A 118,201-nucleotide genomic window follows, 5' to 3' on the forward strand; every position below is an offset into this window, starting at 1 on the left:
TACGTCTAATTCTCCTATTGGGCCCCACCCCTCCTTCCCCCGGGGGGTCAGAGCCAAAATTTATACAAGTTCTGTTCCCCTTTCCCCATGGATGTTTGTGGCCATATTTGGTCACAATCCATGCAGAACTCTATGACAAGAAGTGATTTAAAGGAAATGTTGATGGACAGAAATTTTAACGTATGTCACAGTCATAGGTATTTAGCATTTGAAAAATACCTTATTCAACATTCAAAATATTTAGATATATAAAACAGAACTTTTTATCACTCAAACTGTTTCTTCTTAGCCTTATTAATTGAAAGCAATCAATTACCCTACATTAATATTACATTTATCCTAAAGTAGAAGAATTCCAGGCAAATTTCTCCAGTATTACAGATACAGTGTTTAAATATATACAGTATTTTTCACATTGATCACAGTCATATAATGTGTAAATACGTATAAGTTATAAAATAAAACGAAATGAAATTTAAAAAAAAAATGAAATTGGGGATATGGTTTATCTACACTTTAAGCAGTAAGCCACTATATTGATTACAGAAAAAGAATGATTAAAGTCCCATTATGTTTTCGAAATATATTTAATCGAAAAAAATTACCAAATTTCTTCAAATGATAGAGTTCATATCCTTATGGCTATATTTCTTAATTAGAAATGTCGTAGTTAATCAGGATTGTAGCAATGATGGGGAATTCCGTTGTTACACTCTGTTGGTGCCACAGTCCACACGTAGGTAAACATCACATATGAGAACCGCTTCAGTTACAAAAGATACTTAATTCACACCATTACCACCATTGAAAAGTTTGAGCTTCTAATTTTACTTCAAGTTAAAAATATAAAAAATAATTAATTGCATCCCGAAAAAATTCAGTGGCACTATATTCTATGGAATTCATATGGAATGAAGTACTGATTGCTCATGCACCAAAGGCAAAATAAATAATCTATATTTTTTTGTGTGTGTTAATTAGACATATATATACATGATTAAACACCAAAAAATTTCAAATGATGCTCTGTCGGCGGTGGAGCATCTTTAAACATTAATTAAAATCCTACTTAAAATCTTCTAATCCTTTAAAAACTATAATCAGAGATTGGTCATATGAAAATAGTTAGGGAATTAACCATGGAAAGTCAATTACTTGCCAATAAGAAAGTATGAAGCGAACAAACAGTTTTGCACAAGACCATACAATGCACTCTACACAGGTATGAGCGAAGCTGGTACATGCTCTCGAGAAAGAGGCAACTGAGGGGTATTTACTACTTAGTAATACTTCGCTCTTTTGTAGTTTTGGCATATAAGTGCGTGTTTAAAGTCATCAAGAATGGAGTATACAGTTCTACTGAAGTATTTTATTTCTATTTTGGAAAGAAGAACCAGTTTAATAAGAATGAACATTGTAAAACATTGAATAAATCTAAAAATGTTCTAAATTTCCTCGTGGTGTCGCTACGATTTACCTGGTGATCATCAGGGTACTTACAGGCACATTTTCAGACAAACACATTTACGTGTTCTATTTATATATATTTTTAATATGCATTTTTGTCGAAACTTTACATATTTGAACAAAATTAAGTAAAGATAAATTCATAAGGATCATCGATGTTTAGTTTGTAAAGCATTCACAAAAACATAATGGGACTTTAATCTATTGAAAAAAACTACATGGCAATTCAAGCTGTCATAGAAGTAAATCGAGTCTAAATATAACAACAAACAGATATCCATAAACAAATATTTACAGTTAAGAGATAAATGAGAAAATGCAAATCTCCATACACAACTGCAATTCCAAGCAATAAATCTAATATCAAGATTCTACTGCGAAAAACTAAGGGGAGATAATATCTATAACTATGTCATTAAGATTTCTTTTTTCTTTATATAAAAAAAAAACCAATAATGAATAACAAGTATAAAATAACAATAAATATATATATATGAAAAAATTAATACAATAAATGTAGTCTACAAAACTAAACCACATCACTAACCAACACTAATGGTTAAGTAATTAATATTATTAATTGCATGGAACTATTAACAAATGGCTCTAATACATAGCTCTGTCGGTTTTAGTTTTTAACTAATAAAGCTCTGGTGAGAAGATACTCTTACCTCTTGGTGAAGTAAAAAATAATGTTGATGGTGTCTATGACACCTATCTTTAATCCAAAAGGAATATTTGCTTAGAAAGATAAAGATCTTAAAAACAAAACTTTTACATGTATAACAAGAGGCCAAGGGGCCTTCACATTCACCTAAATATTCTGGGTACCGTTTCACAAAGCACATGTAACTTTATGGGTACATGTAGGATTTACGTGCACATATTTTTACATGTACATAATGTTAAAGGCATTCCACGAAACCGTACGTAACTTTAAACTTTTTTGGGATTTTCTTTTTTTATTATAATCGACTTATGGGACATCACTCTCAATCAATTAAAGAACGCTGGCGGGTAAACATGAGTTGCATCAGTGATGGTAGCCTTTATCAACAGTGGGCGATTGGATAGAAATTAGAGTTCCATCAATTGGATCCACAACATTCGGCATTCCGGCGATTCTGTGAAAACCTTCTTTCAGTGCACGAACTTCAGCTGTGGAGGAAGGACATTTTATAACATGACGATATGCGTCATACAATGCATAGGTGAGAGATGAGATGCAACAACTTACAGATGATCTGTTTTTGCTGTGCAAGTCTCCAACTTCGGAGAGAAACCCTCCCTTTGCTTAATACCTGAGGCAAACAAGGACCTGTGTTGTGAGGGGCACTGCATGAGAACGCTGACTTGGGCATGTGATAGCAGGTGAGATAGTTATCAATATCTCATTAATCAAATGTCTAGGCCGCCTATACCTCTCAATTAGAGAAACATTGTCAAACATATTTAATATGTTTGGGCTGTCCTGAAACACACTTTCTCTTCTTATTCTCCATCGATTCTCAGCTTCTTGCTGTAACAAAAACACGGATGCCATATTTGTATACATTTCACGTGGGGTTTACAGGTGGTGTTTTTTGGTGTAAGTTATATACCGTTTTTGACGTTATTTACGCGCACGTAAATGACTTACGGGCACCCGTAACTTGCATATGCTTTGTGAAACGGTCAAAATAACTTACAACTACAGGTAACGTGCTTTATGAAACGATACCCAGATACAGAGTTGTGCAAATATTAATCAACAGCCTTTTGATGTCAGTCATGACTCGGATGTGTACATACTGGGTGTCTGTCATAGGAGAAGAAAAAATAGTAAACAATTAAAACAGTCTTTTGAAGACTAAAGTGTATTATCCATTTTGCCTTTCAATGTGTGCCTTTGTCCCAGGTGACCTAAAAATGTGCTTATTTGTGCATATTTGACCAGTGGCTATAAAGATTTTGTGACAGTCAAGAATATTTTAATCTTTGAACTACACTTTAAGTATAAACATAATATATATGTATTTCAAAGACAATTTGTTTATTTTAAATTTTCTGTATAATCATGCAAGTATCATGATGCTAGGAAACAATGTATCCCCTGTTTCAGTGAATGCTGGGAATAAAAATAGATCATTGTACTAACACAAATGAGAGAGAGGGAGTAACAATACAGGAGGTGCTAAATACTTGTAATCAACTGACAAGGTTGACAAGTAAAGGGCAACATTTGATAGTATTTAATAACAATTGTAACTTTGTGTTTTAGAATATATATATACATGTATATATATCAATATTAGTTTTCAATAAGAACATCCTATGTTTTTAGGCCTAAGAAAAGTGTTCTATGTTGCCCTTACAGAGTAGAACTTTGGGTATAATGTTAACAATATCTTGCATAAACACAGTATACTTACACATATAATGTGTAATAAATTAGTACATGTACTAGCTTGCTTACAGATTCTTGCTCACCCATAAATACAAAAGACTTTTTTGATATTTGTTTGTCTATGTTAACAGTATACATATAGATGTATAATGTTGGTCCTAGCTTGCCCATGCAGCTAGTTCTTTCATGTCATCATCATCCTCTTGCTGAACAGCAGTTTTCCCTGCAAAACATCGACATCATATTGTTATAAAAGACTGTATTACATAATTATGATAAGAAATAACTCAATACCATTATACAAAATATTTTTATAAATAAATGAAAACTAGAATTAACTGAAATGTAAAAAGAAATTTATGAACTATCATTTGTATAAAAAAAGCATTTATCTACTGACTGGTTACATATTTTTTATTACTCTGCAAAATGCTTTTACCTCTCCCAGACTCTTGCCCTAAGAGCTATGGCATAAGCTCACAATCCCTTAAGGCCAGGTGAGGTAGAAAATGAAATAGAATATTTAAGAACACAATCCTGAACAGATGATGTCAAACAAGATAATCTTACTTTTTTCCTTTGGCTCCTGAGTTGGAACAGACGGCAGGTCATCCATTATTGGACCAACGTTTAGTAGCTGTTCATCCAGATCTTCCTGTTCTAGTTCTTCCAGCTCTGCCAGTAGGTCATCCTGGGAACAAAGATATCTTCTATAGAACATGGTCAAATATCAGAGAAATCACTGCTCTCCAATCACTACAGATTTACAGATTTAACAATTTGTTTGTTTGTTTGATTCAATTAACGTCCTATTAACAGCCAGGGTCGTGTAAGGATGGCCCCCCATGTATGCAGTGTGTAGCGTGTATGAATTGCGTGGTGCATGTTTTGGGAGACTGCGGTATAATCATGTTGTGTCTTCTTGTATAGTGGAACGCTTGCCCTTTTTATAGTGCTTTATCACTGAAGCATGCCACCAAAGACACCAAGCAAAACATTTCACCCTGTCACATTATACTGACAACAGTTGAACCAGTCGTCCTACTCCCAGTATGGTGAAAGCTAAGCAGGAGCAGAGCAAATACCATTTATAAGAACTTCGGTGTGTCTCGGCAAGGAGACAGAACCAAGGGCCTTCAATACCTCGTCCACATCCACTACTCAGTCTACAGGGTCAGATATAGCCTCTGATATACCTACATACTTCGTCCACATCCACTGCTCAGCCTACAGGGTCAGATATAGCCTCAGGTATACCTACATACTCGTCCACATCCTCTCCTCAGCCTACAGGGTCAGATAGAGCCTCAGGTATACCTACATACTCGTCCACATCCTCTCCTCAGCCTACAGGGTCGGATATAGCCTCAGATATACCTACATACCTCGTCCACATCCACTGCTCAGCCTACAGGGTCAGATATAGCCTCAGGTATACCTACATACCTTGTCCATATCCTCTTCTCAGCCTACAGGGTCAGATATAGCCTCAGGTATACCTACATACTTGTCCACATCCTCTCCTCAGCCTACAGGGTCAGATATAGCCTCAGATATACCTACATACCTCGTCCACATCCTCTCCTCAGCCTACATGATCAGATATAGCCTCAGGTATACCTACATATCTTGTCCACATCCTCTCCTCAGCCTACAGGGTCAGATAGAGCCTCAGATATACATACATACTTCGTCCACATCCTCTCCTCAGCCTACAGGGTCAGATATAGCCTCAGATATACCTACATACCTCGTCCACATCCACTCCTCAGCCTACAGGGTCAGATATAGCCTCAGATATACCTACATACCTCGTCCACATCCACTGCTCAGCCTACAGGGTCAGATACAGCCTCAGGTATACCTACATACCTTGTTGTCGATATACTCTACACATCAGCCTACAGGGTCAGATAGAGCTCAGTATACTACTACCGTCCACATCCTCTCCTCAGCCTACAGGGTCGGATATTACAGCCTCATATACCTACATACCTTTCCACATACCTACATACTGCTCACCTACAGGTCATAGCCTCAGGTATACCTACTACCTTGTCCATATCCTCTTCTCAGCCTACAGGGTCAGATATAGCCTCAGGTATACCTACATACTCGTCCACATCCTCTCCTCAGCCTACAGGGTCAGATATAGCCTCAGATATAACTACATACCTCGTCCACATCCTCTCCTCAGCCTACAGGGTCAGATATAGCCTCAGATATACCTACATACTCGTCCACATCCTCTCCTCAGCCTACAGGATATAGGGTCAGATATACCTACATACTCGTCCACATCCTCTCCTCAGCCTACATGATCAGATATAGCCTCAGGTATACCTACATATCTTGTCCACATCCTCTCCTCAGCCTACAGGGTCAGATATAGCCTCAGATATACCTACATACCTCGTCCACATCCTCTCCTCAGCCTACAGGGTCAGATATAGCCTCAGATATACCTACATACCTCGTCCACATCCACTGCTCACCCTACAGGGTCAGATATAGCCTCAGATATACCTACATACCTCGTCCACATCCACTGCTCAGCCTACAGGGTCAGATACAGCCTCAGGTATACCTACATACCTTGTCCACATCCTCTCCTCAGCCTACAGGATCAGATACAGCCTCTGATATACCTACATACCTCGTCCACATCCACTGCTCAGCCTACAGGGTCAGATATAGCCTCAGGTATACCTACATTTCACCCTGTCACATTATACTGACAACAGTTGAACCAGTCGTCCTACTCCCAGTATGGTGAAAGCTAAGCAGGAGCAGAGCAAATACCATTTATAAGAACTTCGGTGTGTCTCGGCAAGGAGACAGAACCAAGGGCCTTCAATACCTCGTCCACATCCACTACTCAGTCTACAGGGTCAGATATAGCCTCTGATATACCTACATACTTCGTCCACATCCACTGCTCAGCCTACAGGGTCAGATATAGCCTCAGATATACCTACATACCTCGTCCACATCCTCTCCAAACCCTACAGGATTGGATATAGCCTCCGAAATTTCATTGGCTACTTCTTGTTGGTCTGCTACTTCATCCATCATGTTGTGGACTTGATCTACATCTCTGTAACATTATGAAATTGGTAATGGCGTTTACAAGAATTTGTTTACTCATTATTTCTTCAAATTAATTGCCATACAAAAATAAGCCATTTATCAAAGAAAAGGTGACGTAAGATTTAGAATTTCATCCAATAGATTTGACCTGAAGACCTTATGACCTTGGTAAATACATTGATATTTCATTTTTGTTCACTGACCCACATCTTGCTGTAGTGTTATTCAGAAACATTTTTGTATTATGTAACAAGCAGATTTCTTAAAAGGGTCTTTTCAGAATAATTTCATTACTAGATATTTTGTCTTTGCTTTATGCCAGATATCAAAAAACAAATGACATACAGGTCTTTGTGGGCTCCCTTCATCGCCTTGGCTGCGACCCCCATGACCTTTAGAACTTCTGTGTTTGTATTAGCATTTTCTAGAGCCTCTCTCTGGAACTCTATTGTAGACAGGGTTCCATCAATGTTCGTTAGCTGCTTCTCATATCGCTTCTTCCTCTTCAGAGCCTGAAGGGCAACTGGAAATCAAAAAGAGAATTGTTTGACACAATTTTTTGTTCCAATATCATGCTAAAGCAGTTAATTCACTGTTGAGAGGATTTATTTTCCAAACAATTAAACAATAGATATCTGTTTGATGGTGAGAACATTTCATATACAATGTACCTTGATTGAAATTGTAATCATTAAGAACTTCATTAATCTTGCATTCTCTCCATGTATGGCATAAAAACAAATTGCAACTGTCATTAGTCGACCTTTTCGTACAGTGTATTTACATCAACTGATAAATATCATATTAGTGAATAACAGTCTATTTTTCCTTTTATACTTAGTTGAATACGGGCAAATTCTTTTAAACATTTCTCTAAATTTGACCAATTATAAGAAAATGTTTTTGTTGAACTATAATGAAATTGAAACAGTTTAATCATAGGCAGTCAATTAAGCATTCCAGTTTACTGAGCTTTGATGTTTAGTAACGAAGTGAGATTGGGACCGATGATATTTTGAATAAAACAAGGTCTTACATATTTTGAGCACACAAGGTTCAGCTATGGTAATACAATGTATATATTGTAATGTATGGCATATACCATACTTCACTGTTTCATTTTCAAGTAGAATTACTTTTCACATTTTGGCTTGCAATGAAATAGTTTTATGCAAATTAGTTGTCAGAATATAGATGTATATACATGTAGTTTAAGAAGTACAACTTCTGGCATGTATTACTAGATTTAAAATTGCTCAATCACAAAAAAGCTACATTGCTCTATCTATTATACATTTAATTGAATGATCAGTTAAGTTTCTCAGGTTTTGTATTGGAGCACAATGCACTTTTCTGAATTCTTTGTACATAATATACATATATAAATATTTAGCTGTATATTTTAATGGTTTGGTTTGAAATTGATTAGTTTTACATCCTATTAACTCATTTAAGGACATGCCAGGTTTATATGTAGAGGAAAGCTGGAGTAACTGGAAAAAAAACCACAGACCAGTGGTCAGTACCTGGCATCTGACCCACATGGAATTTGAACCCATAACCTAGAGGTGGAGGACTTGTGGTAATAAGTCAGACATAATTTAAAACCATTCGATTCCAAATATAGGCCATGCAGCTAAGGTTCAACTGCATGGCAACCTATTTTCTTTTTGAGAGGATAGAACATAAGTGAATCTCCACATCATTTATAGAATAACGAAAGTCTTAGATTGCACCCTATGTTGAAATAGCATTTGTAGGCATTCTCTCAAACCCGCCATCTGGTGTAGAAAAATCTTTAAAAGACTAAGCTATTTTCCTATAACCTATATACCTGGTAGTAAATTTTGATCGATAGTGTGATATCCCGAGTTATGAAATTCAGTTTTGGTTGAATAATCAAAGTCATTAGAACATTTTTTATTAATTTACTGTCAACCTTTCACTTTCTGTTCTATACCTCAGTTCAAACATTTTGGATTAAACCTTTTACTTAGTAATGGTCAGTTTCATTAATAACCATCTTAAAGATGCTCCTCCGCTAACAGAGCATAAACTATACCATTTAAACAATGACTGATCATAGTGATGTTTTATATGCATATGTATCTAATTAACACAAAAATACATATAAAATAATTCATTTTGCTTTTGGTGCATAAGCAATCAGTACTTCATATTCCATATAGGGCATAGTGCCATGAGTTTTTTCATGACGTAATTAATCATTTTTAATGTTTTTATCTTGAAACTTTTCAATGCTGGTAATGGTGTAAAGTAAGTTAACTTTTGCAACTGAAGAAAATACTTATTCGTCTGTTCCTGCTTTTTGATAGAGAAAAAATACCATTCGTCAGCAGTGTAGCATCTTTAAGATTTCCGAAAAGATGTAGATAATGTAATACATGTACAGATAGATGAAGACAAACAAAAGGTGCAATATATATAGGTCATCTTATCTAATATGTTCTAAAAGACAATAAAAAACAAACAGATTGATAATTAAAAACTTTTACTATCAACATATCATTTTGACGATTAGATTATAGTATAACAATGCTATGTTACAGTGATCGGTACAGCTTTACATTCAGGGGAGTTTTAATTTTGTTAGACAATCACATTTTAACATCAAATGCATTTAAGAAAGCTAACTAACAAGCCAACCTTTCGCAAACAACAATTTTGGAACTTCACAAACAGATGTAATATCAGCATGGTACACTTGTAATACAATAGCATAGATCATGGCTAATTTCTGCAGCAAGTCCTGTACTTCTAGATACATTGTAGATGGCAACACAGCCGCTTGAAGAGTTGCTTTCCCCATCATCCATTGCCTACCTTCTAATAGTTCTAAAAAGATGTCTATTTTTTTCAACACAAAAGGACATAAATATATATATCTACAATGTATTTAGTAAATTTACACAAACACAGGCGAAAGAGACACAAACATGTATAATGATATCCCCAACATCTTTCAGACAGTCAACTTTGTCAATAACATAACTTCCTCAGAAAAATATCTGTATTTTATGGGGCCAACCTATGGTACACTTTTAATAACTTATGAATTAATTTCTATCTATAAATGGATAAGAAATCATTATAAATAGAACTGGGTTTTTTTCCCTAAGAAATTTAAGAAGAGTATTTACATTAAATAACAGGTTCAATACTAAATGAAAAACAACGTGAAAGGAAATTTTTCAATGTGTACAGCATTGAAATAAATACACATACAATTGTACTAGTTATTTTGCTTGACTTTGTGAATGTACATGTAGTAAATGTCTGTTTCCTCATATATGTAAAGCATATATGGTGGATTAAGAATTAGTGTTTAGTTTTTATGCTGCTCAGCAATTATTTCCATGGATACAGCAGTTTACAATGTAAGCTTAGTCTAATCTCAACGGTGAAATACCATCTTGGTGAAAATTACCTACTATACTCTATTCTGACACCCTTATCTTTTGGATGAACCATTTGATAAATATTTTCAAATTCTACCGGAAGGTCTGCCCATAGCATGTAAGTACATAAAACATATGTAAGCTTTTATCTAGATTGAACTTTTCAAAATACTTGATATGATAGAAAATAAATACTTTTGACATCAGTATTGAAATTATCATCTGATTTCAAACTTCCTAACTACCAAAAAAGTCCAGGCACTTCGGACACTTGTGTCCCAGCCAGAGTTTACAAGTTGCTTGTTAAAGTCCTAAAACTTAAAATCAAATCTGTTCCCTAGCGTTGTATTCCAGATCATTTGTTTTTTTGGACTATTAGCATACAGATTATTGCTTAGTCTACTGTACACAGCAACATTTCATGGTCTAGCTAAGTACACAGTACTCAAAGTTACACAATTTTAATCCTTCTGGAGTTCGATACCAATACAGAATGCAAAAGTATAGTCTCACGATACCAAATACAGGTAAGTATGGGAATTTCCTACTGTTTTAATATTTCATTTAAAATAGATAATCTACATATAGATGAAGGTAAATTTTATGAGTTAAAACGGAAAATATTATGATATGCTGATACTACCAGTAATGTAAAGAATTGAGGTCCAATATATTTATATTTTTAATATGAATACCCAAACGAAAATAACACAAAAATTGCATTTTCTTTAAAACCGTATATATGTTATTATCACAACATAAACATTTACATTCATCTCCATTCGAAATTCCCTTGCATTCATACATTCAAATTGGTTATTCAAAACATGAAAGGAAGATTTAAGATATGTGCACAAGATAAACAAAACATGTTTTAAATATAGCAGAAAAAGTACAGTGAAATATCCACTGTAGTTTGAGACTGGTCTCTAAAACATACACTCAGGTTCATTCATTCCCAATGCCATACATCGTGAGCTATTTTTCTTTTTACATAATTCCAACATTTTAAAGATAATTCTGATGTTTTTGTAGGTTCTGCTTTGTTAAAGTTGCAATGAAATAAATATGAAATATTGATTGACTGACTGAGAGGTAAATTTAAATCTATAAAACATCATAATTTACAATTCCAAATTCATCTGAATTATATTTAGTATAATCTAGGGAAATCAACAAACACAAGTGTAATTGCACTGTTCATGGGATTTCTTCCATGCAAAGCCTTTTCATCAGTCAAATGTTGTAATTCACACAAGAATCGGCGTAGGACTAACACTTTTCCAAGCAAAATATGTAAGCAACTGGTCTTATCATAATTTTGTATTATTAATAGCAACAAAAAAACGTCAAATAATTGTAGCTATATCTGGATATGTCTGTGACAGAAGAAATCATGAACCTAGAAGTTTAGCTATCACACTCTCTTTGAATCCTCTGTGACACATGGCAGGTCATTATCTCACCACTCAGTAAGGCTATCATCTGCCTTGTCTATGTAGATCTGCCCTTCAGTAAGAATTCAACATAAGGCAAATGTCTTTGTGTATATCAGCACATGTTTGGGGTTTTAACTCGCCCAAGCTGCCAGCTCCTTCATGTCATCATCGTCATCCGCAGCAACAGCAACTTTTTCTGCAACACAATATATAAGACATTGATAATTATGGTTGATTTTTTGTATGTTTAGATGACTTCAAGATCTAGTTTCATGCCCAACCTTGGACTGATATTATTTTTCCATTTCCATACAAAAATCAAGTTTACAAAAGGACTTCCATGATATTAATTCGTGCTTGCTTTATTCAAAGATAATTCAATTATCTTATTTGATGATATTGAAAAAAAAAAGAATATGAAAATCATTTTATTCTTGTGGTACAATGTTAAACATTCTTTCATTCTAGTATAATATCAAATGTATTTGGATTAAGGTTTTTGCACATTGTGTTTGCTCATAAGAGCGGGTAACTCTGTATTACAAAAGACAGAAACTTACTGGTGGATTTAGGTTCTGCTGTGGGAACAGATGGTAGGTCATCCAGCCCTTCACTGATAGGACCAATATTGATTAGCTGTTCGTCTAACTCTTCCTGTTCCAGGTCTTCAAGTTCAGCTAACAGGTCATCCTGTGGGTGAACAATAATCAATACAGAGTTCAGAATACATCAGACAATTTATACAAGCACACATATTATAACAGTAATGTTAACATTAGAACAGTACATATAACAAAATTTATACTACAAGTACAAGCACATATATTTTAGCTGTAAATTTAACAGTATCAGTATTTTCAGTTTAATTTTAATTACAAAACTCATCATTATCATGCAAGTTGTCATTTTTTTGAAGGATTTTTGTTGGGAAATCATATCTTATATATTTGATCTGCTTTGCTCAGAGAGCTATTTGCAGATAGATATAGTGTATGTACTGGTCATTTTGCAAAGGATCATTTCACTTTGTTCTCTGGAGAAAATTGGTGGATTAAGCAAAGTGTTTCAAAGCTGTTTGAAACAATTTCTATTGTTCTAGCATCACGAGACCATGAATATCTGGGTTGTCCATGCTCACAAATCTATCAATCAAATCATAACTAAATCTCATTTATATGTGTATTTGTACTTCATTGTTATGTACATGTATGTCTTCTTACCTCATCCACGTCCTCTCCAAAACCTACAGGATTGGATATAGCCTCAGAGATCTCATTGGCAACCTCCTGTTGGTCAGCAATCTCGTCCATTACATCATGCACCTTATCAACATCCCTGGATATAAACATAATTCATAGTCCGGAATTCAATATATGATCTTCAACAATGTATTTCCTGTTCAAAATGTATAGCAATATGTCTCTGCTTCATGTACTTCAAAATCACTGAGCATTTTTTCTTCTTTAATCTTTCTGATGTTTGATTCTATTTTAAGAAGCAATGTTCTAAAACATTTTTTTTATCATTAGATATGATGATCCACAATTCAGGTCATTACCACTGGTACGTTCAGTTTGAATCAATATGTTTATGACACTATCCTTTTTCCAAAACTGATAGCGACAAATAAAACAATACATATGTACAATGATACACTACAGATGTCTTTAAAATCTAGAGAAATAACTTGTATCTATAAATAGCCCTATTTGTGATACCTACATGTCTTTATGTGCTGCTTTCATCGCCTTGGCTGCGACCCCCATGACCTTTAGCACCTCTGTATTAGTACTGGCATTTTCTAGAGCCTCTCTTTGGAACTCTATAGTAGACAGTGTTCCATCAATGTTCGTTAGCTGCTTCTCGTATCGCTTCTTCCTCTTGAGAGCTTGAAGGGCAACTGAAAAATAACGCAGTCATGAACAAATCTTTTAGGTCAATTTACATTGGTTTAAAATTTCTGATGAAATATCTATTGGTTCCTCTATTTTTAAGCTAGACTTCATGTCATATTAAACTTAAGTATTAGAATTGGATATTCCTCACTGTCTTAAGGTTTCAGTTCATCTGTTCATCTAGCTAGGACTTACAAAGTTATGAAAACATACTTAGGTAAGAATTTATCACTTATCAATTCAGAACAATAATATATGTGTTCAGGAACTTGAAAGAAAGCTTAAGGTTGACCTAGAATAATGAAAATTAAAACAAATTTATTCACTGATAATAATAATTAGAAAGGCCTTGATGTGTGTCACAGCGGGAAACTATTTGCAAATCAACACACAAAAAGAAGTTTAAAATATTCCTGGTAGTGAATAGGAAATATATCTGGTTATATACAAGGAAAATCTAAATAATATATTTGTTTTGTACATGTTTGCATATAAATACTGTGTTTCCTAATATTGGTAATTAATATATATCATACTACCATATTCAGAGCTGACTCTATTCATGACTGCTAGCTATTGGTTGATATATAAAAATAGGTCCATTTATCATGAAGCTTTCAGTCCTATCACTGGGTTTCATAGATGATACAAAAAGATGCTAACCAGCTGATATGGAAATTGCAATACTGCTGTAGAAATAATTAAAAGCTCTGTCAGTTACTGGACCTTCGATGTATCCACTATCTATGTATTTTGTAGGTACCGGGTATTCTGTTGTACAACATATACATTGTATCTTTTTAAAATTGTCAAAACCAGTCCTTATCTAATCTAGATCCCAGTGTATTCTGGTGTTATTTTATGGCATTTTTCGTCCTAATTCATAGTAATTAAAACCTGTATAATCCAGAAACTTGGCTACACTGGCCAAATATGCTGATAACTGTGACACCTGGTTTGTCAAGTTACAGTAATACTGTATATCACATGTTACCACCAACTTGATAAAAAGCAATATTCTATTCTTATTCATACAGTATTTTTGTGCTGGTACAATGTAATTTAAAAGTTTTGCAGAAAATAAATCTTGAATCTGTGTCTTAAAGCACTTTCAAAGGTAGCCTTCTGCATTTGATGGTAACATTATTTGATATTCTATTCAGATATATGTATTGACAACACTGATCACTGATTTATATCAAGAGTTTGTTGCAATTTTACATAAAACTATACATATGGTGCCAACTAATTCATCTGAATTTGAAGCCATTTTATCAACTCTTATCATTTATAAACTCTACTACTGGTAACCATATCAGCTTCCTTGTACATGACTACATGTATACGGCCTATTATAAGGAGATTATGCATAGTCAACCCAGTGCAGGCTATGCTGTGCATACTAAAACATATACTAAGTCTGATAATGAATCACCTGCAAGTCAAAGCTAAAATTACATATCCTGATATTAAAACCAAATAACTTTTTGTCAAAAACAAGGTCATAATGATCTTTTTTTTTAATACAAATAATCTAATTGTCTAAAAGATTTCTATTAAACTTTCTAAGTACTGGTATAGTACTGCAAGCACAACACTAAGATATAGGTATTGCTATAATGCTATGATCTTCAATTTTTTTTTTTATTTTTTTTTTCAATACCATGGATAAATTTTGCACAATTCAACTAAATAATTTCATTCTGCAATATAATGACTCAAATGTAACTTGTAACAAGATCTAATTGTGACGGGTGCTGTCACATAAAGTTCCCCCAATCTCCACAAAGCCTAATTTGACAAGAGTGACCTCTTAGAAAATTGGAAACAGTCACAATTTTTTGTTTTACTCATAATAATGGTATTTTTCACTTTAAAAATTTAGAATCTGATTTACACTACATATTGAAACCAATTCCAGGCAAATCGGACCAATAGTTACATATCTATAAGCAGTTCAACTTTGAACAGTGAAAGGCAATGGCGGCCATGTTGGATGATGGTCGGAAAAAATGAAATGGGTCGACACATCTGCAGACCACCAGCAATTATAAATGACCTCACAAAATTTCCTGGCGGTCCGTCTGATAGTTTTGGAGAAAATAGTCAGACAAGTTGCAGCGGAAAAGAAGAAGAAGATGAAGAAGAAGAAGAAGAAATGGAGCAAACTCAGCAAGTTCCCTACCGCATTGGGGGAACTTAATAAGAGTACCAAATAAGGACTTTGACAGACATGTACATCTGACAATTACATTACTGGGGTGTAGATATAAACTGCTAATTGAAGAAGACAACTTTTTATGACTAGCTAACTATTTTCCTTCAAAGCATTTTTTTCCATGGTAGATTTAAATTTGTTCAGCATGGATCCTGAGTTCTATTTTGCTTTACGTACATATACAGCTGGTCTTTACCGCCATATGTTGTATTATGACATACGTCCGTTATGAATAACAAACTCATATGACATATATGTGTGGTAATTTATATAAAAGCCGTATTGTGACATCACAATGTATGTAACTGTGACAATATAATTATATAATTAATATGTGACATTGCAAGATTGTCTAGATTAACAGAAATCTCATATATGCAGCAGATTTTGTCTGTCTCATATAACAAGTGATCCCAAAGGGATGTTGATGCCCACCAAAGAATGATCTGTCTGACAATAAAAAGAAGGATCTTTTCTTTGTCTTTCGAACTTCAACCATCAAAATTCAAGATGGTGGCCTATTGGCTTCCTTGTAAACCGATCTGTCCCAAAATGCAATACCTACAACTACGGCCCTAGGGTAACCTAATACAGGTGAAATTGGAGAAAGATCCCTTCAGCACTTTCTGAGAAATAGCGGTAACAAAGATTGTTAACAGACGGACGGACAGACAGACCACGGATGAAAAGCATTAATAGCCTACCATCTGATCATGATGATGGCAGGCTAAAAAAATGTCTATAAATAATAGCATATGTGGTCAATAAAATCTTACACTCCATACTGTAAATAAGTAATGTATGAAATTTATTAAATTTACTGAATTGTTTCACATTCCATTCAGGCTCATGGCATTATTTCATATGATATTTTCATTCACCCAATGGCAACATTTTAGAAGAATTTGAGTACTCAAAATCAAGCAAAGTAAATCTAAATGTCTCCCTGTTATAGGGGCCAAACCAGCCTCATTAAAGTAGATAATGCAAAATAACTGCCAGTCTGATAAGTATGATTGCAATATAAATACTCATTCATAGACAACATCACAAGACATACAGGTAACGCATATGAAGGGGTATTATATTATTTGAGAATTTTGAGGTCATTAATTTCTGTCTAGTTCTTATGTCTCTCTTTGTAGAATTTAGTCAAAATGTTCAGACAACAGGCTATTGACATGCATTAATATACAAGTAAATCTATAGATCTACAAACCTATGGAACACCTAGCTAGTTTGTTGCAATTATATGACATAAACATGTCTATGGAGAGTGCCTGTGACATGTGATTTGTTCTGTAAGACTAGGGTTGTTTCTTCTCCCTTTTCTCATCAAGAAGGGCACCACTCTCATACATTCACAGCCAGTTTCTCCGCTAGTAAACTGACATTTCATCAGTCAAACAATCCCAGTTAAGTCCAAAAGTAAGTAAGCCATCAGTGGCAAATGTGATGTGATGAAGAATAAAAGTACAAAATAGTTTAGAAAGAAATGGTATTATTCAATTCAAAGATAGTGGACAACCAATTCAACCACTGCTTTCTTTAGAATGACAAACTTATATAATTATAACAAAAACAAAGATGGCCACCTGCTTGCCATTTTTTCTAGGTCAGTCAATTGCAAAAGATGCAGTAGAAGCAAATAATTGCAACAGACCACCGACAAAAGGCAATTTACCCTATGTAGACAGCTCCAAAAAATACTAAAATACAATACAAAAATGTGGATTCAAGCCTTCAGCCATTTAATACAGTATAATCCATATCAGTCACGCTATAAACATGTACAGTTACCACCAAAATTAAATACACAGCAATATAATGAATCAGAAGGAAATTTAAGTACAGTGTAGATTTAAGAATCTAGAGAAGGATTTTCTTGTACATGTGTTGATAAAAAATCCATCTTTTTTTTTCTTTGAATACTGGCAGGCGACCAGTTCAGGCCGAGTACCAATTCTCGCCATCACATGTGTATCTGTATGACTTTCACACAATTTTACATCAATAAAGTCATCTCCTTATAGAAGAAATATTTCTATGCTGATTTTCACAAAAAAAATGTCTGAAAATTTGTGTGGGATCATACAAATACACATGCGATGGCCAGAATTGGAACTTGGTGAGAACTAGTCACCTGCCTGTAATTAGTGCAAGAAATTAAATTGATGTACATGTATTTGAAATATTTAGTACATCCTCGTTTTAGATAGTACATTTCAAAAAGATTAGTAATGCAAAAGTGACTAAATACGGTACATGAAAAGAATTTCCGATTAATACATAACAGTTCAATTCTTGTTTTTCTTGAGTATCAAAATGCCACTAGTTAAAGAACTGACATCAAAGGAAGAAATTACAGAACAAAAGATGAACAGAAAGCTCTTTGACAGAAAAATACACACTCCTACAGTTACACACCATTTATAATGGTTGCCATCAATCTTCGACAAGGAACGTAGTGCCTCCATCACACCAAGGTCATGGTCACCTAAACTTCAAGGTCATCATAAAATCTCTTGATGGAACTTCAATCTTTTCTTCTGATATTACCGCCTTGAGCAACTTTCAGAAAATACCGATTTTTTCTTCTTATTGTAATTTGTATATAGTACATCAATTGCAATGTGACTGACTACAACATGTACAGCTGATGGGGCCAAGTCTCCACATATACTGATAAATTTACAAGCTTAGATTATTGATTTGTTTATCGTTATATTACAAATCAGCATGGAATTCAGACCATGAAAAGGTTATTTTTGAAAGACATATTTGGTTTAAGTGGTACCAGTTGAAAATCTTGGCATTTCAACTTGACTGATTTTCAAAATTCTTTTGGATATAGGCTTATGGTACCAGAGAGACAGAGAAAGTTCGAACTGAAGACAGCTAAATCAATCTGACAAAACTAAATTGATCAGGCATCAAATTTACTGAGTGATAATTAATTAATGATGTGCCAATGAAAAACATCATTCAAATTTGTCAAAAATATTTACATGGGTGGTAAATGATGCTGTGTGTACATGCCGAAAACCAAGACTCAATATATATCTACTGTACGTATACATGTAACAGTAACAGTAAACAGTGATGGTTTTCATAAAAAGTCAATCCATTTCGGCAACAACAGGCTATTTGATATCAATATGTAATAGTATGTGTGAAGAATTTTCTTTAAAGTATGCAATGATTTTATTTGGAGAATTTTAATTTTAATACTTATACTATTAGGAGTTTCCTTCACCAAAACATAGTGACTAGCGAATGATTACAAGTTATCTGTATTCGGTATAGACACTGCAGACTATATACATTTTAATGAACTAGGCACCATATGATTTGATCAACATGGCTCATAAATTTATCATCAATTGACGGATCACCAGCTGTCAACCAAACTGTCCGGATAGTCGGATATATATATATTATATATATATATATACCTTCACATTTTGTATTGTGTACAATTAAGGCTGTTGAATAGATATATATAGGTATACCTGCGTTTGCGAGTACATAATGTTTGGCAATCAGTCAATAGCACAATAATCTATATTAGATTATAAGATATACATGTTCTCACGTCTTACACGCATACATTTTACATGTAAATTTGATTTTATAGGGACTAGGACAGGAATTTATACATTTTAATAAGCTTGAACACTGCATCTACACATTAACATTAAGAACATTTATAAACAGATTTAGGCCTGTAGATGTACCTGTACTTGACTGATATGAACCCGGAAAAGCAGGTGATAGGCCTAGATCTACAAAACACTTTAGTACTAGTAACATGTCAGAATTACTGGGACGAAATGACCAAAAGGCCTATCAGTTTATCCCGTATTTCCGTTCCCTGATGGTTAAGAGATAGAACTTTTTTCTAATAATTCGATACCTCTCTTGTTTTTCGTTCCATTCTTCTTTGCTGTTGCTAACTCTCCGTCAATTTTCTTTTCGAGGAATGCTGACTTTTTCATCAACATTTCCTGAACTTCACTTAGTTTCTGAATGGCATCTTGTGGTGTGATCGTCTCTTTATTCTTCCCTCCGAAAAGAGACTTGAAAATCGACATCTTGACTATAATATGTTCGCTTCAATTACAATAGTTGTGACAGAATAACGCTTATATTATGAAATATATTCAACAGAGACTGACATTGAGTCACAAACCTATTTCTAGCCCAGTTTCACAGTAAAGTAATAACAGGTTTTGATTGGTCGAATTTATGTTTTGTAAATACAAGGGGGATAACTGAGCACTAACACGGAAGGGCACACACCATATCCTAAAATGAAGGAGAAGTATCACTTACGGAATAATATATATATAGGTTACAGTTATGTGCAGTATGGCTGAAAAGAACGATTTACTTATAAACGAAGAGTGATTCAAAATATTTTATGACAAATGTGAGATCACGATAGAACTTTTTTTATTGAATTTTAATGGAAAAAAATGGACGAAGGCCAAAAGCCTCTAGGTCCATACAGTGATTTCTGATAAATCCTTGGTCCATAATATCATGGGAATATTAAAAAAACCATAAAGTATACACATATCTATATGGAAAATGCACATGTCATCAAGTAGTTAATACAGATTGATTGTATCAATCATTTCCTTAAAGTGTTCATCTACTAAATCTAACTTGTTCAAATAACCTTTAATCACTGAACTTATCTGTGTATGTATCCATACATATTCCACTATTTCATCATAGACTGTGTATTAGACTCTTCTGTCAATATATATAGTCAATATACAATCGATTATAGATTTATTTTATATCAGTGACAGACGACTCTAACATACCTATACGCTTATTATCGTGAATTTTGATACACAAAGAGAAGGTTTTTTTTTCACTTTCATAATTATAAATTTATAATATAATCATAGTTTTGAAATTACATTTTTATTACTCAAAAAAGAACTTCGTAATTAATATGATAAGCATGAAAATAAGCGCCGATGAGTAAAGATATCAACCACGCCCTATACATTAAAATTACACAATGACGTGCACTTTTTATGGCACATTCTTGAACACGTTTGTCAATGTGGATATTTGCAAATGAAAGAGCCTAGGCCCTACGTACGGTATTCTTTCGGTGCCGAGGTACTTAGTAGTTAAAAAAATCACAACACGTGCGTCCATCCGATATTCTTTTCCGGGTTATAACCCAAAAACCTTCAACGCAGCTCCTTGCAATTAGATCACAACTCCGCGACACTTTCTGTTTATAATAGACGAGTGCCCTAGTTGTGTTTTTTGCTAAGTTACAGACAGTCTTTTTTCAGTATTTTTCCTGTCACCAATCACCATGGAAACTTTGTCAAAAAGTTTATAACAACGCAACTCCTTGAAACTTTCTGTATTAAGACAGGTGCCCTAGTTGTGTCTTTTGCTACTACAGATCATCAGTTTTCTGTATTTTTTTCTGTCGCCATGGCAACTTGGTCAAAAACACCAAATTACTGTTTCCTTTTGTTTCCGGGTTATAACTCCAAAACCGATCAACACAGCTCCTTGACACTTAATATATATATATATATCAATCAGACAAGAACCCTGCTTCAACGGATCCGTCCATTTTCGGTTTTTTTTCTGTCACCATGGAAACATAGTAAAAATTTTGTTTACTCCATAACTGTTGACTTCGTATATATATCAGACTGGTGTACGTAATGTGCCTTTTGCTATTGTGGACTAATGTTTGGTATATTTTCAGTTACCATGGAAACTTGGTGATAAATACCAATAAAATTACCGTTTCTTTTTGTTACAATGCCAAACTCAACTGACACACAATCAAAATCATACATTAAAAACTCTTATTTTGTACTTGATATATACATGTATTTTGGTTTCCATACCAACTGCGGGGCGCGGGGGATAATGCCAAGCTTTGCGGATCCTTGTTTTTTTTTGTGTTTTTGTTTGTTTTTTTTCTTCATTTTATTGCGTCATATGCAGGGTTGCGCCACAGGCGCTTGCATGTTGCACGCTTTCCCCCGTCGCCGTGCGTCGTGTTTTATAAAAAAAAATACATTTTCGACTTCTCCAAAACTACTGAAGCAAATTCAATGATTTTTTTACTCAAATCTTCTATGACATAATAATGAATCAAACTTCCACTGAACTGTGGGTTGTGGGGGAGGCCAAAATGAATTAATAAATAATTATATATATAAATTTTCAATAATCTTCTGCAAAGCTCACAGACGTGATGGGAGAACCAAACACAGGGGTATGAGAATAAGTTACAGTTTATATCAATTTTGACCATCCATAGACTTTGAATCTTTAGACGTGATAGATGTCTGGATAGAAAACCGATAATAATAATATTACTAGAATATGATTTTTACCGATAGACCATTTTAGACGTTTTATGGATCTAATAAATGGTAGACATGGACATTCTGGTGGATCCATGTTGATACTAGTTAGTAAACTGTACTAGTTAGTAAACTGTAACTAATTGTCAGATCCCCGTGGAATCAAATATACAAAATGTAAATTATATATCAATGTATATATGACCTTGTGTATTTTCCCTCGTGGTATTAAGGGAAGCTTTGTTATTTATAAGTAAAATTAAAAGTTTATTTAAGAATATAAGTCTGGAACGGGCTTAATATAAGTTTTTTAACTTGTGCCCAATCCTTTTTTGTATTGTGAAAAATGCAAATAAAATATGTTTAAATCAAAATCAATAAGTCAGTAGATCTAATTAATATAGAGTGGTGTAATGTCACTCATTTTATTTTAGTACATGCAACTTTCATTCTAGCGTGAAATATCTTCGTAATTTCGTTCCATTGTGAAAGACAAAATATAAAGCTCAAAAGATAAATTAATAAAGGCAAAATGACCAAAAATATGTTTATGAAAAAAGAATGGAGCACTTTATAGCCCCGGGGAAAAAAATCCGGAAACCTACTCAAAAATTAGATTGAAAACCAAGTTTATCTACTTCCGGGTCAGGGTGACGTGACGTCAACAAACTTGACATCATCAACCAGAAGCTACTCAACTCCGTGTAAAGATGTCATACGCATATTTATTCAAATACATTATCATTGGAGATACAGGTAAAAATGAATTCTTCATATTCATGTTTCTGATACTACGATAGTATGTTGGATTATTTTATGCCTTAAAGTCGACTGTTAGCAGTGTGTCGCATTATTTCACCAAACGACAAATAATATTCACAAAATGGCTGCCCAAACACGAAGCACCACCTCTGTCTGATTTATAAATGATTATATCGTCTGGTGCAAAAGGGGAACTGTCATTATTGATATTTTTCTTTTCAGAAGATTTAAGTAAAATCAGCTTTAATTATCATACAGCTCAATCGTTCTATCAATGTTGAGCATTTCCATTTCGATCAAAGAAGGGAAAAAATCGATACTGTACTGCTTCTGAATATTTTTTTCGTGTTTTGTTTTCATTTTTGATTGAAGTTGTTATTTAATTTGAATAATCTAATTAGTGAGTAATTGCAAAGCTTTTGTGGGTGTGATCTCATTAATCTGAGATCTTTCTATGATTCGATAAGTTTTCTCTCGCATATCATTGCGTGGGTTTCATTGTGTATGTTGTGTGTCAAATGACCATGATGCCTCGACATCTGTCGATTATGTAATATGAGAATAACCTGTTAACTTGGTGTAGGACAATAGACATAGGAAGCATTCGATGTATTCAGACTATAATCATGTGTAGAGATGGTTTTTACTGTACAACTTGACAACAGAAGGCAAGCTCTGAAATCAATATTTAGTATAATATATGTTATGTTTCTACTATAACTAAAGTAATTATCATTTATATATAAGTTTGAGTAGGGTTTAATATTCATATGTAACATTTCACAGGTGTTTAAATCTTTAATATGATGCAAGTGTTTTGGACTCCCCATGACTTCAGTGTTTGCCTGATAGAAAATATCTAAAACGAAAGCTTTAAATTCAGCATTTAAAGATGCTCCACCGCCGACAGAGCATAAATGATATTCATCATTTGAACAATAATTGGTGTTTAATCTTATGTATATATGTCTAATTAACACAGAAAATGATATAAAATAATTTATTTTGCCTTTGGTGCATGCGCAATCAGTACTTCATTCCATATAGGATATAGTGCCACAGATTTTTTTCGGGATGCAAATAATTATTTTTCATATGTTTAACTTGAAATAAAATTAGAAGCTCGACCTTTTCAATGGTGATAATGGTGTAAAGTAAGTATTTTTTGTAACCGAAGAAAATTACTAAGTCGTCTGCTCATGTTTTAGATAGTGAAAAAACACCATTTGTCAGCGGTGGAGCATCTTTAAAATAAAAGTTGTAAAAAAAAATAATTGTGATGATAATAATAAATGTTTTTATTCGTATCTTCAAAATGCTAGTTGGGTAAATTTAAGAAAGAAAAAAAAACTTGTCAAAGATAAATAGGGCTTGGGCATGACCCTTTCACATAGTAAGGTTTATTTTCGCAAACAGTGTGGGCTCAAGTGGTTAGATGTCGCATCACCACAAACCCTTTAACTCTGGGCTGCAAGTTTAAACAACCCATGTGGGCCAGTTGCTAGATACTGATTGCTGATGAACAGTGGTTTTTCTCTAGGTACCATACTCTGCCTATCCTCCAACTCCTAAATCTGGCACTTCCCTAATTATAGGTGACACTCATGTATGGACAAACATTTTAGCTATTTAGATAAAAGGCTGTCACTGGCCAGCATAGCTCTGCCACTTGGTACCATAATTTCTTTCTAATAATTTATTGTCTGCTCATTTAGAATGCTCACACTGATCATGATTTTTTGTTTATGATTTAAATCTGTAAATAGCCTGGCCCACTTTGTTGCTTAAAGATGCTCCATCGGTAGCAAATGGCATTTTTTCTCTATGAAAAACAGGAGCAGACTAATTAGCATTTTTCTTCAGTTACGAAAGTTACTTTACACCATTACCAACATTGAAAAATTTGAGCTCCTAATTTTACTTTAAGATAAAAACATTAAAAATAATTAATTGCATCCTGAAAAAAATCTGTGGCACTATGTCCTATTCTGTATTTGCATATTCCAGAGTTATCTGCCCCTGTGGGTAGGTATTAATTGTGACATCATATGTTTGCGAGCATAACATCATACTTTTCGGAGAAAACAATGTGAGTTGCGCTCACAAAATAATGATGTAACAATCAATACCTACCCGCAAGGGAGCTAACTCTGTAATATGCAAAGACGGAATATATATCAAATGAAGTACTGATTGCGCATGCACTAAAAGCAAAATAAATTAGTTGTATTATTTTTTGTGTTAATTAAACATATATATACATAATTTAACACCAATTATTTTTCAAATGATGAGTATCGTTTATGCTCTGTTGGCGGTGGAGCATCTTTAAAAATATCTATCTGCATGTGAATTTGTGTACAGTTTACTACATGTAACCTTCTTTACTGTGTTTGGGAGTTTTGGAAAACTTTTCGTTTGATAGCCTGCTTCTTATATATACTCAGGTGGCAAATTTCAATATATTCTATCATAAAACTAGCAGGCTATATGCAAGAAAATAGGGTGTGCTTTGTATTCTGGAAAGTGTGATTTGGAAAAGATTGGGATGTAATAAAAAAAGGAAAGGAATTGTGAATTTCCAAATTTTTTAAACCATTTACATTACTATTGATAATAACATTTCAATAAACAGAAAATTGGATCTTTGAACTTAAGGAGCCTGAAGCTACTGGTTAACAATTTATATTTGGCCATTACATTTGTCTATAGTATGTGTTCAACAAGTGTCATTTGAGCTTACACTGGCAAGAGGTGTAACATATTGCATAATGGCAATGAATGGAAATAAAAGTGATCGTTCTTTCAGCATTTTAAAGACATTATCTCAAACCTTTCTTCAACTGATACTCTCACTGAATTATTTGTGATTAAATAAATGTTGGTAGGTATAGTACTATTGTTAACAGGTGGTTTCATCCTCTGATACCTGGGATAATGGACCACCATATGTTGATCAGTGAAACAGAACGTTAGGTGGGTGTTCTGAATTTGATATGAACTGCCTCTATTGTGTAGTGATTTTAGTGTGTAAACATGTTGTAGTGGATAGATTAATGTCTGATAGGGAAAACATCATCTATTCTACAACAAAGTGTGGCTGCTGTCCTCTCACTGATCACAGAACAAATACACACATGTATACAGTATATACTGGAGTAAAAAGAGGATGTGTCCAAGACAGTTTACCTCAAATCATTAAATCTTGAATCCTGAATATTGATGTGAATGTGTTCAATGGGGTTGCCACAAACTACTAAAAAAATGTCGTAGAATTCTTGGAAATTATCATAGCTGTGTAGAGATTGGGCATTTAGGAAGATAAATTATGTAAATGTTTGTAAATCGAGATTGTATCACGCAAAAACATAGGGGAAAGGGTCAAAGTTTCTTCTTTGCATACCCTGGTAATTATTTTGCCAATTAGGTTTTAATGTCACTTTTAATAAGTTTATCTGTTTTAGGTTTGTGATTAAGATTTGTGTGCATACACTATGTACATGTAGTTGGAGCCAGTTTCTAGATTTTTTTTCCCTTAACAGATCCTATTTTAATAGACGGGAAAATTACTTCTACATTGTAAACAAATAAAGAATAACTACAGCAGAATCAAGTTAATGGTTATCAAAAAATCAATTAACCACAGTACAATGATTAATTTGAATTTTAATAGCCGGACAATGGTTTGTTTTTCAGGGGTTGGAAAATCCTGTCTACTCCTACAGTTCACAGACAAGAGGTTCCAGCCTGTCCATGATCTGACAATAGGCAAGTATTAGATCTGAAGGTAGTTGTCATCTCCTCATTCTACTGAATTCAAAATTAGCAGTGGTTTAGAGATGCAATTAGAAGATATTTAAGTTTATAATTTAATAATGAAACTACAGTAATAAAATTCCCCCCAAGAGAACTGTTGAAAGGGTAATGTGACTAACATCTGATTGAGTACATAGGTCAGTAGGCTATTCAAAAGTATGAAAGTCTTTCAGAAGTGATGTGTCCAAAATCCATGAAAGTCTTTAGAAGTGACTTGTATAGGGTTAGACAACATCCATTTTGTATTATTTTAAAAATATGTCTTGTTACTAATGGTAATCTTTTATTAACTAGGCGTGGAATTTGGAGCCCGTATGATCACAATTGATGGGAAACAAATCAAACTACAGATTTGGGACACGGTAGGTATCTGATAATAAATTAAGCGCAATCTTTCTCTTTGAATTTATAAATCTTAAGAGTAAATCCATATGTTCTCATTTGTACAGTAAAGGTAAAAAAAAAAATCTTTAATATCTTGTGCAAATTGTCTTATAATTATAACAAAAGTACAGAGAAAGTCACATGTTACAAAGAAATAAGTGAATTTTTTTATTTTAAAAACAAAATGTGTTGTGATGTTGGATGTTATGTTGGAGATGACCCAATGATTAATACTTCACACAATCCCCAGCCGATTGTCCACAGCTCTAGATTCAGAACCTATGTAAAATAGAATAGTTGACATATGTATTGTACTGATGTAAGTTGATTCTTTGGAATTTCTGACTTTTTTTCACCACTAACCCAAACCTGGCATGTAATGAGGAGCCAGTTTTAAGTTTAGGGTAATGTTTACATACTTTTCTGTTTTGTAGGCTGGACAGGAGTCATTCCGGTCTATCACCAGATCTTACTACAGAGGAGCTGCTGGAGCACTGCTGGTGTACGACATTACAAGGTAATGTATACAATATCAACAAGGTGATCTTTATAATTTCTGTCTTGATATAGGATTATTAGTATTCTATTGGGTAGGAACAATCACATTGAGTAGCTTAGGAAAACACAAGATTTCGATTGAGATTTAAAGGGGAAAATGTACTTGGTTAAGCTCTTGTTATTAGTAACTTATAGTTAACTCGTTCATCCCTGAAGACACAATTTGGCTCTTCTGTATCAAAGACAAGACCAGTCCATTATGAAATTTCAGGGGTGAATGAGTTAATTGTTCTGAAACAGCTAGCACTCTTGTAAATGTATATTTATTGCTGACCTCAAAATACAGTCATTTTACTTTCGAATTAATACATGTTATAGATGCCCTTGTCTAGTGCACTGGGTATGGTTGTAAATGCCTTGTCTAGTGCACTGTGTATGGTTGTAAATGCCTTGTCTAGTGCACTGTGTATGGTTATAAATGCCCTTGTCTAGTGCACTGGGTATGGTTGTAAATGCCTTGTCTAGTGCACTGTATGGTTGTAAATGCCTTGTCTAGTGCACTGTGTATGGTTGTAAATGCCTTGTCTAGTGCACTGTATGGTTGTAAATGCCTTGTCTAGTGCACTGTGTATGGTTGTAAATGCCTTGTCTAGTGCACTGGGTATGGTTGTAAATGCCTTGTCTAGTGCACTGTATGGTTGTAAATGCCTTGTCTAGTGCACTGTGTATGGTTGTAAATGCCTTGTCTAGTGCACTTAGTGTTTCCCACAGGGAAAAAAAGGGCATGGTGCTAGGTTTTGAAAAAGGCACCTTGACCGCGATAAATAACCATCAGAGGGGCACAAAGTTTATATCAACGACTTCCAATGCAAGGGAAAATCTTTAAAACTGCCTTGTTGTTTATTTAATTAATAATTCTGGTTCAACTTAATATCACTTAAATGCTTTAAACTGTCTGAGTTTCTAAGTAATATCAGGACATTTATTTAATTATTCTGGGTAAAAAAATGATTTTGGAAATTGGAATCTATCGATCATATGATCATGACTATAATTGATTCACAAGAAAGATCTAAATTTCATTTATATTAATTAAAAGATTGGGAATAATGCCTTTATTTCAATCCTATTACCTTTATTTTAATATATCTTTATTGAAATATTAAAAATACTGTATAATTTAATTGAATAAGTTTACCATGTTTCAAAATAATGGATAATAAATTGAAATAATTTTCTTAAATTTACAAGCACTTAATTCAGATAATACAGATCATTGTTAAAGTAGTATTCAAAATGTAATTTATCTGAGAGAGAAAAAAGTAAATTTCTTTTTAATTTGATTTGTTTTAATTAATTTGCTATTAATTATTTTATTATTATTAATTTATTTTGTCCGAAAATAAATTCACACCGAAATTCTAAAAAAAATATACCATTTTCATTTTTAAAAACATGAATATTAGTAAATCCTGAATCCGGATCGACTATTACAATATACCCAAAATGGCGGCCATTACGATTGCAAAGCTTGTGACATTCATCAGTATAGATATGCCTATTAAACATTAAAAACGTGAGTAAATCATTTACAGTTGTAAGCAGTATTTGTTTTTGTTGTAGTGCTCACTAGCTGTAGTCATAAAACTTAATGAAAGGCCAGCTGATTGTTTTCTAGGCTGCTGATCGGCTTCTTGACTTCAGCTTACGTAACTGTTAGGCCTAATCCACAGACGTGAAAGTGACACCACAAGCCAAGGTGGAAATAGCCCAAGGCTGCTAATTAGGGCCACTGGGGTGTTGGTCATGGGGTCATACTGGGGACAAACAGGGGCAGGGCGTTAGGTTATAGGGGCATGGCATCAGGTAAAAAGGGCAAGGCGCGGCGCCATGCTAATCGGGGCTGAGGGAAACACTAGCACTGTGTATGGTTGTAATGCTTGTTATATTTTTTTAGGAGGGACACATTTAATCATTTAACAACGTGGTTGGAAGATGCAAGACAGCATTCAAACTCTAACATGGTCATTATGTTGATAGGAAACAAAAGGTAAACATTCTTCCTATTTCTAATTCAGATTTTTATTGTCACAACAGGTTATTTTCAGTTGTGCTTCTATTTATGAATTGCTTATTTTTAAAATTTGCTAATTGTGACAAATATCAATGAATTCCAGAAATACACAAGACATAGACTTTTTAGTGGGATACCAATATATATATGAGATGTAAATGTGCATGAAGGACACATGTCATTGCCATTACAAGTGAAGAATGATGGGTATAATAAGGGGGGTACGGACAAAAGCCCCCCCGGACTTAAGCCCTAGGACAAAAGCCCCTTGGACAAAAGCCCCTCCATACTAATGGAAAAGAGGACAAAAGCCCCTTCATTTTTCAAAAAAGATTAGATTAAAAAAATAGTAATAAAAAATTATTTTCATTTTTAAATAATTTTATTTTTCAAATGTAGTTAATAATAAGACACAATATAGAAATTTACTGGATTATTGGGATTTTGATAAATTTTGATAAATTGATTTAATGATTTATAGAAAAAAAGTAAAAATTATTTTGATGTTACACTAATTATGACACTATATGATAAAAATATTTTGGAATTAAACATATCTATAACTCAAAAGTGAAAAGAATTCAAATGATCACATCATAATTGTGCATTTTTGTTATGTTTGACATTTTTCTCCGGGGGGGGCTTTTGTCTCATAATAAGGGCCTCTCCAAAGAGACTATTGCACACAACATGTGTGTAAGGCACAACTGATGTCTGTTATTAAATTTTGTTACTCAATTACTGTAATGCTCCCTCCTGTTTTCCCTTGAACAGCAGAATTCGATAATTTGTTTATTTTACCAAACCTTACATTTACACTTTGCAGTGATCTAGAAGCTAGGCGAGATGTTAAAAAGGAGGAAGGTGAAGCCTTTGCCCGAGAGCATGGACTCATCTTTATGGAGACATCTGCTAAAACAGCTGCAAATGTAGAGGAGGTTGGTATAAAACAGAACTCACATGGAATATTATGATAGTACCAAATTCCAACCATAAAGGACTTGATTAGTATGATCTATTGTTTGATAAAGTTTGCCAGGGCATCCTAAAGAGAATGATTTTGAATAAAAAAAAAAAAAAAAAAAATTACTTTTGTACTTTTCAGAAGGTTTTTAAGTCTTGTCCTTAGATATCTAAGAAAAACATATTTGATTCCTGGTATTATGACAGTCCTGGATACCATATTTTAAACTTTGTCTTATACTCATGGTCCATGTACATGTTACAGGCTTTCATTAACACTGCAAAAGAAATCTACCAGAAGATCCAGGATGGCGTATTTGATATTAACAATGAGGTGAGTTTGTCACACTAATTCCAAGCCATTCAAAAAAATCTTTTTGTGTCATATTAACAGTTTTAAAAGTGTGGCTTGTGTTTGCATACATTTTCTTAGAAATAACAATGCTCTTACATATTTTATGTCGAGTTTTATAACCTGTATGTCAGGAAATTGGTAAAACTTACCAAGTGAGCTGGGTATTCCAGTTAAATGAGGCTGAATATTTTGTGTGAAAGTTGGTCTACACCAAAAGTAGACCATAATTATATAAATAAACTACACAGTTCCCAGTTGTACCTTGGAGCCTTCTATTTTATATGGTGTATGTTTGTTTTCTAAATAGGCAAATGGTATTAAGATCGGGCCTCAGCACTCCCCAAGCAATCCCAGCATGCCCTCCTCAGGAGGTGGTGGCAGTCAGGGCGGTGGATGTTGTTAAACTTCAATACCCTACTGGGATACTTCAAATCCATCAATGTTGTGATGGGAACATCTGCTACAGACAGCGACTACATCCATACTAGGCTTAAGCCATCAAACCCATTTAACTCTCTCAGTACGGCGGACACATGGTATTAACAAAACCAGCGTTTTGTTTATGTTAATGTCATGTCTATGTCCTGACGTAAAATGGAAGTCTGTAAACCAACTGATCTTCGCATTCAACTAAATTTTGCATATTTCACATGTGATTAGAACTTTCAAAATGTATCTCTGCAAAATAGAGTCAAACAAGATTACAGCGGAATTTCATTTACTGAAAGTTGCAAAATTTGGTCATTGTGAAAAAGTTTTACATTAAATAGCCACAGAAATAAGTTGGTTATTAGTTTTAAGAGATGGAAAGAGTTAGTTTTGGCAACTTAGCATTTGGAGAAAAATTCATTCTTTTTGTCACAATTATTATGCTAGTAATTGTATTTTTTCCATACATTTTTCAGTTTAGTGAAAATTTTATGCTCTGTCTAGTGCATTTTCCACCTAATTCGATCTTGTACACGTTTCTATTTTATGAAAAAGGAAAACCATAAATAATTTTGATGAATGTTTCTGGGTTTTGTCAAATCCTATGTGCAATAGTTAATGTGATTTTTTGTGAAACATGGGCAAATCCCAATTTATACATTAAATTGTGGATATGTAGGGTTGCTCGTTTCTATCATGATGTTCCCAGTAAATTTAATGTAGTTAGTAATAGGAACTTTTTAGATTGTCTTTTTACTAAAAAGTAACATGAAAACAAAAGTTTGATGAACATAGCAGATAGACGTTCATTGACTTAAAGCTTTCTGATCTTCACCATAAAAGTGCTTAGTAAAGAGCATTTTTACATTTTGTTATCAGATCATGTATTTTTATTGTTACAAGTCATTTCTTTTCATTTCCATCTTTAGAGTCTAATTTGAAAAATGTTTTGTTTCGCAACATTTATATTAGCAATTAAGGGGAGACAATACAATTTGATAATTCTTTTACGTCACACTATGTTATTTATCATTTCCGAATGTTCTGTACTGTTATTTTAGAGAGTATTTATGTTTTGACCTATTAAGTGGCTAGTTTTGTTTACCCATATGTTCATTTTGTATTGTTGTGTGATGTAACCCGTATGTAGAATGAACTTTGTTTAAATGCATTTACGTATGAATTTATAGTGACATCATTCTGTATGTATGATCACCAGTGTGAGATGTTATTTCTGTTTTCAATATAAGGATGAAGTTTTGCTCTAATTCCATTCAATAGGGACATTTCAAAAATTCAATATATTGTATCTATCATAAGGAAATGCATACATATGTGTACATAAATATATATATAATATATAATAGTATACTCTGTCAAATTTGCTTGTAGAGTTGGATCAAAATGCATCTTTTCAAATTTCTTGTATAAGAATGGTACTGTAAACGTACATATTTTAGTGAAAATCATATTTTAACAATATTTGTGCTAGATATTTTGTGCTAAAATATGATTGTGCTCATATTTTCACAAAACGTGTGTGTAGCTATTGTTATGAATGTTCGAGTTCATCACTGCGCCAATCTGTTTAAAATCAATTTTGCACTAAAAATTTGATTGCGCCAAAATAAGTATGTTTAAAGTATTGAAAGCAGTCATATACATATGTAGAAACATTTGAAAAATTTAACTGTTGATATACCAAAGTTATTTCATTTCACACATTCTACAAAAGATGTGTTGTTCAACGTTTTTAATCATTACCCTACAATGTTGTGAGGATAATCTTAACTTTGAATTGGAGTTGTATACAGTATAAGCAATGTGATAGCGGTTGTCATTATTACAAATTTATACATTCCATACATGGAGATATAAGTACATACACTTTAACCTATTAACATTGAAAACAATGTCTTATGTTTTCATTCTAACTGATTAACTTGTGGATCCATTATAACTTTTGACTGTCTGAATTCGTAGACTGGCAAAGAGACCTGCAAATTAAACTACATATATAATATAGGTCCCAAACCCCTAACTTACTATCGATCATGAGAAATCTTGAGAATACCATACATCTATTAGATATGAAATGTGTGTAAATAACTGTAAATCAATGAGTCCTGTTTATAGAAAAGCTGAACTAAAAACAACAAAAAATCTTCCAATTTGTATCTGGTCCATATACTTTAACATACTGAAAACTAACTTATTTTCTGTGCATGATTAAAGTTCACATATTTTACAGGCAGTAAGATTTGTGAAATTAATTCACCACAAAAATGTATCGGGCACAGATACAGTAGAACCATATGAGTCTGAATCTTTATATATAAAATCACCATGAAAGAGTTATTAGACCTACTCACAAAATTAAGTCACCACAAAAAATAAGTTGCTTTACAGTAAGTCAAATGATAAGTGACAAAGTTACACACACCAAGCCCAGATGGCAAAGTATCTGGTATCTGTATGTGATAGGGTACATATTATTAAACCAATTTTGATAGAAGCTGCAAAACAGGACAACTTTTTTTGTACTCGAAATATTTTGAAATGAAACATGATAAGTGACCTATAAAATTGTACATTTTTGTCTGGTTTCTGTGGTTAGAATTAAAATTTGAAATCTTTTTGATGCTATCCTAATCCAGCTGTGTATAATCCTCTTTGTGACCATTACTACTATAACATTTTGGACTGTAAGACTGGAAGGTTCATTGTGTATATTTATGTTCTGTTATTACAGATGTATGTAAGCTGGTTTGGTTAAATAAATGTTGGTCATCTATACGTTGCTGTTATCAATAGTAGTTGTAGATCACTGATACTTTCAATAAAAGTATATAGGTTAATTATGAAACCTAAAATCAGTTTGTTCTTTCTTGAAAGAAGAAAAACAATTGTTAAATGATTGCTCCAGTAAAAATTGAAGTTGACAAAAAATTATAACCAATATTCTTATTATAAAAATCAATCATCATATTTCACCTAATTGCCTCTACATTTCTAGATGTGTACATCTATCTATATGCATATGAACAAGTAAAAAAAAGTTTGGAATTGGATACTGTAGACCAACTTTCTTTTTCGGCTATGACGTTTCACAATTCTCATTTGGAAGATTATAATTCGCAGATTGAAAAATTCAATGGAAATTCCTATCAATGAATACAACGTAGTTGGTAGAACTTGGTTCATCATAAACTTTAGGGAATTCACATGAATCGTGATATTGGCGAAAGAATGTTGGTTTACAGTATTTGAAGGAGGTATGAGCAAAGACATCTGATCAATAAATTATCATTTTTAGCTTGCCTCTTGAAGCGAGTAGGGGCTTAAAGCGTCACCCTGGCATTTACCAGGTTAAGGTTTTGGTTGTTAAATGCTTTTATCAGTAACAACTTACATTGATTTCTGCATTGTTGTAGGATTATAATTGTATTCAAGAGGCCCATACAATTGTACTAATAGGTTTTCTTTTACAACTGAGATTTATTTATGCATTGATATTGGATCACATATTTTATGGCTATAATGAGGCCCAATGGGTATACTTGCAAGATTAAGCTCTTACATCATCATTAAAAGCAAGCTTTGCTGTTCTTAAACAGCTTGTTACACAGTTTCTATGCGTAATAAAAAAAAGACTGGATATCAAGATTACTAAACAATAGAAAATATCAAATGCAATAACAATCTCAAATACCTAATTGTTGCTTAATGATGCTATCAAATTACTTATATCTGTTATACATGTTACTGCTGCATATATTTTAAATGAGCTGATAAATTTCTACATCTTTGTTTTTAAAGCGCCTACCTGGTTTTTTACTAATGCTCCCATTAAATGAGAGGCTAAACCCATTTCACATAGGACGTTAATTTGCTGGCTGTGGCATGACGTAATACTCTTTGAATTGTCTCATCGTGTTCATTATTACTTTTACACTATTGATAAATGTCCTTGTAATAGCACCATGTCATTGTGTAAAGGACAATGAACTTTTATCAAAAAGCCCCTTTTCCATCATCATTTATTTAAAATTGCTCTCTACTACTCTTAAAATTGACACATCAGCTATAACAACTGCTATTTTAGTTATATTAGGTTGTGAATAATTTGGAAGCATTCATGTTTACTAGTAATATAATACAGTTTAAGTGGTTTGCTTGTGAGAAGGTGTATGTTTGCACCATATTGCTTGAAAAGATAGCATATGTGTACGCAAATTACAAGTTTAATCAGTGGTAAAGTCATCATTTCACCATCACAATGCTTCTTAACAATGCAAACCTTGACCACACACTGTTGTTAACTCCTGTTGGAATGGACTATCAATATGTTTACAATGTATAACCTTGACCACACACTGTTGTAAGCTATTCCTGTTGGAGTGGACTACCTATATGTATACAATGTATCACACACAGTTGTTAACTCAGCTAATCCTGTTAGAATGGACTACCAACATGTATACAATGTATCACACACAGTTGTTAACTCAGCTATTCCTGTTAGAATGGACTACCAACATGTATACAATGTATCACACACTGTTGTTAACTTGTTAACTCAGCTATTCCTGTTAGAATGGACTACCAACATGTATACAATGTATCACACACTGTTGTTAACTCAGCTATTCCTGTTAGAATGGACTACCAACATGTATACAATGTATCACACACTGTTGTTAACTCAGCTATTCCTGTTAGAATGGACTACCAACATGTATACAATGTATCACACACTGTTGTTAACTCAGCTATTCCTGTTAGAATGGACTACCAACATGTATACAATGTATCACACACTGTTGTTAACTCAGCTATTCCTGTTAGAATGGACTACCAACATGTATACAATGTATCACACACACTGTAGTTAACTCAGCTATTCCTGTTAGAATGGACTACCAACATGTATACAATGTATCACACACTGTAGTTAACTCAGCTATTCCTGTTAGAATGGACTACCAACATGTATACAATGTATCACACACTGTAGTTAACTCAGCTATTCCTGTTAGAATGGACTACCAACATGTATACAATGTATCACACACGTTGTTAAGATGACTACAACAGTTACAATGTATCACACACTGTGTTAACTCAGCTATTCCTGTTAGAATGGACTACCAACATGTATACAATGTATCACACACGTTGTTAACTCAGCTATTCCTGTTAGAATGGACTACCAACATGTATACAATGTATCACACACACTGTTGTTAACTCAGCTATTCCTGTTAGAATGGACTACCAACATGTATACAATGTATCACACACTGTTGTTAACTCAGCTATTCCTGTTAGAATGGACTACCAACATGTATACAATGTATCACACACTGTTGTTAACTCAGTCTATTCCTGTTAGAATGGACTACCAACATGTATACAATGTATCACACACAGTTGTTAACTCAGCTATTCCTGTTAGAAATGGACTACCAACATGTATACAATGTATCACACACACTGTTGTTAACTCAGCTATTCCTGTTAGAATGGACTACCAACATGTATACAATGTATCACACACTGTTGTTAACTCAGCTATTCCTGTTAGAATGGACTACCAACATGTATACAATGTATCACACACTGTTGTTAACTCAGCTATTCCTGTTAGAATGGACTACCAACATGTATACAATGTATCACACACAGTTGTTAACTCAGCTATTCCTGTTAGAATGGACTACCAACATGTATACAATGTATCACACACAGTTGTTAACTCAGCTATTCCTGTTAGAATGGACTACCACATGTATACAATGTATCACACACAGTTGTTAACTCAGCTATTCCTGTTAGAATGGACTACCAACATGTATACAATGTATCACACACTGTTGTTAACTCAGCTATTCCTGTTAGAATGGACTACCAACATGTATACAATGTATCACACACTGTTGTTAACTCAGCTATTCCTGTTAGAATGGACTACCAACATGTATACAATGTATCACACACTGTTGTTAACTCAGCTATTCCTGTTAGAATGGACTACCAACATGTATACAATGTATCACACACTGTTGTTAACTCAGCTATTCCTGTTAGAATGGACTACCAACATGTATACAATGTATCACACACTGTAGTTAACTCAGCTATTCCTGTTAGAATGGACTACCAACAAGTATACAATGTATCACACACTGTAGTTAACTCAGCTATTCCTGTTAGAATGGACTACCAACATGTATACAATGTATCACACACTGTTGTTAACTCAGCTATTCCTGTTAGAATGGACTACCAACATGTATACAATGTATCACACACGTTGTTAACTCAGCTATTCCTGTTAGATGGACTACCAACATGTATACAATGTATCACACACTGTTGTTAACTCAGCTATTCCTGTTAGAATGGACTACCAACATGTATACAATGTATCACACACTGTTGTTAACTCAGCTATTCCTGTTAGAATGGACTACCAACATGTATACAATGTATCACACACACTGTAGTTAACTCAGCTATTCCTGTTAGAATGGACTACCAACATGTATACAATGTATCACACACAGTTGTTAACTCAGCTATTCCTGTTAGAATGGACTACCAACATGTATACAATGTATCACACACTGTAGTTAACTCAGCTATTCCTGTTAGAATGGACTACCAACATGTATACAATGTATCACACACTGTAGTTAACTCAGCTATTCCTGTTAGAATGGACTACCAACATGTATACAATGTATCACACACAGTTGTTAACTCAGCTATTCCTGTTAGAATGGACTACCAACATGTATACAATGTATCACACACTGTAGTTAACTCAGCTATTCCTGTTAGAATGGACTACCAACATGTATACAATGTATCACACACAGTTGTTAACTCAGCTATTACTGTTAGAATGGACTACCAACATGTATACAATGTATCACACACTGTTGTTAACTCAGCTATTCTGTTACGTGGACTACCAACATTAACAGCCAGGGTCATGTAGGACGTGCCAGTTTGTTGGTGGAGGAAACGGAGTACCCGGAGAAAAACCACGGCCAGCTAGTACCTGTTACTGCCCCACATGGGATTCGAACTCGCACCAGAGGTGGACATGTGGTAATATGTCGGGACATCTTAACCACACACTGTTAGAATGGACTACCAACATGTATACAATGTATCACACACTGTAGTTAACTCAGCTATTCCTGTTAGAATGGACTACCAACATGTATACAATGTATCACACACAGTTGTTAACTCAGCTATTCCTGTTAGAATGGACTACCAACATGTATACAATGTATCACACACTGTAGTTAACTCAGCTATTCCTGTTAGAATGGACTACCATGTATACAATGTATACAATGTATCACATTCCTGTTAGAATGGCTAAAATGTTACAATGTATCACACACTTTAGAATGTCAGTAACAAGCACACCAGTAGTTAACTCAGCTATTCCTGTTAGAATGGACTACCAACATGTATACAATGTATCACACACTGTAGTTAACTCAGCTATTCCTGTTAGAATGGACTACCAACATGTATACAATGTATCACACACAGTTGTTAACTCAGCTATTCCTGTTAGAATGGACTACCAACATGTATACAATGTATCACACACTGTTGTTAACTCAGCTATTCCTGTTAGAATGGACTACCAACATGTATACAATGTATCACACACTGTAGTTAACTCAGCTATTCCTGTTAGAATGGACTACCAACATGTATACAATGTATCACACACAGTTGTTAACTCAGCTATTCCTGTTAGAATGGACTACCAACATGTATACAATGTATCACACACTGTAGTTAACTCAGCTATTCCTGTTAGAATGGACTACCACATGTATACAATGTATCACACACATGTTGTTAACTCAGCTATTCCTGTTAGAATGGACTACCAACATGTATACAATGTATCACAAACTGTAGTTAACTCAGCTATTCCTGTTGGAGTTGACTACAGGTCTATATGTATACAATTTATCACACACTTTTTGTTTTGTGTTTTATGTGATACTGATCTATTCAGGTCTATCATGCATGCTCAATGTCAGTGGATACTCATTCATTTATTCATTCCTGCATGCATACACTATGTCTTCATTTCTTCAAAATAATATTGCATGACTGTATTACTTGCACTACCATTCTCTTGCATCTTGTGACTTGACGGACAAGAAATGTACAAAGTAGATATAGAAAACAGTGCATTATTATACCACATTTGAACTGCATAAATGCAAACTTAAAACATAATTAAAGCATTTTAATGGTGTAAATGAATTTTTTACAACCATAGACATATTCAATGATGCTTAATTGAATTTGTTGTTAACCTTAGTCAAAGTTATGACATAATCCTTTTAGTTTTGAGTTATTGAGGTGCTTTGTCTTGATATCAAAACAACATAGGTAATGTATGATTACCATCAATTATATAGTCTAACTTTCCTGTGATTATGTTGTGATGATTTTAAAATGAAAACCGCCAGAAGGTGAAACACAAATTGTACTCGGTCCATGTTGTTTCAGTATCTCGAAATTTTCATATTGTTTATGGTCTTTTACTGATAATTAAGGAAACAAAGTAATTGATGAAATACTCGGATACTGTCATATAAATGTACATGTAGGTTGTTTAATGAACATACCATACAATCTATACTCTAGTATCAAAAACATTGGGTAGTTCAAACCAATGCATCGTCAGGAACCTACGATTGATTGCACTTCGGACCACGACGATGAAACAAAGGAAGCTTAAGTACAGTAGGACATACATTGTGTATTAGTTTGATTTTAGTGTGATTACCTAACACCAAGTAAAGATGATGATTTGCTAGATTCTGACTGTTAACCATAAAATACTAATCTGTAAACAATACAGGGAATTACCCCCCTTTCACAGGGATTGTCTCCCCTCTTACTAACTGGGGCCATTTTCGTTTATTCGGAACAACCGGTTCGACCGTTGGTTAAAGTCATTATTTCAAGTATAAAACCTGACGGACCTGCAGTTTTTGATACAGACTTGTGATGGCTTTGTCAAGGCTCGTCTGAAAAAAATCACCAGGTCCGTCTTTAATTAATAAACGAACAACTAGGTCCAACCAGTCAAACCGTATAATAGAAACGGCCCAAGCAAAATATACAGTAGTCTCATTTGGTTGACAAGTGTAAATGTAGATGATTTGTCCTGTTATGTGATATATACGGTAAATTTATTTGTAAAGCTGTCATGTATATCATATTCAAAGGGAAGATATAAATTAAAATTACTTTCAACTCCCTTACAGATTGTTATGTTATTTCTTGCACAAACCCGTTTTCCGAATACCAGTGGATGAGGCTGTGTCACCTTAAAAAGATTGTTGAATGTAACCTTTGCTTTGTCCTGACATATTACCATAAGCCCTCCACCTCTGGGATGCTAGTTTGAATCCTATGTGGGGCAGTTACCAGTTACTGACCGCTGGTTGCAGTTTTTTCTCCGGATGCTCTTGGTTTCCTCCACCAACAAACCTGGCACATCCTCACATAACCCTGGCTGTTAAAGGTCCACTACCTTTCTGAATAGGCTTTTAATTTTTAACAAGAGGCCCAAAGGGCCTTAACGGTCATCTGACTACCTTGGCAATAGTAAAATTAATTATATATGGTGTCACTTTGTCAGGACCATGTCAGGATCATTTTCAATTTCTTTCAACAAATTTTATTTCAAACAAGAGGCCCAAGGGCCTTAACATATAGGAAATTAATTAGATATAGTGTCATGGTAGCCATCTTCGATTTGTGATCAACCAGAGATGTAACAATACTTTGTGGGGCCCATGTCAGGATCATTTCATGCAAGTTTCAGCCAAATCGCACCGGTAGAACATGAGAAGAAGTTCGAAATATGTTTTCAAGATGGCGGCTGTGGCGGCCATCTTGGATTTCGGATCAACCCGAAAAATAACAACACTTTGTTAGGACCATATCAGGATCATTTCATGCAAGCTTCAGCCAAATCGCACCGGTAGAACTTGAGAAGAAGTTCAAAATGTGTTTTCAAGATGGCGGCTGTGGCGGCCATCTTGGGTTTCGGATCAACCTAAAAAATAACAACACTTTGTCAGGACCATGTCAGGATCATTTCATGCAAGTTTCAGTCAAATCGCACCGGTAGAACTTGAGAAGAAGTTCAAAATGTGTTTTCAAGATGGCGGCTGTGGCGGCCATCTTGGATTTCGGATCGACCCGAAAAATAACAACACTTTGTCGGGACCATGTCAGGATCATTTCATGCAAGTTTCAGCCAAATCGCACCGGTAGAACTTGAGAAGAAGTTCAAAATGTGTTTTCAAGATGGCGGCTGTGGCGGCCATCTTGGATTTCGATCGACCCGAAAAATAACAACACTTTGTCGGGACCTGGATCATTTCATGCAAGTTTCAGCCAATCGCACGGTAGAACTTGAGAAGAAGTTCAAAATGTGTTTTCAAGATGGCGCTGTTGCCATCTTGGATTCGGATCGACCCGAAAAAAACACACTTTGTCGGGACCATGTCAGGATCATTTCATGCAAGTTTCAGTCAAATCGCACCGGTAGAACTTGAGAAGAAGTTCAAAATGTGTTTTCAAGATGGCGGCTGTGGAGCCATCTTGGATTTTCGGATCGACCTGAAAAATAACAAACACTTTGTCGGGACCATGTCAGGATCATTTCATGCAAGTTTCAGCCAAATTGCACCGGTAGAACTTGAGAAGAAGTTCAAAATGTGAAAAGTTAACGCACGGCGACGCGCGGACGACGACGGACGAAACATGATGTCTATAGGTCATCCTGACCCTTCGGGTCGGACGAAACATGATGACTATGAAAATGAAAAGGTAAAACGAGATTAATAACTTTTGGGGTGTCGCAAAAGTTATTAGCTTATTGTTAATACTACACTCATCGTCGTCTATATCGCACGGTAGTTGACTATCACTGCGCCAGACAGCAAAACAGCAAAATGAATATCCAATTACCATATATTACGATGGAAATCTTGCATAATATCCAATTACCATATATTACGATGGAAATCTTGCATATTTTTGGCGTTGTTACCTCATATTAGGCCATCGATATGTATTTTGTTATGTTATTAATGTTTTTAAATTTTGCTCCTGAAAGGTAGTAGCCTTCAAAAGGATATTTAACTAATAAAACCCTAACCTTGACCATTGACACCATGGTATAAATGGCCTTTTAATTAATATTAAGTTTGACGTGAAATTTGTTGACAAACACCATCACATGGCACAAGTTAATCATTGTCATTCAGACCAGGTGAACTGAAGTGTTGTAAATTACATTACAGACGATACTTGAACTATTTGTATTTTTTTTTTTTTTTTTTTCAAAATTCTGTCTTCATAATACAGTTATCTTCTCTTTTGTGTATAGGACAGTATTCAAATTTTTCATAAGTGTTGAAATTTCCTAATCTAACTGATCATATAATGACCAAAACACCTATCACACAAACTGATGATGTAATGGCCAATAACTTAAAGGCCCACTACCTTTCCGAAACGGCTTTTAATTTTTAAAATGGGAATGTAAAACAAGATCGATAATATTGTAAAGTCTTAAAAATTATTAACTTACCGTTATCACTACATTTATCATCACCTTCTGAACGATTTTATTAAAATAAATAAAATGTTTATTTTCATAACGCGGGTCGTATTATGTTTCCCACTGCATCCTAAATACCGTGCGGAAGTTGACTATCACTTCACCAGACGGCAAAACAGCGAATGGACTCTCCACTGTTTTCATATATTACACAGGAAATCTTGCATATGTTTGGTGTCGTAACCTTATTTTAGGTCATCGGTATGCATTTTCTGATGTTATTAATGTTCTTAAAGAAACCTTTGTATTTTGCGCCGGAAAGGTTATGGGCCTTTAAAACACAAATTGATGATGTAATGGCCATTATACCTTATCACACAAACTGTTGATGTAATGACTAATACCTTTTCAAACAAACTGATGATGTAATGGTCATTACCTTACCACACAAATTGATGATGTTATGGCCAATACCTTTTCACAAGAGCAGATAAGTCTGCACAAGGCCAAATACAAGTATCTCAATTAAATACAGCTCAGAATATTTATACATTGTTTTATTAAACTGAACATCAGTACAAAATGCCAATTCTATGTAAAACAAATTTAACATTAAAATTTCCAAACTATGTATAATTACAATAAAAAATACAACAAATCTTCTAACAAAAAGAAGGTAACTAAATGTACAATTAGTTTACTGGCAGTTAGATAAGGAAAGAAAGAGCTAAGACTCCATAAAATTACATTCCTCTTAATGAGAGTAATTAAGTATTCATCATTGCAATATTTTCATCATATGGATAAAATACTAAATCAGTACCACTATGAAAAAAAAATCGACAATGGTCCAAAACACCCAATATTATCGTGACGTCACAATAAAAGCATTGATGTTGTATATTGATTTAGAAAAAGAATCCCTTGAAAAACCAATGGAATCATACAATAAAATGTATTTTATCAAATAGTCTCAAAATTTAATTATAAGCATTGATGTCACTATTTTTGATTTCATCGGGTTATGAAAAAAGTTTGTTTGCAAAATTTTGTGAGAATCCACTACGCTGATTCACACAGTTTGAAAACTAATTTTTTTTCAAACCCCAAAGAAATAAAAAAATAAGTGACATCAATGCTTACGTATACAATTAACTTCAGGAGGGAAGTACTAAATACTCATGTAATTTGCAGTTTTTTTAACATATAGTGTAATAACAAAATACATGTAAAATTCACTTGTATGAAACATAATAGTGAAACATAATATTTGTGCGTTACTTGTAAAGGATTAAAGCTTGCTTTGTTATTTACATAGAGATTATTACTTAATATTTATAACAAATTGATTGAGTATATCATCTTCATTAAACAACAAACAACATCTTTACCAAACTTGTACTGAAATACTAGATGTATCTTGTTCATGAAAAATTCATCAAAAAATATCTTGATGGTAAACACTTTCCTCTGATCACTATAGTATAGCCTGAACTTGGCCATAACTAAAATGAAACATATCCATGAAAACTTGTGTTTGTATTCTAGATCAATACACATTTATGTGTTATTGATCTGGATCAAGCCTCCTTAATATTCAGTTGGGTATAGTCATCAGCACAATCTTGCCTAAAAGTGACCTTAGTTATACAAATGAAACAACAAAATATGGAGATCATAACTTGGTGTCATATTGTTATGAAGACAATAACAGAGTATCTGTTTCTATGGAGACAATGAACAGGTGTCTGTTCTTCCATGGGCTATTATGGGGTGTCTCTGTTATCAGAGACCATTAAAGGGTCTCTCTTCCTAAAATAGACCATAAAGGAGTGGTTGTTTCCATGGAGAATATAAGGGGTTGTGTTTTCCTCTTAAGACGATCAAAAGGTCTCTCTTCCGAAATAAACCATAAATGAGTGGTTGTTCCCATGGAGAATATAAGGGGTTGTTTTCCTTTGAAGACAATTAAAGGGTCTCTCTTTGTCAATTAAACTTTAATTTGAGGTCTCTGTTTTCTATGGAAGACACATCAAAATTAATCTTTACCTCTGAAGAAAACCAAGGAGTCTCTCTTTCTTCAGTAGACCATATAGGAGTGTCCAATCCCCAAGGAGAATATAAGTGGAATTATACACATTAATCACATAATCTGCCTGATATTCAGTGATTTAGCCCATGTAATATTTCTGCAGATGTCATAAGCGTAATATGACCTAGAGAGATTTGCATTGGCTGAAAATCCATTGTGACGTCAGACAGACACAATAAAATGAAATATAAAATCTCATATAAATTGAACACTCATGTAAGATGCTATATATGAGGTAATACAAGGGTGTCTCTCTCTAATGGAGACAATACTTCTGTATGATCTTGGGTCTTTTCCATTTTATGTTACTAACAAACTGTGTAACTACCGGGATGGTAATAATACTGCAAAGTATCACATATCTAATTGGTTGTAAGATTCCAGGAAAAAACCCAGCAAGGACGTGGCAGGATTCAAGATGACAGATAGGATACCGGTAATTGTTTCATTGACTGAACATGTTTAAAACAAGACAAACAAATATCTGAGATGTGAACAAAATCCCAATCAAAAAGTAAGTGTATGATACATGTATAGGTGTAATCAATAAATAATGTCAAGTTTTATTTGTTTTAAAAATGAATGAATCCCTGATTATAAAAAGATTTAAATCTGAATTCAGGAAATCATTAACATACTTAATTAACCATAGTATTCGCATACATGTATGTAAAATCTATTCAAGATTATTTGAAATTTTTGTCACAACAAAAGATTTTGGAAAAATGGCAGAACATATGGCATGTTTTAGTACGAGAATGGCTTCCTGGATATAGGCACTGGCCTGAAAGTGGATAGATGAGAAAATGAAAGTGAAATATGAATATGCTGGGTATTAATCCCTCTATCAGCTCTTATGCTCCGACTTGCGGGACTGTTTCCTGCGTGGTGAGTTTCCTTCTGCTGATTCAACTGAGCTGCTACATTGAGTATTTAGTCGTTCTTTCACATCTCTTAAAAGCTTCTTCAGCTCCTCCTAAAAAAACAGGCAATATTATAAATAATTCAGCAGCACATGATAAATCTTTAGACCTATCTTTGAGCAATCCAGCACTAGATCAATCTTCAATCTTCCTTTCAAAGTCCTTTTTAGAAATCCTAACAAGTAGACCCTTACATAAAAGCACATTCCAGAAATTCTGGACAAAAGAGTGAAAACTTTAAGTTTAGTTTTCACCAAAACTCAATTTTAAGAGTGAAAAAAAATCTTTTTAACTTCAAGGAAATTTTTCAAACATACAGTAATATCATTGTCAAAATCATCAGTTAATTTTGTAAATTATTTATCAGTTATTGATCCAGAAACACTCCCTAACATCCAAAGATGTCTCAAACTCCACCCACTACATAACTCACCTCTGTATGACGGTACATCAGTTTACAGGATCGTATATTGCGTTTTTTCTGCACATGTGATAGCCCATGTTCTAGTGAGAAGGCCAGGTCATCAACTTCATTCAAAACCTTGTAAATAAAAATCAATAAAAATAAAAAAATATGTAGGAGAACCTACCACACTAAAATTAAAAGAGCTCTATGCACTCGTGAAAAAATGACTAAATATCAAAATATTATGGTAATATAAAACAAGAGGCCCATGGGCCTTAACGGTCACCTGAGTTAGAATATATAATTAAACAAATAATGAAACAAATTAAAGACATATAAACACTATATGCTGGGCCTTGAAGTTGGTCAGTGATTTATAAATTTGACTTTTTAGACAATGAAGAGTATTTGCTTCCATCAAACCTGTGAATTTAGAGGTATTTTTTGAAATTTTAATCATTTTGACCCTGTTTGGTCCTGCCCCTCTGGTCCCCCTGGGGGTCATCGAGGACGGATATGGTTGTTAAAATGCTATTACTTAGGCTAATAATTCTAATCAAGTATGACTCATTTCCTACGAAAATTGGGAAAATAATGTTCACAAATATGTTTTTCTTATATAAACTAAAGTAAACTTGACCCCTCCCCGGGGGGTAAAGTGAGACCCCAAGGTCATATAATTCACAATTTTTATAAAACATCTAAGACCTTTCCATCTATAATTATTTGATTCTACTATATCCAGAATTTTAGAAGATATTTGAAGTTTTAGCCTATTTGACCCTTTTTTAGCCCCGCCCCTCTGCCCCCAGGGGGTCGGCCAGGACCAATGTGGATATGATATTTAAATGCTATCTCAGGCTAATAATTCTAACCAAGTTTGACTCGTTTCCAATGAAAATTGAACAAAACATACTCATAAATGTGTTTTTCCTATATAAACTATAGTAAACTTGACCCCCTCCCCAGGGAGAAATGTGAGACCCCAGGGTCATATAATGTACAATTTGTATAAAAAACTTTAAGACCTTTTCATCTATAAAGTGTATTTGTTTATACCATTTCCAGAATTTTAAAAGAATATTTTTGAAGTTTTAGCCTATTTGACCCCTTTTGACCCCGCCCCTAAGGCCCCTGGGGGTCAGTCATAGAAAATTTGTTAATAGGATTAAATGGCCATCTCATACTGATAATTCTGACAACATTTGACTCATTTCCTATTACAAATGACCAAATAATGCGCAAAAATGTGTTTTCCCAATATAAACTATAGTAAACTTAACCCCCTCCCCAGACGGAAACGAGAGACCACAGGGTCATATAATTCACAATTTTTGTAAAGGACCTTAAGACCTTTCTATCTATGAATAGTATTTGATTCTACCACATCTGTGAGTAGAGAAGAAGATTTTTGAAATTTTACTCAATTTTACCCCTTTTGGCCCCTCCCACAGCCCCCTGGGGGGTGGGGACCATAAAATTCACAATTTTGATTGGCCTTATGCCTAAGAAGGTTTCTGCAAAATTTCATTGAAATTGCTTCAGCAGTTTTGGAGAAGAAGTCGAAAATGTAAATTGTTTACAGACATACGACGGACGACGCACGACGGACGACGGAGGACGACGGACAAAAGGCGATTAGAATAGGTCACTTGAGACTTCGTCTCAGGTGACCTAAATATTCATTATCAAAAGCTATTAAAAACCTTAATTCATGGGTCTTTTCTAACTCCAAAAGAACATTTTTCACATTTTGTTGACCTTCTTTCAATTTTCTATTTAAAATGACCTCCAAATATCAATACATTTGGTTCTTAGCAAGACTGCTATCTCCTAGAAACACAGTTAACACAATCTGATGGTCCTTACCAATGAAAGATAACAGATTTTTTTGGACACGTCACATGTTGTTACTATTTCCTCTACTTGACATGCTCCCCTGGACGGCAGATTCCCTGTGGTACACATACGCTTTGAGGACTTCAGACCAGCGTCAAACAACTGCTGTCGGAGATTCAGCTCCTGTTCACTGTCAAAATTACATAAGCGTTATCATTTATATCAAGCAGTTCAGTTTTGTGAAGTTTAGGTGTACAACAATCTACTACAAATGGAGACTGTCATTATGGTAACAATGAACTGAGGTTGTGAATTCACATACATGATGTCTTGTATCCATGGTAACAACACAGTTTTGTGAGGTTTAGGTGTACAACAATCTACTACAAATGGAGACTGTTATTATGGTAACAATGAACTGAGGTTGTGAATTCACATACATGATGTCTTGTATCCATGGTAACAACACAGTTTTGTGAGGTTTAGGTGTACAACAATCTACTACAATTGGAGACTGTCATTATGGTAACAATGAACTGAGGTTATGAATTCATATACATGATGTCTTGTATCCATGGTAACAACACAGTTTTGTGAGGTTTGGGTGTACAACAATATACTACAGATGGAGACCGTCATGGTAACAATGAACTGAGGTTGTGAATTTACTTATATAATCTTCTGTATCTATGGTTACAACAAAGTCATAACAAGAGGCCCAGAGGGCCTGTATCGCTCACCTGGTTTGTAATGCCAAGTAATGTTCTGAATACAGGTTCATTGTTTCTTTTCTGAAGGAATTTGAATATTTACCTCTAAATCCCCTATTGGGCCCCACCCCTCCTGCCCCAGGGGGTCAGAGCCAAAATTTACACAAGTTCTGTTCCCCTTCCCCCAAGGATGTTTCTGGCCAAATTTGGTCACAATCCAAGCAGAACTCTAGGACGAGTAGCGATTTATAGGATTTACCTCTATTTCCCCTATTAAGCCCCGCCTCCTCCTGCCCCCAGGGGGGTCAGAGTCAAAATTTATACAAGTTCTGTTCCCCTTCCACCAAGGATGTTTGTGGCCAAATTTGGTTACAATCCGTGCAGAACTCTATGACTAGTAGTGATTTAAAGGATTTACCTCTATTTCCCCTATTGGGCCCCACCCCTCCTGCCCCAGGGGGTCAGAGCCAAAATTTACACAAGTTCTGTTCCCCTTCCCCCAAGGAAGCTTGTGGCCAAATTTGGTTAAAATCCATGCAGAACTCTAGGACAAGTAGTGATTTATAGGATTTACCTCCATTTCCCCTATTGGGCCCCACCCCTCCTGCCCCCGGGGGGTCAGAGCCAAAATTTATACAAACTCTGTTCTTATTCCCCCAAAGATGTTTCTGGCCAAATTTGGTTACATTCCATGCAGAACTCTATGACTAGTAGTGATTTATAGGATTTACCTTTATTTCCCCTATTGGGCCCCGCCCCTCCTGCCCCCGGGGGGTCAGAGCCAAAATTTATACAAACTCTGTTCCCCTTCCACCAAGGATGTTTGTGGCCAAATTTGGTTACATTCCATGCAGAACTCTATGACTAGTAGCGATTTAAAGGAAATGTTGACGGACAGACGGACGCCGACGGACGACGGACGCCGCACCATGACATAAGCTCACTGGCCCTTCGGGCCAGGTGAGCTAAAAATGACAGAGTAACTTACATGACTTTTTGTAACCATGGAAAACACAGCTGCCAGAATATCCACAGGAGTTGCTAGATCCTCTGCTATCCTTGTTAAGAGCTCATCCATGGAGAAAAGTTCTGGTTCAAAGTTATCGTTCAATGCCTGTTAAAGATACAACGTCAAGCAGGGCCTATTAGATCAGCTGATGCCAACATCATGTAATGGATCTCAGGTATCTTTTTGGCAGGAATACCAATCTTAAACATCCAGAATTGTGACTGATATACATTAAAGTGTCATAAGAAGTTGTTAGGCATTAAATACAAGATTATGTCAACATAAATGTAAGCTGTAAGGCCCTCATGAGAAGTCGTCGCACCTTTGAAGCAGCCTGACCAGCCTCCAGCCAGCCGGGGGTTGCGTAGTGGACGGACTCTGCCAGGGAATAGCCACAACTGATTGTTGATGTATAACTGCGAGGAAACACAACAATAAACTGACCAGGTCGCTGGACACATCTACTGACGGCTACACCATTAGCTGTTAGGTCATCTGGATGAACCTGTAAATAAGTAAAGTTTTACATCAGGTCTTCGGTTTGTTGTACTAAATGTATTACTTAAAATGATATCAAACATTCAATATTTACTAGAATGGTTGAACCATCTTACTTAACTCACCATCACAGTATCCTCGGGGAGCCAGTTTGGGCTGTCATTGACCAGTGATGGTACAAGTGTTGTCATGGCAGTCTTAAACATCTCCTCCTTATGACCAGGTACAGCATACCTATTCACAATAAAACAGTGTGTAACTATGGCTACTAAATATCTAAACAACCTGTCTCCCTGTGAAAGTCCTTGATAGCAGGCAGATGTAAATGTCATTTTGACTTTAAAACACATTTTATTGTTATAATAAGTACAAAGGGATAAGACTCAAGTTATTTCAACTTATGAAGCCTGTAAATGTCAGTAAAAAGAGGTGACATCCACAATGACACATGTAAGGACTTCATAAAGGCCCATCTATGTATATCAGTGTAAAGAGGTGTCACTTACCAGACTGTATCTGCCTCTGTGTGTACATACTGGATATAAGAAAGTCTATGTATGTCAGTATAAAGAGGTGTCACTTACAAGACTGTATCTGCCTCTGTGTGTACATACTGGATATAAGGAAGTATACGCATGTCAGTATAAAGAGGTGTCACTTACCAGACTGTATATCTGCCTCTGTGTGTAGATACTGGATATAAGAAAGTCTATGTATGTCAGTATAAAGAGGTGTCACTTACCAGACTGTATCTGCCTCTGTGTGTAGATACTGGATATAAGAAAGTCTATGTATGTCAGTATAAAGAGGGTGTCACTTACCAGACTGTATCTGCCTCTTTGTGTAGATACTGGATATAAGGAAGTCTGTGTATGTCAGTATAAAGAGGTGTCACTTACAAGACTGTATCTGCCTCTGTGTGTAGATACTGGATATAACACAGTCTGTGTATGTCAGTATAAAGAGGTGTCACTTACAAGACTGTATCTGCCTCTGTGTGTAGATACTGGATATAACGCAGTCTGTGTATGTCAGTAAAAAGAGGTGTCACTACAAGGCTGTATCTACCTCTGTGTGTAGACAATGGATATAACGCAGTCTGTGTATGTCAGTATAAAGAGGTGTCACTTACAAGACTGTATCTGCCTCTGTGTGTAGATACTGGATATAAGGAAGTATATGTATGTCAGTATAAAGAGGTATCACTTACCAGACTGTATCTGCCTCTGTGTGTAGATACTGGATATAAGGAAGTCTGTGTATGTCAGTATAATGAGGTGTCACTTACAATACTGTATCTACCTCTGTGTGTAGATACTGGATATAACACAGTCTGTGTATGTCAGTATAAAGAGGTGTCACTTACCAGACTGTATCTACCTCTGTGTGTAGATACTGGATATAACGCAGTCTGTGTATGTCAGTATAAAGAGGTGTCACTTACCAGACTGTATCTACCTCTGTGTGAAGATACTGGATATAACGCAGTCTGTGTATGTCAGTATAAAGAGGTGTCACTTACCAGACTGTATCTGCCTCTGTGTGTAGATACTGGATATAAGGAAGTACATGTATGTCAGTATAAAGAGGTGTCACTTACCAGACTGTATCTGCCTCTGTGTGTAGATACTGGATATAAGACAGCCTGTGTATGTCAGTATAAAGAGGTTTCACTTACCAGACTGTATCTGCCTCTGTGTGTAGATACTGGATATAAGACAGCCTGTGTATGTCAGTATAAAGAGGTTTCACTTACCAGACGGTATTTGCCTCTGTGTGTAGATACTGGATATAAGACAGCCTGAGATATATTTATGTCAGTATAATGAGGTGTCACTTACCAGACTGTGTATAGATACGGGATATAACGCAGTCTGTGTATATCAGTATAAAAAGGTGTCACTTACCAGACTGTATCTGCCTCTGTGTGTAGATACTGGATATAAGAAAGTCTATGTATGTCAGTATAAAGAGGTGTCACTTACCAGACTGTATCTGCCTCTGTGTGTAGATACTGGATATAACACAGTCTGTGTATGTCAGTATAAAGAGGTGTCACTTACAAGACTGTATCTGCCTCTCTGTGTATATACTGGATATAAGGAAGTCTGTGTATGTCAGTATAATGAGGTGTCACTTACAATACTGTATCTACCTCTGTGTGTAGATACTGGATATAACACAGTCTATGTATGTTAGTAAAAAGAGGTGTCACTTACAGCTGTATCTCTCTGGTGTAGATGTATAGAGTTGATGTAAGTATAAAGAGGTGTCACTTACAAGGCTGTATCTACCTCTGTGTGTAGACACTGGATATAACGCAGTCTGTGTATGTCAGTATAAAGAGCTGTCACTTACCAGACTGTATCTGCCTCTGTGTGTAGATACTGGATATACGGAAGTATATGTATGTCAGTATAAAGAGGTGTCACTTACCAGACTGTATCTACCTCTGTGTGTAGATACTGGATATAACGCAGTCTGTGTATGTCAGTATAAAGAGGTGTCACTTACCAGACTGTATCTACCTCTGTGTGAAGATACTGGATATAACGCAGTCTGTGTATGTCAGTATAAAGAGGTGTCACTTACCAGACTGTATCTGCCTCTGTGTGTAGATACTGGATATAAGGAAGTATATGTATGTCAGTATAAAGAGATGTCACTTACTAGACTGTATCTACCTTTGTGTGTAGATACTGGATATAACGCAGTCTGTGTATGTCAGTATAAAGAGGTGTCACTTACCAGACTGTATCTGCCTCTGTGTGTAGATACTGAATATAAGACAGCCTGTGTATGTCAGTATAAAGAGGTGTCACTTACCAGACTGTATCTGCCTCTGTGTGTAGATACTGGATATAAGGAAGTCTATGTATGTCAGTATAAAGAGAGGTCACTTACCAGACTGTATCTGCCTCTGTGTGTAGATACTGGATATAAGACAGCCTGTGTATGTCAGTATAAAGAGGTGTCACTTACCAGACTGAATCTGCCTCTGTGTGTAGATACTGGATATAAGGAAGTCTGTGTGTGTCTGCAGACCAACAGGAAGTGGTGAAGGCCATCCCCATATGTAGTGTAGGTATGGTCACACCTAGAATTAAGTACAGAGTTACAGACTGTCAACCAACACATACAGTCAAAACTTGTTATCTCGAAATTCAACATTCCAACAAAAATAATTTGACTTATCCAGAATTCGACTCAAATGTAATGGTATTAGGTTTAATCAGAATGTGGTTTTTAACTGTCCTTATCTTATGATTATTACAGCCGGGTACATGCTGGATAAAAACCAATTACCGTGATCAGCATATTATCATGATTATCCAACTTATAAGTTTTGGTTATATGTTTTCAGATGTTTGAATACATTGTTTATTTACATAATTGATTTTTTTTTTATTTGACATTTAGACTGAAATTAAATTTGAGATAGCAACAATTTTTTTCCCACTGAATATCCGTTCTAGAGACCAGGAATTTGAGATAACGAGTTTAGACTATAATTCTTATGGCACACTATCTTATGGCACAGATCAAATACACAAGTAGACAATAATCATATTATCGACAAGATCATTACAAATACAGATGTCTCCATACTCACCACATAGATGTCCCAGGTAACGAAGCAGTGAATCCGGGCTGTGAGGCAGGTTGTTAAGATTCCAAGGATGACTACATCCAAAACAAAAAATAAAATCATTATCATATATTATTAAAAAGAATAATCACTTATAATTAATAGATAAAAGAGTTAAAGAATACCCCAGTAAGATGTATATGTCTATGTAGACGTAACAGGGTCGATATATAATACATATATTAGGTCACTTACCACACTGTATCTGCCTCTGTGTGTAGATACTGGATATAAGACAGCCTGTGTATGTCAGTATAAAGAGGTGTCACTTACCAGACTGAATCTGCCTCTGTGTGTAGATACTGGATATAAGGAAGTCTGTGTGTGTCTGCAGACCAACAGGAAGTGGTGAAGGCCATCCCCATATGTAGTGTAGGTATGGTCACACCTAGAATTAAGTACAGAGTTACAGACTGTCAACCAACACATACAGTCAAAACTTGTTATCTCGAAATTCAACATTCCAACAAAAATAATTTGACTTATCCAGAATTCGACTCAAATGTAATGGTATTAGGTTTAATCAGAATGTGGTTTTTAACTGTCCTTATCTTATGATTATTACAGCCGGGTACATGCCAATTACCGTGATCAGCATATTATCATGATTATCCAACTTATAAGTTTTGGTTATATGTTTTCAGATGTTTGAATACATTGTTTATTTACATAATTGATTTTTTTTTTATTTGACATTTAGACTGAAATTAAATTTGAGATAGCAACAATTTTTTTCCCACTGAATATCCGTTCTAGAGACCAGGAATTTGAGATAACGAGTTTAGACTATAATTCTTATGGCACACTATCTTATGGCACAGATCAAATACACAAGTAGACAATAATCATATTATCGACAAGATCATTACAAATACAGATGTCTCCATACTCACCACATAGATGTCCCAGGTAACGAAGCAGTGAATCCGGGCTGTGAGGCAGGTTGTTAAGATTCCAAGGATGACTACATCCAAAACAAAAAATAAAATCATTATCATATATTATTAAAAAGAATAATCACTTATAATTAATAGATAAAAGAGTTAAAGAATACCCCAGTAAGATGTATATGTCTATGTAGACGTAACAGGGTCGATATATAATACAGTCTTATAATATCGTACCTTTTTGTAATTGCTTATTTTTAATGATGTAAATATTGCTACAAACAAGAGATCCCAGAGGGATCTTGGCGCCCACCAAAGAATGATCTGGGTCTGACAATGGAAAGAGGGATCTTTTCCCTGCTTTTCAAACTTTTTCAAACACACTATATATAAAATTTGAGACAGATCGCTATAGTACTTTCTAAGAAATGGCGATAACAAACTTTAAGTATCAAAATCCAAGATGGCCACCTGTCGGCCATCTTGTTCACCGATCCATCCCAAAATGCAATATGCAAAACAAGGACCCTAGGGGAACCTATATATGAAATTAGAGAAAGATCCTTCAGCACTTTTTGAGAACATCTCAGCACTTTTTGAGAAATAGCGGTAACAAACTTTAACTATCAAAATCCAAGATGGTCCCAAAATGCAATATGCACAACTAGGGTCCTAGGGGAACCTGTATATGAAATTTGAGAAAGATCCCTATTGCACTTTTTGAGAAATAGCGGTAACAAACTTCAACTATCATAATCCAAGATGGCCGCCTGTCGGCCATCTTGTTGACCGATCGGTCCCAAAATGCAATATGCACAACTAGGGTCCTAGGGGAACCTGTATATGAAATTTGAGAAAGATCCCTATTGCACTTTTTGAGAAATAGCGGTAACAAACTTCAACTATCAAAATCCAAGATGGCCGACTGTCGGCCATCTTGTTGACAGATCGGTCCCAAAATGCAATATGCAAAACAAGGACCGTAGGGGAACCTATATCTTGTATTTTGAGAAAGATCCCTTCTAAACATTTTGAGAAATAGCGGTAACAAACTTTAACTATCAAAATCCAAGATGGCCGCCTGTCGGCCATCTTGTTGACCGATCGGTCCCAAAATGCAATATGCAAAACAAGGACCCTAGGGGAACCTATATATGAAATTTGAGAAAGATCCCTTCTAAACATTTTGAGAAATAGCGGTAACAAACTTTAACTATCAAAATCCAAGATGGCTGCCTGTCGGCCATCTTGTTCACCGATTGGTCCCAAAATGCACTATGCACAACTAGGGTCCTAGGGGAACCTGCATATGAAATTTGAGAAAGATCCCTATTGGACTTTTTGAGAAATAGCGGTAACAAACTTCAACTATCAAAATCCAGGATGGCCGACTGTCGGCCATCCTGTTGACCGATCGGTCCCAAAATGCAATATGCACAACTAGGGTCCTAGGGGAACCTACATATGAAATTTGAGAAAGATCCTTTCAGCACTTTCTGTGGAATAGCGGTAACAAGAATTGTTAACGGAAGGACGGACGGACGACGGAGCACGGACGAAAGGCGATTTGAATAGCCCACCATCTGATGATGGTGGGCTAAAAAAGATTTGCTTGGAAAAACCTATTATTGTTTGTTCTAATCTTTAAAATATTCCCGACCAGTTCTATACTTATAGTATACATGTAATATGTTATAGTCTACTGGTTTACCCAGGGGTCACTGGTCAGTTTCGGCCTTAGTTGGTTTTCCCTCCTATGTTACACCTGGGCAGATATTGATACTGGTCAGACGTGGTATCGTCTGGTAAAATTGACACAACCCTGACTTGACTTGGACGTATGTAACAATGTAAGTAAGTGATGTATGCAATACTAACTTCACAATTCCCAGTCCAACTAATCACTGTCGATTTATATCCCGAATATTCAAATTTCCGATTTTTGTATTTTTACGGTATTACTGTATTCTACCATGTATTAATAAAATGAGTTTTGGAAAGTCAATTGTTTATAACAAATGCGCATCTTGCCTGAAACAGTTGTATATATTAGTGATCGACAATATATACATGTTCTGATTGTTGATTATTTTTTATAATTTAGAACATCCCCAGCAGGTATTACCAATGACTATGGTCATAGTGGTCTAGCGATGTATTGGGCTCTGTACCACATGGAGGTATCTATCTAATCATATTTTTATATTGAAATAATTATATTCCAAAGTCTATAGAGATTCTGGTAGTATGAATGTATAGAACTTGACAAAATGTTACGTTATCGTATAGATATATTATGTTGTAATTTATGATGATTTTAAATTAATGTAACGCTCTGTATATCTATAAACGTACAGATTATATTTATCGCTTAAATGAAACACATTAATAATTATTTCATCATGTGCAAATGGTTAAATGTCTCTGAATAATATGTAATAAATTGTAATAATTGAAAGGTTATAACCGTAAGAGTTATTCCCCTTGATTGTGTATATAACCAAGTACATGTATCTTTAACTTTATATATCTTAATATTATAATGTATGTTTCTGTATATTTACAGGGTCCACTTGCAATTGATGAGTTTATTAATTCCACTAATAAATTGGCGAAGTTACCGAACCCAAATCCGGAATTGGTGTTATGTTTCCATACTCCAATTCACCCCCCAGTTACATATTCATATAACTAATTAAAAATAAATAACATTATAAAAAAGACGTATTTAAAAGGGTCTCCTTTGAGCATGGGCTCACATCTCCCATCATGTACATGTACTCATATTGTCTTTACCTGTAGTAGTGGTTGTCTTTTTTAGAAGAGACAGCAGCACAGCTACCAGTCTGAGTATTAATATGGCCGCCATGTACAACAACATGAGATTTTCTGCCCTTCACAATGTTCCAGTACTCTTTCTAAAACAATGAGAAAACATCATTGACATTCAAGAGCATTACAGTGATTCCCACTTCATTATTTATTCATTGTTTTTTTTCATGTTTATAAATGGAAGCTTTGACAGTATTGATATCATATATACTCCAATTACATTACACAGCAAACAAATTTTTACATGTGTCAAGTTTTTGAAGTAGAGCAAAATCTGAGTTTCCAGAGCAAACAAATCAATCTAAAATATCTGTTAATTTCTACATAGAGATTTCAACAAATGTTTCCTAATGAAAATGTTTTTTCAATATTTCAAATAAAGACAAACCTCGACATTTTCTGTAGAGTTGGTGGCAGGATCCCTTAGCCAAGCTGCACCAATGTTTCGAGCTGCTTTATGGAACATAGTCAAAGACATATTCTTCCCCTGTAGATACAGAAAGCAGCAATGTTACATGGACATTTTATTCTTAATCAGACAGCATTTACTATTTTCCAAGGAGCAATAATATATCTACTGGAAAAGCAATGAAATTTGATATCCATTTGTTAACCTCCTCCCAGCAAATCTAATGCACTTAAGTCACAAAAGAAATAGAGAAATTAACAGTTCAAAAATGAAAATTAATAACCTTCACAAGTTAAAGAATGACATAATACAAAAGCTTTATACTGAGGTGACCTTGAATTCATCAATTTAAGCAGAAACATATAGTAGAGAGATTGGCAACTCCACCATTTTTACACGTGGCAGATGTACCTCTGTATGTGCTCAGAGGTTTTTAGATATATTCTTACATAATTAAATACAGGAGTACAACTTTAATATGTTACATACGTTCAGTAATTTTCAAATGGTATGAGTAAGATTTTGAAAAGAAAAAAAATATTTTTAACTTATATACTAATAAAACAAAATGCACTTCAGGGCCGTTTTCGATTATACGGTTTGACTGGTTGGACCTAGTAGTTCGTTTATTAATTAAAGACGGACCTGTTGATTTTATACTGTTTTCAGACGAGCCTTGGCAAAGCCCTCACAGGCCTGTATTAAATACTGCAGGTCCGTCAGGATTTATAATTGAAACAATTACTTTAACCAACGGTCGAACCGGTTGTTCCGAGTAAACGAAAACGGCCCTGGTTTCCAAGGTATGATTTTCGAAAAAAAAAAACCATGTAAAAGTGGTCATTTTCATGCTTCATATTAAATCATATTAATCAGGACAATTGGACATATCAAACCTTGATATAATGTTTACACTTTGTATTGATGCAAAAATATCATGTTTAAAAGAATACACTGAAAAGTAGATTGCCAAGGGAAAATGCCTATAAACCGGAGGTCTCTCTGCCTATCAACAAAGACAAAGAAGGAGTTTCCAATCTCTATATATATAAGCTCAATTATTGATGTTCTAGATACAGTGGAACTCGGTTAATACGAACTCGAAGGGACCGAGATAAAACTTCGAGTTATTGGAGTGTTCGAATTCAGCGAGTTCTCAATTAAGTCAACTGACGAGAGCACCTGTTTTTATCATGTTGCCATTTTAGTCAGGGTATAGCTTATGTACTAGTAATGAACATGTACTGCAGCTTTACAATTTACTATCGCTGATGATTGTTGATACAATATAACTTAGGTTCATTGCTAAACGTTAAACAGTTTTTCCATGTTTTTGTAGTTGTAAGCGGCTTTTGAAATGCCGTTTTACGGCATATTTATGAAAAAGAAATCGACATTTTCGGCCAAAAAAATCTCAATTTGAGTTACATGAACATTTTATGTATGATTAAGGTCATTCGGACTGAATTAGAATTTTCCGAGTTTGTTCAACAAAGATAAAAAAGGAATTCGGCCGGGACCGGCAAAGTACTTCGTATTAAGCCAAGTTGTCGAATTATCCGAGTTCGTATCAAGCAAGTTCCACTGTATGTTTATGATTTAAGTGACCTTGACCCTATTCAGTGTTCTTGACAAGGGATATTTACCTTTAAGACACACTCCTCTTCCTTATTGTCTTTCTTGTTTTTCCTTGTCTCTGTGACCTCATCTTCAAGTTTTCGTTTCTTGTCTGCTGACAGCATATCATAAGAGACTAGAAATTTACAGTAGGCGTCGTACAGCTTGGTCCCTCTATCCTGGGCCTACAATAACAAAGGAAACTAGAAATTTACAGTAAGCGTCGTACAGCTTGGTCCCTCTATCCTGGGCCTACAATAACAAAGGAAACTAGAAATTTACAGTAGGCATCGTACAGCTTGGTCCCTCTATCCTGGGCCTACAATAACAACCCAAATTATCTTCATCTTGATAAATATGTTGTCAAAATGTTCGAGAATATTTGTGCAATCACATTTTGTTCACAATTGTTTCAGTCTGTTTTCTTGCTATCTTACAAAGTCTTATGATGTTAACCTTGATGTTGACAGCAAAATTATCCAAAGATTGTGATATTAAAACAGGCCAGCAGCCAGAATAAATGGCTGTTATATTGGCTTTTCTAAAATTGCCTGAATTCTGTACACTTGTAGTAGTCCTCCATTTTCCATGGGTTACTATATCACTGATGTCACATCTCTCATGGACAATATCATAGTAAAACTGGAGGAAGTTCAGGAGAAAACAAGGAGCCGCAAAGCATGGCATTATCCCCCACGCCCCACAGTTGGTATGAAAACCCATATATATGTATATATCAAGCTCAAAGTAAGAGTTATCAAAGTACAACTTTAAATGTATGAGTATTGTAAAACAGGTTACAAAAAAGAAACAGTAATATGTTATCCTTGACACAAATTTCATGGTAAAAGAAAAAAAAATAAATATAAATGGTCCACAATAGCAAAAGGCACGACTAGGGCACTCGTCTGAAATTAACAGAAAGTTTCAAGGGTCTGTGCTGCATAATTTTTGTGTTATAGCAGGGAAACAAAATGAAACAGTAGTTGGTATTTTTGACTTAGTTTCCATGGTAACAGAAAAAGTACCGAAGATGAATGGTCTATAATAGCAAAATGCACAACTAGGGCACTTGTCTGATGTATACAGAAAGTTTAAAGGAGCTGCGCTTACTGGTTTTTGTGTTATAGCCTGGAAAAGAATCTCAGTCAGACAGAGTCCAGTTTAATATCCCCCGCTAACATGTTTCATGGGGGATAAAAACTGACCAATCACAGGCCTGCAGAGACTTCCTTTAAAGATTATAGAGAGAGCTATGCCCAACTTCAAAGCAACACAGTGTAAGCAACAGTGTACTGTTATATAATTCCTTTGATGTACATCAAAAGAATTAAATACCATGTGTCTTCTGCTGCCTCCAGTTTTACTATGAGATAGTCCAGGGGTGGATAAAATGTCGGAGATGGTAACCCATGGATTATCGAGGATGACGTGTAGTAAGATCCACATAGCCAGCGAGTATAATTATTTATGTATGTCGTAATTTGTAAATCCTTACTGATTTAGGAATTCCCATGATATCTGCAACTTTTAATAACTTCTTCTTTTCAATGACATTCTGCATTCCTCCAAGGTGACGAATAACAGTGGAGAATTTACATATGTCTATCTCTATACCTCCGATCTAAAGAGAAGAAAAATTACATGATATATAGATTATGTTCTTACTTTTTGTTATAATTATTTTTATAAAAGAAACAAACAAAGGCTTATGAAGGATAAGAGAGAAAGGAAATATCTAATAGATTGAGGTTAAATATTATGATGTGCCTTTGCATTTTTGAGAAAAAAAGTTGTGTAGGGAATTCCTTAGTTTACACAATCAAAACCTTTGACCGATGCTAGATAAAAAATATTTCATCTTCACACTCTGAGTAACATTTTTTTGATACATGCATCAGATTTCTGAATTTTTTATATGCAAGTCTCAAGAGTTTTTACAGAGTAACCCCTATGATAGGTTTGATGACTTACCTTGGAAAAACAAACCGTGGACATCTTATAAGGCTTACTACATGTAAAGACATGGACAAAAGATGATAATCTCAAGGATTCATCACAGAGGAAAGCTCCTGAGACACACAGAAGGACTTACCACTGGAAAAGGCTCGGACACACCATGGGAATTTAGGTGTTTCTGTATAGCTTTCATCTGACATACATTGGGCCCAAACCTGCATTAAAACATCAATTACTTAAATCTGATTTAAACAAGCATACTAAAATTTAATAAACCATTGTTTTATATATGTCTAAAATAAGATTTAATATTTTTAGCAATCGAAAAGAGAGACATGATTTGGGTGTAATAGATGTTTGTATTCCATTACACTGGATTGCCTGCCGTAGTTTTTCTACTCTCCGCTAGGCTTCACTCCGCATGTACAATGACAGGTCAGGGCTATCGATCTTGGCAATTGGATTGGCTTATGTTTATAACATTCAGTGGATTTTCCTAGCTGACATCTAGTCCGCTATACAATGGTAAATTGTAAACAATATCAATTATGTATTAACGGAAAACAATAAAACATGCAAGTAGTTGTGTGTATTGGATGTTGAAATGCAAAATTGTCTTTTGAGCATGCTAAATGAACCCAACGATTTGTTGATTGAATTGACCAATCAAAATCATTTTGGTCAAGATCTTGATCCTAATCGGTAATATGGCAGGTAATCTAGTCTTGTATTCCATATGTACATCATATAACTGATTAAATTCAGTATCTGGGTCAGATAAGTGTTTGTAACCTACATTACTTATCTGAGATAATGATCAGAGTGTAACAGATGCGTGTATCAGGTACATACCTATCATATAACCTGTGGATATACTGCTTCTGTGTGGTGAACCGCAACTCCTCGCTTATCTTACTGTCAGGCTAAAGTATACAAAAGAGGACAATTAGAAGACATGTACTTAAAACATAATGGAGAAATGAATTGTGACATAGTAGCAATAGCTTATATTCAAATATAAAATACATTTAAAATAATTGTCGCGTAGTTTAAATTCACCATATATATAATATATGGTATTTTAACTACATGCGCTGTGTATTGTCTGAATTAACATGTCCCTATGTCTGTCTGAATTTACATGTCTCTGTGTCATGTAATTTCCTGTACATGTAAATCTGTGTGTGTAAGTTGTTATGATGACGTATGAGAGGCGAGTAAATGGATTGGTTGAGTGTGTCACATTGACCCTGCATGACCCTGTCCTGGCACGTGCATGCCCATCCTTGAGGAAGCGTGTCCGCACATTACGTGGAAAATAGGCACTGGACATACACCACCTATAGCTAGAAGCCTGTACATGTGTGCTTTACGGCCACAGTACTGAAAGGTATGTTTATATAACTAGAAATAAAGTAATTAACTTTTTCTTCACTATGCAATATAATCAATATACTTTATAGTTTTCTGTTATAACTTCTTTAAAGTGAACAGTCGGGCAAGGATGGCTAAAGTCGGTAAAAATGGTGTGAATGTATCCAGTATAATTTCTTATGAAATAGAAAAATAAAATCTCTCGTCAAAATCTGTCTGCGTACGAAGAAATTAATTTAAATTATAGGAATCCTAAAACGTCCTCCCGGCTGACTATGTCCATGGTTACATTTACACGCAGCCTCGCTTTCAATGCTTTCAACTTTCCTTTACTTTAATGGTCAGAACTGAGAAACGTAAGCAGAATTTGGCCGTCATATTAATATGTGAGAACTTTTGGAAGGCCAATGAACGCATTTAGACTGGTTTTCTTTGCCCGACTATTCACTTTAAAGATGCTCCTCCGCTGACAAATGGTATTTTTTCACTATCAAAAACAGAAGCAGACGATCTAGTATTTTTATTCAGTTACAAAAGTTACTTACTTTACACCATTACCACCTTTAAAAAGTTTGAGCTTCTTATTTTACTTCAAGTTCAAAATATGAAAAATAATTAATTGCATCCCGAAAAAAAACCATGGCACTATATCCTATATCGAATGAAGCACTGATTACGCATTCACCAAAGGCAAAATTAATTATTTCATATTTTTTTGGTGTTAACAAGACCTTTATATACACGATTAAGTACCAATTATTATTCAAATGATGAATATCATTTATGCTCTGTCGGCGGTGGAGCATTTTTAAATAACTTGTCCATAAAGCTTTATATTATGTATATGTATAACAAACGACCGCACGTGGTCGGTGAGGTTAGGGCAATGCATAGAGTCAAGTGACTGTAAATTAAATGTTATTTGTAAATATATGTAACTCTGAAATTAAAATACAATTCAATATTATAATATAATAAATAGATACCTGTTTATATTTTATACCTTACAGTATAAATATAGAAGATATAGTAGTCTGTTCATTTATGTGTCCCTATATATTGTCAGGTATTGTTCTTTTTATTTCAGGGTTATCTGTCTCTGTTTGTGTGTAATAAATATTGTCAACTGTTAATAGCTGTTGGAGTCTATTTATGTACTCGTGAACAATTACATGTACCCATATTATAATCACTCTCGTGACATAATATAAGGTTAAAACAAACACAAGGTAATTCAGCACAGATCAATTCAAAAATTGCCAATTTGACATAGTCAAATCAAGACAGGTTGATTCAACACAGGTCTATTCAACAATTATCATTTCAAGACAGGTAAACTCATCAAAGGTCTATTCAACACATGTACAGGTCAACTCAAACACAGTAAATTCCACACAGAAGTTTACTAAGGTTCTGCTTGAAACAGCTGTATAAGGGATACATGTACAATAAAGAACTAACCTTCCAACTACAGGGTGGAATGATCCTACACATTCCATATGGCTCTGCCACCATGGTGATGGACTGTATGTACTTTATTGGATCGGAGAACTGGTCCTCAGACGGATAAAACGTAGGAGCTTCTACGAGTCTGGCAGGTTCTCCGGGCCCTGGAAATGGCTCCTGTTTCACTTCCCTATCCATGGAAGGCACATCCTTCGACTTCCTTTTCACTATCATATTGCATTAATGAAATAAATCATTATTACACATAGTTCTAGACATACTTTACAGATACCTATATATGTATTCATTAATTTATTACAATCATCAGCTTGTATGGGAATCATTATCGTCTTGTAAACAAATATGTAAGCTGGATTATATACTAACATACATGAACAGAAAAGAATCCACTTCTATTACGACAGTTTTGAATTTAAAACATCTTTTCCATGATGTTGTTTTAATGTCATTAGAAATGAAATACCAGAGTCTCACCTGATAGCTTCCTTTTCTGCTTCATCAAATCAGAATTTATTGATCCCTGCTTGACTGAATCAGATGCAAAAGTCTCACTTTTTGAGTCCTTCTCAACTTCCATTTTCACTTTCCTCGGGTTTTCACTGGAGAATAACTTTAATTTCATATTCTTGTCAAAATTTTTTCTAACCACACCTTTTTTCTGTCTGACTTGAGATTGTTTCTTGCTGCCCTCGAGAACGGCTTTATTACCTGTTGTCGGTGGGCTGGTATTGAGGACGGGTTGAGGGGACGTAGTTGCATTTGGGTTCTCCCCACTCCCATCTCCCCTCAACACAACTCCCGAACGAGTATGAACCCCAGACGAACTATCACATTCACCTTGGGTATTTTTTTGTCCGATAACTTTCAAATTCGCTGTCTTTACCTTTTTCTTTACTTGTCGTAACTGGATTTTTCCATGACTTTTTGCTTTAAGTGATTTTTTCTCTACTTTTTGAAGTCTAGTCTTTTTTAAAGGTACACTGATGGTTGATCCTGAGTTTGATGGTTCTGTGTCTAGGTCTGTTTTACGTTTACGACTCATGTTTGATTCGGGAGACTGTTTAAACACAAAGCTGACCTCGTGATCAAAGTCATCGTCTTCAAGGTAACAACTGTTCCAGCGTAACTTTGCCTTCCTTTGGGGTAGTCTGTGTGCGATGAACTTTGTTGCTGGTTTGAACTTACTTTTCTTTACAATACTAGATGTTTTTACTTGCCTCCCTTGGGAAAGTCTCTGTTTTCCTGAAGTTTGTTTTGTTGTTCGTTTGTTCCTTTCATTCTTTATCTTGGCTTTCATCTACAGGAAAAAAAATATATAGAGTTCAATCTGATGCCATTTATTATGTTGTATATATTTATCATTAATCATGTTTGTGTGTAGAATTACAGGTAGCCTTGGAAAATCAATAAATGTTACAATTAAAAATTTAACAAACAGAATTAAACAAAAATCAGTATGACTTTCCGATTTCTTCACACAGTATTTTTTAATTACTTTTGTTAGATACTGAAATATATGTAGGTTTTTATTTAAGATAAAATCTTAGCAAATCTAACATTTTATACACTTGTAGCTTGTTATGCTTAAAACAACATTCTGAATTATAAATTGTATTTTCATGCATGAATAATTGTTAGATAATATGTAAAAATTAAGCATTAGAACAAAGAAAACAATATTTAGTATTTAATGTACAATTAGAACCTTAATATCTCCTATTAGCTGAGCTGTGCTTTATATGTTAAAACACAATTCATCATGCCTTAATTGTCTAATCTTGATAAGATTATATTCATCTCACTTTGCAAGTGACGAAGATAGCAGCCATGACAACCAACTACTGATGGAGGACCTAGTTGAGCCTCAATTTCATATTGGTTATATTATTATATATGTGTTTTGAGATTTACCTCTGAGATCCGGCATTGTACATACAGCTGACTTTGTGATAAAGAGGTTCTAATGTACAGCTAATGTTAGTAAAATGAAACAAACTAATTTATAAGAAACGAACAAATTTTAAAAGTTGTAATATTTATCAAAGCACATTCAATCAAAACAACAAAACGGTTGAAGGCGAGAAAATGAAAACATGCAACCAACTTTTATTCATGGCTACTAAATTTTGCGAATTCTGTTTCAAAACAAGTTCGAAGAGATTAACTTTCGTCGCGGAACACACTATCGGTCTACTTGCATTACTTTCCCTAAAATTAAGTATTTACAAGGTGTGAAACAGACTAAAGCCTTTTACCTGCGTATGTATGTATGTATACATATTTGCCAATTAAAATTACACAAGCACATACAACTGAATAGATCTCGATCACATATGAACAATGGAACCTGCCAGTATTAGCGACGACCAGTATGCATTGAGTTTTCTTAGGGTTAACATGTCGATATTAGGGTGGTTAAAACAAGACGTCTAAAATGATATCATAACTCAGAAATACTGAGACTTGAGAAAACTCCGGAAAGGAGTAAAGATGATTTGTTTTTAGATATTGAAGTGACCCCTATGATCAAAAGTTCCTCCAAGATTTCCGTCAGGCATGTTATGGCGGCCGACACAAACACAGTCTCATATGGATGGTTTCGGGCTCAGGACATAACGTTTAGTTTTACTGAAGTGTAAATTGTTCTTTTAGTTTGAACAATTACTTCTGAACAAATATCATTTTAACTGAGCATTTTGGAACTATTCTGTATTTGCATATTACAGAGTTATCTGCCCTTGTGGGTAGGTATCGATTGTGACGTCATGTGTTTGCGAGCGTAACGTCACACTTTTCGGAGAAAACGATGTGAATTGCGCTCACAAAATAATGACGTAACAATCAATACCTACCCGCAAGGGAGCTAACTCTGTAATATGCAAAGGTGGAATAGTCATACAAATGTATCAATAATAATTCACAGAGATTAACTTTTGCAAATCTATGTCGATCGCGAAATTTGCGAAAGTAAATCACACGCGGATAAAAGTTGGTTTACAGTATTTAAAAATCCAAGTAATAAATCTTATTCCTTTGTTTTATTTACTATGACTATGGCCACACTCACCATCTGAGTATTATATGTCACAGTAAATATTGAAATGAAATTAAATAATAGTTAAAATGACACAAATCTACACTACATTATTAGACCTAGCCACTTCTGTTCTGTAAAACATGCTACACTAGAACAACAACAAATGACCAATGTTCATATAAAAACCCTATACCTGCTTCTACTGGTTTCAATGTATGGCAACGGATTGTTAATTAACTCAGAAACAATTGTTTTAACAAAGCTGACATAACATACAAACTTCTTCATTATAATTAAACAGTTTGTAACAAATAAATAACATGCCAACCTCAACTTAACGAAGAAACATAGGTCACTTACGTTTTGTGTGGATTTCTTTCCATGTTATTTTGTGATTTCTGCTTCATGGAGTTCATGAACTTACATAGAAAGTTTCATGAAGTTTGAAATACTTCTACTTGTATGCTAGATTAAAGATTTAAATCCTATGATTGCTGATGATAATCATTACAAACAGCTTCCCATCTCAGTTTCCATTTCTTGTGTAAATACTCAGAAAATGCTTCTGTTTACAGTAAATAGTTTTCCATCTAATATTTCAGCCTGGCTTTCTTTAACCATTAAACTGAATTTAGCTGTTCATCTTGTGCCCTATTGATAGCTTTGAACACTTCAGGCCATGCCTGGTTTGGGTAGCAGAAAAAAAGCCAAAGTTCCTGGAGTAAATTTACTGACCTAACTCTAATACCTAGCAACAGCCCAATATGACCTCAAACATGTAATCTTAAGATGGTAGATGCCAGTGGTAGAATATTAGACACCTTTTTACTAGAAGACTTCAATCCATTATAATATAACACATGTAACAGATGCATTAGTTTGATATTCCTCCATGATATATGTCGCTCAGCAGTCTACAGTATTATCTTTTAAAACAACTGAAGAAACCCATTTTTTCATGTGATTCAAATAGCATTTATTACAAAATGAAGTTTGAAACACTTGATGAAAAACGTTTTTGCGGTAATACAAATAACATTTACAACAAAATTCCCAGAAAAAATAACATTATAAACATTTTCTACTCGTGTACGGGTAACAAATATTTTGACAGGGATTTCTTGAAACACAAAGAAATGAAAAAATATGTATACCAACCAAAGACATGATAAGTGTAGTACAATAGCATTTATAATGGCTCATTAAAATGCTACCCAAATTCACATTTACTTAATGAACACCAGGACAATAGCACAGACTGTCATTTAGCCTCATAAAATATTCCTAGAAACAGACCCAAGTTTGAATTACAATATAAAGTACACATACTGGTAGTTTGATGATTGAAAGCACAAAAGAAATGACACATTTAACAGAAACATAAGTTGCAAAGGTAAAACAATTGATCACAGTGACCTACTTTAGATATACATTCTCACTTTGATGAATCTGAGATTCAAATATGACTCTTTAGTAGTTTTTTTATGGAGCCAATGTTCAATGAATGTTATCAAAATTTTAATGACGATGAAAGGCTAAGGTGATAGTACACTACCATGAATTGTTTTTTGGTTTATAAAGAAGATCTTCCAATGATAAAGATATGATGTTTCAGTGACAAGTGGTAGTGGAGTTAGAAGGCAGTAGTATGCAGAAGATGGAATTAGACAATAAACAAAAGATTTTTCATCAGTGGAAACATGTCTTCTGATAGTTACTTGCATAATTATAGATATGATTATTCTACACTGAAACACCTGGTTGTATGATTTTAAGATTACATTTGCATGTAAACATACCATGTAATATGTGATATACTATTCATGGAAACAAAATAGGCTTCTTTATGACATACAATAATAATATACCATATTTCTACCCGATAAGCACCCTCATCCCTATAAGCACCCCTCAACCCTTTTTTGGGCTTCAATTTCACTTACTTCAAATTAAATGCCGACTGAAAATATTAAAACTGTGTTGATTTCCTTATGGATATCTTTTGCAAATTGATTTATGGTTTACTTTGTAGAATAATTTTATGAAAGGCTAGTCCTAATTTGTTTCCATTAAGTGCCCCCTTATTTGCTTCAATTTTCTAAGCGCCCTGGGCGCTTATTGGGCCAAATATGGTATATTAACAGTTTAGGCTTGAGGTAATGCAAAAGTGCTATGGCGAAATTATAACATGTTAACACAAAATAAATGTATGAGTAATGAAAATAACATTCTGAGAGTAATCTACCATGCTATGTATACATAAAGCTTCCATAATATCTATATAAAGTATATACACGCACATGTATTTAGGTATAATAGGTAAGCACTTAAAGAAAAAACTACAAAACAACATATTCTAACATACAGCATATTATGATGGATATCTAGAAATGAAATATCAAAACTGATCAAAACAAAATCATCTACAAGTGTGTACAAAAATTATTAAGCACAAATACACAAAAGCCAGCACTAGAAGGCAGTTTTAAGATCACACAAGCATTATAAGTAAGCAATAGATGAGATTGAGATGTTCATATGCTGTTAATGTACTTTATGGGTTATGGTTTTCACAATATCAATTAAGGATATCATGATCAGATTATGCTAAACAAACAGGAGATGGTTTGCTGGACAAAAGACATGTACTATGTCTCTAGCATGAACTGTCCTTATATAGACAGTTGGTATAGAGAATTCCATCTAGAGTACCAATTAAGGTGGGGAAGCCTGAGGGGGTCTGAGATCAGGCTATACTTAATCACTATATTTAGTCTACAATGAATCTAAATGTACAGGGACATGGTTCGAGAGCTTTACAACCTGAATGTGTTTTAGTCATTACATGTGGGGACATATTTATAACCTCTTCAGAGCCTAATTAGAATGACTGTGGTATATCCCTGAAGCAAAGAACGGGTGGGGAAGGACCCAGTGTTGTGGTATAAGGTTGGGAAATGTTACTCAGCTCCACCGCTACCTCATTAGTACTGACTTTCGAAGACCTGGCTGCCAATTTCTGTTCCCGTATAGCAGAAAGGACAGAGTAGGGTGGAGCAGGCTGAGGCAAAATGGAGGCATTCGCTATAATAGGGCAGTTATCAACCTTAGCATGCACCACAGGCTCCGACCTGAGAGGGAGCTCAGGTGATGGAGATCCTTTAAAGTTAGATGTAGGGGAAGCTATAAGGTGGCATACTGGTGCATCTACAATGGTGGACACGGGTGGATCTATACGCATGATTTTGGATGAGGATGGTAAAATTGGTTTTGGTGTAGCTACTTTATGAGACCTGAACTTTGGCGATGCTGACTTAGGAGGGAGGAGGAAAGAAACAAAATTTTCTTTTCGTGATCTTTTCTTTGAAGGTATAGAAGCTTTACCCATGTACTTTGTAAGAATCCCCTTATGCTGGGACTTGCTTTTAGGGGGCATTGATGCTAATGTGTATGTTGGAGACTCAAACAGTTCCTTGTGCTGGCTCTGGATTGGATGAGATAATGTGACTAGAGATGGAGACTCAAAGAGTTTCCTGTGTTGACTCTGGATTGGATGAGATAATGTGACTAGAGATGGAGACTCAAAGAGTTCCTTGTGTTGACTCTGGGTTGGATGAGATAATGTGACTAGAGATGGAGACTCAAAGAATTCCTTGTGTTGGCTCTGGATTGGATGAGATAATGTGACTAGAGATGGAGACTCAAAGAGTTCCTTGTGTTGGCTCTGGATTGGATGAGATAATGTGACTAGAGATGGAGACTCAAAGAGTTCCTTGTGTTGGCTCTGGATTGGATGAGATAATGTGACTAGAGATGGAGACTCAAAGAGTGTCTTGAGTTGGGGCTCTGTTTGAAAAGCCATTGATGCTAGTGTATGTGTCGATAACTCACAGAATTCCTCGTGTTGGACCTGAATTTGAGGGACTACTGTGAACAGGGATGGCGGCTCAAAGAGACATTTGCCTGGGGATTGGGGCTCAGGGGCAAAAGTGTCTATAGGTAGAGACTCCATGATGTCCTGGTTTGGGGAGTGGGTTTGAGACTTGACTTGATTTGGGGACTCAAATGAGACCATTTGTTTGTGCTGGGATTGAGGAGTCAATGATGCTATTGTTCTTGTTGGAGGTTCATCCATACTTTTGAGCTGATTTTTACGTGTGTGTGTTGGCGACTTCAAATTGCCCTTGATTTCCAGCAGGGCCTCAGGGAGTAATGATATAAAATGTGATGGAGACTCCAAGTGGCCATTACCGTGTTCGTGAGTTTGAGGGGATAACTTGTGCTGTGGCTGGGTTTTAGGGGACAACAATTTTGGAGTTGTAGGATCAGAGATGTTCTTTTTGAGGGGCATGCTTTGAGAAAATGGTGATGCTAGTGTTGAAGATTCTAAGCTGTCAATGAATCCACTGTCATCAATATTCACAGCACAACCAAGAGATAATGGGGAGGCCGTTTTCTGCTGTTGCGAAGAAACCCTTTTCCTAGCCCTATATTTAGGACGACCATCATCAGAACTACTCTGAACAATGCCAGATACACTTTGTGAATTTTCATTTTCGGCCTGTTTTACTCGATAAGAGCTTACACTGGCAAGATCTGAAGGTTGGTTACTTTGAGGATCCTCTTTGGATAATGTCAGTGGCAGAGTATATATAGCTTCAGACTGACATATATTGGAGAGGTTTTGTTCATTGGTCTTCCTGACTTCAACATCCAAATACTGAGACTCATTCATCATAGTATTGAACTTCCAATTAAATCTGCTTTTTATCAATGAACCTGATTGTTGTGGTGTATGGAGATCTCTTGTTTCAGATGAACTATCAAGAGATAGCTTTGGCTTTGGAAGCATGGAAACAGTCTCATCTGTAGAGACAGCAGACGCTTGAGCAGGACAGGAAATGACATCTGAGGAGAGGGAATTATGGGTTGATACAGAAGAATGGGCAGGTTTGGAAACAAAGCTTTTAGTAAAGACTGCAGATTGTGAATGGAATGAAATTGCACCAGAGCAAATGACATCTTCATTTGGTACTGATGATGTTCTTACAGGGATAGAAACTCCTATGGATGTATCGATGGGACAGCAAATGATATCCATGGTAGATACAGAAGAAGTCTGGATAAGACTGGATGTGGTTTGAGCAAGGGCAGGTGAGGAAGACTGAACAGGTGTAGATGCAACTGGGTTTGAAGCTTGGGAAATAGAGAGATTTGCATCCTCCTCAGAAACACAAGTACTTTGAATAGAAAGAGGGATGGAATCTTCAGTGGGACCAGTGAGGTTTTGAGTTGGGGTTATAGTGGATTCCTCATGATCAACTGATGCTAGAGACAAAAATTGAGGATTATCCTTGGCAGAAACAGAAATGATTTCTGTTGGAGTTGAAATCGGTCCCTCAGTTGGTGAAATTTTAGTACAAAGAGAAATGCAATCCTCAGTATGAATAGAAAGAGTTTGAGTTGGGGATGAAATAGATTTCTCAAAGGGTGAAAGAGTTGGAGTAGACGATTGACTGAAATCTTCAGTGGGAAAAGAAATAGTTTGAGTTGGAGATGAAATGGATTCCTCAATGGGTGAAGGAGTTTGGGTAGAAGACTGACCGGAATCATCTGTGGAAAAAGAAATGGTTTGAGAAGTGGAATCCGGATTAGCAATAGAAGTGATATGTACTGGGGATGACACAGATCCTTTAGTGGGCGAAGCAATTTGAGATGTTGTGGAAATGGAGTTCTCAGAGGGAACAGAAATGGTTTGTTTTGGGGAAGAAATGGATTCCTTCATGGAATGAAGAGTTTGATTAAAAGGGGTAGCGGAATCCTTCATGGATGGCACAGTTCGGCAAGAAGAGGTCTCCATTTTAACTTGCAAAGTGGATGCCTCATCATGAGGAAAGGATTCATGGAAAGTAACATCTTCTGAACAGGCACTATTTGGGGACATGGAGGTAAAAGAGCTCTTTATGACTGGAAAGGCTTGGGTAGGTGAGATTTTTGGGGAAATGGACCCTTCAGCTAGTGTGTGATTATCATTGGGACATGATGGGACATCCTTAGTTGATTCACCAGGAGTCTGTAAAACACATTTACAGGGTTTACCTATAAAGCTACACTCCATACATACAGACAACACTTGGGACTGTTTGCCAGACATACTTACATCATCATCTATACAAGCTGTCCCAGATTGGGATGTACAACACACCAGAGCAGACTTTACTGAGTGAGCATGCACTATATCAGTATTACTGAAGCAAGATACTTGAGGCAGATCTACACTACTACCAGATCTACTAACCCCTTCACTACTGTCTCTTGCCTCTTCACCACCGCTGTTAGTACCAGTCACTACACTACTTGTGTCTGAGACACCAGTTACCTTGGTCTGTCGCTTGCTTCCTGCGCTTCCATCAATCGCTGACTGCTCGATAAACAGTGATTTCCGCCTGGTGATTTGGTCTGAAGAATGTTTTGATGAGGTCAAAGTTGCTATAGCTTTTCTCTTGAGACGCTCTGCATCTGTCCTTTTCCCTGGACTGCTTGGTGTGCCTTTAGTGGGAGATGGAGTTCTGGCCCTATACGATCGAGTACACTTGGCAGGGGTGACAGCAGGGGATGTGAGTCGTCTCCTAGAAGCTGCCTGTGACCTACGGCCTTGTCTAGATGGAAAACTAGCCAATCCTCTGGCTGTCTCTGGTGTGCCAGCACAAGCTCGTGCTGCCTTCCTGCTGGGGGTCATACGACCACTAGGTGGCATCACCTATCAAAAAGAAACTATACATCTGCATGTATCTAATATAATTTATTTATCACAAAATCTGTCTACTAACTTAGTTGTACTTAGTCTATCTACATTACTTTTTTCCATATAACAGTTTTGCTTACATCCTAGTATAACATGACTGTTGATCTCTGAATGCTTTACTAATATTTTACATGCAGAAGAAGAGATAATTATGGCAATTACTGTGATTGTCACACTGGATTTTATAAAGGATCTGAAACATGAAAATAACATGAGGTCTTGGTATTCTATCTTGTCATTACATATATGCTGATTTGTCTGTAATTCGAAGTAGGTTTTATGTAATTTCTATACATTTTAATGGCATACTGAAACATTGATCAATACTTATTTATAAGAGGAACAGCTTACTAATTACACATCACTGAGAAAAGATTGTGTGTCTTATTTGTGCAGATCACATTTAACTTACCAGAGGAGCTGGTGAGTCGGCCACATCATCAGGTACATTACTACAGCTAGTACTGCTGGAGGAGGGGGAGCTCTCTCGCACAAATCCCCGACCTCGATTGGGTGGTGTTGGAGGCAGACTAGTATCTCCCTCATTACGAGAGAAGTTGAAGAAATCCAAGTGGGGCGGAAGGGCCTGGGTTCCTATTAATGATTAACAGACACTAACTCTGGGTGATTCATGGAATGGTACAACATATTCTGTTGATATATTACATCAGGAAAATGCTTTAAAAGCAGCATATGACACTGGAGCTGTCATAAGGCTTGCAGCTTCTGACCGACTATAATCTTATTTCAACCTGACTAAGAACATAGGTATCGTAGAATGCTGGCATAAAATTGATTTTAATGTAGATGTGATACCTATTAGATTCTGGCGATGACCCAGTTGAATATCACAAGGCTAATAAGTGATCTATTGTAAAACATATTTGTAGGAAACCAAGCTTTACAAAATCTCACAAAATGTTGCAGCACTCATTAGTCTCTTCCTCTGTCTAGTTTACAGGCATATATTTTAAAATAAGAAAGCAAACCAGTATCAAACGAGTAAGTTCTGTCCCTTGTTCAATTCAAATTTGGCAAAATATTAAACATCAGTATGCCTGTTTCATCAAAATTGTTTTTGGTTTCAAGGATTTATGAAAAACATCTTACAAATAATTTCTTAAACTGCTGATAACCAAATTCAAATATATGCTCTAAAGGTGTATATGATTCATATATAATTTAGACAAAGTACCTCTCAAACAGAGGAAAGTCAGGAAATCTTCAGTCTTAGCCCGCTTTGGAAAGACTTTGATGGGTGAAGAGGACTTGCTGGTTGGTTTGACAGGTGTATGTTGTGACGGAACCATGGTATTACCGTAGGCATGCATCTGGGCAAACTTTCTTTGGGCTCGCACCTTTGTTCTACTGCAAAAACATTTCAAAAGAAAAGTTATAAAACATTAAAATGACTATCTGTGAACAATGTTCATTTCATGCAGCCAATTAAAAAAGTGTGACTTGCTCTTAAGTTCCTTTATACTAAATCATTGTTACGATTGATCTTGTTGCATGCATTTTTTACCAACTGTATCCGAAAATCTCGGAAAATTAGCTTCATAAAATACAACTCTTTTAATTCTACAAATAAAAACACAGTTCTATTACAGACGTTAATTACTGCATTAAGATTTCATGCCTAACAGTTTTCATGTGAAGATAACTTTCCTATTAACAGACAAATCTTATCTTTATAATCAACACCAATATCTAAAGTAATTATATAACTGAAGCTATTTGTAGGGATTCTTTAGGGGGAACTATATTTATCATACTGAATGGTTGCTTGTCATACCCTTTTGTGTCTTCATTAGAACAACTAGTTGTAGAGGACCTCACAGAATCCTGACTACTTTCATCACCGCCACTGATGCTGTATTGAGATTTCAGCCTTTTGTCTGCTGGAGGGGGTAATGTTGGCTTGGACGTTAAAGAAGGCTTGCTGGATCTTGGTGACTGACGTCTAGGTAATACCCGAGACATCAGATTACGTCTGGGGATACTGTTGGTAGGTATGAAAGCGTCCTCTGTTTCTGTCTCCGACTTTACTGCTAATTTTTTAGTTTCTTGCAAGGAAGCATATAATGCCTTGTTCAATTCTCTCTCCTCACGCCATGACAGTCCTGCAGTCAAATCCTGTTGGTAGAAACAAATTATATTACATACATTAAGAGCATTTATAGCATACATATCTGTAAAATAAAGATTGAGTTTTCTCAACCTGATTAAAATACAGATCCTAACAATCACTCCATCCTGACAACATTCCATAAGGGGTTATGTTCGGATGACCATTGTACCATATGCATGTGTACTTCAGATCCAGTTCATTATCTACACATTGCTACATCAATACGTTTCCGGAATACAACATTCAGCCAGTTTAGTCATGTGACTTTCATCACCACGTGACTTTATTTAGGGCACATTTGAAACAAAATGGTGGCATATGTAATGATTGAACACAGGTGGAAAATTACATATCATGACAGAACACTTAAAATTAATTGTAAAAACATATTGTATCAAATATAATCTAAATATGCAAGAAAATTCAATTTAGACACTTCACAAGGAAATTACAGGATCAAATGGAGCTGTTGCATAGCAGTTGGAAATCAACAGTGTCTGACGTCTCACTCACAAATATTTCATAGCTTACCCTGGGTATTTTTTTTTTCCAAAAATCAATAACAAATAAGAAAAACCAAACATAACAATTTATCTTAGTTCCATTATCGAACAAGTTTTAACGACAATGACCTTTTCCCGGACATTGGTATTCTCTGCCTCTAAGTGTCACCGCCATGACGGAAAAATGTGCCCTAAATTTTTCGTGGTCACATGACCAAATCAACGACAATGACCTTTTCTCGGACATTGGTATTCTCTGCCTATAAGTGTCACCTCCATGATGGAAAAATGTGCCCTAAATTTTTCGCAGTCACATGACCAAATCAACGACAATGACCTTTTCTCAGACATTGGTATTATCTGCCTATAAGTGTCACCGCCATGACGGAAAAATGTGCCCTAAATTTTTCGCGGTCAAATCAACGTTTTCTACCTCCTACCCAGAAGAGTTCCTTGTATCCCGGAATCTGCGTATTGACAATGGCATTTCATCCCACTCTACATATACAATAAGGTTTGTTGTGCTGTTTGGGCAAGATGACTTCGTACACGACATTATTTTGACATCTTTTTCAAACAATTTTGTCCCCTTACAGTCACATTCAAGATTCTGAAAGCAGCAATTTGATTTGGCATTTCCAAAGGTCACCTGAATATGACCCCTAATGGGATGTTGTCAGATCCTTTTATCCAACACAAACACAGTGATAATAAGGATCTGTATTTTAATCAGATTGGAGTTTTCTTTATTTTACTTATTTTTTCCATCTGTAAGGACAATTTTAAAGTGAATAGTCAGGGAAAGAAAACCAATATAGATGTATTCATTGGCCTTCCTAAAGCTTTATATATCAAAACAATGATCAAAATCTGCTTACGTTGCCCAGTTTTGACCATCGAAAGTATGGAAAAGCCCATACAGTGGAACTTGGTTGATATGCACTTTGAATTCTGAAAACTCGGATAACAAAAAGTGGTCCAAATGACAAAAATCATACATAAAATGTTCATATAACTTAAACAGAGATTTTTTGGACAACGAGATCACTGAAAATGTCAATTTCTTTTTCACAAATCTGCCATCGAACGGCATTTCAAAAGCAGTTTCCAAATACAAAAATGTGGAAAAAACTGTTTAATGTTTATAATTAGCAATTATTCTAAGTTACATTGTATCAACATTCAACAATCAATTGTAAAGCTGTGAAATGTGCATTATCCAGACTGACATAGTGACATAATACAAAACAGGTGCTCTCAGCCGCCTGTCATTTGCATTATGTGATCACTCATGATCAAGCGGAACTAATCTCTAGACACCTGGCACTGTGTTACAAATGCAAACACAACTTGGAGCCATACACAATCTGAATCACTGTTTTTATTGAGTGAATAAAATTATTCAGGTCTGAACAATGTTAGTGCTTTGAACTTTTTACTTGGCAAAATATACTTTACAGCGTTCACCAGCCACCAGTAATAAAACAATATTGCTTGAGCTGACATGCGCAGAGTTACTTTCTGTATAACTTCCTATTCACTTTAAATCTATATCATATATATTGATTTCTAATTACGAAGAAAGTCACTGAAAATTGATCAACTCTTTTCTATATATATATATTCTTCTACATGTACAGGGTTCGAAATTAACACTCGCACACTCGCCAAATGCGAGTTGGTTTTTGAAATGGCGAGTGGAAAAATATTGTACTTGCATTTTTTGGCGAGTGGTGCATCGTTCGTCTTTCTAAATACATATACAGTTACTAAATATCCAATCAATACACCTGTCATAAATTGTGTGCCAAATTATAGCCTAAATGAATCATGAAACGAAAGCACAATGTTCAACACAAAAAGTGCAACGTCTTGTCGACACTTTGAAATACTGTATACTTTCAAGTGTCACAAAAACAGTGACATTGATTTGGTATGGAAAAGTTTAGAGGTGAACATTTTTTCTTCCGAATATTTTACATAGTTTGCTAAAATGGCTGACATAAAAAAGTTCTTTCAGCTGGCAAAATTGCAAAAGCATGCAGAAGATGAAAAAGGACTACTAATTATATAATCCTGCTGTTATTTACAGTTAAGTTTAGACAAAAACACCTTAATCATATTTAAGTTGTTTTTTTCATTTGCACAAACTGCCACATAATAGTCATTCTAAAAATAAAAAGTCATTAAACTACACTTGTATAGTGCTGCTAAAATGTAAAACATTTAATGTTATAAACAATAAATAAATATAACAGTCATCAATGAATTGGTTGATTTTAATAATAATTTCAAAGTGGCAAGCAAGTTTCTGATTTGGCGAGTTGAAATTTTACCAACTTGCCAAAAATGGATAGTGGCTTAAAAAGTTAAATTCTATACCTGATGTACATTCATAATTAAATCATTTTAGCAAAAAAAAGTTTTCTTTAATATGATACAAATGCTAGATGATCTTATCTTATATTGTACATATCTTTTTTTATTATGAAAAATGATTTTCTCAGATCTCTGTACACATACCAGATTTTTAGGTGATATATTTCTGCGAAGTCTCTGGGCCAGATTGGGTTCTCCAGAGGACTTTCTGGAGGATCCACCAGTTGGTGTAGGAGGTTTCTTTCCAACCATGATGTTGGAAGTCAAACTAAGTCAGGATTAGACTAAGGAGTGCAATCTACAACAGAAATAAATTCTGGTCAACATATATAGACCAGCAACTAATTAAATAAAGGTTTGTTATTTTTAACTAACCCTGCTATATTTGGTTTGCTATATTTTGCCCTTAGATTTTTCAATGTTTTATCTCCCACCCCAACACTACACACACACCTCAATTTTTCCCATTACTTGACCTTCATCAGAAGCATTTTATATTCCTCACTTGATACTGATACATGTATTTATGTTGTATATTAGCTATTATTATCTAAATATTTGCTCTATATAACAGGTCCGGTAGCAAGCTTAATCTGGCTTTATTGCTAGATTTGACTATATAGCCAAATCTGACAACACGTATAGTGGACAAATGTAACAACAGTGCCATACCTGGTCACAAAATCAGTGTACACATCAAAAAATGAATGACGAATCTTGTGAATCCAAGATAATTTCCGGTGATTTTTTTAAAATTTGTCGTTGCATTTTTTGGTACTCGCATCCATTCATCCTCATGTTCTGATGAAAAAGATATCAAATCCAAATTTCCCATTTGAAATATGCCACATATCTTGCTGTTACTATAGCACATGGTCAATTTGCACTGGATCTGCATGCTCCAAGTGCACCTGTGGCCCGAATCTTCATCAGGTGGGTACTTATCTGCAGACGACACAACGACGCCATACTATTTCGCCTCGCTATAGTTTTGTTACCGGGGACTAGTGATAATGGATACTAAATATTTGCAACGATGGAATTTTAAAAAGTCGCCTGCAAATGAACAAGTAGGCAAACACTATTCATATCACCGACTTACATGTTTCGTCATCCATGCTTTCATACTGCAAGAGAAAAATGTGACAAGACCACACCTGTTTGTTTACATTTGTCCACTATACCTGTTGTCAGATTAGGCTATATAGTCAAATCTATATAGCCAGATGTAGCGTGCTACCAGACCTGTATAATCAGGTCGGGGAAAACCACAAATTTGCGTATTATACTCAAACTTGAGTATTACACCTCAATTGGAGTATGGATTTGTAACTAAAAATAACCTAAATTGCTTTTCAATTTTCAAATTTTGCAATACTTTATAAAAATGCATTGATATATGCAAAGATAAAGTACAATTTACTGAAATTTGTGCAGTAGAAGTGTTTGTTACTTAGGAACTTGATGCAACTTTTCTCAAAGTATTGCATCAATTTTCAATACTTTCCGACATGGAAATAAATCTATTTTTTGCATTAGTGTTGTGTTTCATTATTAAATAAATGCGATTTGTGGAAATATATTGGAAAAGTTAATTTTAAATCAAATTCCTCTATTTTCAGTAACAAATCTATACTCCAATTGAGGTTTAGTTTGCGTATAATACGCAAGTTGGTGGTTTTCTCCGACCTGATAATATGGTTGAAATAAAATCCCTTGTTCAGCTGTGCCACTAGTACTGTTGTTTTGAGATTTCTTGTTTCGAGATATTTAGCCCCATGAAGCTATTTGCTATTGAATGGCATTGAAATACAATTTTAAGAATCAAACTTTGATTTCTCAAATCTACTACCTAACTATAAATGGCCTAAGCCGAAGCCACACCACAGCCAAACGTCACAACTCCCGGCCCCCTGCCGGTCACTTCTCAATGTTGAATTAGAATGTGGTATACGGCTCAATAACGAGATTATCGAAAAACAATCAAAGTGTATATACAAAAGGAAATCTCAGTGACCATAATGTAAGTGCATGTGTACAGAAATGCACAATAAGTGATTGAAATTTGCAGCTTACCATGAACACTCTTTGTTCGTGTTGTTTACAATTTGCATGCGTTTCCGGTTTGAAGAAGTGAATAACATAAAAAACATGAAGAAAAAAAATGATTGAATTAAATAAAAGCATCAATCAATATTTGATTTTTAGAAAATGGTACTGTTTTTATCATTACATATCTATTTTCGATTACAAAATTACAACAAAAATATGCGTCATTTCTGCGGTACTATCCAAGATGGTGGAGAGTTGCCGATCGATGCCGGCTCTGAAAAGGAAGATGTTGATATTTTGGTTGCCACTGCTTGCATGCATCATTGAAGGGAAACAGAATGATGAATTTAACGAAGAGTTATTCATAAAACCTTTTGGAAGTGGTCATGTTATGTTTCATTTCCAATTTACAACCAAATGGAATGTCAGCATAACAGACAAAACAGAATGTATGTTTACGTTATTTTCAGCCTGGTTAAGCTTAATAGCCCCCAACCAACAATAATGTAAAATTAATCAGTGTATCTGATAAAATGTACATGTTATACTATTGGTGTGATTATCAGCTGAGTAAGCATTAACCAAGAACTATATACATGTACATACACAGGAGGTACTTTTTTTAAAAAGAAATGACATGTCATTAAAAAACGAGTCAAATACCCGTGATCTATACAGTGCATGTAGTCACTACTGAGCAAAAGTTCTTCCATGATAGGGTATGTATAGTGCACTGAAAACTTTAGTAAGTTTTTACAGCTGGAACCATCCTCGATAATCCAAGGGTTACTTTCACTATCATTAGGCCTATGTCCACCCCTGGACCATCTCATAGTAAAATTAAAGGCATTTTAATCTTTATAAACTGACCAAACAAAGGTTAGCAGAAACTTCCTTTGAAGATTACAGGGAGCAATGCCCCAACTTTAAAGCCACAAAAGTCAACAACTTGTACCATTAATGGATTCTTTTGATATACATCAAATGACCATTAATTCATTCTTTTGATGTACAGTTCAGGTGAAAGTAATAACCAATCACAGGCCTGTAGAGACTTCTTTTGAAGATTACAGAAAAAGTGATGCCCAACTTCAAAGCCACACAGTCAACCAGAGTGAACATCAAAGTACCAAATTACCTGTGTCTTTTGTTGCCTTCAGATTTGCTGTGACATATTCCAGGGGTGGATATAACATCAGTAATAGTAACCCCTGGAGTATAAAGGATAGTTTAACTGATAAAGATCATTCAGTTGTGTTAATATATCTCATTTCATCTTTTTAGTTCTTGTTTTTTTTACACCCAACAATTTTATACATAATATCCCTTTTCTACAAAAAGTTTTGATTTAGATATGTTTTTGTGTGTCTAGTGACTTAATTTGAGGAGAAGGATATTGATCTAGACTTTTTTTAGCCCTTGCATTTCCTTAATTAAACTACTGCCAGGGCCAAAGTAAACTAAAGCTAGACATTGTTAAACAATGATGTTCATGTAACTCAAATGGTTTGGCGGTTCTCATTAATTTATATTCCTTTACAAGTACCTGTTCTGTTTGTTTTACAGACACTCACTACCGTCTCTTCCCTAAGTCACTTGGGGAAGTTCTGTCAACTTATGGTGTCCAGGAGCTGCACCTCAGTCAGACTCAGGGACTGTGGAGGTACCGTCACTGGGGCTACCCACCTGAGGATGCACCACCAGGAGCAGAACTATGGACATGGTTTCAGCCTAAGGCAGAAAGGTAGATACAAGAAGATGTATTTTGTGTCATATACATACAATGAAAGAACATTAGCTTGGCAAGCATGGGGTTTTACAACATTTTGCGACCCTCTGGTAGAATATCCTTATCCTTCATATCCACATATGAAAGAGTCTTATATTATTACCGGTATATCACACTGACAGTAAACCAAATTAACATATAAACTAGAAACATATTACAGGATATATCGTGAAATTAAAACTAAAAATGATGAAAAAAGATGATTACATTCTAATATAGCATAACTTAAAAACAAATGGAGCACATTTGTAAAACAATAGACGATGCTAGGAATTTTATCTTTTACCAATGATATTGTATAAAGAATGATTGCCACAACCTGGTTACTAAGTTGGTTGTTTTAATCCAGGAATACTATGAGTTAATGTTACATTTCTGTTGAACAGATCAGACCAGGCTACACGTGACAAACTGTGGTCTGACTATGTTAATGCTCTGTCTGGGCTCTTCTGTTCCTCTCTAAACTTTATGGACAGTACAGCCACCGTGAGCCCTCGCTGGACGTTCAGACCACAGGGGCTAGCTTCTGAGTATTATTCAATGAACTGGAGAAATGTTATGTACTCTGCTCTACCTCGCGAAGTAGTATGCACAGAGAACCTGACTCCTTGGAAAAAACTTCTACCTTGTGATTCAAAGGTAGGACTGTGTGGTAATTTTAGGATTGTACTTCAAATCTTGTATTATACATGTAGCATCTTTATTTATAACACTGTAACATAAAAAGTGTTATAAAGTGATGCAAATAAACAAAATAGATTAAATGTTATTTTAGTCTAAGTTAACATGACAATTATTAGCCCACCATCATCAGATGGTGGGCTATTTAAATCGCCTTTCGTCCGTGGTCCGTGGTCCGTCTGTCCTTCCGTCCATCCGTCCGTTAACAATTTTTGTTACCGCTATTTCTTAGAAAGTACAGAAGGGATCTTTCTCAAATTTCATATGTAGGTTTCCCTAGGACCCTAGTTGTGCATATTGCATTTTTGGACCGATCGGTGAACAAGATGGCCGACAGGCGGCCATCTTGGATTTTGATAGTTAAAGTTTGTTACCGCTATTTCACAAAAAGTGCTGGAGGGATCTTTCTCAAATTTCATATACAGGTTCCCCTAGGACCCTAGTTGTGCATATTGTATTTTGGGACCGATTGGTGAACAAGATGGCCGACAGGCGGCCATCTTGGATTTTGATAGTTAAAGTTTGTTACCGCTATTTCTCAAAAAGTGAAGAAGGGATCTTTCTCTAATTTCATATACAGTTTCCCCTAGGACCCTAGTTGTGCATGTTGCATTTTGGGACCGATCGGTGAACAAGATGGCCGACAGGCGGCCATCTTGGATTTTGATAGTTAAAGTTTGTTACCGCTAATTCTCAAAAAGTACTGAAGGGATCTTTCTCAAATTTCATATATAGGTTCCCCTAGGGCCATAGTTGTGCATGTTGCATTTTGGGACCGATCGGTGAACAAGATGGCCGACAGGCGGCCATCTTGGATTTTGATAGTTAAAGTTTGTTACCGCTAATTCTCAAAAAGTACTGAAGGGATCTTTCTCAAATTTCATATACAAGTTCCCCTAGGACCCTAGTTGTGCATATTGTATTTTTGGACCGATCGGTATGCAAGATGACCGACCAACGGCCATCTTGGATTTCGATAGTTAAAGTTTGTTATCGCTATTTCTCAGAAAGTACTGAAGGGATCTTTCTCAAATTCCATGCATAGTTTCCCCTTGTACCCAAGTTGTGCATAGTACCTTTCAGGACTGATCCATAATGCCTTTCAGGACTGATCGGTAAACAAGATGGCCAACCGGCCGCCATCTTAGATTTCATTGTTTTAGTTTGTTACCACTATTTCTTAGAAAGTACTATAGCGATCTGTCTCAAATTTTATATGTAGTGTGTTTGAAAAAGTTTGAAAAGCAGGGAAAAGATCCCTCTTTCCATTGTCAGACATAGATCATTCTTTGGTGGGCGCCAAGATCCCTCTGGGATCTCTTGGGTTTTTTTTTTTTTTGGGGGGGGGGGGGGTGTTCAAACATGCTTTAATTTTGTGTGACTAAATTTGTATAAAAATGAACATTTGTTTATAGGTTGGACTTTCAACATTGTTCAATGCCATCAAGTTACACGATTCTTCCTACCAGTCCATAGGGCTCCATGTGAGACCTATCTGTCGGGTAAGTTTGTATGTTAAACAATGACCTTTCTGTGTTATATGGGACTAATGTGTGTTGTGAGAGTTGGTGGTATATTGGGCTATGTCTCTTTATGATACTGATATTGCATGGTATTACATTGGTATCTGACTGAATCAATGTACTACATACCAGGTAGATCATTTTAGGTGTTGATGTCTGTTCTTACATTTAGTAGTAATTTAGTGAAGCATGTTAATAAACAGCACTTTGAATGATAAGAAAATTACAAGATAACCACGAGTGACAATAAGCTATCCTGCTTTAGACCAGATTCATGTGTTCCTTATGAAATCTCACAGAATTCCACCGAGCTCTTTGTTCAGATGTAGAAATGTTATTACATTCAATGTTGCTAGATTATAAAATGATATAGCAGAAGTCAGTGATTGAAGGGAATTTCTTAAATATGAACACCTTATAAAGTAAACTTTAGTACCCAGCAGCTATAAGCTACGAGACTTAAGTTTTACTGAAAAATGTGTTCTCTATCAGGATGCTGCATGTGAGACATCATCTGTTGAACTAAAACAGACACTGACAGTGGTGTTTGATCCCACTACAGGCAGAATGGGACGACAAAGTAAGTACTAGCTCTAGATGATGATTTTAAGATGAAATAAAATTCAAGTTGTATGTAGAAAAAAAAAATGAAAAATAAATATACAAGCCCAAATAGGGTATTAAAAGAATTAATGTTTTAAAGAACTTTACTTGATATCCATTGTCTTGTATAACTCTGCAGGTTTATGATATTAACTTACCGGTAAGTTAACAGCAACATTCATTGTAATGCAATGTCACATGTTTGTAATGATCTTCAGGTTGGAGTTTCACCAGTATGTTTGGTAAACCATTACGGTCCCAGTGCCCTCTGGCCACCAGAAGTGATGTGTATGTAGACATCACCAATAAAGATGTAAGTGATTCTGATTGTCTTCTGTAGGCATCACTGACAAAGATGTGACTGATAGTTTACATGCATATTCTTTCCTGTTATGTTTTTTGTAAAGGTTTATTGGGTTTTTTTTTCTTGAAATAGAATTAGATAACAAACTATGGTTTGCCTGTGTACCTGTATTTAAACATTTGTGGTATTAAAATATCTTCATCCAAATATGCTTAATCATTTTATGATATGTCTACATTTTGAACTACACTGACTATATTGCTTTTGATTCAGATTCCAGACTCAAAGTTCACACTCCGACAAGAACCGACCAAGGTTGTACCAATCAACAGGGGTGGTGACAGGAGAACTTATGCTGTGTTTAATGTTGGGGATTTCCTTGAGGAGGACGGCTTCCTTGACCTTACAGCTGAGTATGATCAGAAGGCAACATACAGACAAGGACAGGAACCTTCAGTGTATGCCCACAGATTTGTCACAGGTATATCTACCTCGCCATATCTCCTAGAGTCATTTGTATAGTTATGAAAATGCATAAATATGCTATTTTTTAAGGGAATCTGAGCATACAAAGTACTCGCACTTAAGTAATTTTGTATTTGGTGTGGAGTCTGTGTGATTCCACCATGCGGAAGTTCCAAATGCTTGTCCCGTCAACTTGCTCTTACTGCGATTGAGTAACACCAACCTTTTGATATTCCATAAATTGGATTTGCCATTGTGTTTCCAGGTTTTGGCCTAGAGAGGGGAGGAATTACATGTCAGATCTACAATAACTTGGATCAGAATCTCACTCTCATCTACATGGAAACCATTCCCTGGTACTTCAGGGTCTACTTCAACTCTCTTAGGATCCGTAACAAGGACACAGACATCAAACCTTGTAAGTACCTCACAATCTCCCATCTATATATTGTAACCAGTGTGCAAATACCTAAACCACCAGCACCTACGTTAGTTCAAAGTGCTGTAGTGTTTTAAGTTTTCATGGCCCGAAGGCCAGTGACCTTTTGGCACAATATTCATCCATCATTTGTCAACATTTCCTTTAAATCACTATTAGTCGTAAAGTATACTTGATAGATTTACACCAATGTTTTTCAGAAGCATTCCTGGGGGAATGGGATAAAATTTTACATAAATGGTGACTCTTACACCTTGAGGGATGGAGCCCAATATAGAAAATAGAGAGAATTACTTTAAATAAAGTTTTTAATAGATTGTAGCCAAATTTAGTCAGAAATATCCTTGCGGGAATTGCATAAGATTTCAGTACTGGAGGTATTTTGCCGTTATCCTTGTAATCTTCATGCCAGAAATGCAGGTCCTATTGGCCTCTTGTTTTTCTCTGTGTATCTGGTCATACTAACTTTATTTTTATTCTGCAGTCAAGGTCCACTTTGTACCAGGGAAGGACCGACTCCGACCATACCAGCTTGAGGTTGTTCTCCGACTACGAGCGAATTCTGTGACCAGGATAAACCTAGCATTCGACCGAGCAGTCCTCATGTGGACCGAGTATCACCCAGACGCTAACCATGGTTTCTATGTCAATGCAGCGGTACTCACCACAGTATTGCCGTACGGTCATTCTTACACTGCTGTCCAACAGAATGCTTCGCTGTTCCAGGAAAGGTGCAAAAACATTTTAGATCCTCATGACCTCCACAGCAAAATGTTTTTAGAAAACATTAGTTTTGGTAACAGAGGGTTTGCAGAAATACAAATATCAGACCTTAATTTTTCTAAACAAAAAACACTGATGACTTAGTCAAAACTTTAATAACTTTCTTAGGTAACCTATGTTCATTCTTGACTTACCAGTAAGTATGGTTTAAGAAAATGAGGCCAGAACTGTATCTTGCAATATCTTCATCAGAATTTGGAAGTGCATATTAGTCCTGATATATTGATAATTCACTCATTCAGGTATTTACAGATGTATGATGAAGAAATATTTTTTGAAATTGATAAACTGTTTCTTACAGCTTTTTTATTTTATTCATTCATTTTTTCCTCCCAACAGTTTCAACGATACCTCAAACCAGTTTTTCCTGAGAGTGCACACAGAGAGCTTGCTGATCTCCCTGCCAACTCCTGACTTCAGCATGCCCTATAATACTATATGTCTCTCGTGTACAATAGTAGCTATCGCCTTCGGTTCCATTCACAATCTCACAACACGAGTTTTCAAAACAGTCGATCCAAAAAAATCCAAAGGTTTAAAAGAAAAATTGAAGTCCTTCTTCAGCAGGAAGAAAAAGGAAGAAACTCTGACAGAAGAAAAGAGATCTGATGAAAATGAAACAGATTCTAAATCTCAAAAAGAAAGCTGCAAAAGTCATGAAAAACAGTCATAGAATTAATGAAATCTAGTACAAGATCCTGTGCTTTTTAACTACCGGGGTAATTACATTCCATGGATTTCTGTCTTTAAAGTTAAGAGTGGTAACTGGTACATCTATAAAATTGAATATGTCAGAGTGCAATGGTGTTGCTTAGCCATTGCTAATTATTTCTGCAATTAGGAACCTGTAATAGTAATGTGTTATATGATAGTTTAGTTATGACCAGTGCTAAACTGTAAGATAATAATACAATAATTTACAACCTTTATGAAATATTAGCTTTTACACAATTACTTGTCTTGATGAAATATCCTGAAATTGAATTGATAAATGTATACAGGTCGAAACATCCTAAAAAGATATTCATTACAGTATTCTGTCTTTGCCTATTACAGAGGTAGCTCCCTTGTGGGTAAGTATCCATTTTTATGTCATTATTTTGTGGGCACAATTCAACGCTTTTTCTCCGAAAAGTATTATGTTATGCTCGCAAAAACATGACGTCAGAATCAATAGAATTACACACAAGGGCAGATAACTCTGTAATATGCAAAACAGGGCCGTTTTCGATTATACTGTTTGACTGGTTGGACCTAGTTGTTCGTCTATGAATTAAAGACGGACCTGGTGATTTTATAATGTTTTCAGATGAACCTTGACAAAGCCATCACAGGCCTGTATCAAAAACTGAAGGTTCGTCAGGATTTATACTTGAAATAATGAGTTTAACCAACAGGTTGTTCAGAATAAACAAAAACGGCCCAGAATTTCTCTCATAATTTCTCTCAATCTCTTTACTAAGATGTAACATATTGCTTTAGACATTAAAACACAGGATGTTGTATTACTTTGTAGGTGTCTGTTATCTCATTCAACTTGTTAGTATGTTTGAGGTGTTCTGCTATTTATATACATGGTAGCTTGTAATTGAATAAAAGATTTCTATCTCTAATTTATACTTATTTTCAAGTGAAGATAACATGTACTGTTCTACTGCTGTTATGACATCTATAACTAAATGACTTTGATGATTAGGTTGGTAACAGTAACATGATAGCATAGTCTGACTGTATAGTGCAATTGAAGTGTTATATGTAGAGAAAATGTTTGGTACCAGTATGCTGATGTTCACCAGTCATGTCACAAATACACATGTGTGTATATGTGTGTCATTGTTATATGTGTGTGTTATTGTTACACATGAGTGTTCACCATGTGTATGTGTGGGTTATTATTTCACATGTATGTTTTCGTTACACATGTGTGTATGTGTGTGTTATTGTTGGTATCGTTTCCTGTGATCATATATATTCAGAGTTTTATACACTTTCTTATTTTTGTAATCAGTGAAATAAAAAGGTAATGGTAGAGAGTTGTATCCTGGCTTGCACAGAATTGTTAATTCTGTATGTCTTTTTTAATATCAGACACAAATGTCTTACAGAACTTAACACACTGAAATATTCATACACGTAATTAGTAATTGGAAATCACAGAGAATTGCATCTTGGTGTGCATTCAAAATTCTATTTTTGCTGTTTCCACTGACATAGGTTTAGATACATGCATAAGATAAGTGTCATAATGACTGTTGCTGTGCATGCCGCTCTGGTCTATATATAGGTAGACAAGATCGACTTTGGTTGAGTACAAAAGGCCTAACATTTAACAATAATGATTTGTTTCCATCAGTGTGAATCTGATGGTGACTGCTATTGTGCAGTATTGTAATGAACTATAAAATTTATAAAAACGGTATTAAATCTGTATCACTGGTATCAATTAAATCTCATTTCATGTGAAGATGGAAAATTATTGCATATGAAAATGTAATGATTTCACATGTACATTTTGTTACATATTGCTGTTATTGCCAAGAACAATCCAAGAATATTTACCATGAACTTAGAAATATGATTTTTTGCCAAGAACAATCAGTGAAAAAATTCTGCACTGTTTATGATACAATGAAAGAATGAATCAAAACTATTGTCCCATACACAGAAACAAGGAACATACTTAAAGATTTATAAGTTATCCAGGTCAAAGTTTCACCTGTTCTTTTCTAATCAATTTTTTTTCGGTTGAATAAGACAATTTTACAGTGTTTTCCCTTAGATCCTTCTGAAGTTTTTCATTCAAAAATAGAATGAAAAAATAACATCTACTACAAAAAACCTATACATGGAGCCAAGCATTTAATAGTTGATTTCTGAGAATGCCATTTCTTTCTCGTTAAAATTGGTTTGCTAACCTAATTTGATTTTTATATTGAATGTTCCCTGTATTACAATTAGAAAAGTTTGAACTCTTGTTCAATAAGTTACACTGAAGTAGAAGTATATAGAACTTTTCTAGTTTACTGGTTCTGATTAAAGTCCTAAGAGTAGTTTATTTAATTCCATTCTTTAAATGTTTTCATTAGCATTTGAACACCTTGATTGTATTTGATATTTATAGTATAATGACTGTTTTCGCTTGTTTGTGTTGTTTACATGGTCTTGTGCAATTTTTATTGGTGCAAGTTGACTTTTGAACTTTATTCTGTTCATGACTAATGACCCATGTTCCATACATTTGTTTCATTCTCTATTTTGTTACATTGTTGGAAGATATTGAAATTATTGATACAAACACTGTTAATAAGTTAATATGGTATCAAAAGCGAAATCTTCCTAATTAAAAAGATATTGTTGACTTCCTTTAGAAGATGAATCATTTTCGGTCGGCTTCATTAAGACAAATTTTCATATTATGGTATACATGTACATGTATGTGGAGTTCATTTTTTTTAATTTAGTGAAAAATTGGTTATAAATCTATACAATGCATTGGCTGACTAAGGAGGTTCCAAATCTTAAGATTACATATATATAATAACACCAATAATGAAAATGATTTTGTATATGTGAGGTGTAGCAAAATGACCTATTTGCTGTAAGGAGGTTTGGCAACTGTAATCTTTTTATCCAGTAGTTAAATGATGTACAAAAACTTTTTTCATACTGATTGCTTTAGGGAATTTAAAAATACTTTAAATGAATTTTCATTGTATTTTTAGAATGTTTTCCTTACCTTGTTGTTTACAGGACAATAGGTGCCCAGCAGGAACTATGGTACCAACTGTAAATTTGGGATTTTCCCAATATCCAATATGCAATTCCATTGATCATGATGTTCAAATATTTTGTAATGTATTTGCACAATGTAATTGTAATTAGACAACGATTTGAGAGCATTTTTTTTGTATATTAAATTTACATTTGAAAAACCGTTGTTGGTTGTGACTTTGATATTTATTCGACATTTGTTCCTGATACTGCCTGCCAGTTTCACTTTCCCAATTTCTTTTAACTTGATCTATGTTGACAATGCTTTACATGAACCATTGTCATTGAATGTCAGCTTAATGTTTTGACATTACTGTTAAGCATCACAAATGGTGAAATACGCCAAGGCACCATATTTATGAAAACGTCAGCTTGAATAAAATGGAATACATTATAGTGAGGAACAGTTATTTATAGACCTTCAAAAATGTTTTATTTGCATAAATAACAAAACGTAATTAATATGAATATATGAAAATGCATGTACAAAAAATATATGTATGTATTACGTATACAATAGATATTTTTTTGATATAATAAGTCTAACTAAATGTACGCCAAGTCATCACTTTCCTGCGCCTCGTTTTCACTTTCTGTTAAATCAACTATTGCTATGGGGGGCGATCTATTTCGATCTGTTGTTGGTATGGTTACCGGGGAATCACGTGATCCCTGTGATGCTGTTGTAGACACAGAAGAAGCTGACAATGACCTGTCAACGGCACTGACACGTGATGAGTAAGGCGGAGGTGGTGACGTAGGGAAGTTTGATTGGTGTGTGTTGTCACGTGATCCTGATGGAACTGGTTGCGCGTGTTGTGATCCCCTTGAATGACTGATAGCTCCTGGAAGTACCATTGATGGACGTGACTGCCAGAGTCTGTTTGGCGAGTAAACAGGACATGTTCTTTGTATTTCGCTGGCTGAGTAGGCCGGTGGCTTAGGCACTGAAGAAAACAAAAAACATGACGCATAGGTTAACGGTTGATGAGGAATTTCAATGCAAGGTGTACAACTTAAAATCAATTTAAGGTATCAGAATTCTATTTCTTTGTTTCGTCCTGATCTCTTTCTTTGCCTTTCAAGATATTTTCATTCGCCATCTCAAGTTATGTTTGTTATTGAATGTCTTTAAATGCTCCAGCCAATCCCAAAATGACGTTATTGATATCAATGCTTAATTACTTATCACAAAATTAGTCAGTTTCATAACTATGTATGTGTATACTAACAATAAATTAAAAGCCCATTTAAATCGTAATGGGGTTTTTTCTCCTTCAGATGTTTCGTACTATGCAGCCGTAGAGAAAATAAAAGACAGGAAATTGTAAAATGTTATTATGGAAAGAAAGTATGGCGGGAGTGACATGCAATCTGATCATAGTCTGTTCGTTGTCTCCGTTTAGTACTTAGTAAAGGAAGCCATAAACAGGCATACAGATATCTGTCAATATTGCTAATAAGCTTTACTTGTAAATCTCTTCCACGTGATATGTGTGGGAAGAACTAACAGCAGAAGTGCGGTTGGAGGTATCTTGCATTTGGAACACAACACGCTTGTGTGCATTTCTTGCATTGTGATCAAGAAAATGTGTCATATTCACAATGCAGGAAACGTATATAGTCACGTAAACGTTTCGTACTTCCCATTACAAGAAACACTAACAAAGCGCACCGTACCTCCAATGTAACAAACATACGTAAACGATTCGTACTTCCAATGTAACAAACATACGTAAACGTTTCTTACACTGTACACTTTTAGTGTTAACTTAATCCGTTTATGGTGTTTTTAACGTGTTACTTAACACCAATATCGGTGTAAAAAACGATAACACCGTTCCTGGTGTAAAGTTAATCCAAACAATGAAAAGTGTATTGTTTACCCAAATTTGGTGTAACTTCAATCCAAAGTTGGTGTAAGTGTGCAACGTTACACCAAAATGGTGTTACGTTACACCAAATTCTCACTTGAAAGTGTAACTTTACACCCCGTTGGTGTTACTTTATACCAAATTCTCACTTGAAAGTGTAACGTTACACCCCGGTGGTGTTACTTTACACCAACTTTTCACTTAAACCTTACACCACAGCGGTGTTACTTTACACCTGATCCTTACTTGAAAGTTTAACCTTACGCCGCAGGTGTGTTACTTTACACCAAAGCCTAATTTGAAAGGGTAACCTTACACCACAGTGGTGTTACTTTACACCAAATCATAATTTGAAAGGGTTACCTTACAGCACAGCGGTGTTACTTTACACCAGATCTTCGTTTGAAGTGTTACCTTACACCACAGTGGTCTTATTTTACACTAAAGCGTAAAATAAAAGGGTAACCTTACACCACAGTGGTGTTACTTTACACCGAATCCTAACTTGAAAAGGTAACCTTACACCACAGTGGTGTTACTTTACACCAAAGCGTAATATGAAAGGGTAACCTTACACCACATTGGTGTTTCTTTACACTAATTCATAACTTGAAAGGGTAACCTTACACCACAGCGGTGTTGCTTTACACGAGATCTTCGTTTGAAGTGTTACCTTACACCACAGTGGTGTTACTTTACACCAAAGCGTACTATGAAAGGGTAATCTTACACCACAGTGGTGTTACTTTACACCAAATCCTAACTTGAAAAGGTAACCTTACACCACAGTGAAGTAACTTTACACCAAAGCGTAATATGAAAGGGTAACCTTACACCACAGTGGTGTTACAGTACACCAAATCCTAACTTGAAAAGGTAACCTTACACCACAGTGAAGTTACTTTACACCAAAGCGTAATATGAAAGGGTAACCTTACACCACAGTGGTGTTACAGTACACCAAAGCGTAATATGAAAGGGTAACTTTACACCACAGTGGTGTCACTTTACACCAAATCCTAACTTGAAAGTGTAACCTTACACCTCAGCGGTGTTACTTTACACCAGATCATCGTTTGAAGTGTTACCTTACATCACAATGGTGTTACTTTACACCAAACCATAACTTGAAAGTGTAACCTTACACCTCAGCGGTGTTACTTTACACCAGATCATCGTTTGAAGTGTTACCTTACATCACAATGGTGTTACTTTACACCAAACCATAGGCCTAAGGGACTTTATTTAGGCATGTTCTGTACAAAATGACGGCCAGCTCAAAGATTATTTGACAGAGAGGGGAATAACAACATCTAACAAAAAAGGGGCACTTTTAAAATTACCGAAGTTGCCGACCAGTTAAATTTATCGTCTATCGAGGAAGAAACATCTCGAAATAGGAGGACGATGGTTGTTAATGCCGGATGTTTTTACGATGTCAAATTGCAAGTCCCAGCTACCCGATATCGGGTTTGGATATATCTTTGTGGATCTCAATAGTGATTGTGGTTTGGGTCAAGACCGGATCAGGCATTATAAAGATGACAATGCATATAAACTTTTCCAACCAAGTGTATACCTGTGACACGACAGATACTTATGGGAACTAAAGGCATTATCAAGTCTGGTGGTTGTACATGTATTGCGTAAGTAATTAGAACCCTTTTTTAAAGATGTCTACATGTACAATTTATCTCCCCACATATAATATTAATGAACATGTTACGTATAACGTACAGTCAGTGGCCATAATAATTTAATAAAGTACGCAAGTGAATATTTTTCTATATATTATTAGTAATTTTACATATCTTTAATTGTTACTCCAAAAGTAATTTTACATTCAATCGTAACAAGATTTTATGTACTGACTAAGGACAGTTTTTGCACCATACATATATACATGTTTATATATTATCTAAATATATTCCGTGCTATATTTATCGATAAATCGATCTTAAGTGTAGACATATAATTTTATGACGTCATTTTACTATAGACAAAGAAGAAAATGGCGGCGTCATCAAACGTTGTTTTGATGTAATCGTTTACAACTTACACATATTGCGACGGAAGAACATGTACATTATTTCAAAATAAGCGTTAGATAAGTAGTTTTTATGTTGTCAATTTTGCAGTTTTTATGGTTGCATAGAGGAGTTTTAAAAAATGTAAAATTACTAATAAAATATAGTATTTAGAATCGCTTGCGTACTGTATTATGGCCACTGACAAAGACAGTGATTTAGATTTTGATGTTTAATACATATACAACAATTAAATGTTCCAAAATGAAAACCGTTAACTGTATACTATACAATCCTATTCTCATCTGTGTATTTGTTAGAATGTATAAAAGTTTCCATAATGAGCAAATTGATCAAATGCAGTTACATTGTACTATGAATCCTTAATGATTTTACATATTTTTTTAATCTACAAAATCAATAAATAACAACAATTTCGGAACCATATACACTTGACAAACAGGGATATACAATGTATTTCATACCTAAAAGTTTGCAACGACATGATGATATAAATAAATTTAACTCTTTGTTGTTTCATAGTTATACGTATACCCTGAATAGGAATTTATAGACTCTTTAATCTTAACATATATAATTATATAAAGTTAGTCCCTTAAATTACCAAGTGATAAATTTTCAGAAGAACAAGATGCTTTGTGGTTTGTTTTGTATTTTTTCAGGGTGTAGATGGGGCTATAAACAAACGTGTACAGGAACCACCAATTTGGGAAGACGGTTACACCTATCTTGGATGAAGGTTACACCAATTTGGAATGAACGTTACACCGATCTTTGGAAGAAGATTACACCTATATTGGATGACGGTTACACCAATTTAGGATGAAGGTTACACCAATTTGGAATGAAGGTTACTCCTATTTTGGATGAAGGTTACATTAATTTGGGATGAAGGTTACACCTGTTTTGGATGAAGGTTACACCAATTTGGGAAGGTTACACCAATTTGAGATGAAGGTTACACCAATTTGGGATGAGGTTACACCGATCCTGGATGAAGTTTACACCAATTTTGGATGAAGGTTACACCTATTTTGGATGAAAGTTACACCAATTTTGGATGAAAGTTACACCAATTTGGGATGCGGTTACACCGGTTTTGGATGAAGGTTACATCAATTTAGGAAAAAGGGTACACCCATTTTGGATGAAGGTTACACCGATTTGGGATGAAGGTTATACCTATCCTGGATTAAGTTTACACCAAAAAAGGTGGCACCACAGCTGCCTCCTTTTTTGGTGTAACGTTACACCAAATTATTAGGATTAAGGTTACACCAAAAAGGTGGCACCACAGCTGCCTCCTTTTTTGGTGTAACTTAACACCACTGGTGTAACTTTACACCAGTGGCGTAACCTAAAAATTTGGTGTAACGTTGCACCAAAAAAGGAGGCAGCTGTGGTGCCATCTTTTTTGGTGTAACTTAACAAAACAAACGCACGAAACCTTTCGTACTTCCAATGTAACAAACGCACGTAAACATTTCGTACTTCCAATGTAACACACATACATAAACCTTTCATACTTCCAATGTAACAAACACACGTAAACCTTTCGATACTTCCAATGTAACAAACACACGTAAACCTTTCGTACTTCCAATGTAACAAACACAGGTAAACGTTTCGTACTTCCAATGTAACAAACGCACGTAAAATTTCCGTACTTCCAATGTAACAAACATGCGTAAATGTTTCGTATTTCAATTGTCACAAACGCACGTAAACCTTTCGTACTTCCAATGTAACAAACCCACGTAAACCTTTCGTACCTCCAATGTAACAAACGCACGAAACGTTTCGTATTTCCAATGTAACAAACACACGTAAACGTTTCGTACTTCCGATGTAACAAACCCACGTGAACCTGTCGTACTTCCAATGCAACACACACACTTAAACGTTTCGTGCTTCCGATGCAACAAGCACACGTAAACCTTTTGTACTTTCAATGCAACAAAAACGTAAACCTTTCGTATTTCAAATGCAACAAACACACGTAAACGTTTCGTACTTCCAATGCAACAAACACACGTTAACGTTTCGTACTTCCAATGCAACAAACACACGTAAACGTTTCGTACTTCCAATGTAACAAACTCACGTAAATCTGTCGTACGTTCGTGCTTCCGGTGCAACAAGCACACGTATACCTTTCGTACTTCTAGTGCAGCAAATACACTTAAAGGGCCACTACCTTTCCGAAACGGCTTTTAAATTTTTAAAATAGGAATGTAAAACGAGATCAATAATTTTGTAGAGTCGCAGAAGTTATTAACTATACGTTTACTAGCACACTTATCATCACCTTCAGAACTGATTAATTAGAATAAATAAAATGTTAATTTTCATAACGGGTCGTTTTATGTTTCCCGCCGTCGTCCTAAATGCCGCGCGGTAGTTAACTTTAGACAGCAAAAACGATCTCTACTGTTTCGTGCTTGCATATATTTGGTGTTGTGCTTTTGTTATTAATGTTTTTAAGAAACAAGCACACGTATACCGTTTCGTACTTCTAGTGCTAAGAAAAATACACGTAAACGTTTCGTACTTCCAATGAAACAAACACACATAAACGTTTCGTACTTCCAATGAAACAAACACACGTAAACGTTTCGTACTTCCAATGCAATTTCGTACATCAATTTCAAGAAACAAACGCACACGTCTCGAGCGTCCTATGTAGAAAACAAACCCTAACAAGTTGTGCTCAAAGAGGGTAACTGATAACGCAGATTAAGGCTAAGTTTAAGAAAACATTTTACTTACGCTCCTGTGGTTGATTGTTCCTTGCCACTGGAAGTGAAGTTATGGATGTTTGCTTTTTTGTTTTTACACATCTTATGATGACGATGACTAAACAGATAGCTGTGAGGACAAAAATCGGGAGACCGATGAACACACAGATGAGTATGACGATGAGGAAATTGACACAGCATAGTTCTGAATTTTTCGACAGTGTTTGTAGATTACCGGGAATACAACATCCGCCCACTTCACAGTACTGGTTTACCGTCAAAGTCTGAGACGAGGCTTCACAATGTTCTCCACCAAAGGCGTCTGAAATCAGGAAAAAGAACCAGTTGAAAGTACATCTCTTTTACCTGTGTTATTTGGACCGGGGTTAGGACATCCCCGATACTCCAGGGGTTACTATCACTAACGTTAAATCCACCCCTGTACTATCTCATAATGAATTGAAGGCAGTTCAGAAGAAAAAATCTGACCAATTATAAACCTGCAGAGATTTCCTCTGAAGATTACAGAGAGAGCAGCGGCCAACTTCAATGCTACACAGTCACAGTACACAGTTTATCGTTATTCGATATTTTTTATTTTTTTTTTACTTCAAAGGATCAATTTACCTGTGTTTTCTGCTGCCTTCAGTTTCACTATAAGATAGCCCATGCAGGGGTGAATATAACGTCAGTGATAGTAACGCCTGGAATATCGAAATGGGGTCAGGAGCGGGCGCGCAACAACTTGTTTCGTCAGTTATTTTTTGTCACAGTAATTAGTTACAGATTATGTAATCATGGACCCACCAGAGTGCCCTAAGACCATTTTTAGACGTTTTAGAGGTCTATATCAAAAAACGATAAATGCGAGAAGGGTGGCAAGCCATTAGACTCCAAATTTCTAACCTACCTACCTTTAGCGGTTAGAGAATAGCGGTTACTACCGTTGGAAAGAGCGATAATCATCCTTTATAAATCATCCTACGCATCTATACAATGTGCCGTAATTAAGACGATTTAAGCCCGTTTATGACAAACATTACTCTAGATTGTTGAAAGTCATCTAATCAAAATTCATAGTGTCTGTGTGGCCGATATAATATCCATGCGCGAGGCCTCCGCTGCAATCTCCATAGTTGTATATCATTTTAATAGTAACCGTGAAATCTATAAAATGTACAACGTCCCGAGAATGAGATTCCAACAGAGGCCTACGTAATAATGCAATAAGAAGAATTACGAATAAAGAATGTGTGTAACAAGTTAAGTTCCGAAAAATAACGATAAACTAATTGTAGGGATCGAAACAAAACAAAAAAAATAATAAAAAGCATGCACTGTGGATACCAGTTAAGTCTTCAAAAAGACAAAATTATTATAAAACTTACCATATATATAGCTGGAAAGTAAAACTGTATAGAGTACATATACAAAATTCTTCATTTTGTAAATATCACATGTACCCTTGTCAATGTCACTTGTCGATGTGGTATATACTTGTAGGTATGTTCTTATAGTAAAAGTTAATAAGTTGGACTGCAATGCCAGTTATCAACACTCTCGCACTAATCCGTGCACAAACATGTTTGTATACAAACCTGTTGAATAGGTTCGGTAAGCTTCGCTGACCACATGACGTAAACAATGACCGTCTGGCTGGATAAACACAACAGCTTTATTAACATTATATATAAATCTTGGACAGGGATTAATTTCTGATATATACCTCGACATACATAGAGACGCTCACCAGACTTTGATAATACATTTGGAGAGCAGATTTCTGTGTGTTATTATATATACAGATGTTAAAACCGTATAGAAAAGTAACAAGTCTTTATTAGATATTTATTTTGTGTTTCTGAACTCATCAGTGTGAAATATCAAAACTAAAACGACCTTCATCATAAGGAAAAAAATTCACAGTTATTATTGAATCATGAAGGTATGAACTAATTCATGTTGGCAATATTTATAATAACTTTTTATTACATGTAGCTGTTCTTCTGTATGCCTATATTGGTTTAACATATCATTGTTTCATAGTAATTTTAATTAAAAAGGGCAATGACAGAATGCATGTATATTACTTCTATAGCTATTAAATATGCATAAATAAAAGACATACCTTAACACAAAGCGGATTTTATTTTCTTAAATGTAACTGTTAAAATAAGTTCAGTCCCAAACTTTAATATATTACCGTTAATGCTACATCATTTCATAAACGATTTAAATTAATCAATTAATTAAATGTAACATTACTATTTCTTTATTAGCCTCCAAATTGAATATTTCTTTATTAGCCTCCAAATTGAATAGTACATAATAATAAAACATAATATATTAAAGTAGCAAAATACAAGTACAAATTACATAACATAACATGAGGATAAATTAAATTTATCAGCTGATTAGATATTGACAAAAATAATTAATAAATCAAGAAAAAACATGTTTTTGATAGTGATAAATTATACAAACAATAGAAAAAAGTTACGTTCATGAGATGTATGAGGGCATATGCATCAACTGATACTCATATACGAAAAGGTCTGTTTACAAGTACCAAAACAAACACAAAACCAAAGAAATGAAATATTTTGTTCTGTTTGTAATATGTCCTACTTGTGCCGTGCTGTTTGTTTTATGAATAATGTTTATGAGGCACCATACATGATTTTTTTACTTTCAATCTGAATTATTTTCACGGCTTAATTACTCAAACCTTATGGGTTTTCAGATGGATTATCGGAGAAAAAAACAAAATGACAAAATTTTCTCTAAGGCACATATAACTTAAACAGCAATTCCTTTATAAACCTACTGAATACAGTGGCGTAGGAAGATGAAACGTAATGGGGGGCAAAGGTCTCCAATATTTTGCTCAAATATTTTGTAACCCCCCCCCCCCCCCCCGCCACACCTACAGGAGGAGATTAACTCAACTTCCAACCGTATATGCTTTATGTACATTTTTTCTTATATCATTAAATTTAATCTTTGTACACATTTACGGGAAGCTCACGGGATGGATGGTATTTTAAATGAATGTTTATTATACGGGAAAACTTTACTTTTACCGGCACTCTGTTCTTTATTCAATAGCATTTTAAATTCGGGATATTTTCCCGCTGAATGGTCTAGAGCTGTAATCACTCCGGTACACAAAAAAGGAGATAAATCAAATCCTAGTAATTTCAGAGGTATAAGTCTATTAAGTTGTCTTGGTAAACTTTTTACATCGATATTGAATCGTAGATTGCTGAAATGGAGTGAATCTTACGACGTTTTATCAGATGCTCAATTTGGTTTTCGTCCTGAAATGAGCACAATTGATGCTATATTTGCGTTACATTCAATAATTACAAAGTCTTTTAGTAATAACAAACGTTTATACTGCTGTTTTGTTGACTTTCAAAAAAGCGTTCGATCGTGTAGATCGTATACATTTATGGTTTAAATTGTCAAAGTTAGGAATACGAGGGAAACTCCTCAAATTGATTAAATCCTTATATGGGCATGTGAAATCATGTGTAAGTCTTAATGGTCAAATCTCAGACTTTTTTGATAACAAAATCGGTCTCTTCCAAGGAGAAATTCTCTCCCCAATACTTTTTTCTTTATATGTTAATGATTTTGAATCCTTCTTCATATCTCATTGTAATTCGCAATATGACTTTCAAGATCTGAGTTTATTTCTGATGCTTTATGCTGACGATATGGTGTTATTTTCGGAGACTGTTCAGGGTCTGCAAGATTTACTAGATAACCTAGGAAGGTACTCTAATAAATGGAAACTAGCTGTTAATACAGAAAAAACAAAGGTTATTGTTTTCCGAAAAGGTGGTACTGTACATGCTAACGAGAAATGGACATATCAAGGCAGTGATCTTGTTTGTGTTAATGAATTCACATATTTAGGAGTATGTTTGAAATTCAAAAATAAATTTCAAAGTATCCAAAGCCAATTATCAAATCAAGGCCGCAAAGCCATGTTTGCCCTCTTTAAAAAATCTAACAATATGAAATGAAATATTGTAACTATGCTACATCTTTTTGATACATATATAGGGAGTATCTTAAACTATGGTTGTGAAGTATGGGGCTCGTCAAAAGCAAATGACATTGAAAAGATTCATACTCATTTTTGCAAACAAATACTTAAAGATGCTCCACCGCCGACAGAGCATAAATTATATTCATCATTTGAACAATAATCGTGTATATATTAGTCTAATTAACACAAAAAGTAATATAAAATAATTTATTTTGCCTTTGGTGCATGCGCATTCAGTAGTTCATTCCATATAAGATATAGTGGTACGGAATTTTTTCGGGATGCAATTAATTATTTTTCACATTTCTAACTTGAAGTAAAATTAGAAGCTCAAACATTTCAATGATGGTAATGGTGTAAAGTAAGTAACTTTTGTAACTGAAGAAAAATACTAAATCATCTGCTCCTGTTTTTAATAGTGAAAAAAACCATTTGTCAAGCATCTTTAACTAAAAAAATCTACCACAAATTCTATGATTTACTGTGAGTTAGGACAATATCCATTGGAATATTACAGGAAATTTAGAATTATCAAATATTGGTTTAAATTAATTAATTCAAAAATTGCATCTTAAATCGATCATATGAATTTCTAAGAAATGGTAACACAAGAAATTGTTTTAATTGGGTCACTGCTGTTAAAAATGAACTTTTTTCACTTGGTTTTGGATATGTTTGGGAAAACCAGCAACTATATGGAAATTGTAGTAATAACATTTTGCCAATGATTAAGCTTAGAATTTTTGACCAAGCCAAACAACATTTACATTCTTTATTGGAGGCATCTCCAAAATGCCATATATATAAATATGTTGTTGATAATATTACCTTGCCTTTTTATCTCACGAAATATATTGATAAACGGTATAGAGTTTGTCTTACCAAGTTGCGTTTATCTTCACACTGTTTAGCTATTGAAGCTGGTAGATATAATAATACTCCAAGATTAAGACGTTTTTGTAGTATGTGTGATTCAAGAGAAATTGAAGACGAATATCATTTTATCCTGCAATGTAACAAATACAATAATGTCAGAAAAAAATATATTAAGAGTTACTACTGGAAAAACCCATCTGTATTTAAATTAATTGAGTTATTAAGAGTGAAAAATATAAAGGAGTTACGTTCATTAGGAAAATATATATACGAGGCATCAAAACTAAGAAATAATCAAGGTATAGACTGATATGTAGTCATTATGATTCATTTATTAGATAAAAGTACATGTTGTAACTATACATTTATATTACATTCTCTATATGATATAAATATTGTATATGTCATGCTGAAATTTATGTTCAATATATGTATGACTGATAGGCCGAATGGCCGAAAGTAATAAAAGAATTGAAATTGAAAACAGTACACATTTATAGACAGTGGGGTCACTAAAAGAAAATAACGAATACGCAAATTGGCCAAATTAGCGTGTGGGCGTCGAAGGCGCGAGCGTTTTGTGATTTTGGGGTCTGAGGGTGACCCCCGGGAAAATATTGTAATTTAGAATGGCTGAGAGGAGTTTTACAATGTATTTTGATGATTTTGCGAGCGCCCGAAAACGCGAGATTTTGGTGTTTAGGGGGTCCGGGGCCTCCCCGGGAAAATATTACGATTTAGAATAGCTTAAATGAGTTTTGAAAAATTTGCGAGCGCCCGAAAGCGCGAGATTTTGATGTTTGGGGGGTCCGGGTGTCTCCCCCGAAAAAAATACGATTTAGAATGACTTAGATGAGTTTTACGATGCATTTTTGTTAAATTTGCGAGCGCCCAAAGGCGCGAGAATTTGATGTTAGGGGGTCCGGGGGTTTCCCCGGAGGAAAAAATTACGATTTAGTATGGCGGAGATGAGTTTTACTATGTATTTTAATTCTTATAAAGCGTTCTTAACATGGTAATTTTTCGATTTAAAGCTACCTGCATTTAGAAATGATAATTGGGTCGCCATAACATTGTGCAACCCTACTCGATCTGAAGATACCGGCTTCACACCATCGGCACATTGTTGTGTAATATAAAAAATGAATTAATTGTCTCGCTAAGACATATAAACAAATTGGTCTTTTAAGAGACATTTTTTAAAATTGTACATAGAATTCCTTGATGGACATTTTAGTCTATTTCGTGTGTATTGAATTTTTGCTATTTAAAGTTTGACATTATGTGCTTGAACGTTTTAGGAAATGCGTCGCGCAGCGGAAAATTTTCTAGAATGAAGTGCGAAAAATGTGCAGGTGGACCCTTTTTTTTCTTTCAAATAAGAAGTTTTAGAAAATTTCAGTCGGCGAAAATGGGGGGGGGGGGGGGGGGGGCAAAAAGACATAAGCCCCCCATCCTGGGGATGGGGGGGGGGAAGCCGTTGCCACCCACCCTGCCCCCCGCTTCCTACGCCCCTGGTATATATGCTTGGACTTCAGCAATGACCATTCACCTCTACCACCTGTGGTAAGTCGACATTATGTTCTTAATTTCAAAATTTCTCTTTTTAAATACATGTATATTTGAAAGGTGAAGATAAGTTTACATTACATTAGATAAGACATCAAACTATCGGTTAGTGTATTGGGCGGAGTAGTACACATAATGTACCCCAAATGTCCTTACTATAGGCATTCAAAAGAGATTAGATGTTCCAACATTAAAATATCATCAAATACTACAATGAAAATCATATGACATCATCTGTCTTGTATCAGGTGTTTGATCATTCAACCATATCGGGCGATAAAACTACACTACACTCACTACAAAGTATCGGCATGGAGTGGTGCACAACCTGCAATGGTATTTGTTGCGCGAGCTACCGTTACCGCCGATTAAGCCCCGTGCATGCATTTACTGTTGTCTTCGATGGAAAATATATGCAAATTCGTTTAGTTAATGGCAAATCGTACTTTTAAACGAACCTGTTTAATTCGCACATGCTTATAAACCATGGAATTAAATAACCAGAGGCACCTGCCACGTCGGTCTAAACACCTTAAAGGCATAATATCTAATTGTATTGTATAACACCGTTACTTTTAAAGTTTCTGAGGCGTAGTTTTATCTTAACGCATCAGTCTTCCATATATCAAATATCGGGTATTAAATGTGTTAATGTATAATGACACTATATAACTGTAGATGGGGCTCGGATAGACAGCGACAGGTCTGGTGAGTAAACACTATAACACATGCATGGTCATTAACCTGGGAAGTATTTTTTTAAAGATATATATAAATCAAACTGGTATAACTAAGTGGTTTATGATTATTTGTTTTTCACAAATGTTCTGTCAACGGTTGGTCGCGATTTTGAAGAGAGGATAGCAGGTTACATATATAGGTTTGTTTTCTTTCTACGGAAGCTATTTCTTCGCTCTGCAAAATAACATGCACTTAACGTTAATAGCTATTTATTGTATTTTAAACAGAAAACTTAACTTAAAGGCCCACTACTTTTCCGAAAATTTCAATTTTTGAAATTGGAATGTAAGACCAAGATTTATAATTTTGTAGAGTCGCAAAAGTTATTAGCTTACCGTAAGTACTACGCTGTAAACTTTTGAGTGTTAAGTTACACCAAAAAAAGGTGGCACCACAGCTGCCTCCTTTTTTGGTGCAACGTTACATCAAATTTTTAGGTTACACCACTGGCGTAAAGTTACACCAGTACTTTACACCTGTGGAGTTAAGTTACACCAAAAAAGGAGGCAGCTGTGGTGCCACCTTTTTGGTTAACCTTAATCCTAAAAAATTTGGTGTAACGTTACACCAAAAAAGGAGGCAGCTGTGGGGCCACCTTTTTTGTGTAAACTTAATCCAGGATAGGTGTAACCTTCATCCAAAATAGGTGTAACCTTTTTCCTAAATTGGTGTAGCCTTCATCCAATATAGGTGTAACCTTCATCCTCAATTGGTGTAACCTTCATCATGGCGAAAGCGAAACTGGCGCGTAACCCGAACAGAACATTCATAACGGAAGACCTAACGAAATACCGCCAAGGTCTAATTTCACATCTACTCCAGCTGAAAAACGATAAAAGTATCTACGCATTCTGGACGATGGATGGGCGCATATTTCTGAAAGAAACTCCAGACAGCCGTAAAGTTCTTATCCGAACCCATTACGAAATAGACATTCGTGACCCAAGACACTGATATATAAAATATCATTTGTAATGTTATTAATATAACATTACCTTATTGAATACACCTTTGAATACATTTCTCATATTAGAATTCTAGCCCTTTGTATCTCATCATATAGCACCAAAATTGAATAGTACATGTCTTTGTTGCCAATAGATTTAATTAATTGGTATTAAGCAAATTTTGTATACAATATATTTACCAATTACTTACCAGGAAATTTAGTTTATACACGTATCTAGGTATTTGTAGGAAATGTATAGATATTTAGATATAGCAATGTGTGAATTAACTAATTAATTAATTAATAAGGTCCACAATCAAAATTCAAAAATACAAACCCCACTTTCACCACTATCCTTTTGATTTGAACATGTATTGTATATATGTTTTGATAAATATGTACAACTATTAATGGTTAATGTTGAAAAGATCTATGTCTATATGTTGTCAGTTTATTAATAGAAAGCAAGGATATTCAAATACCGTTCATATTATTTCTTTTGCTGCCAATCCCTCTTGATAGAAGGAATGAAGGAATCTGTTTCTGATTACTTATTATGTTTATCTTGCTTTTTTTGTTCTCTGTTTTTCATTTGCTTGTCTCCGTTTTTATTTGATACTTTGTTCCATACCAGTACCCAGCATTTGGTTATTCAAAATGTGTGTCTCGTCGCTCCACTATGTATAGATGCTAGTCGTTTTTATTATGTAAATGGGTATTGACATAGATCAATATAGAGCGGCGGTTGGGACACACTATTTAAAAACTCATGGCGTTATTGAATCACTGCACTATAAATGTATGTTATCTTTTTTATCTATTCTTTTTCATTTGTTTAGTATTGTTTTTAAACGTCTTAAATCAGATTGTGAAATATGGAATGACCATTAGTATTCAGTATCATAAGCCTCTTTTAGCAAACCATAATCATTAATTAACATTTTTATTGATATTGATCCTAAGCAATGATATTGAAACTAATCCCGGACCCGAGCATGAGCAAAATGAATTATCATTTTTTCACCTCAATGCAAGGAGTATACGCAATAAATTGGAGATATTGAACAGCTGGCTAATGAATACACATGTATACTTTTAACTGAAACACACTTAGATGAAAACGTTTTAAATTCTGATGTATTGATAGAGGGATATTCAGAGCCCATAAGACTTGATAGAAACTGTTTTGGGGGTGGTGTTATGGTTTACATATCAAACGACGTTCATTTTAAACGTAGACATGATTTGGAATTTGATGGGGGAGAGATTATCTGGGTTGAGTTAAATTTCACTAATTGTTCTTATCTTATATGCACTGTGTATCGTCCTGAAGGATCAAATATGCCTTTTGGGGACAATTTTCAATCATCCATCGAGAGTGCTCTTGGTATCAGTTCTAATGTCCTCATATTTGGCGATATAAATATTGACTTACTTAGAGTTCGAAATCATAGACTCAATGAGCTTCTTCTTCTTTTTAGTTTATCTAATGTGATTAATGAACCTACTCGTGTCACTGCTCATTCCAGTACACTTATCGATCCTATACTTGTCAGTGATACTGTAAATGTTATTGAATCTTCTGTAATTCCTGTCAATAATGAAATTAGCGACCATTCAGCTACCCATGCGGTTGTTAAATTGACAGAAAACATTACTAAAACATACCAGCGTAACATGTGGTTGTATAAATATGCCGACTATGATCAGTTCAATAAATTAATCAGAGAATTTCCATGGCAAGAGAGATTTGAAAATTGTTCCGTTGACGAAGCTTGTGAAATTTTCACTGACTCCTTTCTAAACTTTGCTTATATGTGTATACCCAGAAAAATAGTAACTATCAGAAAAAATGACAAACCATGGTTCAACTCGGAATTACGCACTGAAATTAGAAAAAGAGATCGTTTGCATAAAAAAACACGTAGCTCTAATAGTCCAGGTGATATATTGAGATTTAAACACCAACGAAACCGGGTTAACAATATGAAAAAAATTGCTAAAGTATCCTTTTTTGAAAATATTAATGGAATTATAGACAATTTTGCTATACACGATTCAGAATCATATTGGAAATTGATGCATCGTCTAATTGGAAAATCTGCTTTATCAGAATCTATCCCCCCATTATATGATAGTGGTAATGGTACACTAGTGTACGATAACAAGAAAAAAACTGATTTACTGAATTCGTTTTCTTGTTCCATATCTGAAATTATTGATGAACCATGTAACATACCAGAATTTCCATCGAGATGTCAAAATACCATTGAAACTGTATTTTTTTCTGTTCAAGAAGTTAAAGATATTGTTTCAACTCTTAAGCTAAATAAAGCTACTGGTAAAGATACTATTAGTCACGAAATGTTAAAAAACACAGCTGAAACCGTGTGTTTTCCTTTGCAATTACTTTTTAATCTATCCAAGAGACAGTGTAAATTTCCTAGTCAATGGAAAACTGCTGTGGTAACGCCTATATTCAAAAAGGGTGAACGTTTTCTAACCTCTAATTACAGGCCGATTTCACTTCTAAGTACTGTAAGTAAAGTTTTTGAGCGGGCTATTTATAAACATCTGCATAATTTTGTCATCGATAACAATCTTCTATATAAGTATCAGTCTGGTTTTCTTCCGGGACACTCTACCGTGTCCCAACTTTTAGAAATTTATCATAATATATGTGTATCATTAGAAAATAAACAACAAACATGTATGGTATTTTTCGATATTTCAAAAGCATTTGATAGGGTATGGCATCGTGGATTACTTAAAAAACTCTTTTCATATGGTATCAGGGGAAATATCTATAATTGGGTAAAAGATTATATAAGTGATAGAAATCAAATTGTCGTTATTGGTGATTGTTACTCAAATCCTGGTTATTTAAAAGCTGGCGTTCCTCAAGGGTCGGTTCTTGGACCATTGTTATTTTTGATATTCATAAACGATATATCTGAGCATTTGTTTTCCTTATCAAGAATGTTTGCTGACGACACCTCTCTCGCGTATTCTTCAAATAACATCCAAGATATTGAACAACACATAAATCATGATTTATCAATTATAGAGCGCTGGTCAAGGGAATGGAAAGTAAATTTTAATCCTAATAAAACCGAAGTAGTTTTATTTAACGGTTCTCTCGAAAAATTAGATATTAATTTGCAATTTGATAACACGATCTTGACTAACGGTGGTTTACACAAACACTTGGGTATAACTCTGAATGAAAATATGAAATGGGAAACGCATATTACTAATATCGCTAACTCCGCCTCACGGCATTTGTCAGTTTTGCGCAAGTTGAAATTTACATTAAAAGGGGAAACGCTGTCTAAATTATATACTGTGTTTATTAGACCTTTATTGGAATACGCGAGTGAGGTGTGGGATGGATGCACCAATTTAGATTCAGAAAAATTAGAAAAAATACAATTAGAAGCTGCCAGAATAGTTACAGGTTTAACCTCTTTCGCAAGTAGAAATTCATTATATATGGAAACTGGTTGGGACACATTATCGGAAAGACGGAAGCAGAAAAAATTATCATTATTTTATAAAATTCATCATAATATAGCTCCTTCTTATCTACATGATATTTTACATGATAGGGTTAATGAACGTACCGTTTATAACTTAAGAAATAATCATGATTATGTATCCCCTAGGTGTCGCCTAGTGCTATTTGAAAAATCGTTTCTTCCCAGTACAGTGAAGCTTTGGAATTCATTAGATTTGACAGTAAGATCTTCAGAAACTGTTACAAAATTTAAAACTCTAATCAAACAGAAAGACTGTAGCAAGACGGTCAGTTGGAAACAGAAAACTTGATATTATGCATACAAGACTTCGTCATGGTTGCAGTGCGTTAAATGCTGATTTATTCAAAGTTAATTTAGTTTTATCACCATCTTGTCGTTGTTTATTTCCTATAGAAAATGCATTTCATTATTTTCCCAATGTGACCAATTCAATGACCACCGTGTCATACTTATGAGAAAATTGTCTTTGTATAATACGAATATTAATTTGAAGTTGATACTTAATGGTTCTGATACACTTAGTCCGAAAGATAATGAAAGCATACGCCTGACAATTCAAGAATATATAAGAAATACCAATCGCTTTGTTTGATCGAACAACATTCACTGATTGCTAAATGATGATTGCTGGCATTTCATTATCAAAACTTGTTTCATGATATTTTTTCTAAAAGAACATTAATGCCAAAATGTATTTGTAAGATATTAATTGTAAAATCATTTATATATCATTTTAGATTGTTTACAAAATTAATGTTCAATTGTATGGAATTAGTCACGTCATGAATGTCAAATGTTGAAACAATTTTACATGTAGCTATAAAACGTGGGTGCTGGTATGGCTAAACAAATCAAATGTGACTACCAATAATTATTAATGTTTGTTTGTTTCTTTTTTCTTTCTTTCTTTTACATATAATTTGATATACAATCATTAATGCTGCTATTGTATGTTTGATTATGTAACATCATATACATTTGTATGGGAGAGGGCAATTCTAAGTTGTATAACTTGTGCCTAATTCCTTTTGACTTTGTTCAAATAAAATATGTTTAAACTAAACCTTCATCCAGGATCGGTGTAACCTCATCCCGACTTGGTGTAACCTTCATCCAAAATTGGTTTAACCTTCATCCCAAATCGGTGTAACCTTCATCCAAAATAGGTGTAACTTTCATCCCAAATTGGTGTAACCTTCATCCAGGATCGGTGTAACCTGCATCCTAAATTGGTGTAACCTTCATCCAATATCGGTGTAACCTTCTTCCCAAATTGGTGTAACCTTCATCCAAGATTGGTGTAATGTTCATTCCAAATTGGTGTTACCTTCATTCAAGATCGGTGTAACCTTCTTCCAACATTGGAGTAACCTTCATCCAAGATCGGTGTAACCGTCTTCCCAAATGGTGGTTCCTGTACATGTGTGTTTATAGCACCATCTACACCCTGAAAAAAACCCAAAACAAACCACAAAGCATCTTGTTCTTCTGAAAATTTATCACTTGGTAATTTAAGGGACTAACTTTATATAATTATATATGTTAAGATTAAAGAGTCTATAAATTCCTATTCAGGGTATACGTATAACTATGAAACAACAGAGATAAATCTATTTATATGATTATGTCGTTGCAAACTTTTAGCTATGAAATACATTGTATATTCCTGTTTGTCAAGTGTATATGGTTCCGAGATTCTTGTTATTTATTGATTGTGTAGACTTTAAAAAAATATGTAAATTCATTAGAGAGTCATAGTACAATGTACCTGCATTTGATTAATTTGTTCATTATGGAAACATTTACGTGTACAGTACATGTATACTTTTATACATTCTAATACATGTACAGTTGAGAATGGGTTTGTATAGTATACAGTCAACGGTTTTCATGTTTGTACATTTCATTGCTGTATATGTATTAAAAATCAAAACCTGAATTACTAACTTTGTCAGTGCCCATAATACAGTACGCAAGCGATTCTAAATACTATATTTTATTAGTAATTTTACATTTTTTAAAACTCCTTTATGCAACCATAAAAACTTCAAAGTTGACAATATAAAAACTACTTATCTAAAGCTTATTTTGAAATAATGTACATGTTCTTCCGTTGCAATATGTGTGAGTTGTGAACGATTACATCAAAATATTGTTTGATGACGCCGCCATTTCCTTCTTTGTCTATGGTAAAATGGCGTCATAAAAATTACATGTCTACATTTAGGATCGATTTATTGATAAATATGGCACGGCATATATTTTAGATAATATATATAGGGTGCAAAAATGTCCTTAGTCAGTACATAAAATCTTGTTACGATTGAATGTAAAATTACTTTAGGAATAACAATTAAAAATATGTAAAATTACTAATAATATACAGAAAAATATTCACTTGCGTACTTAATTAAATTATTATGGCCACTGACTGTACGTTGTACGTAACATGTACATTAATATCATATGTGGGGAGATAAATTGTACACGTAGATACCTTTAAAAAAGGGTTGATAAATAGGCCATGGGCTAGGAGGGTCCCACATGCACCCCCCCCAAAAAAAAAACCTCCGAACCAATATTTTTTTTGAACCCTTATGACCCACTGATCACAAATCAAAATGTTAACACTGCATAAGTTGGGATGAACTTCCGGTTATGACGTCATCAAGATGGCCGCCATCTCGAATTTCACTAAAAATTGAAAAATAGTCATAACATTAACATTTTCCAACCGAAGTAGACAAATGAGGTATTAAAATGACCACAATAGAACAAAAAATACATACCAGGACCAAAATATCCGATATATGTAGTGATTTCTACGCAGGAAATGAAAAAATCTGATTTTAAGCTCAAAAATGGTGATTTTTCAACAAATTTTACACATTTGGCTTGACGCAGCAAAAATGTTTCCTAACAGCAAACTATTATTTCTCATAAGTTTTTTGACCACTTATCAATCAGTTTAAACAACAAAAACAACAAAAACCAATGTTAACATTGTATAAGTTCCGGTTATGACGTCATTAAGATGGCCACTATCTCGAATTTCACTAAAAAATGAAGAATAGTCATAAGACTGATATTTTTCAACTAAAATAGACAAATGAGGTATCAAAATGACCACAATAGAACAACAAATACATATCAGGACCAAATAATCCAATAAATGTAGTGATTTGTACGCAAGAAATGAAAAAATAAGATTTTAAGCTCAAAAATGTGATTTTTCAGCAATTTTTTCATACTTGGCTTGACGCAGCAAAGATGTTTCCCAACAACATATTATTACTCGTAATCATTTATTTAAACTCCTATCAATCAGTAAAAACAACAGCAACAACAACAAAAATATATAGAAATGCAAAAAAGAATTATTGTTAGATTTTGTAGATTAACAGCCTCTCAAAAATAATTATTACAGCACAACACCAACTGATAGCGTAACAAATGTAACCCAGTCTAAGCCTGTGTTTCCGTTAATATCATTAACAGTTTCCAAAACGTTTGTGTCTTTGAAAATGAGCAGATTCGTTGTTTATTTCCTATGCATAGCATAAGCAAAATGTCAGATGGTTACTACAATGTCACATATGTCTTTCACTGGTTCTCAATGATAACCATTATCATTGTGCGTGCTTTCTCGCCTCACTGCACTATCCACTGAAGAGACTCGGCATATCTGGTAGCTGGTACATGCAGTCCGAATCAGAGTAATCGAGATATCAGTATCCAATTCGTCGAAAGTAAGTGAGCGTCGTCTTCGATGTCGATGAGCTGATGTGACACTCCATTACCAGTGTTCTAACCTGTCATCGTTTATGACCCATCCATGACCAGAGTTTATATCAGGAACAACAGGTTCAGGGAAGTGGGATCTCTTTCAGATTCTAACATATCGTACGTATATGCTGTTTCAGACTTCTCCGGCATATGGAAATTACACCAGATCTACATTCTTCCAATGGTGGAATTGGTTCTCCTTAGCACATAGCTCCATAATTCGTATGAAGTACTATTCATCAATCTTGTGGACCCTCGTGCAACCATAAATGGCACAGGTGATATCATCGAGGTCATTAATGAGGCCATAAATGTTAAATGCTTTTCATTGGTCTGACTTTTCCAACTCCCTTGAAGGTGCTGGTTGTGTCACATCTGGTGTATGCGTAAAGAGACCATTTAAGACTCTCCAGTAAAAAGTTCTCTACAGTGCTTTCACTGCAGACCTCATTTATGACCTCAAAGAATCCACTTGTGCCACCTATGGTCACTGAGGTTCACAAGAATGAGGAATTGTGCTTCATACGAATTAAGGAGAACCAACTCAACCTTCCGCAGAATGTGGATCTGGTGTCTTTTCCATCTTGCCAGGGAAGTCTGGAACAGCATATACGATATGTGAATCTAGGTGAAACTAGGTTGGAAACAGGAAGAGCTCCCATATCCATGAATCGATGTTTCTGATGTTAACTCTGACCATGGACGATTGACAAGTTAGAACCACGATGGTAACCCGGTAATGTAATGTCACGTCAGGCCAACGAGAAAGCACGCACAATGAAAATGATTATCATTAAGAACTAGTGAAAGATATATGTGACTCTGTAGTAACCATCTTATATTTCCTTACGTTATACACAGGAAATAAACAATGGATGTGCTCATTCTAAAAGACACAACACGTTTCGAAAAGTGTCATGGTATTTACAGAATTTTAATTTGATACCCTATAGCAGAGATTTATATAGTATATATAAATAGTATATAGTTATATTTAAATCTCTGCCTATAGTTATTGGTTGGCGTTTTGCTGTAATGATTCAATTTGAGAGGCTACTAGTCTACAATATTTCGAAAATGAAAATGGATTATTTTAAAGTCCCACTTAGATCTGGTGCTGGTGTAAAGTAACACCGCTGTGGTGTAAGGTTACCCTTTTAGGTGAAAAGTTGGTGTAAAGTAACATCACCGGGGTGTAACGTTACTCTTTTAAGTGAGAATTTGGTGTAAAGTAACACCATTTTGGTGTAACATTGCATACTTACACCAACTTTGGAATGATGTTACACCAAATTTGGATAAACAATACACTTTTCATTGTTTGGATTAACTTTACACCAGGAACGGTGTTACCGGGTTTTTTTTTTACACCGATATTGGTGTTAAGTTACACTTTAAAAACACCATAAATGGATTAAGTTAACACTTAAAGTTTACAGTGTACACCTGTCACCACTGTTATCATATAAATTAAGGTCACACCAATTTGAAACCTAGTTTTTCGGGATTTCCCGCCCCTAAAATGGAAAAGTTAGAAAAATAAATATAAAAAAAAATCCCGCCCCTATTTCAGCCGCCCGGAAATCCGAAGAACGAAAGTCTAATTTTTTCCCTTCCCGTTTCTTGTTCGTGCTTTAGATACGCCAAAATCTTTATCACTTGAGCGTTTGAACCGGAAGGAAACTGACAGTACAAAAGGGAACCAGATTAAAGATTTTCGCTATCAAAAACAGGAGCAGACGATTTAGTTTTTTTCTTCAGTTGCAAAAGTTACTTACTTTACACCATTACCACCATTGAAAAATTTGAGCTTCTAATTTTACTTTAAGTTAAAAATATGAAAAATAATTAATTGCATCCCGAAAAAATTCCGTGTCACTAGATCTACATGTAAGTCTTAACACTGTTTATCCTATATGGAATGAAGTACTAATTGCGCATGCACCAATAGCGAAATGAATTATTTCATATTATTTCTTGTGTTAATTAGACATATATATACACGATTAAACACCAATTATTGTTCAAATGATGAATATCATTTCTGCCCTGTCGGCGGTGGAGCATCTTTAAGAAAAAACGAATGAAAATATGGCGGGTGTTTACGTTGCAACTGTGAGAACTTTTGACAGAGATGTTGTTATTGCCTGTACTGTACTCGAGTGAATGGACGTTTAAAGATTTGTTAGATTCTATAAAGGTAAATGACGAAAATGTGATCGATGTGGTTGATGTAAAATTGCATGCGTCATAGATAATCCAACACTTAAAATCGCGAACCTATATTCTTTTCTGATTATTGTAATTTGACATCACATTCAATGTTTATTTTTTTTTACTTTGACTTCATATCATGCCAACAACATCAATATATAGAATTTATCTCCTTCCAACTTTAGAATGCTTTTGTATTGATTCTTTTTTTTTTATTTCAAAGATGAAAGCAAGGTCACAGAAACTAAAATAAGAATTAATGTAATTTAATTAATATGATGCATAATAATATAAAACATGCACGGCATTGGAAGAGCAAAGATGTAGGCCTACTTGTTTATTTTACCGCCATGCTCATTTTTCTCTCGGAATACTTCTCGACTTTACATATCGTGAATACATTATGCAAATTATGTAGTGTTGTGCTTGTGGGTAAACTCGAGAAGCGTTCCGAAGAAAAATGAACATGGCGGTGACGGTTAAAGTAAGTGAGCTACACGATGTTTAAATGAAGTTTCTACAAAGTACTACGGGTCATGACACCTCCAAAGGAGATTGTGGATGATCACAGTTATGGGTACTTTTTACCACCACAAGCGTAGATTTTGTTATTTTGACTTGGTTTTTGAGGTACCCATTAGAGCCGAGACGACATTTCGACCGGAGAAGGAAATGTCTACCTAGCATATTTTTCGTGAATTTCCCGATTCATCAAGCCATAACTTCGTCAATACTTGGCCAATTTTGTTCATCAAGCACTCAATGGAAAAATAAATTATTTCTCTTTAAGGTAAGATATCCGTCAATGCTGTATAGAACCCATTTATTAAAATAATCACGGTTTTTAAAAATTAGGTCCGTTTTTCTCGAACGCCGAGTTTATATATACTGTTAGTGTAAAAAAAAATCGTGCCAGGTCCCTGTGCTTCTCATTATAGAAACTCAATGCAAGAACAACCAGTAACTCCAATATAAAAGACAAGTGTTGATTATTGATAAAACAGTAATAAATTAACAAGATATATTTACAGAATACTCTCACATTCTTATTATCACTCCATAACTATGATTACAGAATATACAACAGATCAATCCTAACTATTCCAACAATATGCCATATATTCCAAATAACAACTGATCTAGTTAATTCTAAAGGATGCCAATAACGGTTGGTGATACCAATAATTCCCCTCTTCTGTCCACACTTGGTCAACTATATCGGTGATTACACCGAATGTCCACAATACGCCACGCCCCCAATGAATGTAAACAAACAGTAGTGATGACACCAACTGCCGACCGACTCTCTTGAGATCAAATAATAATTACTAGTGGAATTATAGAACATTTTATCGTGTTAAAATTTTCGGAAAAGTAGTGGGCCTTTAAGATATGAACCATATATATTCATGTCAGCGTGACCGTAAAAGAAGTGATTTAATGGTAGGTAGAGTGTACGTTTAATAAAGAATTCTTCACTTTTCGTGAGATATAATAATCGCCAACACGATACTATTCTACATACAACTTAAACAAAATTTGTTTTCTTTGTATCATACATTGTACATTTAACAGTTATTGCTTTAGAAATCAAACATTAGGAATACCAGCTAAATTGATATTTCAAAATCTTCAACACTTTCGATCTAATGGATAACGACAGTGATAGTAAC

The 118,201-nt window shown here is 34.9% G+C and overlaps 5 protein-coding genes across 7 annotated transcripts; 2 read left to right on the forward strand and 3 right to left on the reverse strand.

Moving 5' to 3' along the window:
- Positions 1–568: 568 nt before the first annotated feature.
- On the reverse strand, positions 569–20,146 carry LOC138315493 (charged multivesicular body protein 4c-like). 2 transcript variants are annotated; one of them, XM_069256554.1, is made up of 5 exons: positions 19,831–20,146; positions 7,289–7,466; positions 6,836–6,950; positions 4,424–4,544; positions 569–4,076 (listed from the first exon to the last, which is right to left on the reverse strand). In XM_069256554.1, exons 1-5 carry the CDS (start codon positions 20,006–20,008, stop codon positions 4,012–4,014), a joined length of 657 nt encoding a protein of 218 aa, XP_069112655.1. In that variant the 5' UTR covers positions 20,009–20,146; the 3' UTR covers positions 569–4,011. The 2 variants fall into 2 exon arrangements, with proteins under 2 accessions (XP_069112655.1, XP_069112654.1); XM_069256553.1 differs by lacking the exons at positions 569–4,076; positions 4,424–4,544; positions 6,836–6,950; positions 7,289–7,466 and adding exons at positions 9,439–11,997; positions 12,362–12,491; positions 13,022–13,136; positions 13,524–13,701 and having other exon boundaries at positions 19,831–20,138.
- Positions 20,147–22,879: 2,733 nt separating this feature from the next.
- Positions 22,880–34,354, forward strand: LOC138315494 (ras-related protein Rab-2). Its single transcript, XM_069256555.1, has 8 exons — positions 22,880–23,035; positions 26,738–26,809; positions 27,152–27,219; positions 27,676–27,758; positions 29,697–29,789; positions 30,640–30,751; positions 31,042–31,110; positions 31,439–34,354. The coding sequence occupies exons 1-8, from the start codon at positions 22,990–22,992 to the stop codon at positions 31,532–31,534; spliced, it is 639 nt and encodes a 212-aa protein (XP_069112656.1). The 5' UTR covers positions 22,880–22,989; the 3' UTR covers positions 31,535–34,354.
- Positions 34,355–43,998: 9,644 nt separating this feature from the next.
- On the reverse strand, positions 43,999–81,845 carry LOC138315495 (protein Jumonji-like). Its single transcript, XM_069256556.1, is given in 23 exon segments — positions 43,999–46,266; positions 46,647–46,754; positions 48,489–48,648; positions 50,157–50,179; positions 50,181–50,282; positions 50,500–50,682; positions 50,801–50,909; positions 54,598–54,712; positions 55,218–55,288; positions 58,008–58,129; positions 58,432–58,530; positions 60,099–60,254; positions 61,568–61,693; positions 62,165–62,243; positions 62,881–62,951; positions 64,864–65,075; positions 65,344–66,166; positions 74,205–74,666; positions 75,124–75,305; positions 75,907–76,079; positions 76,507–76,847; positions 79,869–80,022; positions 81,801–81,845. Coding segments are annotated over 22 exon segments (3,954 nt in total). The 5' UTR covers positions 79,977–80,022; positions 81,801–81,845; the 3' UTR covers positions 43,999–46,137.
- Positions 81,846–82,016: 171 nt separating this feature from the next.
- LOC138315496 (GPI transamidase component PIG-T-like) lies at positions 82,017–92,297 on the forward strand. Of its 2 annotated transcripts, XM_069256558.1 has the most exons (11): positions 82,017–82,225; positions 83,343–83,520; positions 83,952–84,204; positions 85,662–85,748; positions 86,262–86,349; positions 86,591–86,685; positions 86,950–87,157; positions 87,407–87,559; positions 88,065–88,311; positions 88,703–89,082; positions 89,420–92,297. In XM_069256558.1, the coding sequence occupies exons 1-10, from the start codon at positions 82,021–82,023 to the stop codon at positions 89,034–89,036; spliced, it is 1,848 nt and encodes a 615-aa protein (XP_069112659.1). In that variant the 5' UTR covers positions 82,017–82,020; the 3' UTR covers positions 89,037–89,082; positions 89,420–92,297. The 2 variants fall into 2 exon arrangements, with proteins under 2 accessions (XP_069112659.1, XP_069112658.1); XM_069256557.1 differs by having other exon boundaries at positions 88,703–92,297.
- Positions 92,298–92,361: 64 nt separating this feature from the next.
- LOC138315497 (uncharacterized) lies at positions 92,362–100,358 on the reverse strand. The gene is made up of 3 exons (XM_069256559.1): positions 100,183–100,358; positions 98,826–99,116; positions 92,362–93,081 (listed from the first exon to the last, which is right to left on the reverse strand). The coding sequence occupies exons 1-3, from the start codon at positions 100,235–100,237 to the stop codon at positions 92,681–92,683; spliced, it is 747 nt and encodes a 248-aa protein (XP_069112660.1). The 5' UTR covers positions 100,238–100,358; the 3' UTR covers positions 92,362–92,680.
- Positions 100,359–118,201: the final 17,843 nt, after the last annotated feature.

Source organism: Argopecten irradians, chromosome 2 (genome assembly GCF_041381155.1).
Source record: "Argopecten irradians isolate NY chromosome 2, Ai_NY, whole genome shotgun sequence".
NCBI lineage: Eukaryota > Metazoa > Mollusca > Bivalvia > Pectinida > Pectinidae > Argopecten > Argopecten irradians.

Bases quoted from the DNA above. Each gene is read 5' to 3' on its own strand.
- LOC138315493 (XM_069256553.1), bottom strand. From the start codon at position 20,008: ATGTCGATTTTCAAGTCTCTTTTCGGAGGGAAGAATAAAGAGACGATC. The intron at 13,702-19,830 runs GTATCGAATTAT...GTTATTTTTCAG, and splicing joins TGGAACGAAAAACAAGAGAG to TTGCCCTTCAAGCTCTCAAG. The intron at 12,492-13,021 runs GTAAGAAGACAT...GTTCACCCACAG, and splicing joins TTGGAGAGGACGTGGATGAG to GATGACCTGTTAGCTGAACT.
- LOC138315494 (XM_069256555.1), top strand. From the start codon at position 22,990: ATGTCATACGCATATTTATTCAAATACATTATCATTGGAGATACAG. The intron at 27,759-29,696 runs GTAATGTATACA...ATATTTTTTTAG, and splicing joins CTGGTGTACGACATTACAAG to GAGGGACACATTTAATCATT. The intron at 29,790-30,639 runs GTAAACATTCTT...TACACTTTGCAG, and splicing joins ATGTTGATAGGAAACAAAAG to TGATCTAGAAGCTAGGCGAG.
- LOC138315496 (XM_069256557.1), top strand. From the start codon at position 82,021: ATGGTGGAGAGTTGCCGATCGATGCCGGCTCTGAAAAGGAAGATGTTG. The intron at 82,226-83,342 runs GTATGTTTACGT...TTTGTTTTACAG, and splicing joins CATAACAGACAAAACAGAAT to ACACTCACTACCGTCTCTTC. The intron at 85,749-86,261 runs GTAAGTTTGTAT...GTTCTCTATCAG, and splicing joins ATGTGAGACCTATCTGTCGG to GATGCTGCATGTGAGACATC.
- LOC138315497 (XM_069256559.1), bottom strand. From the start codon at position 100,237: ATGAAGAATTTTGTATATGTACTCTATACAGTTTTACTTTCCAGCTAT. The intron at 99,117-100,182 runs GTAAGTTTTATA...TCCTGATTTCAG, and splicing joins ACTTTCCAGCTATATATATG to ACGCCTTTGGTGGAGAACAT. The intron at 93,082-98,825 runs GTAAGTAAAATG...TGTTTTCTTCAG, and splicing joins GAACAATCAACCACAGGAGC to TGCCTAAGCCACCGGCCTAC.